Source organism: Anarhichas minor, unplaced genomic scaffold (assembly GCF_050575085.1).
Source record: "Anarhichas minor isolate MPS153535 unplaced genomic scaffold, ASM5057508v1 ptg000017l, whole genome shotgun sequence".
In the NCBI taxonomy this organism is placed as follows: Eukaryota; Metazoa; Chordata; class Actinopteri; order Perciformes; family Anarhichadidae; genus Anarhichas; species Anarhichas minor.
In genome coordinates, this window is record NW_027466463.1 from 5,091,829 (window position 1) to 5,236,007 (window position 144,179).

Below are 144,179 nucleotides of genomic sequence, written 5' to 3' on the forward strand. Positions count from 1 at the left end.
CCTTGAAAATTATTCCTTTTGCGAGGTAAAATCCTGAGACGTAATTGTTGAAATGCAGCGTTCATTAATCATTATTGGAAGTTAATTTTGTGATGGTATCATGTAATACAGGTGGGGCATTAAAGAAATATGTTGATTTATTCAATGTCATTTGTTTATTATGTATTAAATATCTTTTCTTTCAAGGAGGCTTCCAAAAGCATACAATATTTCCAGTAAAAACGGTTTCGGTTTTAAGTTGATTGTGAGCTTCTCTGTTTAAGAAGCACTGGACTTGAACGTGGTTCGGGGCTCAGCTTGGATCCGTGAACGGTCAGCCGTTTCAGTCTTTTTGACAACTTAGGGCACTTTTTTTAGTCCGGTTCGTCTTTAACCAAACTCTGGAGCGTTTTGTCCAATAGTCGAGGACGTAACAATGGTTCCTATCACATATAAAATCACATATAAAACCAAACAAAAATCCATCTTCATAAAAACAAGTTGTACAAATAATAATATACAAACAAGCATATTAAAGCTACTGCAAATAACTTACCAGAGCTGCTGTTCACTATTTAGCTGCTGTTCCTCCTTTCTTTGTTAATAAAGAGTTTAATCTCACGGTTGTTCAGTACATCCGTGCGTTTCAGTTCCAGTAAGAAGTCCTTCTTGATTCATGGACGCCAGTGAAGACAGTCGAACCTCCCCAGTTGTATTTCTTGAATAGGTTTTGATGCGTTTGAGGGCTGAAAATGTCCGCTCGACAGAGGCAGCAGATTTTGGTATTGTCACCGCCCAACATGTCATGCTAGCCCACTGACCAATCACGTATGGCTAGCCAGCTAGCAGGCTCTGACACGTCAAAGAATACGCCCAACATGTCAAACTAAAGATCTGATTGGTTGAACACTACGACAATCAACAATGTCGTCCCCACTTAAACTGCAAAGGGATTCACTTGTGAGTCTGCAGGCCTCGGGCCTCTCTTCTTACATAGAGACACAGAGGTGAAATCTGATTGGATAAAAGCTCTACTTAAAACAAGCTGCACTGGAAGCAGAGCAACTGAGGAAGACAGTAGCTGTGCAATGAGAAAATAAGCTAATGGGAAAAATATTTGTATAAATTATAATACATGTAGTGTATTTATGAAAGATTATTAAATTATAAAATAGCTATAACTTTGTGATTCTGTTTAGGCCAGCAGAGAAGGCCTTGCTGGCCCTGACAGCCCACCACTGGTATCTAATCACTGGTGCTGTACGTTACCATTACTGCCATTGCTGTTGTTGTTGCCTCTACATTTTTTTTGTTATTGTTGCAATTGTTCTATGCTGTTGCAGTTTGTTGCTGTGGTTATTGTTCCAATAGGTCAGCAGCAGGCAAATTAACAAATGTTCATGCAGCAAATGTCCCCTCTGGTCTCCATCCAACTTCAACGTTTCATCGACCACGGCCGAGATAACCACTGTTGTTAACCACAGCTTTGCACATGTTGTGGAAGTCTCAGATAACTCAGAAAAAAACAAACATGTATATTTGCAATATTATGGATCAAATTTATGCAGAAATAACTACACGATGATGCCGGTGTGTAAAATGTCTGTGCTGTGTCAGGTCTTTTCTACAATACAACAACAACAAAAACGCTTCTTTTCTGAATGGAGTTCGGATCAATCAGGGCAATGCTAACATTGCTTCTTCATCAACAATCAAACTGTCGTCCCCAATCGTCACTTGATAAAAACTGAAATTACCCTTTAAGTCTGCTGCCCCTATATGTGTTTATTGGGGCGTTTCCATGTGCCTATTTCAATTTGCACTACTTTGCAATACGACAACTTAACCTTTATTTTTGGGCCCCATAATTTCCCAGAAAGGATCTGATATCTATGATTTTAGATGGAAGTGAAAAGTTGTGAATTTGTCCCTTTTGTCCCTGGGGTTGCTCAATGAAAAATGTTTTTTTTCTTTTATATAATGTAGCGATCAGGCTCCCATTATGTAACCTTTCTAATATTAAGAGCTAAGGTTTGTCCTACAACACGTCGAGAGAAAACTTCCAATCAGGTTTGGAATCACTGAAAAGTGACACAAAGTCAAGTAGTATAAATATTTGTCTCTGATAGATTTTCTTTTCTTTGATTTAAAATGTACTATTGTGGTAGATGTAGCCAGGACACAAATGAATGTATCATAATGAATCCATAACGTGGATTATAACACACAATGAATGTTGCATTTGGTAACTTGAGTTGGTACAGTACACTTGTCATATTTCATGTTCAAGAACGCAGAGCGAGCTTCACGTTAATAGAATATAATAATATGTTTCACACCAATTATAAATGTATCCGTGTTAGTCTGTGTGGGGGGGGGGGTCAGCCCCCATCATTTATCAGATCCCACAAACAGGACTTGTATAAAAGCCCCACATATGAGGAACGCTCATCTTTGGAGAGTTGGAAAGCAGGTCCAGGCCGACAGGTATTGATTTATATGATGGAGTGACGTTACACTGTGGAGGCAGCCGGGCAACCGGACCCACAATTTTGTATTGATGCAGCTCTGACTGCAGGGAGGACACAGCCTGAAGGTTACAGGAGAGGTGTGTGTGTGTGTGTGTGTGTGTGTGTGTGTGTGTGTGTGTGTGTGTGTGTGTGTGTGTGTGTGTGTGTGTGTGTGTGTGTGTGTGTGTGTGTGTGTGTGTGTGTGTGTGTGTGTGTGTGTGTGTGTGTGTGTGTGTGTGCTAATAAAAATAATAATGATTCGGCCAGCAACATATAGAGATTGTATAAAAGAAATGATTGAAAAAGAGTAATGTCGTCTTTGCCAGATTTACTAGTATATATTTAATGTCACATGCTTGTATAATGCATAATGGGTATTTAAGATGATGTGACGCACACAAAATGTATGGTCACATTTTTGTTTTTAGATTCATATTTGAACGAATTTCTGTGATTTGCCTATCATAATTAAACTTCCTTTAGAAGTGTATTTTTATCTATGCCCAGTAGGTGGCACTGGAGCGCTGTCGATCTGCCTCGCGACCAGAGATTTGTAGGTGCGCGTTCAGCGTCTTCTCATAGCTTGAGAGGACACTGAAGCGAGAAGCCACAGCGTTTGCCTGTTTCATTTATTTCCTGTTTTTCTCAGGTTAGTAACATGAAAAGTGCACAAAAGACACATGAATTCAGGACCAATGTGTACGTAACATTTGTATAGAGTATTTTGTGTTTTTATGTAGTTTGATCGCTACTGACTGTTAAGACTGACTGTTGAGTGCTAGCTAAGCTAATAGTAGCCCTGTGTTACATCCCTTGTTTTTATCTGGCTCCTACACAATGAACTTTTTCTTTATGATGAAATGAATCGACTCTTTATGTTCTGTTAGGTCGATCCATACTAAATATGTTAATTAATGTGACTGTAATATGTATATAAGTGTTGTGAATGTTTGTTAGCATTTGTTAGCTGTTCGCTGTACTGGTGACGCACCGCCGCCATTTGGAAGAGAGTCTGTCTCACGTACGCCACAGTGGCTGTGGGCATATTGCCAAAGTGCAGTTAGGAGGCGTTTTAGCCCAAGAGACAACAGATATGTTGATCAAACATGTAATAATAGTAGTGTAACCTTTGTTATTTTGTTTATTACAACTTAATGTATTTTTCCTGTGTTTTGAAATGGAGAAACATATACAGAAGAGTGTGCGACTGCCAGGGTGAGGGAACCAGCAGAGTGGGATCCAAGCCAAGAGAGCGCAACTCAACAGTCCCAGGGTGTCGACAACGTGCAGCATGTCTGACAACGAGAGAAAGAGACTTGTTTGGACAGTAAAGAAAGGACTCCACAACCTGACATCTGAAGAGATCTTCGAGCTCACTCAAAGCATTGGACCAGTTGATGAGCTTGAATCAGATAAGTTGGACGAAAATGACGAGGAGAGTTGTTTTGAATATTTGTCTGCTTATATGTCGAGCAACTCCCTATTGATGTTAGAAGATGAGGGTATGTCATGGTTATTGGACCTGAAAGATAAAGTAGATCAGATTATTGAAGACCATAGCGAGAGTCCAGAGACTCAACAGTTGAATACTGAGGTGAAGATTAACACACCGACCATGATGCATTTATTGCACACTGACAGAGCTACAGCTAATGAGTATTCTGGATTAATGCTAAATGAAGTGACTGGAGTGAACACTGACACACATGGGGCACACACACGAACTGATACAGCCACTGCTAATATTGATACCAATGAGCTTGATATGCAGAAGTTGCTGTCCAGTTATGAGGAGATTTACAACAAACTCCTCCAGTTAAATGTCCCACTGACCACACACACTGCAGACAAGCAGCTGCCTAGTTTCAGGGACTGTAATCAGCCCAGTAGGCTAAACACAGTCCACTCACCCCCGTGCTTACCTAACTCCAACACCGAGAAACAGCCCACCCAAACCAGTAGGCTACACATTGATCACTCACCTCACTACATACCTCAGTTCGGAACAGAACAGCCCACCCATGCAGGTGAAACTATGATAGCCTTAAGGGATCTCCCACTGCTATAGCGTAGGGAATTTAAAATACATGGAGGGCAGATCGGGGACACTGCATCAGATATGAGCTATAACAGTATCTGCAAACAAGTAGATGAGGGACTGAGGGAGCGACACACAGAGAATGAGATCATCAGAGGAGTCCTGCGTGTAATCAAACCTGGAAACTTCAGAGATATGCTCACAAACAAAGAAGAAATGACTGTCACAGAGCTGAAAAGTTTCCTCCAATCTCATCTTGGTGAGAGGGGCAGCACAGAGCTGTTTCAAGAACTGATGTGTGCAAAACAACATGAACATGAGACACCTCAGCAGTTTTTATACAGGACAATTGGACTAAAGCAGAAGATAATGTTCACATCCAGACAATCTAACTCTGTGGTTAAGTATGATGCATCCACAGTACAGTGTGTGTTCCTTAACACCATCTACCAAGGTCTGGGTGAGAAACATGAGGATGTGAGGCGAGATCTAAAACCTCTTCTGTCTGACTCCACCGTGTCTGATGAATCTCTACTGAGGCAAGTAATCAGAACTACCAATGAAGAAAGTGAAAGGAAGCGCAGACTGGGTCGCAGCTCCATCCGCAAAGTGACTCAGGCTCACAGTACTCATGCTGAACTGGAAAAGACAAACAAAGGTGATAAGAGTACTGAAACTGAAAATAAAGACAAGACAATTCAGAGACTATCGGCTCAGGTAGAGGCCTTAAACCAGATCATAGAGTCACTGAAACAACTTAGAACACCAACTCAGGCACCTGAACAGCCATACTCACCTGTGTATAAGTACCCCACTGACAAAGCTATGTCACAGAAAAAAAAAAGACCTTTTGGATGCCCTCAGTGTGTAGAACACGGTCTACCTAACTGTAGCCACTGTTTCGCTTGTGGAGGTGAAGGTCACCGTGCTGTAGGTTGCCTGAAGAAACCAAAGCCGTCGGGAAACGGGCCTCGGTCATGGAAGAGGGACGATCTGTGACCGCATTCGAGACCAAGTCCCACTGCAATGATGTTCTGGCGTCCAAAACTGACGATGTCAGTTCAGTCATTTCCCCTCAGCTGTCCAACAACACACAGCCAGTCACAGACAAAGTAGCTCCACTCATAGGACGCAGATCCCTGCTAAGATGCAGCATGGCTGGCTATGCTGTCACCGTTCTGTTAGACACTGGAGCAAATGTGAGTATCCTTGATCGTACCTGGAAAGAGAAATATTTACCCTGTCAAGATATTCGACCTCTCAGTGAACTCATTGACAAGGAACTGGATGTGCTAGCCATCACAGGAGACGAAATACCCTACGACGGATGGATTGAGGTAATAGTCAACTTACAAGGCAACAATGACCCAGACCTGTCTATTCGAGTGCCGTTCCTAGTGAGTCGTTTAAAGATAGAAAGGCCATTGATTGGATTTAATGTAATTCAAGAGCTCATCATGGGGCAACAAAGCAGACCCAAAGTCCTGTCTATCCTCACAAATCTCATCGCTGGAGCCATGGAAATTGACAGTGTCAAAGCTGAAGCAATTGTGAGTTTTGTGCAGACCCAAAAGCCAGAGGAAGAATATACTACTGTGAAGGTCGGTCTGAAAGGGGCTATCATCCGTCCTGGAGAAGTTGCCTATGTCAAATGTCAAATCCCAGACAATTTTCATTTCTCTGGCTCATTGGTGTTATTTGAACCCAAATTCAACAGCTTACCTTTAGAGAGACTAGACATGGGTGTGGGGCTGGTGGAAATCCGTCAGTCTGACAGGCCCTATGTTGAAGTGCCTATAGGGAACCACACAGAGCAGGATGTGATACTGCCCAGCAAGACAGTTATTGGCAGTATTGAGCTTGTTGAGGAAATAATAGAAGAAGCAGAGCCAGAGAGTCACAAGAAACATGAAAACCTAGTACATGGTACCGACTCTGCACCAGCCACTCGGTTAAACAATGGCAACTCAATCCCACTGTGGCACCCTCCTGTTGACATAAGCCATCTAACAGAGGAACAACAGAAAGAAGTCAATCAAATGCTGTACGAAGAATCTGGAGCTTTTGCAAAGGACGATGATGACATCGGATGCATCCCCAGTCTCCAAATGAGCATCAACCTTAAGGATGATATTCCTGTCCAGCGAACTTATGTATCTATTCCTAAGCCACTCTACAAGGAGGTCAAGGAATATGTACAGGTTCTGCTTGCTAAGGGATGGATAGTAAAGTCAAAATCACCATATGCTGCTCCAGTGGTCTGTGTTAGAAAGAAAGATGGAACACTCAGACTGTGCATTGACTACAGACTACTCAATCAAAAGACTGTGCCAGACCGACACCCCTTACCTCGCATTCAAGACCTAATTAACACCCTTGGAGGTCACAGCTGGTTCACCATTCTGGACCAAGGAAAGGCCTATCACCAGGGCTACATCGCTGAGGGGTCCCGTCACATGACAGCATTTGTCACACCCTGGGGTCTATATGAATGGGTGAGGATCCCATTTGGCCTCTCAAATGCTCCAGCTGCCTTTCAGAGAAGCATGGAGGAAATGCTTGACAGCCTGCGGGATGAATGCTGTATTCCCTACCTGGACGATGTCCTTTGTTATGGCAAATCCTTTGAAGATCACATTGAGGGGGTAAGGCGGGTCCTGAGAGCTCTGCAGCGGCATGGTGTGAAGCTCAGACCAACAAAATGTGATCTATTCAAGCATGAAGTCAGGTATGTGGGAAGGCTGGTCTCTGCAGAGGGAGTACGGATAGACCCAAAGGACCTGGATGGTGTCTTGGCTTTGAGGGAGAAGACACCCAACACGGTAGGAGATGTCAGGAAGCTACTGGGATTCCTCAGTTATTATCGGACATACATCCAAGACTTCTCCCGCATCGCCAAGCCCATTTATGAATTGCTGCAGGTAAAAGGAAGTACAGCAGAAAACTCAACGAGGATACTGAAGAGAGGGAAAGGTGCCCAGCTCTCATCAAGGTCCCCAGTCCAGTGGACAATAGAGCACCAAGGTATCCTCCACCAGCTCATTAACACGCTTACCAACCCACCTGTACTAGCATATCCTGACTTTGACCTGCCCTTTACCGTACACACTGATGCCTCAGAGCAAGGGTTAGGTGCAGTGCTCTACCAGCGCCAGGAAGGAAGACTGAGAGTCATCGCCTATGGTTCAAGGACTTTGTCTCCGGCTGAGAAGAACTACAGGCTTCACTCTGGCAAGCTTGAGTTCCTCGCTTTGAAATGGGCTGTTTGTGAGAAATTTAGGGACTATCTGTTTTATGCTCCCCACTTCACAATCTACACAGACAATAACCCACTAACATACGTCATGAGCACAGCCAAACTAAACGCCGTTGGTCACAGATGGGTAGGTGAACTTGCAGACTTCCGATTTGATATCAGATACCGACCAGGGAAGAGCAATGTTGATGCTGACACCCTCTCCCGTCTACCATTGGACTTTGACAGGTATGTGACAGAATGCACTGAAGAATTGTCCAAGGAAACTGTATTTGCAACGTGGGAAGGTAGTCAGGCTGCAGAGGAACAAGACATTGCTTATGTGGCCGCTCTCAATCTTGCACAAGACCCAGAGCCTCATGGGATAGGACATCTGCCTACTATTAACCATGATGAGCTGGCCAAGGCTCAGAGAGAAGACCCAGCAATTGGGGCACTAATAAGACTGAAGGAAACAAAGAGAGTCTTGTCAAATGAAGATCGACGAGGAGCGAATGGTCCGCTGCGAAAGCTCATGCATCAATGGGGGAAACTCCACATCAGGAATCAACTGCTGTACAGGCAGACAACGCAGCGACAACAACTCGTCCTCCCAACAAAGTACCACGCAGTGGCTTTAAAGCACCTCCATGATGACATGGGTCACGTAGGAACTGAGAGAGTCCTTACCTTGGCGAGAGATAGGTTCTATTGGCCCTTTATGAAAAGAGACATTGAAGTTTACGTGACCAGGAGATGCCCCTGTATCAAAAAGAAGAAACCTGTGACTCACATCAGAGCACCAATGGGAAGTATCACCAGCACTTCACCACTGGAACTGGTCTCCATTGACTACATGCATTTGGAGACAAGCAAGGGTGGGTATGAATACATCTTGGTTGTCATAGACCATTTCACCAGATTTGCCCAAGCGTATCCAACGAGAAACAAGTCTGGAAGAACAGCTGCCGAAAGAATCTTCAACGACTTCATTCCCCGTTTTGGATACCCAGCAAAGTTACACCATGACCAGGGCAGAGAGTTCGAAAACGAACTATTCAAAACTCTACAACAATTAACCGGAGTAAGCCACTCCAGGACAACACCGTACCATCCTCAGGGTAACCCAGCAGAACGTCTAAATAGAACCCTGCTTCAGATGCTGAGAACCCTAGAAGAGAAAGAGAAGAGCAATTGGAAAGAACACCTACCACAGATTGTGCACGCGTATAATTGCACCAAACATGAAGCCACAGGGTTTTCACCACACTACTTACTGTATGGACGTCATCCGCGCCTACCTGTTGACCTATTGTTTGGGCTGTCCACAGAAGAGGAAGCAGATTCTCCAAAGGGTTACGCAGAGAAATGGGCGAAGCGAATGAGAGAAGCCTATCAAGTTGCCTCTCAAAATAGTCAACAATCAAGCGCTAGAGGCAAGAGACATTATGATCGTCACCTGAAAGGAGTCATCCTCCAGCCTGGTGACAGGGTCCTGGTCCGAAACCTGGGTGAGAGAGGGGGTCCAGGGAAGTTAAGATCTTATTGGGAACAAACAGTATATGTCGTTCGAGAACAAGTGAATGACAACCCCGTCTACAAGGTATCCCCAGAGACTGGTGGGATTAGAGTGCGGACTCTTCACAGAAATCTCCTGCATGTTGTCAATGACCTACCAGTCGACCTAACCCCACAGAAAAAGACCACACAACTCACAGAGAGAATAGTGCAGAACAGACCTGCAAGGACACAAAACCAGAGGGATCTATCTCAGAACAGTGATTCGTCAGACACAGACGAAGACACTCCAAGGATACAGTACTGGTTGAGGGTTCCAAGACAAACTGAAACTGAAATGGGAGTTGTGAGACCTACTTCTCAACCTTGGGAAAATGCAGCTCACATTCAAACTTCAGAACTGCCTGAACCCAGAGTCATCTTACCTGCAAGGGAGGCTAGTAGAAAAGCACGACCTGTGAGAGATGACAGACGAGAAAACTCCATTGTTTTCATACCTGAAAGAGAACTGAGACAGGAGCGACCAGAAGTGCAAATCAATGGAAATCACCTACCCGTAGACCAAGCACAACTGGGAGAGTATGAGCATGAGGGAACTAGACCCAGTACAGATAAAGGTGATGGATCCGTAGTCTCTGGAGCAGTTGACACAGAGAGTGAACAAGTCAGGAGGTCCACACGAGACAGAAAGCCCACACGGATATTGACATATGAGTCCTTGGGTCAGCCCTCATACTACCCATACAGCTCTGTAAACAGTGTAAGGGTACAGCCAATGCCCGTCTGGGGAATGCAGCCATGCCCCATGTCACAACAGGAACACTATCCAACATTTTACCAGGCATCTTACCAAATACCTCATCAGGCACTGACATACCAGGCCATGCCTTACACCCCAGTAGTGCCTTATTCTGTTCCTGTCTACCTACACTGAAAAACACACACACCTCACACCACATACATAGCACAAACATACTTACCTTGACCTATTTGAAACCTTACCTTACTTCGCCTATACAGACACTAGAGTATGTTATATTTGTTGAAAGAACTCAACGGTTTTGTGGTAGTGTTTGAAAAAGTTTTCTTTTGCCATGTCAGGAGCCATTTTTATTTTGTCCGGGAGCGTGTGACGCACACAAAATGTATGGTCACATTTTTGTTATTAGATTCATATTTGAACGAATTTCTGTGATTTGCCTATCATAATTAAACTTCCTTTAGAAGTGTATTTTTATCTATGCCCAGTAGGTGGCACTGGAGCGCTGTCGATCTGCCTCGCGACCAGAGATTTGTAGGTGCGCGTTCAGCGTCTTCTCATAGCTTGAGAGGACACTGAAGCGAGAAGCCACAGCGTTTGCCTGTTTCATTTATTTCCTGTTTTTCTCAGGTTAGTAACATGAAAAGTGCACAAAAGACACATGAATTCAGGACCAATGTGTACGTAACATTTGTATAGAGTATTTTGTGTTTTTATGTAGTTTGATCGCTACTGACTGTTAAGACTGACTGTTGAGTGCTAGCTAAGCTAATAGTAGCCCTGTGTTACATCCCTTGTTTTTATCTGGCTCCTACACAATGAACTTTTTCTTTATGATGAAATGAATCGACTCTTTATGTTCTGTTAGGTCGATCCATACTAAATATGTTAATTAATGTGACTGTAATATGTATATAAGTGTTGTGAATGTTTGTTAGCATTTGTTAGCTGTTCGCTGTACTGGTGACGCACCGCCGCCATTTGGAAGAGTGTCTGTCTCACGTACGCCACAGTGGCTGTGGGCATATTGCCAAAGTGCAGTTAGGAGGGGTTTTAGCCCAAGAGACAACAGATATGTTGATCAAACATGTAATAATAGTAGTGTAACCTTTGTTATTTTGTTTATTACAACTTAATGTATTTTTCCTGTGTTTTGAAATGGAGAAACATATACAGAAGACTGTTTTCACTTAAAGAAGTGTAAAAATAAATATAGCTTGAGAGGACACTGAAGCGAGAAGCCACAGCGTTTGCCTGTTTCATTTATTTCCTGTTTTTCTCAGGCACAAAATCTGTGATCAGGCCCATTCATGCTGGGACCTGTAACAATGACGACTCCCTGTATTTATGGAGCTGACATTTGTCATGTTGAACCACCAAAGGGGACAAATATAAACAGTTGTGAAGACAGCAATTGGAAGCACACTATTGTCAAAATTTTAATTGTATGTTGTATCGCTAATGTTTCCCTTCATTGGATTTAAGACCCCGAGTCCAAACCACGAAAAACCAGACCCGGAACCAAAAGTCCAAATGATTGGAAATGTCATATTTCAAACAAAATGCATACATGTTGAATGATAGGCATACACATTTCCAGAACAAATTCCTCAGTGTTTTATTCAGCACATTTTTTTTAATAAGAGTCAAATATGTGTAGGTAGTAAATATTTTCATATTGTGAGTGTCAAGGGCATTGCAGTGTCAGCAATTATTTGCACCTTTAAAGGGATCTCTGCCGTATGCTGAGGAAGTACTCTCACACATTTTAACTTGCTGTTAAAGAGTAGGTAATAAACCTGGTTAAAAACTCAACTCCATAGCAGTCTACATTAGAGCTCTTTGACTTTTCTGCCTATACATTTGGCCAGTGTTATCACACGTAAGCCGTGGTGGAGGAAGTATTCAGACCTCAGTCAAAAAAAATAATTTACTTAACTAAAAGTTCAAGTGTATGTTTAAAAAAACGTATTTTTCCAAATTATTTTCTTACATCCACTCAGTTGGACATTAGGTTGAACATACAAGTTGAACAGGAAATAGTTCATTCGCATTCAGTTGTCTAAGATTTCATCATATGATGACCATCATGTCATTACGCAATTTCTGGATGTTCTTTTATGTTAAACGATGCACTATTTTTTATGCTGTAAAAGGTTAATAACTCCACGAAATGTTGCGACCTTAATATGAAAAAGCAGAAGAGTAACATGCTGGAAAACGTAGCGCTTACTTCCTGGTGTGTAACATGGAACCCATAAACATCTGTAATAGTTGTAGTTACAGCTATTATATGAATATATTTTATACATCATTTTTTAGTTATTGTCAATATATTACCTCAATATTGTGAATTACTTTGAGGGTCACAAAATCGCAAGCTACTCATCAGTAAAGTTTTGAGGTTTCCAATTTCAAAATAGAACCATAAACAATCTCAGGCCCTGTAGCTCCGCCCATTCTGGTCTCAGCCAATCAGGAAGACAGAGAACCCTAGCACCGTCCAATTACAACACACTATTCCTACCTCACGGCGGAACGCTCCCCAACATGGCTGCTGCTGTACAGTAGAAGCTCACAAGTGCATTCGTATTCGAGAGAAAATCATAATACAAAAAAAGACATCAATAAAGACCTGAAAAGTACGAGGTGAGTGCGCAGACTAATACTCTACACTGACGAGATTTGTTGTTGTAGCGAATATTGCAACAGTGACTCTCCGGTGAGGTCGAAGCCTCTTGTTTTGTTAGCATATGCCTTTGACATCAGGGGAAGAGGACGTCGGATGTATGGAGCGGGCTAACATAAACTCGTTTTCTCTAATTGCTTGTTAGCAATGCTACGTTCCTTTCGAAACAAACATGGCTCACAACATGTTGTCAACATAACGTTTAGGATATAGGTAACGTTAAAGACGCTACACCGGGCAGCACGAGCTGTCATTTTGGACCTCTGATGTAACTGCTAACGTTTTGCTTCTCTTGCAATAACCCACAGTCGTTCACCAAAAATAACTAAAAACGTTATTAGTAGCTGGTAGTGTGAGCAATAGACATTTTGTAATTTTTAATCTAATGCGTGGACGTTATGAATTTAAATGTTGTATCACCTGTCTGACGTCAGCTAATCATTTTAAGTTGACGTCAAACGAAGAATAAACCATTTATTTTACGTCCAACCGACCTATAGGGAGGAAACAATTCAAACTCGTTGAGCTCGACTGACTGAGGATTAGCTCGCTATATTTACTTTAGCTAGCTAGTAGTATATTTGGGACTGTAGCTCCCCCACGCGCTATAGATGAACACGTTCAGTAGTAGCGCTAACATTTGTTGTCAGAACTGGAAACAACGCTTCGGTTTCAGGGTCCTGGTATCGTGCACGCCTGTCATGACTTACTGGGACACTTGACTTCGCTTGCATTACCTACCCTCCGTCTGACCCCTCGGTGGGTCTGGTTTGGAGGTTTAATCTTACTCGAGCAGTAGTAATAGTCAATACACCCTCTCACCTTTCACTCTGTCTGCCTATTTTCCTCTTATGCTTTGGCTGAGCGCTGTCTACTCTTTGCTAATGAAGACTGCTGACTCTGGAGATCCGCAGAGTTTTTGTTTTCCAGTGGAAGCTGCCTATGTGGTCAGAGTGAGTGGCGACCCTGGTGTCAGTGAATCCAGGGGCCTTGGTCTGCTTTTCAATAGATCTATTATGCTAACATCTGGACCAACAGCACACAATATGACAGCGTTGGAGCCAACTAAGCAACGATGGTGTTTAACAACCAATGTCGACCATTTGCAATCTTGTGTAATGTAGGTGTAATTCCAGTTTGACCTGCTTTTTAAAATTGATTCTCGTTATTTGTCATTTATCCACAGACCTCTACATGAATGTTATGAAGAGGATCCCTGTGCTGCACCTGAGCAACAATTAATCCTCTATTAAATACCACCCACGAATCCCACAGTTCCCTGCTGGTCCCTGCAGGTGTGGGCGTGCCCCCCCTGTCACACTGGCAGAGGAGGCAGGGCAGGAGGTGTTGCCAGGTGGAGGACCGAGGCCGCACCCGCCTGCTTTCTTCATCTTCCTCCGTTCCCAATCCGAGTCACTTCACCTGCAGCCGCCACAGGTGGGCTCAGGGGGATCCGGTCGGGGGCCCCCAGTGTGCGGCGGCGTCCGGATTTGGCCATCGCGGAGCGGCTCCCACCGGGCTCTGCCAGGTGCCGTTGGCTGGTCGAGGAGCGGAGCATGTTGAGAGGTTGCGGTTGCCATGGAGCAGCAGGATAAGAAGCGGGTGAGTTCTGGGGCTTTGTTCAGCACCTGACTATGCTGTCTAACTGTCCCCTGGGGTGGAGAGCTGTTTACTGAAGAGATGGGGCCCCTGGGATGGAGCCTGCCCTGAAGGGAGTGCTTAGCTATGGTGCGGTGTCTTCTACCAGATTTTCACGCTTTTTCCAAAGTTTTTTGTGGTACTCCTCAGGGAGATAAATTAGCTTTATTTCTGAAAGAGCCGATATGTACATAGAAATATTGCTTAAAGGGTCCTATAGACTTATGATTCAGGGCTGTCTCATTCAAGCATTGACAATCATTAGAGAGCTATGGGACGTAGCTCTCTAATGATTGTCTTGTGAACTCGATATCTCAGGATCATCTTGGGGGGAATTTCTTTCTCAAATTTGCCACAAACGTCCACGTAGACTCAAGGAGTGCTGACTAGATGTTGGTGGTAAAAAGGTGGATGTAAGTGCAACTTCTGTTTTTGAGGGTGTTTTTGCTCCACATTGTGAAATACAGCCACACTCCCATTGTCCTTCATAATCATTTCAGTTAAACCCACCTGAAGGGTCGAATGATCAAACCTCTGTAGTTACACATAGATGCGTTGGAAAGGCATTTCACAACTGCATGGGAGCGGAAACGCTGCTGCCGCTGACCTGTTGCTCAAGAGGCTCAAAGAAAAGCTTTCTATGTGTTGTGTTTACATAATCATTAGCTCTGAACAGTACAGTCAGAAGCATGTAGCCGCCCTCCCTCTGAAGGACACACCATTGTCCCAGCTGTCTTAGAGGTTGACCTTTCTTTGTTAAATGACTTGGTGACGTGGTGTTGACTGATACGGTGAACATTTCAGTTGTATAATTTCTAGTGCTGGGCAAGTTAACGCGTTATTATCGCGTTAATGCATTCATTAATTGACACCGACAATTGTTTTATAGCGCGTTAACGTATTTTTTTATTTTGAAAGTCCGTGGAGGAAGTCTTCAGCAGACTACGTTGATGCAGCGTGTGGGAGAAGTAACTAGAGATAAACAAACGCTAGACAAGCTAACAGATGCTACAGAGAAGTGGATACAAACTGCAGCCGGTTAGAATACATGGCGTTACAATGTCCACCAGCTGTTGCTCTCACTGGAGACTACGGGACATCGCTGCGGTCAACTCAGCAGACACTTACATTTTAGTGCACCTATATGCTGAAATTCACGGTAAACACATTCAAACGGCACAGATCGGGAGCGAGCGAAGGACTTTGAAAGTTAGTGGAAATATTAACGTGAGACAACGTTTCTTCAGATGAACATCCGGTTTTCAGAATAAGATGCCAACAAAGTATGAATTATATTCACATTAAGTATAAAACATGCTACCTGCATCTCGTGAGTTAAAGGGAAAATATACATATGATATAAGAATGATATAATATAAGAAATATGATCGCTACTGTGTAAAGGGAATACTGCTGTTAACAAGAACCTGATGTGTTTAAAGTGTTTGCAAACCAAATGTTATTGCCCTTTTGTTCATATAGCAGTACTTTTAAAATAAAAGTGCGCAATACATTACTTTTGAATTCATTATTGAACTTTGCCATAACAATGTGATTAATCGTGATTAATCGCAAAAAAATCATGCGATTAAATATTTTAATTGTTGCCCAGCACTAATAATTTCATATATGTATTTATGTAATACATTGTGAATGCGTTAGTAATAGAAGTGTCATAAACTCAACAGCTTTGGAGCGGCAGTGCCTTCTAATGGCTCTTGTTTACTGTGTCAGAGAGAAGACTTGATTTACAATGTTTCTGAAAACCCCAAATTCATGAGTTGTGATCGACACTAATAGTTTGTTAAATCCAATTATTAATTGATTGGCAACTATTTTGCTAATCTTAATTGTCAACTCATATTTGACGGTTCCAGCTTCTCAAATGCTACAATTAACTTCTTCTGCATTATAGTAAATTGAATGTCTTTGTTTTTTTTAGTCTGTTGGAACACAGATTTTGCCCCAATCAAATGACAGCACCAATATCACTCAGAACACACAATTTATGCCCCCTGGGAATTTTTTTAAATAGTTAGTGTGCGCATATACACTGAGTATCCAGTTTATTAGGTCCACCTAGCTAAAACTACCCAAAGTCTATAATCCAACAGTCCTGCAATGAATCCTCCTGACATGAATATCATTTTAGTTTTTGTCTAAACGGTTCTAGAGAGGTGTTCATCCATCGTTGATCATTTTGGACAGCTGCTGTTTGTGCTGCTGTTGAACGATGTCACATTATTCTCACAGGTGTTTCTTTTATTTTGTGTCAGTGAGGGCAGGCTCGATAACATTATGCAACGCAGTCCAACAGTATGTGAGGAATTTTGTCTGTGGACATCAGTTTTATGATTTTCTATATATTTTGAATTCAGAAAAACAAAATTGCGGGGTTCATTCATTCGTCGCTGTTTTACGCCGCTTTGGATCATGTTGCACGGCTTCCTCAGCAGATGCCGTGTGCATTTGTGTTCTGAACACTAAAAAAGACTTCTCCATGCTGGTTGAATTCCAACACTGCAGGAATGAGTCCTGAAACCCAGCGAATGAGTCAGCATTTTTGCACTTCCGGTTCCCTCGTCTCAACAAGTGGCTAAATGAGACAACAAAACTAAATGAGACTACAAAACGACATCGTGCCGAACACTCGTCCACCATTGTGACAAACTATAATCCAGAATCCGATGAAAAAAAAAAAAGAAAATCCCATTGGTTTTGTGTCGAGGGAACCAGCGCAATGCTGACTTCCGGGTTGGCGTTCTAAAATATGTCCTCTCTGAAGCGCCTCTCTGTGCATCCTCTAGTCTACATCATCACAAAATATGCTAAGCTGGCAAGAGTGGAAAGTAGAGTAACCGGGGTTATAAAGGCCAGGTTGTCATTGTTCCGAGCATCAAAAGAGCCACACACACACACACACACACACGCACACTATGTCTGGGCCCCCCCCCCCTCTCTGTAGTCGGGGTTTTGCTGCTTAGTATCCCAGCCGGCTGCTGAACTGAGTTAAACCGAGCGAGGCTCGGTCGATGCCAGAGAGGCACCCAGACTTTTGAATCAGAGCCCAGCTGGCAGCGTGCACCGATGCTGGGCTCTCGTTGTCTGCGGCCCCGGTGACGAGGGAAATCAGGGTGAGGTCTTGCAGCATCTCCAGCTCTCTCCCGACCGCAGACACGTGTGGCCTCCGGTCAGGACCTCGTTCACGCCTCGAGAACTAGTCTCTGAAACGGCAACGATTCTCGTCACGTAAGCACGGCAGACGCTGGAGATTTCCCCTCGTAGCCCAGCAGCAGTGATGCAGATTTCAGTGGAGCGGAGCAGAGCAGGGCCGTCATGGTGTTGAGAATGGGAGAAGGGATCTTCCTCAGGAAGAAGAGCAGTGTAAGTTGTCTTGCTCGTTTCCGTGTAGCTTGAACACATTCTCGTCGGCGAAGGCTAAAGAAACGCAGAAAGACTTGTTGATTTCCCTGTTTGGGTGAGCGACAGTGTCAGTCAGATGCACTGTACTCATGGCAAGTCTGGTAGCGTCAGTATTAGTGTTTGCATGTCGGTAGAATGCTCCTGATTTGTTGGTGAGCATCCAAAGTTAATCTAGATCCTTCCCAGGTTAGGGGCATGCCCAGTTCTTCTCAGGCCGTTGGGGCTCTTCGAGTCTCTGCGTATTTGCGTCTGTCTGGAGGATTTCTGTCGAGGCTTTGTTCCTCTGGGGAAAAGATATTTATAGCTCGCCTGTGTGGGATGCAGAGCTTGAAAGCTGAACCCTGTGTGCGTGTGTGAGTTTTCATATTTGAGTATGTCTTACTGTTGGCGTATGCGCAGGCCTTTGCAGAAACACGCACATCCTCACAGTGACATGCAGAGTGGGAAGAGGTCGCTTTCCCACCAACATTAGATGTGGCTCTGTTTCCCTTTCTCTATTATTAACACATCCTCTTCTTTTTTTACGCAGTATAGAGGATTGTGAAGGCAATGACATCAGTGTCGCTTGATTAATCAATTTGTCAATCGTTGGAAAAGTAATAGAATGTGATTTTTGATAACTGATTTAATATTTAGAGCCATTTAGGGAAGGAAGGAAAATATGCAAAACAATCTGTGGGTTCAACTTTTCAATGTGAGGATTAGCTGCTTATCCGGTATACCGGTTTTAATTTCCCGTATGATACGAGTTTTTCATATACCGTCATACCGGTGCACAGCCGGAACAACTTCTGTCGCTCTTCAACAGGCAGCAAAATATATTGTTCGCCGCTGGGAGCGCTACGGTCGGAGCTAGTTGCCTTATCTGTATTGAGAGGGAACCCTAGTCATGGTCATAACTTTATAACAACAATTAACAACCCACAACTAACGCTCTTTAACAGGGCAAAACACCACGACACAACAGTTTGTGACAGATAAACAATTTGTAGCACTAATAATTGTACATTTATAAAATTTCCCCGCCGAACTGCATGCTGGGTAAAGCTCGCTAACAACAGTCTGCTAACAGCTGGGACTCCAGTAACATTACATTAAAGAACAGAAAAGAGCGATGCAGGATGAACAAAGACTGAACAACAAAAGGTATTTAGGTCAGACACATATGCAACGCTGATTACCGTAATATGTGTGGTATTTGTTATAAATGTACGTTGGTAGACGGTGATAAGAAGCTGTACATGGAGGGGCTTCTTCTTCTTTAAATTTCTTTAAAGTTTCTTTAAGTTTCTTTTCAGCGTTAATTAATTAATGCTTTAACACGGAAAAAAAAGATACCGTGATATACCGTGAAACCGCCAGAATCTTACAAAATACCGTGATATGCATTTTTGGTCATACCACCCAGCCCTAGTGCATTGCTGTGTTTCTTTGATGGGATGTTGCTAGGTAAGCGTCCAGCGTCTCTGAAATGTCAGAATAGACGCAGTAAACTCACCAGTGGTGGGCCGTTAGGGCCTGCAAGGCCTTCTCTGCTGGCCTAAACAGAATCACAAAGCTATATCTATTTTATAATTTAATAATTTTTCTTAAATACACTACATGTATTATAATTTATAAAAATATTTTTCCCATTATCTTATTTTCTCATTGCACAGCTACTGTCTTCCTCAGTTGCTCTGCTTCCAGTGCAGCTTGTTTTAAGTAGAGCTTTCATCCAATCAGATTTCACCTCTGTGTCTCTAGGTAAGAACAGAGACCCAGGCCTGCACACTCAGGAGTGCATCCAGTGCAGTTTAAGTGAATGGGGACGATATTGTTGATTGTCATATTCTTCAACCAATCAGATCTTTAGTTTGACATGTTGGGCGTATTCTTTGACGTGTCAGCACCTGCTAGCCGGCCTATAATGACGTCAGCATTACATGCCGCTCAGTGTCCATGTGTAGCTCTGCCGCGAGGTGCAGAGTGTGCTGTGATTGGTCAGTGGGCGAGCACGTGACTATCGTGAAACGAAACTTAACAGCAGAGGCTGTCGGGTAGTGAATCACATCACGTGATGCAGCTCAGCCAATCAAATATGGGCATTCTGACTCCAGTGAGATGTACCACACACCATGACACAGGGGGCTGAGACGAGGAAAGACATTGCAGAGCAGTACGTTCAAGTTGTGAAAGTAAAATCCTATGATAATCTCTTTGGGTCGCGGCTTGTCATTAAGGAATGATGGTGGATCCCACAGCCAGACCAGCTGAGATCATTATATTTTCCTGTATTTAGGCTTTTGCATTTTCAAAATGCTCTAGCATTATTCAAACGACTTGTACCGAACGGTTTAATATGGAGATGTACATAGTTGCAGCCTTAAAAATGAATAGCTGTGGCGCCATCATGTGGTTATAAGGTGGTATTTCAGCTGCAGGACAGCAGTGAAGGCCCAGGTATAAAATGCACAGCCCGCCACTGAAATTCACTACTGACGCGTCCAGGTGTCGCATCCCCTTTTCTCCTCCCCCTGAACAACAAGTCTATGTTGAAATCGTAGAAATAAACAGAGCAGGGTAAGGAGGGGCTGTGCAAAACAATGCGCCGCAGGCAGCGCTAAAATGAAATACCAGTGGATGCTGGTGATGGAAAAAATTGGAGGGGACAGGGGGGAAAACCAGCTATGGGCGTCATTTGATTTTACTTTAGGTGGCTACTTATTATATGTACTTTCTTATGTTCAACGGAAAATTAAGCATTAAAACACAGGCTTTGATGAACCTTTTGATGAACGTTATGTGGCACTGGGAGTCTGTCAGTCCAACGAGGTGAGCGGTGCGCAACAGTCAGTCGCACATATTGGGATCCAGTCCCGGGTGAGCGGACTGCAGCAGCAAGTCGGACCACCGCAAGACACCGTAGTCCAGATGTGGCCCGAGGCTGCTCCAGCAGAGTGGAGCTCTGCCTCGTCTGCTCCTGGGTTGGTGGTCCCTCCACCACTAGTCCACTAGTTAAGAGCTTTTCAAATCTGAGACTGTGGGCCTCCACTCAGAGAAAACTTGGAAAAAGGCTTCAGACCTGTTTACCACGCCTTGTGGGTTTGTCTTTTTTATCTGTGTCATCGCCATTCATATCTATACAACCAATGGGTTTATGATTAAATTTAAACTGTACGAAAGTGAGTGATCATGTTAAATTATCTCAACATTGACCAACATAATCATATTTTTGATTCTTGTATAATAGGGCAGCCCGTTATGCAAGAATGGCTTGTGCCAGTGTCCCAGGTCATAGAGTAATGCTGTGAACATTTTGGGGAAATTATCATTATTTAATTATTCAAAGACATAATCTGATATCAAGGCTCAATCCAAATCTCCACACTCACAAACTTTGACGCTCGCTCCCCCAAAGTCCAGGTTTAGGGCTGTCCCTCTGTCTCATGGTCGAGTGTCTGAGGGCTCTCTCACAGACATTTTGAGCCTTTTATGAACACTCTCCATAAGTCTGCATTTCTACAGGCCTTGCCTGAGGGAATTACCCACAATTCATAGCAATGTGACGTTAATCACGGGGTTACCAGTGGAAGCATGGAGAAGTAAAATAAAGAGGACGGCACATGGGTGTTGAGCCTGGAATATTACATTTACACATAAACATTAGGGATGAAAGCTGGAACATACAAACTGCAAGCAGAGCTTATAATACACAGCTGGTTTATTCATCAACCATTTCTTTTCATTTTGTTATTGAAGCTGTTTTGACAAAAACGAGTAAATAGATTATTTGACAAATAACTCATCTCGTGAGCAAAGAGCTTGGAAGACGTTCAAATCCGGCAGTAAAAAATCTAAAATACCCACGATTGTACATAACATGATATGACGTCAACATAACTGATATGTCTCATTCGTATTCACACCATTTCAAGCCCTTACAGTCTCTCACACTCAACCATTTAACAGGGGATGTCAGATAAGTCCCTGAGGGTTCAGGGTTCAAGACCTTAAGGGGGACTTTGGCATTGGGCCCAAGTCTTCAAATCCGGTTTATTGTATTTTGCCAAATTTTTCATGCCTCTTGTTTTCTGGAGGGATGAGTTTTGATACTGAAAGGGCTGTCCTCTGTGTCGCTGCAGGAGGAGGACGCTGTGACTCTGGGCCTGTCCACTGGCCAGGCTCTGGCGAAGCTGCGGGACCAGCTCAGCGGCCTGCTGGAGCAGCACCAAAGGCCTGAGCGCAGGCGAGCCTCTGCACAGGTGCACATACACGCTTCTACATTCACATCGTTAAGTACAGTCACTCCCTGAACTTAAACCTTTACCCAGATCTTAAAATAATCTGATGAATAAATCTAAACCCAAATCAGCAAAGTTAGTTTCATCATCATGACATCACGTGAGGATGTTTTGACCTCATGAGTGTGAAAACATAAAGTTTTCCACACGGCCTCGATTTAATCCACTATGGCAACACTGTTCCTCAATCATCCTTTAAATATAGCCGTCACTTGTTGAGTGCCTTACATAACCCACTGCGTATTGTTTTGCTCATGTTTTCATAGGAACACTGCGTGAATAGCTTCCTTTACCATGGCAACCGTCACTCCTGTCTCCATTGGCCGGGAGCTGCCCTCACTCTGCTGGTGGTGCTGGGACTCCTCTGTTGCCACGGCAGCCAGCCAAGGGGCAGGTAGGTGGTCCTCTTTCAGCTGAACCGTCCTGTTCTGAAACATCTGTCGCTGCGGTTACACTTTTGTCTTTTCAATGCCATTTTTGTGATCCGAATCGGGCCAGGACGCATTAACTGTCAAGTCTGTTCGATCTGAGGTGCGATGAGCCAGACCGCATGCCGAGATGGGCTATCAAACGTAGGTCTCATCATCTTCCTCCCACTCGGGAGTTTCTCTCCAGAGCAGAGCAAAGGGAGGAGAGGAGGAGAACCAGACTGCTGTTTGAATCCTGATGAAAACCCGACGTCTCCTGATTTTGCTGCTTCAAAATAAAAGCTTTTAAATAACAATGTAACGGGGAACTTTTATTGTGAAGAATTTATAGGAAAATGTTTGACACCAAAATAGAGCTTTGTTTACGGCTTTTCTTCAATATTAACAAGTTTACTAATACTGCAGGGAGGAAGAGTAAGCGGCAAAAATAACTTTTATTGTGAAGGATTTATATGAAATAAAATGTGTCCACCTTTTCACAGCTGCTCTTTGACCACAAAATGTACCCGATCACTATCCGGCACTTTCAGGCAGATCACATTGAAGTGAGGACAAGCATACGCAGACACAGCCGAGTTTGGATCTGGCGCGTTCGATCACAACAGTCGCAGTGAAAAAGACAAGTGCGACCACGGCCCATGATATTGTGCGCTCAGCGTTAATAAGATCTGTTTTCCAATGCTTAGGTGAAGAAGGCATTGCCCTGTCCGTAATTTCCCCACCACCAACAGCGTGTCTGAGGCAGTTGCACCACCATCGTTGGAGCAGTTCTTTTCAGGAACATCTAGGCTTAGACCAAATCTGAAAGTCTTGGAATTCATTCAGTGCCATTTATTAAATTCTGATGCCAAACAGAAAGAACAAGCCAAGGAGTTCTCTGTGTCCGTCTCAGTGCTGCTCATCTACTTGCCCACTGTATCATTCTCACGAAAAGAGAAGTGAGAAGTTGTGATGAATCGGCAGCGACAGAAACCCCAGCTGTCATTCTTGCTGTGTGTCAAGCGAACTAGCCTGGACTGTTCTCCTTTCTGTCTAATACAGTTTCATTGAATACGTTTACTAACTCATCAAAACTGACTGACCAATTAAAACGCCAATATTTGGTTTTACTGTGGATATATTTGCTGAGTGAAAGGAAATATCTGTTCACATTATTTCAATTTTATATGCGATACATTTTTAAGATAATTTAGAAATGTGTCTCTAAGTCTGCTGAAGAGTGAATTCTTGAATTTCTTTGTAATTGGTCACGTTTAATTTGCTCCTCCACAGCTCTGGTATCGAGCTGGTGAACGCTGCAGCCCTCCTTCTTCTCTTCGTGCTGAACCTGCTGCTGGTTGGACGTCAGGAGCGGCTGAAGAGGAGCGAGATGGTCCGCCGCCTCAACGGCATCATCGCACAGCTCAGCGGTGAGTCGGGCTTGTTGACTTGAATCATGGCGTTTGTGTTTCCTGCACAGATGATCCCCGTTTATCTGTTGCGCTTCTCTTCTTCATTTAACTGTACTGTATACGTTTACAACTACTCTTGTATTATTCATTTATTTAGGACCACACCGCCGTCCAAAATAATCATTAGTGGATGTAATCATGATTAGGGATGGGACGATGTAGGATTTTATCGTGGATCGCAATAGAAAACATAAGTCAATAAGTATGACTCAATAAGTTGATCTGGTGATTTTCCATCAGGATGATTGTGAATATCCTCACGAGGGACTGCTGTCTAGCTCACTCTCATGTAGAGAAGGGAAAAATGGAGCCTTAATATTTAAGAATTAATAACAATGTTGCTTTTTTAAATTCTTTGGGGACCTTTTATGATTATCTTACTGAGAATGTTTGTTTTGTTTTTCACTTAAAGTAGACGTGTCCTCTCGGTGATGCAATAAAATAATTTTTATTTATATTATGCTATGAATTCATTCTCATTAAATTACGACTTTATTCTTGTAATATTTCTTCTTTTTTTTCCTTAGAGAACACAGATATGTGGGATATGTTTTGAATGTGCAGACAGTTTTGAACATAAATCTTGTTGGAGCGCATACAGCCTTTAAAAGTCCATGGGTTTATAAATGAGTGAATGAATTCCTCCCTCTAACGGCTTACTCACTGTCTATGCCTGTCACTCCAGACTACCTGTCGGGGTGCGTGGGTGAAGCGCGCTGGTCTCCATCTCTGTACCCGGATCTGTACACACCGTCGTCCACATCGTGGTCCCTTCACTGGACCTACCGGGACTCCCAGTTGGTTAACCTTCCCATCAGTCTGCTGGTGGAAGGAGACGTCATCGCTCTGAGACCCGGCCAGGAAGCATTTGTCTCCCTCAGAGGCATTAAGGTCAGCCTGTGCGTAGACACACACACACACACACACACACACACACACACGTGTATTGAGATGCAGTGGTAAAATGTGCAGAATGTTTTGTGTTGGATTAATATAAATGATTCCACTGCAGCTACTCACAAGCTCCTCTTGCACATTGTCAATACACCTCTGGTCATATTGAAATTAGCTTGAATACTGATATTTTTATACCTTTTTTTTTTTTTAATACACCTTTTATTCAACCTCCTCCTTAATTTATATTTCACTTGAAGTTTTTCTCAATCCAGAAGTGTATACCGGCATGACCCTTTGTTAGACCGAGCTGAACTTTGATTCATGAAATATAAATATATCTCTTGGGAAATAAGAAATTCAAAGGTATCAGTTATTTACTCTAGATGTTCTTTTTGAATTTTAAGTTACCAAATACCAGAACTGGTACAGAAATCCATGTTTTGTTATTGGTCCAATACTAGCACACTAACACACACCACTCACGACGCTGTGCTGAGGTCCTACAGCCGACGTCACAGCTCCTAACAGACTGGAGGGCAGAAAAAAACTCACTATTCTGTGTCCTGCTAGCACGTAAATGCATTCATCCTGCCCGAAGTGGTACATAGTTACACATGAGATAATAGAAAGTTTCCACTGACCCAGAATCGGTTAATGTTTATTTGTTCAAACAACACAGTCTATATCATCATCACAGATCTCTATACAAGTGCAATTTTCAATGGTGAACATGGTGTTCAACCACTGTCTTTGGCACTGAAACCATGCTGGGTTCATATGAAGCCCTGCAGCAGGATGTGGTGTTTGCTGTATAGCCGCATTGACGTTGGTTAATAATGAAACAGACGGGCCTCATTGTGTGGGATGAAGCTGAACACATACTGATATGGAGGAGAGGGGAACATTTGAACGTTTCTTTTCTGTACCATAGCATTTCAGAGGGATTTCTCTCAAATTGCTAGAGACTGGTGTTGCTTAAGTTGAGCTGAGGTTGCAGGCGCATATATGGTATTTTTGATTTTATGCGATTTTTTTGATTTTATGCTATTTTTAGGCACGTAACTGGGTGGCACAATTAATTGATGACGATTTTGGCTTCCCACAATTAAATGATCATTATCAATATTTGCTCTGCTCATTGATAGGCTAACTCCCCTGTATATCAAATGAAAAGCTTCTTAAACTAACAGCCAGCCGACAGGGGGATCGAGATTGTTTGGCTTCAGTTTTGTTAAACAACAGATGGCAGAAAGGCAAAATGAAAATGCACTGAATTCATCTGATGAAGAACCTTACTTTTTTAAGTCAGGCAGCAACCTCCTGTTCTGAAAAGTGAAGCCAATGCATTCTCTCTACTGACCATCAGGGGCCGACTCCTCTGGTTGAATAGAAGTCTCTGAGAAAATGACTCTACTTCTCTCTTAGAGTGACTTTTTAATTGTTCCTCCTTGGCTCCTAAAACAACCACCTCAGTTTTGTTTCTTACATCCAATTGTTGATTTGTACAATGCACTTACTCAGGTGCCTGTACTGGGCTGTAGTCTCCTGGTTATATGGTTATGTAAATATATGCGTCATTTGGATAATTATGACAGCATATTTATTTGTTTTCCAGAATCTGAGCCAGTGGAAGCATGTAGATCAGGGGTCACCAACCTTTTTGAAACTGAGAGCTACTTCAAGGGTACCGAGAAGTACGAAGGGCTACTTGTTTGATACAAACTTCCTGAATAACAAAGTTGCACAGATCACCTTTTAATAATAATAATAATAATATGTGTGAAGAGACTGTCTGATCACATGTCAATGTTAATTATTCCTCATCATTATTAACAATGATTTCCACAACATGATGGTGGGAAACACAGATATATTTAAACATTTATTTCTGTTCTTCTGTTTCAACATTTGAAAGTCAGAGGTATCACATCTCTGATATTTTAGTAAATATCTTTCTTGACAGTTTTGTATGAATAAGCACATTTGTAGCATTTAGTTCAAAATCACACCTGTTATATTTTTGTAAAAATTATCACTTCTAACATTTTTTTATGAAATCATTAACTGTCATATCTTCAAATCATGTCTCGTTTGTACTAACCACCACTTTTGTAACAGTTTTGAACAAATCATGATCAACAAATCAACTCTGTCCCATGTTTATACAAATCATCAGTTATGAATATCCTGTGTTGTTTGGCTTTGGAGCGGATGACATTTATGATATTCATGACAGGAGTCATCACATGATCAAAGCCGGTCACTTTTGCACATAGTGCCTGCTGGTGAATGATCCAGTGGTAATATAGACATTTTGGGAAGTCTGGGTCACCTTTACATTGCGCAATGAAGCCTGCATGCCGGCCCGTCATGGCGGGAGCCCCGTCTGTTGTCACCGACACCATTTCTAATGGTACCTTTTTCTCCACGAATAAACTAGTAAAAAGTCTCGTCTATAGCCGAGGGGGGGGGAGGGGGGGAGGGGATCCAACCCTCCGAGGCGCGCGAGTATCTTCGGGCGCCCGCGTTCAAACCTCTAGTCTGGCGCTTTTCGGTCGGATTGCGTTGCCTCGCCTTTACCCCCGCCACCCAAGAGTTGTTGCCCGACTGTTCCGAGAACTGACGGACTTGACGACGGGGTGCGCTCGCGGCGCGCGTCCGGTGCCAACGGGAAGCGCCCGGCATTCGGAACCTGAAAACCTAGTGCGGTACGGCAGCCTCTTCCTGGCTGTCCGCCGTGCGCCTCTGGGTACCCGACTCTCTTATGACAAGAAATATTGTCATTTTAAAATCTACAATAATGCAAGCGTTTTTGATTAAAAATGAACAGCAACTAAAATATTTAGACGGAGCTCCATGGTGACTTGTGCTATTTTTAGAACATGCCTTGCGGGCGACTCACGTGGTCCCTGCGGGCACCTGGTCGCCCGCAGGGACCATGTTGGCTACCTCTGATGTAGATGTTAAACAGATGAGCCAGAATGGAGCTTTGGGGAACTCCACATGTCATTTGTTTGCTTAGATGTGTAATTACCTATAAACACAAAATAGTCCCTGTCCATTAAGTAGGATTCAAACAAGTTTAGTTCTGTGACATCCAGTTTCACAAGATCCACAGCCCGACCCGAAACCACAAATCCTGTAACTACCACGCACCGTTCAAATAATTCAGTTCGGCAGCACTTTGGGCCATTTCATGTAATGTTTCAATGGAAATATTAAATAATATAGTATAATTATTCATAATATTGAACAGAACATCTCAAATACCTGTAAGTAATGCACCTGAAAGCTTGTCTTGTGGCAAGTCTCGTACTGAAGTATGACTTGGCTTTAACAGACGTTAGTACGGATAGAAGCACTCTCAGAGCCGCCCAAAGCACTGTTGTCCGAAAACTAGGGGTGGGAATCACCAGAGATCCCGCGATACAATATTATCACGATACTTAGGTCACGATACTGCGATATTATCACGGTACTGCGATATTCTGAGTATTGCGATAACATAGGCCTATATTGCGATTTATTACTTTTTTCAACTTCAAATTATGTCCCCAGAGGAAAACTGTGTCAACATGTTTTATCTAATAAGATAAAGTTTTCAGTCTGTTCATCTCACTTCAATCATTTTTATTGCAGCAAAATAGGACTGTCAAGCAGACAGACTGACCAACAATGTCATAAATGTTGCATGAACCTGACAAAATGAATGCATTACTACATAGTCCAACTTAACTAAATGCAAACGTGTGGACTCAGTATATGAACTATAACTTATATAAGTAGGATATAAGAGTTATATAACTCAGTATAACTTGCGATGCGTGGACGTCGAGGGCAGAGAGACAGTTATGCGCTGCACTCTCCCCATGAGCCTGGCTACTGTTGGCAGATTTAATAATAATAAATAATAATACATTTTATTTATATAGCGCTTTAAAAGGCACTCAAAGACACTTTACATGTTAAAAACAGAAACAATAGAAGCATTTATAATAAGAACAAAATATACGACATAACAGTAAGAAAAAATAAATAAAATAAAATAAACATGAAAAGAAAGAAAGAAAACATACATGACTGACTTTAGAGGTTAAAAGCAGATTTGAATAGGTGAGTTTTAAGTGCAGTTTTGAAAGTGGCAAGTGACGAAGAATGTCTGAGGTGTTGGGGCAGGGAGTTCCAGAGGGAGGGGGCAGCAACGGAGAAGGCCCTGTCCCCCCAGGTCCGATGCTTGGACAGAGTAGGGGGGGTAAGGAGGTTGGCGTCAGCAGATCTGAGGTTGCGGTTGGGAATGTGATGGTACAGGAGGTCCGAAAGGTATGAGGGGGCAAGGTTGTGGAGGGCTTTGTAGGTGATGAGGAGGAGCTTGAACTGGATTCTTTGCTGTATGGGGAGCCAGTGGAGGTTTTGAAGGACTGGGGTGATGTGGTCTCTGGTGCGGGAGTGGGTGAGCAGACGGGCAGCTGAGTTCTGGATGTATTGTAGTTTATTGATGATTTTGGTGGGTGAGCCGTACAGGATGCTGTTGCAGTAGTCCAGTCGAGAGGTGATGAAGGCGTGGATGAGTGTTTCAGCGGCTGCGGAGGAGAGGGAGGGATGGAGACGGGCGATGTTTTTGAGATGTGATTGACGTGGCGTTCATATGAGAGAGTTTGATCGAAGATGACCCCGAGGTTACGGACATGTGTGGAGGCAGGAACAGTGATGCCATCGATGCAGAGGGAGAAGTCGTGGTGGGAATTGTTTAATGATTTGGGGCCGATGATGAGGACTTCAGATTTGTCGGTGTTGAGTTTGAGGAAGTTTGCTTGCATCCAGGTTTTTATGTCTGTGAGGCAGTTGGTGATGGTGGAGTGGATGGTGGGGGTGATGGATTTGGTGGAGATGTAGAGCTGGGTGTCGTCAGCATAGCAGTGGTACTGGAGACCATGGTGGCGTATGATGTCACCAAGGGGGAGCAGGTAGAGGATGAAGAGGAGGGGACCGAGTACTGAACCTTGGGGGACACCTTGAGAGACTGGGGCTGTGTCAGACTTGAATTTGTTGATGCTGATGAACTGTTCACGGTCGGAGAGGTATGATTTAAACCAGGAGAGGGCTGTGCCAGTGATGTGGAGGGAGGACTCGAGACGTGAAAGGAGGATGGAGTGGTTGATGGTGTCGAAGGCTGCGCTGAGGTCGAGCAGTATCAGGATGTTGAGGGAGTGTTCATCAGAGGAGAGGAGGAGATCGTTGGTGACTTTGATGAGGGCAGTTTCTGTGCTGTGATGAGATCTGAATCCGGATTGAAATGGTTCATATAGTTGGTTTGAGTCCAGGTGAGTTTTCAGTTGATGGGCAACAATGCGTTCCAGTATTTTAGACAGAAAAGGGAGATTGGAGATGGGTCTGTAATTGTTGTGAATGTCGGGGTCAAGGCCAGGTTTTTTGAGGATGGGTGTGACTGAGGCGAGTTTGAGGGCGGGAGGGACGGAGCCAGTAGACAGGGAGGAGTTGATGACAGAGAGGAGGTGCGGGCGGAGGGCCGGGAGACAGGCCATAACTAAAGTGGAAGGGATAGGGTCGAGGTCACAGGTCGGAGTCTTCATGCCAGAGAGTGATTTATTGAGATCCGAGGGGGAGATGAGAGAGAATTGGAAGAGTGACCGGTCAGTTAGTGGAGGATTTGCAGATACAGGGTTGGACAAAGCAGGGCTGGAAGTGGCCAGTTGGTTGTAGATGGTGTCGATTTTAGCTTTGTAGAACGTCAGAAAGGAGTTGCATTTCTCTGCTGTGGAGGAGTGGGAGAGATTGTCCATAGGTTTGAGGAGTTTGTTTATTGTGGAGAAGAGGACCTTGGGGTTGGTGGAACCAGAGCGGATGATGCCAGAGTAGTAGGTGGAGCGAGCAGAGTTTAAAGCCAGTTTGTATTGCTGTATGTGTTCCTTGTACGCCAGGGTGTGAACTGTGAGGCCGGTTTTTTTGGAGAGTCGCTCTAGTCTGCGTTTCCGGGATTTCATGAGGCGGAGTTCAGGGGTGAACCAGGGAGCAGTGTGGGTGAATGAGACAGTTCTGGTTTTGAGAGGGGCAAGCTGATCAAGGCAGGAGGATAGTGTGTTATTGTAGAGGTTGACCAGATCTGGCCTCACAACCCCGTTGTGAGGCCAGATGTCTCTATCTTTGTTTTGACCAACTTCCTACCAATCACGCTGACCCGGGACCTTTGCTGACCTCACCAGAAAACAACTCTGCACCATCTAGTGGACTGAAAAAGCAATTGATTTGATTTTTCTAGTAATTTCTTTTTTTTTAATAGTTTATATAATAAAAGATCGATAGTTGGCGTCCGTGTATCGATACAATATCGCCACGCAAAATATCGCGATACTATGCTGTATCGATTTTTTTCCCCACCCCTACCGAAAACCCTCCAAACAACTCAGTGCTGGTGTGGACCGTTGATCCGTTGGTACAGAATACACTAAGAATAGATCTTGTGACCAGCGTAATCTGTTCATGTCTCCTCAGGATGATGAGCACATTGTGTTGGAGCCAGGAGATTTATTCCCCCCATTCTCCCCTCCTCCTTCCCCACGGGCCGATGAGAAGAGAGGCCCGCAGAGCCCCCAGCAACACCGTCTCTTCAGAGTGGTCCGCACTCCAGTACTGGACATAGTCAGGTAGGGAACCGGAAATGGTTTGTATGGCTTTTATTCATTAAGTTATTTATGAGAGGCAAGTGATTTAAAAAATTAAAAAATTCCATGCTCCTCTTATTAATTGCCGTCTTTTGCAATCGCCAATGTCTCCTAAATACAACGACTGCCGCACATCATTAAAGTTAGTTTGGCTTGTGGTTTGCACACAGGGTGTACAACGATAACACAATCTCCATAATATCTCAATATATTTCATATATATATGAAATGCAAATACAGGATGCTACATGATTCCATAAAAAGAAAACATTTTTTCTTCTGGTTAAAAGTGAGTCTCTAGTTCTTTTACTAGAGTTAAGGCACTCGACAGCAACACCTAGATGTTCTCAGCTCCTTATGAGGATGACAGAAAACCAAATAGTGTATTTAACTTTAATAAAAATAATGTTTTCTTCCCTTGTCTTCTTTTCTACTAACAGGAACAGTTTGGAGTTGGCGTTGGCTCGACCGATCACAGTGCTAGATAATGAGAGGTTCACAGTGCAGTTGGTTATCACCAAGTTAGTCTGTCCCGTCGTTCTGGTGAGCAATGAAGATAAGAGTTTCTTAATTGACTCTGCAATGTATTCGGAATCCCTTCTTCTCTACTTAAAACCAGGTGTAATGTCCTCACCTGGTATCTTAATGATCTCTCCCTCTAGGTGGCATTCCTGGTAGTGAACACTGTTCGCTATTTTTGTGATGCACCCAGCCTCACCCCTCCCTGCTACAATTTCTTTCAACTTCAGGTACAATCATTCAAAACTATGAAAGTGCGACTTACAAAGACTGGAGTCTGTACTTGTCTTGGTTTACATTAGTAATGTGTGTATGGACACAGTCAACCAGCTGATATTTGAATTATACAGACGAGTAAGTGTGTGAAATGTATTTTCAGTTGATGGGTGTTCTGCCCATCCTGCCCTTGCTCTTCCCTGTCATGTGGGTGCTGCTGAATGCCTTTGGAGAGGCCAGGGTGCTCGCCGAGTTCAGCCGCGCATCGCCAGCTGGTCTGGTGAGGGACACACACAAACAACCAAAGTTACAAATGTGTGCACTGACAGAAAAGGCCGCTTTAGTTTCTAACATGGAGGATGTGTGTTCTAACTAATATCTACACACACACACACACACACACACACACACTGTGGGGTTAGACTGATGTCCTTGTTTGATTTTAGAAGGTCGGTGCCAATAGTACACGATTATTTATCATGATTATTTGATTATTTTAAGGGACAAACTATTTTTTTTTGCACCTTCACATTTGAACGAACAGAGCACTGCTTTCACTTCAATGTTGTGCTACATTCCTGCTAATGTCCAAAACTTTGCATCAACATTAGACTGGTCCTTATTCACGGTGCATCTGCAAGAAGCCAAATACAAATCAAATTGTACTTAACTTATGCAGCCCTACTCTTACGGTATGCTATGAAACAGCATGATAATGAATAACACAATAAACATTTCATTTGTAAATGTGACAGTCGGTCTTAATCAGTCTCTCGGACTCATTGCTCATTCCAAATCAACACACTGAGAGAAGAACATAAAGAAGAAAACGTTGAATCCCACAATTCAAAGGGTACTCACAGAATAAGAACAAATCATGGATACAAACAAAAATAAGGGGAAACGTGTTCTTATGTCACTTCCTGCATGCCCAATGATCCTATACTGATAGACAAATCTACCAAGAAGTCTTAAGGAGCAGACCTGACAGCCCAAGTCAGTCACTTGACTTCAGTTTAATACAGGATCCATTCAATTTACTGAAGACCAGACTGCCCCCAAAACCAGCAAATATTGATGCAGTGTGCAATACAGGCCTTATAGAGCATCACTAAGGAACATACTACGATCCTCTTGATGTCTTGGACCCTTATTCAAAGCATTTCAACCCAAAACCCCAAATCTCCGACTTGACGAAGCTCTTCCAGATCCTTAGAGGACAGCTGTTTTCACGTTTTGAGTAACACTCCTCAAGATGAGTAAAGTTTCGGAGTGCCCCCCTTTAAATATGGGGAATATATCTTAGTTTAGTTAAATGTGTCCGATCACCAGTGTCGGTGGCCAACTACCGCCCAGTTTTTACTGTGTTTTTGTGATCATTTCCCTTTCATTCAAATCCTTTGGGTTTGAGACGAAAGAACGAAAATATCTCAGTCCAAATATTTACTGACTGTTTGTCCATGTTGGCTGCTGGCACCGTCCATTCAGAAATAGTTATAGTGATCTTGAAACCCACATCAGTCTAATACACACACACACACACACACACACACACACACACACACACACACACACACACACACACACACACACACACACACACACACACACACACACACACACACAGAGAGGAGACACAGCGAAGGCCTCCCTCTGTGTTTTAACTAGACTCTTCTCTCGCCCCAGCTTGCTAAGTTCTCTGAGGATACTCTCAGCAGCTACACCGAAGTGGTTTCCTCCCAGGTATAACCTCTCGCTGTCTCGCTCTCCCCTCCCTCCACTCGCTTGGCTCCCAACTCTACCTGAACCCGCCTGTCTTCACTCGCTTGCTGTCCTCGCCCTTTGCAACTCCCTCTCTGGAACCCCCCCCTCCTGTACACAGCCCTCGCTACCCCTACCACCACCACCCTCACCCTCCATCTCCATTACATCTTTAAATCTTCCCCATGGACGTCTTCATGGGCATCTTCTGATCAGACCACCTCTCTGACTCTCGATGTGTTCACTACCTTTTTTTCATTCATCTCGCACAACATGTTTTCTCTCCTTTGACTCTTTGGTTTTTGGTCGCTCTTCCATCTGTCGATTATTAGTCAACACGACTTGACCGAGCTCCTCTGGATGCAGGTTTACGCCCATGCCTCCAGTCATCTTTGACATGTTTGCAGGAGCTATTTGTTTGATTTTAGTATTTAGTTATTTTATTCATAAATAGTATCGTTTAGTTATTCTAGATGTTTGCTTATTTAGGTTAGATTTTTTGGATATAGTAAGATACCTTTTTCTTCTGATAATCATTTAAGTATACTTAGTTTTTTGGTTAGTTTATGAATTGGGTAACACTGTGGGCACCTGTGGTTATATACAGAAGTAGGGTACAGGACCAGCATGCACCAGGGTGGGCCTATGGTGTTCCTTTATTCTTTTGTTTGTTTTGACTAGTTAATAAATAAGTAATGAGGAACAGAATCCTGTATGGACAATCCATTCTTTATCCTGCGTAAACCACAAACCAAAGGTGCATTAGTGGCCCTTTGATTTACGTTTGTTTTTGATTTATCGGACGAATGGCCACCACGATGTCTCATCTCAACGGTCGATCCTTTCTCTTTTAGAATCATTTTCTCACCTCATGAATACAACTTCAATTCCCACGACCTCACACAGTTCCTGACCAAAACCCAATCCCTGTCCTCCATTGTTGCCTGGCTTAGTGCTCGATGGAAAACAAACGAATCAGCAGATTACCACCGATCTGTCTTTCTGAAAACATTTAGTGTTTTGTCTCTGGCTTTGGCATTGCCCCCAAATGAATGCATATCAAGTGTAAGATATAGAGAAGAGATGATCCGGAGAGGGACTTCCACCTCTGCTTGTCTGCCTGCACTGCATGACTGGAAATCAGCCCCAATATGGCTCTATGCTGGTAATTCTTTAGGGTTTGTGTTCCTTCCTTATCTCCTTTGGAATTATTCTGAAAATATTATTGACTTGGTCACAGCATCAAATGCGGATGAAATCTGTATTTGGCAGATCAATTCCTAATATTCACTCACCGCACTGGCTGTCGGCCTTCTTTAAGATATTGTGATGTTTTGATCCCTACCTATTTTAAACTGTCCCTGCTGGACACACTGACTGGGCGGAGCCAATCACATCCAACATGCTCCTGAAGTTCAATGATTGAGGAATTTGCTGCTGTGTGATTTAACATGGATGATTTCAGCTGGTTAAAAAATATTTTTGGCCTTATGTATGTATATTAGGGATGTAACTGAATATGTTTGGGATATGAACAATTCATGCACACTTAACAGAGGTACTACTGTTTCTGCAGTAATCTCAGAATCAGCAAAAGTTGCTCCTTTAAGGGACATCGGTGTGTAGACAGTGCTATGGAGCTTTCTTCCTTTCTTCGTTCAAGAGCGTGGTCCTTCAATATGAGAGCATAACTTGTTGATTACAGGTTCAGATTTTGTGATGCTTTCCCTTAAAACCTGTCCTCGCACTCAAACAGCCCCTGCTTGCGCTTACATTTGCTCTGCCTGTTCAGACTGTACGCCTGTTCTCAAAACCAGACTGCTCCTGTGCAGTTGTGAAACGTCTGCTCTCAGATTTCTGTGGATTTTTGTGCAATAACCTGACAAACTCTTAACCAATAGAATACCTGGTTTAGTGTTGACCAATGAAATGATCCCTTCCTCGTTGCATGTCTGTGCAAGCAACAATATATCTGAGTGCAGTACAGTTGGAGCAGAAGCAGAGCAAATCTAAGCACAAGCAGGGGCTGTTTGAGAGCGAGGACATCATTTTGATGGAAAGCATTAAAACATGTGACGGTGAAATCGATAAAAGTCACGCTCTCAAATTGAAAGACCACGTTCTTGAATAAAGATAGGAAAAAAGCTCCACACAATGTCCATTCAGAATAAATCAAATTTACTCTTAACGTCATCAGATTCAAACATGTCCCAAAGTAATCCAGGTGATTGTTGTCTGTACATCCATGTTTACAGTACAAACAGGAACTGTTGAATACAGAGAGTGGCTTTGTGTTACATCCCTATGTACATGTTTCCTTAGTTACCAGCCCTTGGCCAGAGAGGCGGATAGCTCATTTTAGAGGACGTCTGCTAAAGAGAGGAGGCAAGGAAGGGCCATTTGTGATTGTTTTCAGTTTGTCCCTCGCTGAACCAGTCCTCTTGGATTCCACCCAAAAGAATCGAAATCTGCATGGATCCACTCACAAAATGCTGCATCTTGCACTAGGCTTCACCTCCTCGCCTTTGCCTCTAGCGTTGTAGTATAGAATCTTTCTCCTCTTTCTTTCTTTACAGCCCGATCACAGAGCTCACTCGGGCTTCTTTGTTTTACAGCTGCTGTGGGGCTTTTAGGCTCAGCTGTTTACTCAATTTGCTTGTTTTTGCAATTTTTTTAATTGTTCATTTTCAAAACTGAATCACTATATTTATGACTGTTCAATTTCCATTTCCTGTACTATGTTGTAGAAAGCAGCTTTCTAACTTAATTTTTACGTGTGTGTGTGTGTGTGTGTGCGTGCAGGAGTTGCTGCGTTGTGTGTGGAGACACCTGGTTGGCGTCCTGAAGGGAGAGTCTCAGACACTCTGTTATACTTCCAGCCTTTTACACACTCTGGGATCTGTCACTGTGAGTATTATGGGTGAGATTTGGGGAAAATATCTGATTGAAAATTTTCACTTGGGATTATTTCATGTAACCTTAACACCAGGTCCACATTGATTGTGTACATTTAGCACCATAAGCTTGTACCAAGTATAATCACAAAAGGATGTTGTTCCAAATTCTGCTGGTCCCCGTTCAGAGCTATACAGTTGCTAAGCTTAAAGGGTTAATTGTCCTGTTTGACAAAACAAAACATATTTTCTCACTAACTTACTATCTAGCTATGCAGTTAGTTTGGCATTTATTTCTCCAGGTCTGTCTCTTCAGATTTCTGACCACCCGGTACAATAGAGGTGATCATGGAATTTGAAAAATTATATGTTGTTTGATCTGTGGATCGGTTTAGCACAAAACAATACTTCAAGTTATAATATAACGATTTTCATGAAATCAAACATTAAATGTTCATATGCCAACCATAAATACAATTATCACAGTTCACATTCTGCAATTACCTCTCTATATAATAGATAACCTTGTAAGTGGAGTCCGCCATACCGGCGCTGTATTCAAAATGCCTCCACATGCACGAGGATTCCAGCATTACCGTTTGTAATTTTACCTCATTGATATCTGCCTCACTGTTTACTGCTAATGCAAACCCAACATGTTTCTACTGCGGCTAGTTCCCATTAAAAGTGGGTTCTGTTGGATTTCCAACAATGTAGCTGCTCGACGACAAAGGATAAACTATTAATACGTCTACATCCACGAACTATTTTACGTGTGTTGTGAATCTTTTGTGTGTGTGTGTGTGTGTGTGTGTGTGTGTGTGTGTGTAGGTGCTGTGTTGTGTGGACAAGCAGGGCATCCTGTCGTGGCCTAACCCCAGTCCAGAGACCGTGCTGTTCTTCAGTGGACGAGTGGAGCCGCCTCACAACAGCCAGGACGATCTCAGAGATGACCTGTCTGTCAGCTCCTTCTGCCGAATGGAGACAGATGACGACAGGGATGAGGTGTGTGTGTGTTTTTGTTTTCTCAGGCGTTTTTTAGCCTCGCTAGCAGCCTAAGGATTGTTAAGTTTGAAAAGAGAAAGCGATACTGTGCTTGAGTTGTTGTTTTTATTTAGTAAAAACTGACTGGAGACAACTGAAATTCAGGAGTTCCCCAGCTGATAATGTGCAGTATCGTATCCATCGCTGACTAGTTGTGTCGCCGCTGTACAGGCCCAGGAGGCCGAGGCTCTGCTCTGTCTGCCAGCAGAGTCCTCCACCCAGCTGGGGGAGGGCCCCGAGCCCAGCGAGACGTCACACGACACGGCCCGCTCCACCGACACGTCCCGGCTGCGGCACTCCGGCCAGTCTGCGCACGCTCGTACCAAACACCACTCGGGGTCCAACGTGAGCTTCAGCCACGACACCGAGGGAGGCGACGATGACCAGGCCCAGGTAAAAAAAACTGTATTGAATAGTTCTGAAAGAAGAGGGAACGTCTTAACTTGACTTAACGACTCATGCTGTGTTGTTTGCCCTGTGTGTCTCCAGGACTTTGGGATGGGCTGCCCGGGGGCGGAGGCAGACGACTTTGTGTGCGACTACCACCTGGAGATGCTGAGCCTGTCACAGGACCAGCAGAACCCAGCCAGCATCCAGTTCGACGACCTCTCCTGGCAGTGCCACTTGCCGTCCCTCAAGCCGCTGGGCCTCAACATCATGCTGAACCTCTGCAACGCCAGCGTCACCCAGCAGCTCTGCCGCTTCTCCGACCACCTGTCCAACCTGGCCCTGCAGGAGAGCCACGGCACCGTGCTGCCCGTCTACGTCCCCTGGGGACTCTGCGAGCTCTCCAGGCTCATAGGTGAGCGTGGAATGATGGAGGTGGCCTGGTTTTCCCCCTTACTTTGTAAGGTCATATGAGAAATCCACAATCAGGCAGATCTTACTCGGATGGTCTGGCACTGTGATTTCAGCCTTGAAGTTTTCTTCAGAAGGAATATCTGATGCGACTGTCATCCCACGCAGTGTGAATTATGGATTAAGTTTCATCTGAGGAGAAAGTCCTGCCTTAGAGTAAATGTCTTAACTTCTATGATCATGGTTTTAAGGATAAAGTAAGGCCACAGGTTGTTGCTATGTTGCATTGAACAACTGGAATGGGAGTATTTCACTTGGCAAAACAATTAGTTTTTTGTAAAGGTTTCTTGGGAGCAGACATTTCCTTCACTGGTCATAAAGGTAATTAATGAAAGGACTTTCCCTTCCTTCCATTTATAACCCGTTAACTCGTAGTACACTGATTGTATTGTTTGGTGGGATTACTGATGGACAATATTCTTGAAACACGAGTCAGAGCATTTTAAGCTTCTGCACTTTGACGAATTCATAGTGAAATGGAATATTTGAGCAGTGTACAGTTGCGAGAGGGATTTAAGTTCAGTCTTTCGCATTTGATTGGACAGCTCAAAAGGGGGCGGGCTTGGAGTTTAGCTACAGATCCACGCACACACACCTCCCTCGCCTGTTTTTTTAGATCAGGAGGAGGATGAGGGGGGAAAGGAAAGTTTGCAGATTTTCAACCGGCTCTGTGTCACTGCAGTACATGCAGATGAACGGAGCCCAACCTCCCTCTATGCCACGCCAGCGCAGGAGCTCCCCTCCCACTTCTGCATCGTCCATTTCGCTGGGTCTTTGAGGTCCGACCGAAATGGATGTACATCAATAAAATCGAATGAACTTTGTTGTTTGTGTGAAGTGAAATGAGTTTTCAGTACTAGATTACATTACAAATTACACAACAATTTTTTTCGTGTGTGTCAGGGTTCACTCCTGGTGCTCGGGAGCTGTTTAAACAGGAGAATCACTTGGCTCTGTACCAGCTGCCATCAGGAGAGAAGACCAAGGAGTTCACTTCCCGCCACCTTCATTACTTCACCAAACGTCAGCCTCCCATCTCCCATCTTATCTCCCTGTTTGCACGAGACTCTTCCTCCAGTGAGTCCACACACACTCACCTTACCATTGTCATTGTCCCACCAGTATGTTTTGTTTTATTTTACAATTTTGAATGAACTAACTTTTTTTTAAAACTTTTTTTTAAATGAACTTTTACTGTGTTAATTATGCTTTTTCTTGAGTTAAAAAGATAATAATTTTCCCGTTTTATTGCTTATGTTATGTCACTCTGTCATGACCTCTGACCTTTTTCTGTTTGCAGATCACGTCCAGATGCTGTCGCATGGCTCAGCCGAGCTCATCCTGGAGGCGTGCACCGACTTCTGGGATGGAACTGATATCTATCCCCTCTCAGGCTCAGACAGGTGCAGTGTCTGTCACACTGATCATTTTCACTGTGCTGTAAACCTTCAGTCAAACATAAAGAATCACAGAATTCACCTTATGAATTACGAGGCCGTAGCATCCATATTTCTAGCGTTCTTTCTCTCGGTATTTACTTTCTGTCCCTTCTCCCGTAACAGAAAGAAGGTTCTGGACTTCTACCAGCGTGCCTGTCTGTCCGGTTACTGCTCGGCATTTGCCTACAAACCCATGCAAGTCTCCTTGTCCGGCCAACTGAATGGGAAGTGCGTGGAGCTGGCCCCTGGTCCCTACCTCTTCTCCGGGGTGGATCTGCCCTCCACCACCCCCATCAAACACAACTCCTGCAGGAACAGCTGGAGCTCGGACGGTACGAGTAATTGACAGAGGGACGTATAGTTTAGATTAATAATACAACTTTTCTCATATCTTTTTTTTTTCCCTTATCTTTCCCCTTCATGTCTTCAGAGGGTATAGGTGAGGGCGTGGAGCGAGAGGACTGCGTCCAGGCCCTCAGTGGGCAGATCTTCATGGGCATGGTATCGTCCCAGTTCCAGGCGAGGCTGGACACGGTCCGGCTCATCGATGCCCTAGTCACTGCTTGTATCCGCTTTGTTTACTTCTCCATGGAGGATGAGCTCCGCAGCAAGGTGAACACACATGAGCTCATATGAACATTCGATAGTACTTAGTTGGTTAGTTTAGCCAGACTGATAGTGTGATGGGTATGACACTCTTTCCTCGGGACATGTCTCTGCTGACAGTGTGATGGTTCTTCTACCATCCAATACATTTGTACAAACCAGTATGCAGTTGTTACCTGTCCACAGTTTGTGACACAGCAAGGGCACCTTCTTATTTTTGGTGTTGTCATTACCAGTTATTGCTACAAAGAAACTACAATAATTGTTAGCAGTAGACTCATAGACTGTATAGAAGAAGTGGGCGTAGTTATCGTGACGTCACCCATTGGTTTGTGGACTGCCGCTTTGAAGCCTTGAGTTTGGCGATTTTGCCGTCTGCATGTTTTTTGCAACCAATGAACTGAAATGACCATATTTGGAATGCGGAGGAGTGACGTAATGACGTCGTATACGGCTCTGGTAGCGGCAGTGACCTGTCAATCACAGTAGCTCCGCCCTAAAGCATCCCCTGCTTTATGGTCTATTTGACTCTAAATGGACATCATGCTGTATTGAAGAAGACTTGAAACTAGAAATTGAGACCATAAACTCATGTTTACTGAGGTAATAAATCAAGAGAGAAGTAGTCATTTAGAGTCAGACTTCTCTCTGCTGGGCAGTAGAGAGAATGTAAGTTTTGGCTTTACTCGACAGAACCAGAGGTTGCCGCCTGTGTAAAACAGATACGAGCAGCATGTCCTCACGTAGAACTATGTGTCATAGTATCCCATCCTAAAAAACAATATATTAAGGTTTGGAAAAATGTTTTAAGTGAGAAACTTCAATTGTGTGTAATAGTGTAAAAATGATCAGTAGCATCCTTGAAGATAAATAAAGGAAAAATATGTATATGAAGAAAATGTACAAAAAATACATTTTATATATATATATATATATATATATACAGTGGGTACGGAAAGTATTCAGACCCCTTTAAATTTTTCACTCTGTTTCATTGCAGCCATTTGCGAAAATAAAAAAAGTTAATTTTATTTCTCATTAATGTCATTGACAGAAAAAACAGAAATGTAGAAATTCTTGCAAATTTATTAAAAAAGAAAAACTGAAATATCACATGGTCATAAGTATTCAGACCCTTTGCTCAGTATTGAGTAGAAGCACCCTTTTGAGCTAGTACAGCCATGAGTCTTCCTGGGAATGATGCAACAAGTTTTTCACACCTGGATTTGGGGATCCTCTCCAGTTCCGTCAGGTTGGATGGTGAACGTTGGTGGACAGCCATTTTCAGGTCTCTCCAGAGATGCTCAATTGGGTTTAGGTCAGGGCTCTGGCTGGGCCAGTCAAGAATGGTCACAGAGTTGTTCCGAAGCCACTCCTTTGTTATTTTAGCTGTGTGCTTAGGGTCATTGTCTTGTTGGAAGGTGAACCTTCGGCCCAGTCTGAGGTCCAGAGCACTCTGGAAGAGGTTTTCTTCCAGGATATCTCTGTACTTGGCCGCATTCATCTTTCCTTCAATTGCAACCAGTCGTCCTGTCCCTGTAGCTGAAAAACACCCCCATAGCATGATGCTGCCACCACCATGTTTCACTGTTGGGATTGTATTGGGCAGGTAATGAGCAGTGCCTGGTTTTCTCCACACATACCGCTTAGAATTGACGCCAAAAAGTTCAATCTTGGTCTCATCAGACCAGAGAATCTTATTTCTCTTAGTCTGGGAGTCCTTCATGTGTTTTTTGGCAAACTCTATGCGGGCTTTCATATGTCTTGCACTGAGGAGAGGCTTCCGTCGGGCCACTCTGCCATAAAGCCCCGACTGGTGGAGGGCTGCAGTGATAGTTGACTTTGTGGAACTTTCTCCCATCTCCCTACTGCATCTCTGGAGCTCAGCCACAGTGATCTTTGGGTTCTTCTTTACCTCTCTCACCAAGGCTCTTCTTCCACGATTGCTCAGTTTGGCTGGACGGCCAGGTCTAGGAAGAGTTCTGGTCGTCCCAAACTTCTTCCATTTAAGGATTATGGAGGCCACTGTGCTCTTAGGAACCTTGAGTGCTGCAGAAATTCTTTTGTAACCTTGGCCAGATCTGTGCCTTGCCACAATTCTGTCTCTGAGCTCCTTGGGCAGTTCCTTCGACCTCATGATTCTCATTTGCTCTGACATGCACTGTGAGCTGTAAGGTCTTATATAGACAGGTGTGTGCCTTTCCTAATCAAGTCCAATCAGTTTAATTAAACACAGCTGGACTCCAATGAAGGAGTAGAACCATCTCAAGGAGGATCAGAAGAAATGGACAGCATGTGAGTTAAATATGAGTGTCACAGCAAAGGGTCTGAATACTTATGACCATGTGATATTTCAGTTTTTCTTTTTTACAGTGTACATTAATGAGAAATAAAATTAACTTTTTTGATTTTAGCAAATGGCTGCAATGAAACAAAGAGTGAAAAATTGAAAGGGGTCTGAATACTTTCCGTACCCACTGTATATATATTTAGAGTGTGTGTTGGAGAATCTATACAAAATAGTGTACTGCAAATCAGATAAAAATGTGAGTACCTGACTTCTGTGGCTACTTCTGTGTCTGTGCAGGTGTTTGCAGAGAAGATGGGTTTAGAGACAGGCTGGAACTGTCACATCTCTTTGACACCAAACGGAGAGAGTCCCTGTGATGGAGCTCCGTCCAGCCCTGGTCAGGGCTCCCTGAACCAAGGTACCAAACCCGCTTGTACAAACTGAGGTTGAAGGCAGGATGTGAGCTGGGTGGGGTGGGGGTGGGGGGGTGATGGCTAACAGGATCAGCCTGTTAGTCCGGGTTTTGATAGTCTTGTATCTTCTTCCTGATGGCAGTGGAACAAACAGAGAGTGACCCGGGTGAGTGATGTCTTTGCAGATGTTGCTGGCCTTCTTCTGGAGGCGGCCAGCATACACAGTGTCCAGGTCAGGGAGGGTAACTCCCACAATCCTCTGTGCTGTTCTAACCACCCGGGCCAGGTCCCTCCGGTTCTCTGCTGTGCAGCTGGCATACCACACAGTAAAGCACTGACAGAGGATGCTTTCAATCACACTTCTGTAGAAGTTTACCAGAAGTTCAGGGGGCAGGCCAGCTTGTTTTAGCTTCCTCAGGAAGAAGAGCCTCTGCTGGGCTTTCTTCACCAGGTGTGACGTGTTCAGGGACCAAGTGAAGTCTTCAGTAATGTGGAGCCCCAGGAATTTGATGTTAGGGTTATGAACATCTGGCTTAGGTTTAGGCCAGTGTTTGCACTGTTAGCGCCGTTAGCTGCTAGCCTCTGGCTCAGCCACGTGCAGGCAATGGACGTCCTCAGAGATTCCGTATTGAGCACCTTTTAATAAACCTTTTAAGTGTGTTCCTTAAACTGAGGTGGGTGTTAAATACATTGTCCTTTTAAATCCAGCCTCAACAAGTGAACCCTGTGAAAGCTAGTTCTAAATTGTGTGAGAATATCTCAAAAGTTTAGACGGCTCTCGTCATATGTGACGCAGATTCCCGGGACGAAGCAGAGGGTCCGCTGCTGCCAGAGGAGGAAGCTGACCTTGCCTGTTTCCAGCCCACAGACAGCGACGTGCCCAGCTTTCTGGAGGACTGCAACAGGGTGACAATACTTTTTATTAAAAACCAATGAAGCTACTGCTCAGTTCTCTCTACAACAGAGGATGTAACGCTATCTGTCTTATACTGATTTTTCTGTCCTTTGCTTTCTGAAACAACAGCAGATGATGTATTGCTTTAAGTGGATTATTTGTATGCACTGTCATAATTTAAATTATAAAGAACTTAAATGAGTGGAATTTAGTTTAAACATGTTGTCTTTGTCTTTTCTGTCTCTGCTCTTTCTCAGGCCAAGCTACCTCGTGGCATCCACCAGGTTCGTCCTCATCTGAAGAACATCGATAATGTGCCTCTTTTGGTGCCGCTCTTCACAGACTGCACCCCCGACAGTGAGTCCTCTGCACGTGTTTTTACATAATACGTCACCCTCCTTATGTGCAAGTCCACTTTGTTTTGTGCACTCTTTTGTCTGGACTCTTTCAAGGTTCCCTCTTTCTCCCCCCATTGCCTTCCTAGATTCTAAAGAGGTAAAGCAATGATGGCAATGGCAACTAATAAGGCCTACGTTTCACAGAAAGAAATGATGACTGGAATTTCATTATTTTAGGGGCAAGACCACTTGGCTTTTGGTGTTGTTAGGTTTATGAAGCACATGCCAAATAGCAGAGCAGCAGGGCCATCACATGAAACAATGACTTTTAAGTCCACGGACATGCTACATTTAACTTGAAGGATAAGGATGATTTTATCAGAGAAATAAATAAATATGTTTATTTTACAAAATGATTCATTGGTATTTTCAAATTACCAATGTTTGTAAATTGTTTATTGTTCCTATATAACTAAACTGTATCTGGATCAGAATTACTGTCTCTGTTCTAGATATACTTAGTGTTTGTTTTTCTTCCCAGCCATGTGTGAGATGATAAAGATCATGCAGGAGAACAGGGAGGTTACATGCTGTCTGGGAAGCTCCGCCAATTTCCGCAACAGCCGGCTGTTTCTACAGAGTGACCTCAGGTAAACGCACATTAATATAGTACATCGTTCATTGTTTTGTTTTTAATTAGTAAGTTGATGTTATTGTGATTTGGGTTTGACCAATCTTGATTTGAGATGTAAATGCTTGATTTTTATCTCAAAACAGTAGAACCACTAAATTTAAATTAAAAGTCATGATGATATTAATATTCCTGCATTTGTTTGTGAAATCCAGCTGAAAGCTTTATTTTCTCGTCTTCCTCTATCGGTATCTAGCCATGCACATAGTTTTGGTTCTATTCATAGCTGTCTCTGAGATTTCTACCCATCCAACACAAAGGACTGAGTGGCACTCACAGCATTGCCGAATAAGATTCTAAAAAGTTAACAAGAGGGACAACTCTCTCAAGAGTCAGTGTCCCCGTTTTATATAATCCACAGAACGGCAGTGCGGGGAGGTCATCCATTAACACGGATGAATAAAAAGATAGAATAAAGAAAAACAGTAAATCGTTAAAAGATCATTTTTTCCAACAAAAACCTCCACTTTTATCTGTTTTTTTACCAGCGTTGTGTTATATAATTTACTAGCAATGTTGCTTTTGAAAACTGTATAATTTTTCAGTTCAAATTAAATTTGCCTCTATTACATTACACTAGTGTGGAGACAGAAGTGAAGAAATGTCTTCTTGTAACTTGGTTTATTGACCCTTCAAGGGCAGAGTAGTACAATCCTGATTGGCTCATATGTGAATGTTTTCAACCTGCTCCCTCCGCAGCATCGCTCTGGACCCTCTGTACCCCTCTCAGTGTTCGTGGGAGACGTTCGGCTATGCCACCGGGGGAGGATTCAGCGACAGAGACGCTGAGGGTCTGTCTCCTCTGAGGCTCTCTGGACAGCTCAACAGTCTGGGCTGCTCCGTCACCTTCCACCAAGGAGAGAGCGTCAGCATGGTCAAGCTCATAGAGCAGGTCAAGACATGCCGCGAAAACATGCACGTAAGTCGGAGAGGGTAATCAAATGCGTTCATTAATCCGTCTTTGGGTGAATGTGTTCCAGGCGCGACACACGACCTACGGCATCCGCAAGTGCTTCCTTTTCCTGCTGCAGTGTCAGCTCAGTCTGGTCATCATCCAGGTGAGACAGGAGACCTCACAGAGTCACATGGATAGTTACACTGTACTATGCTAGCTTTTTATGTAAAAAAATACATCTACTTATGTTTATGATATTGAATGAATACATGAAGTGTGCTGGTGTTTTTCTGCAGTTCTTAGCCTGTCTTGCTCAGCTTCCTCCTCCCATGAACACCACTGACATCCTCTGGCTGTCCTGCTTCAGCTGCCCACTGCTAAGGTACACGCATGCTTTACATTCTAGAACTTTAGAAACTAGTAATACTATTAAAATTTACCGGATGTCATGCTTCTGTTTTTTTTGTTGTGTTGGCAGCGTGTCATTTTTGGGGAAGCCACCCGACAGTTTGGCCATGACAGTTGCCACAGGGAAGAACCTAGATGCAATCCCAAGGAAGGTAGGATCACGTATAAGACAAATCTTTCAAACGTACTGCTAATCACTTCCTACAACCAAATGAAGCGCAAAGATATTTTAGATTAACACTTTCCTAATAATGGTAATGATCAACAGCACAAACAGCGAACGGTATCCCCACCTGGGTTCTTTGATGAATGTGTGCACATGCATTTCTACACATTTTACAGCTTTTGTATTTGTTTGCATAAGATTGTACAAGAGTATCTAATGAAAAGGCAGTCAAGTGGTGGTGATGATGATTACAAAATGATAATAATAATAATTATAATTCCCAAGATTCTTGCTTTACTTTATTTACTGAATAGCTGGAAGCTTAAAAGCTGCATTCATAACGTTCACATTCAAATTATAAATCCATATTCGAATGCTGCGCAGCTTTTTTGCATGTCTACCGTATTTTCCGCACTATAAGGCGCACTTAAAAGCCTTTAATTTTCTCAAAAAACGACAGTGCGCCTTGTAATCCGGAGCGCCTTATATATGGATCAATTGGTTAATTGGTTGATCCATACTGGTTGTACACGGCGCTCTGTCAAAATGTTTCAGTACGACTGGTAAACTACAAAGCCGCACCGCGGTAAACACCGGTACTGTGCTTACTTCCCCTCTACGTTTAAGTTACCGTATTGTGAATGAAATCAAAAATCAATAAAGTTTGACTGAATGATTTATCTGACTGTTTTGTTGACATTCCCTTTAGCACAGCTCCATCTAGTGGATGCATAACGCAACCCCAGTCAAACGTTTGACTGTAGTAGCTTCTATTCTATGCGCCTTATAATCCGGTGCGCCCTATATATAAAAACAGTTCTAAAATAGGCCATTCATTGAAGGTGCGCCTTATAATCCGGTGCGCTTTATAGTGCGGAAAATACGGTATTCATTTTGTTTAAATTCTATATTTCTGCACAGTTGCTGATAAAGATCAGGCTACACTATTATTTGTATTATACTATTTGTAGAACTAGATTCCAGTGGTAGCTGAGTACGATTGTTTCCAATAACTCCAGAGATTTCAGTCCTAAGCCCAAAAGATAGATGACAATAATAATTTCCAAAATCACATGTTGTCTAACAAAAAATTGTGCTGGTGCTGGTGTTTAGCCTTTTAAAAACAACATTTTCACTGTGGTCAAAAAACAGTTTGCAATCTAACGGTACCATGAATTACATTTATACAACCACAAAAACAATGTTAGGGTGATGTCATCATAAAATATAACGACCGACATTCAGTGCTTGATTAGCAAATCTCAATAGAAACTTTGAAAGTTAAAAAAATTACATTTAGTACAGCCCTAGTGTTTTGCAATTATAGTAATATAACAATACTCATTGTAAAGTGCAGCTGATAATTGCAACAGTCTGGATGTTAATTAATGATAAGTTAGTGCCACTGATGTACCTATTTACTAAATAGACTGGACGAAGGAAAACCTAAAAGCCTGTCGTTTCAATTAGTCTGAGTCTCCTCCTGTTGTCCTCCTCTAACCAGACCCAGAACTACTTCCTCGGCTGTTTCCTGTTGAAGTTTGGCTTGACAGTGTGTACCTACCTGTTGGCCTTTGGGTTCACCCTGCAGGAGGTCTTCAGAAGCAGCAACTCCAGCTTAGCTGACAACACCAGCTTAGCTGACAACACCACTCACGTATATATACTCACAGCCAGGTAGGAGAAGCACTGCAGTCCCGCTGTCAACCAGTTATTCCATTCAGAGGCTCAGTTGTTGACAATTGTATCACAGTTAATTTCAGGAGGATTTGATGCAGCGTACAGCTGACTGTTTTTCTGTTTGACTGAAGCTCTCTAGTTGACGCTCCTCACTGGTTCGATGAGCTTTCCAACGGTCTGCTGCTGACTCAGAAGGTCATGGCAGGGTTCCTCGTCTTACACACAGGTAGGATACCATTCTAACATATGTAGCATAAATCATGGTCAAAGTCACCCATGTTTTTTTATCATTATTCAAATCGATCCCTTTTGTTCTGTTTGTCTCATTTCCTCAGTGGCGATCTCCCTCAGCTACGTCCACCGCTCTCAACCTCTGTGGAGAAAGAATCCCTTTAGCAATACCTGGTGGTGTCTCACTGTACCTGTGGTGTAAGTGATCATCTCCTGTCTGAAGTTATACTGAAGTTACACTACAGCTGCCTCAATACCTAAAGATCCCCCTTTCACATTCCTCAGCTCACTTAAGAAGCTAAAACCAGTTAAGCATCTCCCCACTGTTTGATAACAGTGTCTCCACTGTGCTGTGGCCTTTACACACCAGGGGCGTGACAGATAAACAACACCTGAATGCTCAGCTAAAAATATTTTGCATCAAAATTATTCCTACCAGCAGTGATGCGTATTTGCGACAGTCGCAGCACTTTTTCAACAGACGGTCAGAATAGATTTAAGCTGCCAGAGGACCAACTACCAGGATCCTATTGACCCAGAGCAGCGTCTGGCAGTCTGACCGAGGTAAATAGTTGTATTGCCTAAGCTACTGTTAGCTATTTTATTGAGTTTCCTTTTAGCGAAATGGTCAGTGTGAATTTGAGTTACCTCTGGTAAACAATGTTGCAGTGTACTGTATATGTCTAGGGCTTTTATTTTGAAAGGCAAGAATGGAAGAAGTGGATCTGGTCTTACTACATTTTCAATCCTCACTCTCTCCTCTCCTCCAGTCTGCTAAGCCAGCTTGTTCAGGCCACAGTGGATTACCAGTTATGGCGCGACCAGGGCAGCCTCCTGACCTTTGACCTGGGTGACATACCCCTGCTGGTGTGGCTGCTGGTCTCTCTGTCCCCGCTGCTGGTGGTGTTGGTCAACGAAGTGGTGAAGCTACACGAGATACGGTACGAACCCAGACACGGGGGAACTGAAACGATGGGTTGAACCTATAAACGACATGACTTGGAGTCATGGGAGATTCTTGAGCAACAAATGGCAGAACGAAGCAACGGGGGAGGAAAGGCAGCGGGGATCAGTGTGGATTTTTCAGGATTATTTTGTAATCTGATCAATCTCAGAATTTCTCTCATAATGTGTTGTGAAGCAGAAGATTGTGTCCCTGTCTGATTTTGTTCCCTCTGTCCATTTCAGGGTGCGAGTTCGCTACCAGAAGAGACAGAAGCTGCAGTTTGAAACAAAGCTGGGCATGAATTCTCCATTCTGATGCGTTCCCTCTGAGGTAGTTAGTGTTGTGGCAATACTGGGAACCATTAGTTCTGGAACCCAGGGAAGGGCAGCATGCAAGTACTGCAGAACCTTACATTAACACTTCAGCACCAACAGCACTGCAACCATCAGGTGGAGCAGATAATGCTTTATGACGCAAATGTGTAAGCTCCTGGGTCTATTCTCTCAAAACTGCGGGCAGGGAAAAAAAGCATTAATTTCCATTTAATAGAAAAGAGCCAAAAATAGGCAACTTTTTATTGTCTGGTTTTAGTTAGTTTTAACGGCATGAGGAATGTTTTCTGAAGAGGTTTATGCTTTCTCATTATCGTTCTCCATTTGTGAGAGACGTTGTGCACGGTGGCTGTCAGGTCCCAAATAAAGGATGTTTTACTGAAGTTCATTGTAATGTCACCCAATGAGACACACACATTGAAATGTGTCTTATCATTAGGCCAGTCCAGCCGTCATTCACGGGAAAAACACATGGGGCTGAAAAGGAAAGTAACTGTGAAGTGTTCAATATTAAATAGGCAAACATTTAATTATGAAATAGATAATCAAATCGTGTAGGATATGTACATTTCTTTTATCTAAGAAACCATTAAGTCCGTTTTTATGCCACAATTGACTTTTTCCGCCCTCTGCCTCTGAAGCTAGCAAACTCAACAACAGCTACCAGATTTTGTTAAGCTAATTCTTGAAAGCTAAAGAGGTTTAGTGTCTGTTTATTTACAGCAGCAGCCTCTAGTTAATTTCTACACAATTACTGTACTTTGACGTTGTTGTTGTTGTTGTAGCTAACAGGATGTAAATTTGGTAACAGTTGTTGAGATTGCTAGTTTAAGGGGAAGGGGTTACGTGAAGGTGAGAGGGCAGTGACACCACTGTCATGAAAAGTGACCAAAGACTAAGAAGTTACAGAGTAACGGCAGACTTTTCAATACGGCCATTTCTAGAATGAAATGCAAATGATTTCCAATAAAATTCTGTTAATAGAATAAAAATAACAATTGTTTTGTTTTTTATTAGTAATTTACAATTTGTTGGTTAATATTTATATTTGAAAGAATTTATTCCTATGATTATTTATTTCATACTGTCTTTTTTCTTCATTTGATACTGCACACTTTGGGCCTCCATATGTAACAGGGTGTTGGTTCATTGCTTGGCATTGACAGAATAGGGTCTCACACTACCTCTGAGAAAATGTGACAAAGAAACTTTTCTAAGCATACTTTCTATCATTCAGTCTTTGAGCCAAATTTTAATCTTCACTGTGATAGACAATATTCCCTATTATTTTATTGTGTTTTGCAACAAACGTTCTGTTGTTTCTAAATTCCCGAGCTAAGCAATCGTGACACAATAGGAACTAAAGATTAAGGATTGATTTGTATCTTGTCGCGTTTTCTACACACATAAATACATTTACATATTTACTGTATTCACATTTATCGAACTGAAGAATGTGCCAGCATGCTACTATGAACCCACGCAGCTGGCTGTGCAGTGATTTTAGCAGGTCCCTCCATAAAGCGATGGATTTACTGAATATATAATGATGTTAATTCTGGTACGCTAACATACCAGAGTTTTCTGAAAGGTGCTTCGTAGCATTCAGTTGCCTTTCTTCTCAGCCTGTCTGGCTGTTTCAGCTCTCAACACCTCGACGGACAGGAGCTCAGGATGCTGTTTGTTTTAAAGTATAGAAAATGAATAGTGAAGTAGATTTTCCCGACTACCCCATATTTCATATTTGATCTGCTGCCCATAAGATTCCATATACTTGGATTCCTTCCCTGATTAATCTACTGTGTTCAGGCCCTTCAATTCCTACACTTCCTGTGATGTGCAGCAGACGTCTGTATCACTGACGGTCTATTTCAATCAGACCAGCCTTCTTTGTGGTGCTGTCATAATTTCAAATGGACATGGTTTTTGATATTGCTACTGTATACAAGTGGGATGATGGCCTGAATTGGTAATACATTACTTCAGAACTGAATACCATGCTTTTATGCCACTCATAATAACTGTCTTTATACCAATATTAAGCAATGAAAGTCATTCTTGTCAGTGCTGGATTAACTGTTCGGAGGTACCGCGGCAAAAATTAGCCAATCGATTTTCCAGAAAATGTCTTAAATCCTGATATTTATATACTGATATTGTGACATACAATTATATATACTGTAATGTAGGATTTCTTTTTTTTTTTCTTGATTTAATGTATGTGGGAATCAAGTCACATTTACATATTATGTTACATTTTTAGAATCTTTTGGTCTGACAGAAATAATTGACCCTTTGCTCAGTCCCGCCCTCAAACGCAGACTGTCCAATCATAGTGGAGCATCGGCCTGCTCCTAGTCGTGGTTAGATGTTGTGTAATAGGGATACTCTTTACCCGGAAAGGTTGGAAGGAGATGTACGTTTCCACTGGTTTCTATGTAAAAACCAGTGGAGCTAACATTAGCAGAGTACTTTAGCACTTCTATGCTATGCTAGCTACTGATCGTATACTGAATGTATACACATGCTGCTTTAGCTTTTTAATGATTGTAACAGTGAATAAAGACCTAACCGGCTTTACAGGAACAGTGTTGTTCCTTAGTTTCATTGCCTGATCACCAGGTGATGGGGTGGCTTTTACACTGTAATCTGTAGCTTTAGCTTCTATCGTTATCTTTTTTAACCTGTTTTATATCCTTCAAACACATTATAAACCCTTCTGTCTCCTCTGAAATCGCATTTTTGTTCTCCCAAATATTAGATGGTTATTCAGAGAGTACAGTTAGTGACAGTGTGGGCTCCATGGTAAGTCTGACGGCTGAACGGAGTAGCAGCGGGGGGCGGGGCTTAGTGAAGGGTCAATTCTGATGAGAATTTTATCAATATCGCTCGCCCCTATTCTAAATATATTTTTTAGTCATTCAAATGACCACAAACTGATCATCACAGCAGGCCTGAGGCATTTGGGGAAGAAAGCTTTTGTTGGTTGGTTATCTGGCCACGTATAGACTTAATGTGAAGATGGCGTCAAACATGATGGGTATAGGGACTTGTGACCTCATTATCTTTGGTATCCTGGCTACGGCCCTGTTCAAACCTCTGCTGGCTTTTTTTTGTGTGTGCCTGTTTTAGTGAATACATCGCTACAACTGCTCTTTTAAGATCCACATTTAAAGTGTGTGTGTGTGTGTGTGTGTGTGGGGGGGGGGGGGGGGGGGGGTTGTTGTATGTGAGGAGGTACAAGTAAACGAGTGCAAAAGCACAATTAAGTTTTACGGTACTACTCGCAATCACTTTCTGACTTGACGGCGTAATCCGCATGAAACTACTGAAGATGGTTTTAAGACAAACATCACAATGCAAGAAAACATAGATGGTTTAAATTAATTTGTATTGGCCCTGTTTCATACTTGTGTTTTATGTCATGACACATATGGACTATGCTGCATGAATAAGATCCAGTGAATGCTCTGTCTTGATCGATGTACATGTTCTCCATAGTTCTACTGTTTTTGTTCACAACGCAAATGTCAAGCATGGACTTCATACTGCTTGTTACCAAGCCTCTGGTACAACCTGCAGAGTTGATGCTCTGCATTTTGATGACATCATCATGCACATGCTAGGAGCTGAAGCCTCTGTCACTTGATTTGTAGGGGGGTGGGGGTGGACTAGGATATAGTTGTTCACGAAATACATAAATGTATATTTTGTATTTTTTAAAGTGGCTATGTTCAAGACTTTTGACAAATGTGTTTGTGTATAGATTATGTCATGTTAATAAATACACTTTTATTTATGCGATTGTTTTGTTAAAAAATGTTGTCGCACAAAACAATTCACCACAGTAAGTAACGAGAGGATGAGCACGACTATATTTTTCAACCGAGTGAAATTCCTATTCTATATTTTGTATGGAGAATAAGTCTCAATAGCAGACACATTTGTGTTTTCATGACACGCGCACACTAAAGGTTCTGATTTTAATTAAAATATGTGTGCTCTAAGAGTTTGTATTTTATCTTGAATTTATTTTTGCTTTTTAAATGATTTTTTTTTTAAAGAGAAACTCCAACTTTGCACATGAAGATCAGTTTATTCGTCATGAGGGATGCTCTAGAGGAGCTTTCCAAAATTTGAAAAAGAACCCCTGTGATGTCATCAGGGGGTGTCTAGTAGGAGTTTTTTAAGCTTGACCCATCGTTAATGCAATGCCAACGAATTGCCCCCTGCATTATATTTGACAGCACTCAACTCACACATTCATAATAGACGTGTCAGCAGATTGGAGCACACGCATTCAACAAACTATAAATGTAACTTGATTTTTTTATTTCAAATGTTTTGACCATTAAGACTATATTAAACAACTTCAAGTTGTAAATATGCATGAGGAATGCCATACAGTTATTCTATAAGTTGTATTTACTCGTAACATTGCTTGACATATTTATGCAGTTATGAAAGTGTGATCCCTACAATTTATAAATAAATTGTATTTAAAATCTTGTTTATTTATTTATCTAACACATTTGTCACTTGTATTAATTCATATTTCTGTTTTTCAGAATTAAACATGGAATGATTAATCTAACAGGCTCTATACACACATGAGGTAGGTGTATAAGTATAATGTGGAATTTCTATTTTCATAAAATATTCACGACATCCCCCCGGATGGTTTATGTCCCAAGCGTGATTCACTGTTGTGATGCGGTGCACCTGTGTGGATGGGACAGTGCATCAAATCTGCTGGCACAAGTGTCAAGTAACTGGAACGAAGAGACAGACTTCCGGTGGACCTTTCAACGCAAATGTCGTTATTTCGGTGGCAGTCACGTTTCCTTAAGAAATAAACGTGAATTGTTTTCGGGCGGGGTCTGATAAGTGGTAATAACCATATTGCTGTTTCACATACTTTTCACAACCATACTGTTATTAGTCTTACACACATAGGCTTAAACGTAGATGTAAATAGTTTCCGGTGTACTTGTAGCTTGACAGAAGTTGCAAACGGGGTCGATTCGAAAGAGAGCAAGGTGTCTGTAAGTGTCATACATTATAACACGTATTTCCTGTTAATTGTGAATTGCATTAGACCTTCACAACATACAAAGGATGTACTGTCAGGGGTATGTGCGCGTGCCGAGGACGTTTTTGTTACCTTTCTGTAAATGTTTGACTCGCGTGCATGTGCCAACTAGCAGCTACAGCTAATGTTAGCTTGGCTAGCTTAGAGGTGTGTTTGCGGTCGTTGGGGAAGCTCGTCGGAAGTCGAAAATACATTCTGTGCATGTGGAGGTTGACGTTAAGTTGCACTGGCTCTCGTCTTGGTGTTGACAAAAGTGTTTCGCGATAATATGCCTTAGAGCGCCGAAGAGAGAGCCAAGGTTATCTATCTAGCAGGTCGCACAGGTGATGTTCCCCGGTGGTTTCGAGAGACGAGACGTGACGCCAAACTCTGTTTCAAAATGTCAACGCTTCGCTGATGCTCAAACATAGCGTCTCGTGTATAACGTGACTGAAGACACTGTATGAGTGGGACACCCAGCTAAACATTCTATCAACTCTCAAAGCTTCTCCTACCTAAACACAACGTGTTGGAGGCGGTACCAAGCATCAGAACCACCTATGACATTTGGGATTATGTTATTGCCCCAAATTGCTGTTTGACGGATCTATTAAATGCCTAAACGCATAACAATTTCAGAAAAGTCATATGTTATGTCTGCACATTTTTATACGTCTTTCTGTAAGAAACTCTACTTGAAATTGCTATTTTAAGCCAGAATCTGTTTTGCAAAGACTAACTGGTTGCACATATTACCACAGTGAAGATCTGCATTAAGTAAATCGCTGATGATATCTGATGAACTAATGATGATTTTCTCATTGTCTCCCACTAAAGGCCGTGCAGTGTGATTGACCAGTTACTGTCATGTAGTGACTTGAATGCTAAATCTGTCTTCTCCTTCTACCTGTCATGTCAGTAGTCTTGAACGTGGATGTAAACAATACAAACAAACCCCCCTCAAAAAAACGAGCCGTGGACTGGAGAAGATTTCTATCTTTTAGTCCCGATTCTTCCGAGATGGACGTCGGAGTGTCCAAGTCCCATGTGTTTCTCAACTACTGTCCCAGAGCCCTCTTCTCCCAGTGAGACACGCATCTTGCATGGCGGTGCTGTGTGCTCCCTCGGTCCTGCGTCGTCTCCACCCTCATCACTGTTGGCTCACCTCCAGTGCATTCTGTCTCTGTGTGTGTGTGTGTGTGTGTGTGTGTGTGTGCGAGTTGTACTTTTAAGCAGAGTTACACTAAATTGGCTGCCAGTGTTCAGGGATTAATGGAATGGCTGGAGGTTGCCCAACTGAGCTAAATGGTATGCAGCCTGTGCAGCAGCAGCTTCCAGTGCATTCCGTCCTGGAGTCAGGGTCACAGCAGAGCAGTTTGGCTTGGTGCGTTTATAAGATGCGCAGTGCTGCTTGTGTATGCACAGTGTACACTAAATGTTTCATCATTTAAGGGACTTTATTGCGTGTATGTGACTGCTTGTGCACGCTTTTGCCAGCTAATTATTTTGGCAAGTGATGTAGTCTGAGACCGTGACGGGCTACATCGTAAGAATCTCTTGCAGTGGTTCTCAAGATGGGGTCAAGGGGGCCTCCAGGGGTCCTTTAAGTACACTTTATAGAGGTCCCCAACTAAACTAGGAACACTTACAGTTCACTGTCATTTACTTTAGTGTAAATTATCCCAATTATATAACCTAATCGCTACTGTAACATGTTTCACTAACACCAATTCTCATGCAGTTGAGAAGACAATCCCACCATAATGTCCATTTAGCATCTGTTGTGTAGATTTCAGTCATAAAGTGATGTTCTTTTGTGCAGATGGTTTCTCAACTGCTCTTTCTAAGATCAAGATTGAACTTTGACCTCTATCAACCTGGGTGTTAAGTCCTTCAAGTGCTCATAACGAACAACCTCGCAAAATATGATTGAAAACCCCAGAACAGCTACCTCATGGAATATTGGGTGAGATTGTTTTGTCCACAGCTGTTTTTATGGTCAGGTAGGTATGCACCGGTGCTGACTCAAACAGCTGGATCGGGGGGGGGGGGGGGGGGGATACATTCATTTTAATTCTATGTTTACTTACTACAATTCCTGTTTAAGTGTTGACCAATTAGTGGCTGCATTACAAAGGTTAACACTTTGTTATTGATCTTGAAGATCGTTTACCAAGTTGCTGTTACACGATTGAGTATTTGAATAATACATTAACATTCAGTAAATTTATATCTTTTATATCTAATTTGTTACATTTTGATTTACAAAGATGAAAATGTTTAAGTCAGGCCTGGTGTTGCCTTACACGTAACAGAAGCGTATTAATTAAACGCTGGTATCGGCTGATACCCAAAGCTCAGGTATCGCTATCGGATAGGTGCATCCCTACGGTCAGGAATTCACTTCATCATATAGTTTGACAAAAAAAAAAAAATCTCAAGGTCCACTCATGGTTGAAAGCTCCATGGAAGAAATGCGAGAAAGTGGACCTTGAGTCAAAATGTCTAATCTTTATTTTTTGTCAAACTACTGGTCCCAAGCAGTGAACTTTCCTGTATACTATCATCTATGTAATGTGGTTACCAAGACAGTTACACAAATCAATAGTGTGAAATAAATAAGTATGATAAGAAAACAGGCATCTTCTCATACATGTCAATGGGACATAATCTAATCAATTGGGTTCCACAGAGAACTCAGAGTGGTGTGTAATGTGGGTATGTTTTGAGAGCGCTGATCTACTGTGTTGTTTTCAGGCTGGCTAATGCTTTAAGCTTTGTGCTGCATGACTGCCCAGCAGGCCAACAAAACACTGAGGATTGTACATGACGCCAGCTAATGCATTCTGATTGCATATCACATTTTTGCAAAAGCAAAGGCCTGATTTGTTGTAAAGACATTTCCTAGGCAGGAGTTGATAGGACTGGACCTAGAAAGAAAACGAGCAGTAACTTTTAGGACCGTTGGGATGGAGACTTAAGTCATTTCTGTGTTTTAGGTGGAGCATCCCGCTGGGTGCACGGCGTGTCATGGACGCAGTGATGGAGGGTCACAAGAGCACCCTGAGCTCAGGCAAAATAGTGGCTCTGGCTGCGGGGCTCTCTGTCGGGGCCACGGTGGGCTACATGGTCTATCGCCACATAAGCAGTGCCAACCACGGTGAGTATCTGCCGCTGAACAGTTATGGTGCCATTTTGACTCCAGCCAGGTTTCTGTATATTTGCTCATATTTGTGTTTATTCTCTGATGAGTCTATCTGTGACTGACTGTTGTCCATTTTGCCATCAGCTGGTCAGGAGCCCAACACTGAGGTGTCCAAGGTGACACTTCCAGTAGAAGTTTATAGGAACATATCCACATACCAAGCCAAGTTCTTGGACATGGTGAGTAGCTTTTAAAATATGAACATATCTTTTTTAGAAATATATATATATATTGTGTGTATATGTATTTATATATATATATGTATTTATATATATATATAATTCCCCTGTCAAGATGAGTTTCTTTTTTGCAAAGATTTGTTTTTATTTGGGTAAGGGTTGCAACTAATCACTACTTTCATTTTCAGTTCATCTGCAGAATTTTGTCTCTCCAAAAGTGTTTTGTACATAAAAAAAAAGTTAATTATTTATAGTATAACAATTTCTAAATAATTGAAGAAATTCTTAAAACTCAAGTTATTATTGAGAAATGTTACTTCATCTTTCAATTTTATTTTGGAAGGCCCCTTTTCAAAATAAAATGTTCATATTGTGACTCTCAGTGGTTTAGTCACCATTCCCTTCACCTGTCAGCCAAGGAGATGCACTCGGCCTCTTTTGAGGTAAATCACAGAAGTTTAAAAAAATAAGATTTAACTCTTGTTTAACAAATCCATAGAATGATGAAATAACATTTCATATTAAAGTCCCTCATTTTGATAATTTCAGAAATTTTGAAGATAGTGAGACACGCCCATAATTTCTCAGTACCCAAGAAGACCTATTCAAGTAGCTTGTGTTGTCCTAAAGATAAAGGACAAAAGATGATTAACTTTCATATATGAAGAGGAAAGTCCTCTCCGGCAGCCTAACTGTGCTCGCCTGCTGTCTCTTTCTCTCAGGTGGCCCAGCAGTCCGGAGCTCATGTGAGGATTTTGCCGAATCCCGGGGAGGCTGGATGTAAGACGACTGTTTGTTTCCTGCTGCAGGGATCTCAGGAGCAGGTCTTGCTGGCCCGCTGCGTCCTGGAGAACCTGGTCACTGACTGCGAACCGGTGACCGAGGCTTTGGAAGTTCCTCAGACCGCCTTCGGACGTATAATAGGTATATTGTTGTTGTTTTCTTTTTTTACTGCTGGCAGCCTATTCTTCTCATTAGCATAAAAACATTTGCATGCTAAAACTTACACTAGCCAATATGTTATATGAACAATTGGCAATGTGAAAGATGTTACTTATACATGTAGGGAAGATCCAACAGAGAATTATCACCCAACTCTGCAGTTCCCCTCTGACCTACAGAGCTTTTTAGCTTCTTTTAACTCTGCTAAATCCGCCCCAAGGATCTATTCATTGTTTGTTTGGCTCCGCAAATGGAATTTGTTGATGGTAAGAAGAATATCAAATTGGTTTTAGCCCCATGTACTGTTTGACTAACCCAACGCCTGTGTGTGTGTCTTGGTGTATGTGTTGCAGGCCGCGGCGGGGAGAGTTTGAAACTTATCACCAGGACCACAGGGGCCAAAGTAGCTTGTTCCAAAGAGAAGACTCACGGCCCCGGGGCCAAGGGCAACGTGACAATCACAGGGACCAGACAGGAGGTGAAACACGCCAAGGTGAGTAGGAGTCCCTCACGCCGTCAGTCCACTTGTAACAACATAAATTAAACTCTTTTACGATCTGTTCGCAGGAGCTGATTCTAGAGAAAGTCCGGGAGGACACGATGGTGAGGACAAAGATCTCACAGTCATCCGCCCTGCGGCAGAAACGTGGCCACACCGCTGTGAATCAGAGGCCAGACGGCACAGAGACAGAAGCCCCAGAGGGCTTGAACAACAACAGTCCTTACTCCCAGACAGAGAAGAATGGGCGTATCCATGCCAACGGGACCGCAGCAGAACCAGAAACTATTTTTGACAAGATTGAGGAGTTTAAAATCACCAACACAGCCAACAAGGAGGAGGAGGATGAGAGTGTCTCCACAGACTCCCTCTCTGAAATTTCTAAGTTCGAAAGTGAGTTCACTTTCTAATAATTGAGGAGACGATCCACACCGCAACATCCTCACTGAAACCTGTCCTTGAACACAGTCATATCATACAAAAATGTGTTTTTTTTCCTCTCTGTTGTCCAGTTCCCAGCCCAGACCTGAGCTTCCAGCCTGATGAACATCTAGAGGTTTATGTTTCTGCATCGGAGAACCCGAACCACTTTTGGATCCAGATCCTGGGGGTTCGTTCCCTTCAGCTGGACAAACTGACCGAGGAGATGACCCGCTTCTTCAACAGTGGCAACCCCACCGTGAGGACTGCTGTCTCTTTTACGTATATGACATAAACTGTGAGGCATCACTAGGGTAAAAGACACTGTGTGAGGTGATGGGTAGTTACTGCAGCCTGGTCTGCTGGTTTTGCCCGCTTATCAACACAGTTGGCACTAACAGCTGAAGAAGTGGCTGTAACACACAGCTCATGGAGGCAACCCTTAGTGCACCATTACCGCAAACTCAGTCAAATCTGACCACACAGACTGGATGCATTCAGTGTGACTTATACTATCCGAGGATATCATTATCTCCAATGTCCACGTTCTATGTGACTTCAGACTGGCAAATACTGAAAATGTCATCTGATCAGCCTTTATAGAGACCACCGATCAAACTATTTGGAACAAATTAATCAGAGCGTCACTGGTGCATTGCAAACAGGAACTGCTAATAGCTAGTTCAGCATACTTATAATGCAGACAAAAAAAACAGGGCTCAAGTTTTAGCGCACGGCTAACTCACTGACTCCGACATTTAACTTCCTGTTAAGATCTCCCAAAGCCCCCAAATTATGGGAACTGTAGTTCCAAAAGTTACAGCATGAATATACCCCAGATAAAAGCAAGACAAAGTATAATAATAGGAGTCGTAAAAAATACAAACAAGTTGTTGTGTTAGAAATAACAAGTGGGCTCCTGTTCTCCAGGAGCAGAGGGTGGAGACCATTGTGGTGGGGGACATCGTGGCCGCTCCATACCACGAGGACGGCACATGGAACAGGGCCAGGGTGCTGGGAGTGCTGGGCTCTGGACTGGTGGACCTTTACTACGTTGACTTTGGGGACAACGGGGACATGCCCAGAGACAGCCTCTGCCGTATGAGGTAAGTCTGTAGATTACAGTAATACCTCCACTGCATTCGCTGTCAAGTAGAGGCTCTATCTCTTAACTATACATGTATGTAAGGGCTCTAATGGATGTGGTTGATGACAATGTATCAAATGACAATGTGAAAACTGAAAACAATGTTAAAGCGCTTGTTTTCATACGTCTGTAGAGACGATGATTATGTGTGGGCTGGGACATCTCTGCAGCACCACAATATTTCATTTTAAATGCTATTTGGACACACATTTAGCCTTTAACAAACATGCCATTTCATAATCCCTGAAGGTCATATTACGATTATGATAATATTTTGATAAAATGGCTCAGCCCTAGCAAAGTTATGAATTGCTTTTGCTGCATTGATATTTCAGGAGCGACTTCCTCAGCTTACCATTCCAAGCCATTGAGTGCAACTTGGCAGGAGTGAGACCAAAAGGTAAAACTATCACACAGTCTTGTAACTCAGAAAAAGTAGAACACTTTGTGCAATATTCAGAAATAACAATTGATTGCTCTCCCCTCAAATTCCTGTTTTTCACATTTCCTAAATTGTCCTCTTGTTGGTCAGGAGAGGTGTGGACTGAGGCAGCCCTGGATGAGTTTGAGCAGCTGACATATTGCGCCTGCTGGAGACCCCTGCAGGCCAAACTCTGCAGCTACTCCCACTCTGACGTCTCCTCCTGGCCCAGCGTCAAGCTCTACGACAACAGCGAGGGCAAGGTCAGCTGCTGTGGTTTTTTATTCTTCTTTTGTGTCGCGTATCTGTGTTTGTCTGCTGTCTCCTTGCACACACCTTGTAAAAACAACTGCCTCTCTCAGACCGTAGATATCGGCGAGGAGCTCGTACGGCTGGGCCATGCTGTCAGCTTCCAGGAGGCGGTGAACGGGACGACCGAGGGCAGCAACCTTGGCTGTCTACAGAGGATGCTGGTGATTCACTGAACACACTGGATTCATTCATTAACACTGATGACGGAAAGGTTTAACGAATAACAGTTAACAGCGGTTTTATCTAAAGGCCAGTTTAATATCTAGATTTAAGAGACGCTAAAGGGACAATTATTACTTCTATTGAAACCACAAAATGTATTAATGATAATAAGAATTCTCTTTTTCTTGAATGCTTGCGTAGAGGCTGACGTAGAGCGGAAGCAATTAGTCGAGCACTCCGTTGACAGAAAATGATTTGTCCACAAAGCATCAAACACATTTACATCACATTGAACTGGGAGAACTTTCAGGCGGGAGCCTCCTATATCATCTTAAACTGGGACTGAAATATTTGAAAACATCCTCTACTTGTTGCTTTTTTATGTAATTATGTAAATGCAGTCAGTGGAGCAGCTGTTTTAACCGTTTATCAGACCAAAGCATCTACGTGGAACACGTGAACATTGAGTCTAAAGAAACCAGACAAAAGCTTATCTCAACCGCATTTTTAAGCAAAAACGAAAACCCTAGCATTAATGCTTTTTAGTGAACAACAAACCACAACGTAGCCGACTCAGTACTGTCGCTGATACACACTTGTTGTTCTTTTCTCAAACACTCTGACATCTTCTTGTCCTCCTACAGGACGACGTGATCGGAGCCTCATCAGAGCTGAGTCTCTCCTGCATCAGCCTATCGGGTGAGTACAATAACTTCCATTTCCCTCCTTCACTTAATATTTGCTGGCTTCTTTGATTGGGTGTGAATGGTTGGTTACTTCTGATGGTAGTCCCTGCCATCAGTGTGTGAATGGGTGTGAATGAGGACATGTAATGTTGACACTAGACAGGAAACACTAGAAAGGCACTTTACAAATATAAGTCCATTTACCATTTATTAAAAAAATACAGATTGGATCGAGAATCCAAGTGGGACGTCAGTTGTAAGAGGCGGTCCTTAATGTAGGACACATTCCAGAACAAACTGCTAAAAGAATGTGGACCGCCTCAGAATGTGGTCTGAGCCATCTGATCTCAATGCGTCTGGAGCGCTTGACGCATGCCGATGTCAGGTCTGAACAGTCTAGTGAGGAGCTGCACCAGCAACAACCTTCACATCTGCCAGAACATCTGTCAATAAGGAGATGAGGAAGGATAAAGGAGGAGACGACAGCAGAGATGACGGAGAGAGCCGGTTCAGCTGGAAACAAATAATGGACCAGCGCCACCACATGTGCTCACAGCCGAAATGAAGATGCTAGAAGGTGAAGGGGACAAATAGGGACCTGAATGGAGCTGGAATAGATAGGAAAACAAGGTTTTGGGAAGACAACATTTGATAAAGATGAAATGGGAGTTAGTATAATGCCACATACAAGGACTTACAGAACCAGAGGGGGAAAAAAAACAGTTCACCCGAGCGTGAAGCAACGTCCAGCCAAGGCTCTTAACGGAGATGTGCAACAGAAATGTGGAACCGACTTTGTGGACGAGCGGCGAACAGGACGGACGTCAGATTTAAGCATTAACCTGTGCCCATTTTACAACACAGTAAACAGGTGCGGGTCAATGTTGAATTGGAACTCCTTAATTCACGTGCTGTGGGTGATTTCTGCTGGAGCTTAATGCATACGTAGGCCCAGCTGTCTCTCTCACACTCCACACTAAGCCAGAGGTGTTTCAGTTCAGTCCTCACGGCGCTCAGATACCGGGCCCTGTAAATGAACTAACCGCTGGATAACGTATCAAAAGTATATCTCTCTAAAGACAATATTTAGCCCCCCCCCAAAAAAAAGAGAAAACAACAAGCCAAAGGTCACACTTATCTGATCAGACAATAAGACAGAGTCTGAGCATTCAGTGCTCCAGATACGTTTCTGTTGGTGGAATTGTAATTGGAGGAATACTTCACCCCCCTGAAATAACCATCTGTATTTCAATTACTCACCCCGTTTTACCTTTAATTCCTGAAGCAAACTGGGTTTTTCTCGCATGTTTCCGCGGTGAACAGAATTAAAAACTGAGATATTTTTGGATGAATTGAAGTATATGGGGGCCGTGTTTAAAGAGTTAAAAATAAAAAGAATCTCCAAGAATTCAAGGTAAGACAGGGCGAGTAATTGATAAACAAATGATCATTTTAGGAGTGAAGTATTTCTCTTAAGTTCAATATGCGGCCCTATTAGTAGTTTATGACATTATCTCAGTGCATTACATGTTCAGTGAAATTACTCATCCCACTGTGATTCTCTGACAACCTTCTGAGTCCAGCTGTGCTGTTGTTGGGATGATTGCTAAATAGACGTTAACTGGAGTGTTTTCTCTTTGTCCAACAGAAGCTGCTTCAATCTCAGGAAGCGTCGACGATGTCATAGAAGATGAGCTGCTCTGAGACCAAAGACATGAAGAGATATCAAAGGTGTTGTTTCCTGGCTAGAGGACTGAATGAGTTGTAACATTCCACTCTGTCCATTAAAGTAAAGACCTCTCCTCCTCTTGTCTTCCAGAGACCGTCCACTCCTCAGCATCGGTTCAAATGTCTGACCCCAACCGCATAAATCCTCATTGTGAAGCCATATTATTCAGCCATATTCACTTTATTGGTGTTACCACAGTACAGTTGCTATGCTTTGCCTTCTTGCTGTTGTGTTGTACAACACCGCTCTGCTACTATGTGTCGTTACTACGTTTCGTGTTCAAGAAATGACGAGAGGAACAAAATCAGAAAGCCAGTATTATTTTTGAAAAAAGCACTGTGATGAGTCGGTGGAACGAGAAGGCAGCTGATTAGCTAATGTCTATTTTTTCTCAACTTGTATGTATATTAAGATTTTCATGGCCTGTATATTTGGTCTGACAAGTTCTTATATTTTGGAAATGAAACCATATAGTATTATTGAATTTGCTCTGCAGATTTTGTTCGGTATAAAAATGTGGGATCTATTGAAAAGCATTCACTAAGGACAGAAGAACGTGGTAGTTTACCTTCAGAGGTGTAAAAGACTGCACTATATATGATAAAGGATTTATTTTATGTCACAAGAATTGTCTGTGTCTTACTTTGATATGCTGGTCATATTACAAATATATATTTCAAAATAAAGAAATGGATTAAGACGAGCAAGACCATTTTACCCCAAAGCTGCCTTTACCAGATATTTGGAGAAGGGTTTATTCTCTAGTTTATCTTCTTTTTGCATAAATCATAATTTCTTTAAGTTATAGTTTGAGTCTTAGAAAGTGGTACGAAACTGAAGTGACTTAATTGTAAAACAACTAGTTTCACAATGAATATCCCCTCTACTTGTATTTGTGTTGGAGAAGTTTTATTATCTGGTCCGTGTACGTTTTCATAGAACCAAAGTCAAATAATGAGCCACATTTAGTTTTTTCTTTTGAAGAGACTCAAAGAAAGACAGGTGACCCGGAAGTAAGAATATTTCAAAATAAAATTCAAAGCAATAGAATGACCGTATGCAAGAAATTCTTATTTACAGTCACTGATGTAAGCACATACCAGGCCGACAGAAGAAAAATTTATTAATATAAATAGATAAATTTGGGCAGATTGGAGTATGTTAGGAACAGTGTGTGACTACAGGTGGTTTAATATTCATGTACTATGTTTACAGCAAGAATCAACTTTTCTATTAATCAGTGCATTGTTTAATGCAATACAGATCGTAATATAGTTTAATCAAAGACAATTTGTGTGTGCAGAGTTGTTGCTGTTAGCACTGATATTTATTTTTCAGAGAGATGGGAGTGAGCAGGTAACACTGTCAAAAGATGTGGATATTATGGGATTAATCCCAGTGAGTAGTAACATGAATACATTTCTGTGATATATTGCAGATCCCTGATGTAGCTGAAATGATGTATGAAAGTTTGAAAACATATCAGTTATCAAAAAATGTGTATTTATGTGATGATTGTGTTGGTAAATGGGTCACAATTGTTTGCTGATTTTTGAATTATCGGAAGCAAACTGTTTTATTAAAATTTGAAGGAAAATGTCTTTCCATTAAAGGGAATGGTGCATTATGGGAAATTGCATATTGATAAAAAAGATGAGTGATGAGTGCAGTGATGATATAGTAATGAAGGTCAAAATGGGAAGCACAGATGGTGCTATGACTAAGTGGTAACTGAAACAAGGTCCACTGAAGGCTGTTTAATAAGAATAAACCAAATGTCTATATTTTTCAACTGTCGTTATTTATTGCCTCATGATCAACACATGCTCTCACTTCCATGTAGGTATGTTTGGTTCTGACATGACATAAAAATAACAAGTAAATACATGATGTATATAACTAGGTTGCAAATTAACCAACAACATCAAATATCAGATGAAATAAACTGCATTAAATACATCTGTATCGATAACTTGGATAATTAACAAAGACACAGGTAAATATAACTAAATATATGGTTTAAATACACTTATACTGTCATCTAGTGGTAGAAATGGTGAATACTTTTACTCTGCGTCTACCTTTACAGGCTGATGTGCTCTGCCTTCACGCAAGGAACGGAATATCAGTGCCAACAGCAACAACTCTGCACACACAAATTGTCTTTGATTAAACTATATTACGAACTGTATTGCATCAAACAATGCACTGATTAATAGAAAAGTTAAGTATTGCTGTATGGTACATGAATATTAAACCACCTGTAGTCACATACTGTTCCTGACATACTCCAATCTACCCATATGTATCTATTTATATTCATTAATTTATTTGTATTCTAATGTTACCCGCGTCGAAAGGAGTCAGCTGAGGTGGTTCGGGCATCTAATTAGGATGCCTCCTGGACGCCTCCCACTGGAGGTTTTCCAGGCACGTCCAACTGGGAAGAGACCCCGGGGAAGACCCAGAACACGCTGGAGAGATTATATCTCCCAGCTGGCCTGGGAACGCCTCGGGATCCCCCAGAATGAGCTGGAACATGTTGCCGGTGAGAGGGAAGTCTGGGTCACCTGTCTTTCTTTGTGTCTCTCTTCAAAAGAAAAAACCTAAAGAGGAATTTACAAAAACTATCAAAAAAACATCAAAACGTCCACGGATCTACTCTAGTTCTGTTGAGGCCATTAAACTGAGGAGGCCATTCATTCATTTCGATTGCAGAGTCCACTGTTTTGTTTCTGTGTGGGTTGATGACCTCCATTCCGGATTGACCAATTGCATGAAAGTAGGTTACACTTGCACATGCGCAGAGGCAGCAGAGTATTTTGTTGATATCCTGCTTGGTAGTATTCATTTAGACTTTGGTATTTCAAAACCAGAATTTATCCCCATCGTAGGGGTTTTATTTGCACTGGGCAACACAGTTACCTAGAACGTTATCTATATGAAGGGCTGATGGAAGACACAAGGGATTTGGTAAGTGAATTTGAAACATTTTACGGCCGCGAGCCTCCGATTACAGAGGATTTGCTGCTAGTAGGCTAGCGCTACTCCTTTGTTGTTATCTGTTTGGTAGCTAGCTAGTGGGTCAGCCAGCGTTATTATCAGCAAGCTCACCCAAAAATAAACAAGTATAGAAATAAAGTAGCATCACACTTGTTTTAACAACATATGTGTAGGAGTAGGTTTGCTACCCAAATTAAAATTGTGGTTTGCATTTATGGATATAAACTGGGAAAACAGGTTTCCGCTAGCTAGCTGCGCTAACGCTAGTTAGCATTAGGAGCTATTTGCAATAAGGCCTCCCCTAATTCCAGCGTATGTATTAGCTAGCTTTTCTATTTTGTACGGCTTACATTCAGTGTAGTATGTCTTTCCTGGCTGGTGCATTGTTTTATTTCTTTTAGAATTATTTCTGGCTCTGGCAAAATGATTTTTGTTAGCGCCGACAGATGGGATGCAATGCTCAGAGGAGGAAGTAGACCGGCCGGCTGTGTCAAAATAAACACTTTAGCACACTGTTCCGGATCATGTAACGTTATATTTAATGCGCAAGGCGTAATGCATTTTCAGATTTTCACGGCAGTCATTACAAGCAGATTTTGCATTACAACATCTTCTTTTAATTGTTTTTTTTATTAATATTAATTTCTCATTGGCTTCCACAGCCAGCTTCCCAGGTCACATTCCAAAGCAGATGAGATTTTAATGAGACTGTAAAATATCGTCAAGGTAAAAACTGTGCATGTACAATAGTTACCGGTACTGGATAAACATGACAAAAAGCCACTGGTCCCTGCCCTCTAATGCAAATATGTGTTGGTTTCCTTTGAGCTTTATGATACAAAAGTGAATATATTTGGGCTTTGCACGTTTTTTGGGCCTAACAGCTTTCAATGTTGGGAAAACTGTGATGGACATTCTCACCATTTTCTGACATTTTATTGACCCAAACTACATCAGAACGTAATCACAAAATTAATTGTTGAACATAATGGTTAGTTGCTGCCTTAAAATATTACATTCAAATTTGAACGTCTTTTTGTAATTTACTTGGTTGTAAAGGCGGAACGCACCCCACGTTCAGAGCGCAAGCGGAGAGACTCCTTCGGGATGTTTGATGGCTATGACAGCTGCAGCGAGGAGTCTACCAGCAGCTCCAGCTCAGAAGACAGCGAGGATGAGGTGGTGCCTTCCATCCCTGCAACCCTGCCCATCATCAAGAACAATGGCCAAGTCTACACTTACCCTGACGGCAAGGCTGGAATGGGTCAGTGCATGGAAATATGTCTGGAACTTGTGCTTTGAAATATGTTATTATTACATTTTGCCAGCATGTTGTAATCTGAGATGATTTTAACAGAATACATGTGTCTGTTTTGTGGTCTCTGTTTCACAGCCACTTGCGAGATGTGTGGGATGGTTGGAGTGCGAGATGCCTTTTACTCAAAAACCAAGCGCTTCTGCAGTGTGTCCTGTTCTCGGAGTTATTCCTCAAATTCCAAAAAGGCCAGCATCTTGGCAAGACTCCAGGTAAGTGCATTGTTAGGCCTCCTACAACAACTTCAGATTAAACTAATATTATTGCACTAATATTGATATCTGCTTTGACTTTGCAAGGGCAAACCACCAACAAAAAAGGCGAAAGTCTTACAGAAACAGCCTCTTATGGCAAAGTTGGCTGCTTACGCTCAGTACCAAGCAAGTCAGCAGAACCAGGCCAAATCAAAAGCCGGTATGTTACCAAAAAGCAGTAGATACGATTAATAGTGTAACAGTGCTGCTCTGTTGAGATGTCCTCCAGCTTTACACTGTCTCTTGTTTTCTGTCAGTGGTCCCTGCAGAGAGCTTTGACTGGGGTCGGTATATCTGTAGCAATAACACGATCGGAGCTCCAGTCAGCTGTTTCAAGCATGTGAGTAAAAGCTGGACTTCAGTAGGTAGCGACCCCCAATTTCTGTCTTTCGTGATTTTAAAACTCACTGCTTCCTCCGTGTTTCAGGCCCCTATGGGGACATGCTGGGGAGACGTAGAAGAAGGAGTGAGGATTGAAGTGACCAACTCCGATACCAACCTCTCCACTAAGGTGTACTGGATAGCAGAAATCATCAAGCTAGCTGGTAAGACTACACTTCCTCAGATAGCTAAAGGAAATTTGGTCAAAGGATAAATCTACTCTAAAAGTATCAATTAGTATTAGTATTTTCTACTTTTTTTTTTTGTTTAGAATTAAAATTTTCATTCCTATGTATGAAAGGTGGGACTAGCTGATTTGGTCAAAATCGGTATCTTCCAATATGAATATGCTGTATATGACAATATGGCAAATGTACACAAAATCACATGTAAAGGAATCACATTGAGGTTCAATACAGTGACACAATGCACATCAGTGGGGCACAGCTCAGACAGAAGTCGGTGAATTACTTTGACGATTTTCAACCGGCTTTGTATCGTTGCATTGTGGGTGGTACGAGCAGCTGATCTAATTAAGTAAAACTCCGCTGCAGCTCAACAAGGGAAAACGTTTTTTATAAAAGGACTCGCTTCTGAAGATCCACTCACTTTGTCTCAGACATCTGGAGGCTTATTTTCACTGACTTTGGATTCTGTCAGTCATCTCGTACAGTGTTTGGTGCTAGTGAGGGATCACTTCATGGCCAGTAATATCGAGCGGAGAAATTACAGCAACCAATAATATTTTCAATGTACTTATGGCATATGAGTATTGTATTTTATAAGCTTCACATTTTTTCACGTCTTATCTCCTGCTTGGGACAACGATGATGTAAATCGATAAACATATGTCGTGTCATTATGACACGATACCGATGAACGTCAACGATCATTAAGCGTCAACTCTGTTAAACCTAACTATACATGCTAACATGCACGTCATGCACACAAGCACAACTGTATCAAAACAAATGCACTCATTCTGACAAAGTATGTTGACAACCACGATAACAACTTACAGTCCACAAGCCATGTTGTTGACACATCTTTGTATTGAGTTCCAGTGTTAATCGTCCTGTCACTGAATTTTTCATCAGCAGATTGAGTGAAATGTTTTATTATCCTTAAGACTTCTCGTCCATAGTTACTTAAAAGTTGAGTTTCACATGCTCAATGACATGACACCTACAGTTCCATGACAACGACAACAGAGGAAACATCATCTGATGATGGAGACCATGTGGTCGGGTTGAAAGTCTAGAAGAAGCAAGCTAGTGGACCCTGATTGGGAGTCGGTTTGATGACTGCTGTTTGTTTCCACGGTTGCACCGTGTTTTGTGTGTCGTGCAGGGTTCAAGGCTCTGCTGCGGTACGAGGGCTTTGACAACGACACCAGCAAGGACTTCTGGTGTGACCTCTGCGTGCCTGAAGTGCACCCGGTGGGATGGTGCGCCTCGAGCGGCAAACCCCTCGTACCTCCAAAAAGTGAGTCGCGTGCCAAACGTGTGCACAGTCTTGTTCTTGAATGCCCGTGTCCTCGGGGGGGGGTTGGTGGCAAATGTTACTGTTCATTCTTGTGACCTCCCTTCCAGGCATACAGCATAAGTACTCTAACTGGAAAGCCTTTCTTGTGAAGCGTCTCACTGGAGCTAAAACACTGCCACCCGACTTTAATGCCAAGGTGAGACCCAATATATGCCTCATCATTTTGATGATGGTGTAGTTTTCTTTCTGTTTTTGATGGCCAGGGCCAATATCTTTCAAATCAGAGCCAGCTGGTAGCGAATCTGTTTTCTGTTGTTTTATCATCTCTAAACTTGATAAAGATTTGACAGAAGCGCATATTGCTGACCCTAATTGTTCATTTGTGTCGGACTTGAAATTCCTCTCAAAAGCACTCGACAAAACGAAACATTTTAAATCCTCTGGTTTTGCCTTTGTTGAAACCATGCATGACTTTTTTCCATAGGTACACGAGAACTTGCAGTTCCCCTTTAAGAAGCTGATGCGGGTCGAGGTGGTGGACAAGAACTACCTGTGCCGGACACGAGTGGCACTGGTGGAGCAGGTAACCGGGGGTCGCCTCAGGCTGGTCTACGAGGAGAGCCAGGACGGGTCGGACGACTTCTGGTGCCACATGTACAGCCCCCTCATTCATAATATAGGCTGGTCACGCAGCATCGGACACCGCTTCAAACGATCTGGTGAGTGTGGGGACAAAAACCCAGTAACACTTTAAAGGTCCAGTATGTGAGATTTAGTGACACTAGTGGTGAGCTTCCCGATATGCTGGTCTTTAATAATGTAGATATAAATGGCTTATTCTAAGCTAACAATAACAGAACGATTCTTAGTTTCAGGTGATTATGCATTAATGAAAACACAGTTATGCATATTATATTATATTTCTGCCAATAAATCCCCCTAAATGTTACACACTGTTCCTTTAAGAAGTAGTGCTGTGTGTATAAAAGCTATTTCCATTTCATGTTTTTCTTTAATATAAGCAGTGGGATAAATGCTGGGATTATATGTACAATGTGTACTATCTGTATTGTTTTTGACATTTGTTTATGTGTTTCTATCTTTTGCTATTTGTGGGACTTTAATGTGTGGATCGCTCTGCATGCAACACGTTAAATAACAAGAAAAACGTAATAATGCTCGTGAGGTTCTATATTTTTGTTATTGTCAACAAATCCCATAAACCAAAACCAACAATGTGTTAATCTGTCTGTTTATATTTTGAAAGGGTAATCTTCTACCTGGACCCTATTTTCCCATATTTATTGTCTAAGTGACTGACATATTTATGGAGACTGCTGCAGACACCTAACAGGCTGCAGTGTAATCGCTCGGGGCGACTCCGTCAGTATTCGTCCACTACAGGTGCTGGTTTTTGCCACTGACAGGCTCAGATTTTCTTATGAGTCCGACAACGTTCTAGAAGGAACTTTTTCCCTCTATGCTCATATTAATTCCAATCATCATTTATTTTCTCATCAAAGTGTGTTCGTTGAAGTCCTGCTTCTACTGTCTGTATTCTATTTCACGCTCACGGAGCTGCTTTGTTAGCTTGTATATATTGCTGAAGCATCTTGAAGTCCTTTTGCTCTGTCAATTTATTTTTCAGATGTTTCAAAGAAAATTGAGGGTCAAGCTGATGCTCCCGCACTGTTCTTCCAGAAGGTAAAGCAAAACCAGTTCATTTTATTTTTCTGCTATCCTAATAGCCTCTCCTAAGAAGTAATCTTACAGCAGTGGTTTGAATTGAGTCGCAGGTATGTAATTTCCTGTCATTGTCACACCTGCAGCTTGTTCCAAGTCACAGTGAGTCAGGGCAATGGCCAACCATAAGCGGTCACGGGTGTGGGTACACTTTTCAAAAATGTGTAATGCAAAATGTAAAGCTGGCCCGGGCAACACATCTCACATGTGCTTCCTGTGAGACGGTGACGGTGACGGTAAATAGTTGTTTGACGGAGATGTTTCTCAGCAATATAAAGTAGAGATTAGAGAATGGAATTCATGATCTGTTTAACTTCCTAACACTAGCTCGAAGCAGCTCACGTTACATCCAGGGTAGGAAATTTACATATTTTTTTGGGGGCAATTTTTGCCCCCACTGACTGAAATCCAGGGGCATTTTCAAAAAATTGGGGGCACTTTTTGAAACTTGTGAAATAACATTTAACCTTTGTTCAAAATAATAAATATGCTTATTTAGGCTTACAATATTTGAACAATTGTCATCAAATGGCAATAATAAGACTATTAGGCAGTAGTCTACAGATTCAAAGTGTTTTCTTAGATTTTTTTTAACAAAAAACAAACTGACAATCAGACAATCATATTCAATTTTATTCTTATTTCTTTGTGGTTATTTATTGTTATTAAATGTTTTAAACAACTATTAACAATTATTAAGTCAACGATGCCTTGATTGCATATACATCAGTCATTGTATGGAATTATTGAGAAAAAATATTTTTGTAGCACCTCAAATATTGTGATATTACCCATTTTTGTCCTGAACTTATGCATTAGCCATTGTGTGGAATCTTTGAGAAAAACATTTTTATAGCACCTTAAAAATTTAAAAAATGTGCCATTTGAAGGTACAAATTCAGTTCAGAGTTTTTACTTAGTAAAATATCTTAATTGACTGTCAGTCAGGTATTATTCATTTCCAGCAACCCTCAAATCAAAGAATAAAGACACTTTACGCACAATTTAGGTGTATTTTCCCTTTAACTCACGAGATGCAGGTAGCATGTTTTATACTTAATGTGAACATAATTCATTTAATCTGATTTCCATTATGCAATATGTATACTTTGTTGGCATCTTATTCTGAAAACCGGATGTTCGTCTGTAGAAACCGGATGTTGTCTCACGTTAATCTTTCCGTTAACTTTCCAAGTCCTTCGCTCGCTCCCGATCTGTGCCGTTTGAATGAGTTTACCGTGAATTTCAACATATAGGTGCACTCAAATTTAAGTGTCTGCTGAGTTGACTGCAGTCACAGGTCTGATTAAGAAGCGCTCCATTTTTTGTATTCGTTTAGAAAGTTCGGGGGCATTTTTTGCCCCTCTCCTAGTGATATCAGGGGCAAAATGATATTTCTTAGGGGCAGTTTTGCCCTTTGCCCTCGTGTATTTCCGACGCTGGTTACATCATTAAAATGACTAATGCCAAGCTTCCATAAGAGAAACCAGAGTGGGTGATTGTTGAGAGACTAACTGAGACAGTTTTGATGAGTTTTATTTTGTCTGTCCAGTTTCAATGATTGTTTTACAATAATCAGCGAGGTTCATTTTTTTTTTAATAGGCCTACATTTTTCCTTTTGGAAAAGTAGGTTTGGATTTATCGGGCAAGTCAAACATCTCCACTGAAAAAGCTTGATGTCAAACCCTGCTATGCATGATAAATGAACCAGTCCAAAAACTCACCTAAAACATTCTTGAAAAGACCATTTGACTTTTTAAATGATAATTTGTCACTTGAACGCTAAAACTTCATTTTATTTATGCAATTAAAACTGCTCTCTGAAAGAAGCTAGTGAGGTTTCATGTTCACCACAGGCTCATCATTTTCACTGAAATGTCTCTTTCATGTCCTCACCAATCAGGTACCAACATCACCCAAAGTCCAACCACATTCACTGGTAATATGTAACTGTTTAACAGTAATGACAGTGTGGAGACATTGTGGAGCACAACGCAGAACAAAATAACACCTGTAACAATGCGGGAAGTTCCAGGAACACACAAAAGCGAGACATGAGTCCCGCATACCTCATGTAATGCAATCACTTTGAGCCTGTATTTCAAAATAAGAGCCCACTATTATTCATGATGACATCCACATATAATGGATGAGAACCAGCAGGATTATTTTAGCCTGGATTAGTTAAACAGTCAACAGAGCACTGGTATTCAACAGACGCTGTGTGTTGCTTTTCATTCCCATGTGCAGGTGATGACATTGATGCATCTATGTGACCGGTCTCCACAAACCCTTAAAAACCTAAGACTTGTCCAACTGATGTCACTATTATGGCATTCTAATACAATGCCTGACTCAATCGTATTTCAAATAATAATCCCCAATGTGTATTTCTTCCATCTGAATGTGTATCAGGTGAAAGACGTGGACCAGACTGGGGATTGGTTCAAAGATGGGATGAAATTAGAAGCCATTGACCCCCTCAACCTCTCAGCTATATGTGTAGCCACTGTAAGAAAGGTAAGTGGGTTTTTCTGGAGTCTGCATTGATGTTGAGATGAAATGCTGTGGGTGAGGGGGAAACAACTTGCCTGGTCCAGGCTGACTTCAGCCGTTTTGGTCTTGTGTAGGTGTTGGCAGACGGGTACCTCATGATCGGGATTGATGGTTCGGAGGCAGTGGATGGATCAGACTGGTTCTGCTACCACGGCACCTCCCCGTCCATCTACCCCGTCGGCTTCTGTGAAATCAACAACATTGAACTCACGCCCCCTAGAGGTACTGTACACTCGCGTCCTTGTTTCGTTGAGCCCTTCATCATAAATTTGATCCCATTGAGTGGACTACAGAGGTATGGAAGATTTAAAATGCCTAAATACAAACAAACAAAGAAATATAGTTAAATTGTTCGATTTTCATCTTATGTATGCATTTACTGTGTCGTGTCGAAAAAACAAAATTATTATTTAGATGTCTAGGGATGCACTTTTTCAGCCCCCAATACTGATACCTGCGTTTTTTGGGTATCTGTCGATAGCGAGATACATTTACTGAAAAGATATTTTTCAAATTCTTCGGTATGATGCCTTTGGAGATGCTCGGTGAAGTTGGTTGTGTTATATCTTGCAGCGCTACCGCCACCCCCTGAAACATCGGCAAACTTGTTGCGGTAGCACGTCTGAAATACCGCCTGAAGCGTTGGTTGTTATTGCCCTCAGATATGCGGTCTACCGGCGGCCTGCTTCCACATGACACAGTACGCGCATATATAATCGGATGTAAACATTTAATTTAATTGAATAGATCGACCCTATTGTCACCGACACCCAGTCCCACTGTTTGAGCTATTAGCAATGTTTGACTGATCCAAAGCACTGGCATTAGTTTCTCATGAGAAGGTGCTCTGGGAGCTTTTTCTCTTTCACAGTACACTCTCACAGCAGATGTGTTGATCTCAATCACACATGTAATTAAATGTCCACTTAATAGGATGTCCCTCCGGCTGGTTAGCTACAGGACCGTTTGACCGTGAAAGACTGTCATGGCTGCATCCAGCTGTGTCGGTGATGAAAAGCTGACTCCTCCCAGCTATGTTTTGGATAGTTGATTGTTTTTCATGGACGATGTGTCTCCATCTCTAAAACGAACATATTCTCTTGCACCTCCTGATGAAAACTGACTAAAAAGTTTTATTTAGGTACTTCAAATCTTCCATACATAGCCTCTATACTATGCCATATTTGAATACCTTATCTCGTTAGGTGAAGTTTATGGTTAGAAGTAGTTTGATAACATCTTCTTGCATATGATTTCTTAATGTTCTGGTCTCAACACTGACTCTGTTCCCTAGGGTACACTAAACTGCCATTTAAATGGTTTGACTACCTCAGAGAAACAGGTTCAATAGCTGCTCCTGTCAAGCTCTTTAACAAGGTAGGCTGGTTTCTCCACTGTGTTTGTGTTGAGATCTTGTCTTTCAGTTTCATTGTCTTCTGGTTTCATTTTTCTGGTTGTTTAATAGAACAGGGTTTCATAGCACTCCGCCTCCCAACAGAAAGCAGCAGGTAAACGGAGCACCGCTGTGATTAGTTGCAGAAAGCATGAAAACTCCAAAACCTTCAACACATTATTCTTTCTGGCGAAAGGTTTAGAACATTTGGGCTAACCGTTTGCGGTCCAGATGGACAGCTGATTTTCCGACATAGCAAACATGTGGGATTCATATTTGACCGTTTTCAATTTAATTCTCCCCACAGAAATAATCTCAAATATATAATATAACACAACAATATCAGCTTTTAGTCCAAAATAAATCATTCTACTGTTACTTTAAGTTATCAATTTGATTTTCTATAATATATTAATCTATTTGATCTTCAATAATTTAATGACTATTACTGTGAGTTTGATGTTCAGGTCCAGATGTATTGGATTCATAGAGGCTATTTAGGTAGGCCCATCTGTCTGTCGGCTTTTTGATGGATTTATTGATCGACCTCTAGTTTTTAATTGTTAATTGTTTGTGGATGTTTTAACCTCTGGGCTTTTTTGGGATGAACCGCATGCAGCCATATTTGAGATGTAGCAGCGTTGTCGACTCTTCTTCTTCCGCCTCAGCACCATGTTCTCCTCAGTATGGAGCAAGTTAGAGTCTCTGTGAGCAGATTTTAAAATGCATTAAAAACCAATGGCCTCTTTTAGGAAAATACATTCAAAAATGACAGAGCCACTCGCATGAATTGGAAAATCGATGTCGGTGAAAATGGTCTTTTAAAGGTACCACTTGCTGGCCTTTGTTTGGCTGAAAGCCTCCCTTTCATACACAGCCTCGTATCTGTTGCCCGTGGGATTCAGGAGTTGTCGGTGCTTCTCCTCTGTTTGCAGGAACATGTACTCACCAGTAGCTTACTGCTCACTAACGTCTGTGCTTCGATTTCATGTAAATCTCTTAGGAGATTCCCAATCACGGCTTCCGTCAAGGCATGAAGCTGGAGGCCGTTGATCTGATGGAGCCGCGGCTGGTGTGTGTTGCCACGGTGACGAGGATTGTGCACCGGCTACTGAGGATCCACTTTGACGGCTGGGAGGACGAGTACGACCAGTGGGTGGACTGCGAGTCACCTGACCTCTACCCCGTGGGCTGGTGTCAGCTGACGGGCTACCAGCTCCAACCCCCCGCCTCACAGAGTAAGAGCGGGATGCATCTCAGCCACTGTGTCAACTTTACACACAATATGTAATCCTCTACATGTTAGATAGTAGAATTTATTTCAGGTAACACTTCATGATGGAAACGTTCTGTATGTTTTCCATGTCCACCTTGTGTTTGACAAGTTTTCTGCAGTAATTGCAATGGCAATTTTTTTCTGTAACTTTTCTGTTATGCTTCCAACATGGTAGTCCGGATTGAATTCTGTCACATTAAGAGAAGTCAAGTTTACTCAAGGTTACATACGCAGTGAGTCATTTGTTGTCCTTTAGCTACACACAAGACAAAAAGGTTTTTAATTTTTATTTGATGTGTAGAAATATAAATGAGGTTTATTAAATATGTGCAAAAGGGATCTGAACATTGGATAAAACCAGGTTCAGAGAAGGTGTTGTGTGTGTCAGGGCTACTGAGTAGAAGAAACGGCTAATTTTGAGGAAAAGGCCTTTTATGCTGGCCTGCTAGCCCGGGGCAAGTAAACTGTGTGTTCGGGCAAGTAGAATGCAGTTGACTGATCGGAGCGAGTGAGATGATGCTAATGCTAATGCTACACTGTGAACAACAAATCTGTTGAAACTGGCAAGAGCAGAGCTCGTTAATGAATGCTGTTAGCAGCTGCTTGGCTAACAGCATAGCAATATTTGGAACAGCGAACTAAATCTGACACGTATGAAATATTGTAATTATGCACGCTGTTCTGTCGACAGCACGTGGTCTCTGTAGCAAAGCCCTGCTTATAACGGAGCTAACGGCTAACATCAGAGAAGGTTGCATGAGTTACACTCTGGAGCTGTTATTAGAGAGGGAATAACTTCCTAGCTCTAAGCAGCGTAGAATACATTCAAACTTCTAACGCCCCCAAAAATGTTTAATCAAAGCAAATATTAAAATTAAAATCCAATCATTTATTTCCTAATAATTAGAATTATACATGACAATAACAAAGTAAAATGATCCTTTTTTGTTGACTTGAATGTATTTATATTTTTAATTTTTCCTTGAATCAAGCCACAGAGATAAGTGCTTTGTAAACGTTGGAATAGAGCTGTTGGGTTATTAGGGTAAATAAGAGCTGCTGTGAGATGACTGAAGCAATGTTCCACACTCTATTTCTGAGGACGTTGAATATGAACATGGTGGAATAACTTTTGAATAGAATGTAGCTTCAGAAGATGAAAACACATATTTCATTTTTAGCGGTCACATATTATTCCATATTGCGTATGTCTTGATCCTTTTTAGTTTAGTTTCCATTTTATAATATTTGATACACTCCCGTAACATTTCTACTCATCATTTTGTAATCTTTTCCTTTCATATACTTCTGGATACATTTTAATAATGCGTATCTTTTCGGCATTTTCTCGATGAAGGCCTCGTCTCACACTACTCAAGGTATGCGCTGATTTGATACCTGTAGCAGCTGTGTTCACTGTGGATGGGTGGTGTCATTGCAGACATGTGACGCCCTTAATAAGCCAGTATCGGCGTCGATGCCGATCCCGCATATCGGATCGATGCATCCGTACTTGTAGGTTGTACTAGAACTCCTACAATCGATATTGCTACACGTTTGATACCATTTGCTTTCGTGGTCTGCGCTCCACCTCACTATCCCTCCAATGTCCCGTAGTTTACTGTCTGGTGCTCTTTTATTTTTCAGGTAACAGAGAAATGCCTCAATCTGTACCCAAGCAGAAGAAAAAGGCCCAGCAGTACAAAGGCCAAAAGAAAAGTGAGTAATCCGTCTTGTACTGTAGATTTATTTCACTCCACATCTTCCGTTGACGTCTCCTCTTCCTCTTCCTCTTCCTCTTCCTGTGACTGGCTCCACTTGAGCTAGAAGCTGCTGTCAGACTGCTCGGTGTCACGTTACTGCTGGCTGGTGTAGAAAGACGAACGTCCTGTCCTTTCCCTTCTTGACTGGAATAGTTATTAACACACATATACCTGCATGCTTGTTGGGGGTATGAGATACTTCCGGTATTGTCAGAGCACAAGGCCGGGTGTCGCACCCCCATTAGGACCACATTGTTCTAAATTGGTACACTTTATTTTGCTGAACACAAGCAGTTTATATGGAAGTCTATGGTTGCAAATATGAAAATACACTTAAACTTAAAAACAAAAATGCTGTGCATGTATATATGTGTGAGTGTTATTTCCCATTGGTCTCCTGTGAACTGAAGTGATACTACTCATTCTGGTAGAATGTAACCCCTGTGTGTAATAAGCCCCCTGGTAGCTTACCCGAGTCCGGCTTGGTGTTTTTAGAGAGGAAGCTTCCAGTTGGTCGACGGCCCTTCAGTCAGGCAGGCAGGAGACGGAGCAGCTTCTCCGGGGACGAAGAGCAGAGCCCGCCCCCTTACCCCGCCCAGGGGCCCTCCCGGCCCCGACCCCGAACCCACCTCCACCAAACCCACAAATCAGGTAACGTCGACACTAACTCTAAAAAACACAACCAGCGCGGCAGAAGACGTCCTCTTGAGTCCCGCCCACAGGGCCTCGCTGTGGAGCTGGAGGCTGCTGATGCGGCATGTTCTTAAATCAACCTCACTGTTGTTCTCACATGAATGTTTTCTCATGTCAGTGAAGGTTTGTCATAAGGCACGTTTGTCTCATTTGATCTTCTTCTCTTTTTTTTTTTAAACCAGCTATCTTGACACTCATAATGCATGTGAAGTTAACATCAACTCCTGGAATCCAAGACACACAATCCTCCATTATTTAACTTTTAATTGCATGAACACAGCCGGCTCATCTCTGTCTCTCCTCTGTCTCGCTGTCTCTCTCTGTCTCTCTCCTCTCTGTCTCTGTCTGTAGAGTCTCTCCTGCGGATGAAGGAGGAGACACCAGAGGTGGATGAGTTCACCTTCTCACAGGGCACCTCCGACCAGGAGAGCAACGGCTCGGGCAGCTACTACATCAAACAGGAGCCCTGATGTCGGGACGGAGAGGGACAAAAAGACACAAAAAGACACGCCTCTGGGGAAACAACCCCCCAGCAAGGATCAGGAACACGGAGTCAAACTACTTCGAATCACACTCAGACCAACGCCGCCGGCCTTCCATGGAGTACAGTACAGGAGATGTCGAGGTCAGCTTCAAGCTTCTGGAAAAAAAAAAAGGTCCTGAAGGGATCACTCCTCTGAACAGTTTCTGTAACCTTGTAGCCGTGTGTGCACGGAATCACTCACAAAAACACCTGGGTCACACATGTTTGGGCATTCTCTTTTCGTACCACCCTCGGATGGTGCGACATCGTTCTCTCCTCTCCTGTCTGAATCATCCAATCAGACGAGAGGTATTCGTATGGATGGAAAACCACAGGAGTGGGAGTCCAGCCCTCCCTGCCTCTGCCACGATCTGGGCTATACACAGAGACCTGTAGAAACTGTGAGAAACCATCTGAGCCAGGTGTTTCCCTTCTTTTGTTGTTTTCAGGTGGGAGAGTCCGCCGCTGACCGGCCTGAGGAGAGCCCCGAGGCTGGCAGGAAGAGGAACACAGTTGTGGATATTTTGATTATTTTCTTCTGAACAATATTGCCAGCTGGACTTATACTTTGTTAATAGTACTTGAAGTTTTTTTTTTTCTTTTTTTTTTTTTTCTTTCTTATTTTGTAATGATTTGAGTTGTTTCTGTCTTAATGTGCTTATTTTGCATTTTTTGTTTTTTGGTGGCTGTGTGGGAAACTTGATGTGCGTTGTTTTCATAAAGGTGATTATATTCATATAGTATGTGGAGACCTGTTCAAATAGAACCACAGAGTATACATATAGAGGACTGTGATCTCAGTACAGTGCTGCTCAGCATTACTGATATTGCTCTTATTATTTTTAAGTTTCATATTGTTTCTTCCGATATTTGCCAGACCATTTCCACAGCAGCAGTCGTTCCTGATTCACTCATTACAGAACCCAAACTCTGACTCAAGACCGAGACCTTGTGAGGTTTCTATTGTAGCACCAATAATGTTCTAGTAGATTAGAATGGACGTAGTGCAGCTTTGAATTTAGTTACAGAACTCCTCTCCCACAATCCTTTGGGCTGTACATTTGTACTTCACTCAGCCTTTCCTTCACCGTCGGGCTGGTAACCCTGCCTGTAGATGACTTTGGATCACATTAGCTCAGAGAGGCTTAAATCGGTGCACACTAATGAGGTCACCGGGTTGGGTGTGTTTGATAGCTGTCGTGTGGAGTTCTTTGTAGGGACCTAATCACAGTAAGCCTAACTCACACAGGACCGCTGACTCATGAGCCCATTCAAAGTCCTCACTGGTTCTGTAATGTTGAACAGAAACGATGAAGCTGTGGAGATTAAAGCTTTTTACCATTTAAAAAAAACAAACATAAAAATTCACTTAATGAGAAACAATTTGCCTCGTGTGACCGTAAGAGAGCTGCAGGGTATGTTGTATAACAGAGAAACCTTACTGGTATGATCGGGTACACTCTGACACGTTGTCGCTGTCCAGCCCCAGAACATGTACTTCCACTTGCACCGTGTGGATGCATGTGTGACGACGCAGCGGACCGATGTGGGCCTGTGTGTCCTCTGAACCGGGCTGCAGGTGCTCCTGTTGTGTTCATGTCTGCTGTATTTAAACCCAGAGGAGGACCGAGCTGAACGTTCCATCTGGAAGTCCTCCTCACTGATCTGGAGTCTGCCGTCACACTTGGACACTCATTCAGTAAGAAGTTATAGTCACTTAATGCCTGTTAGAAAAGTAAATATGAATAGTTTATTTTTCTCTTTAGAAGATATGTATTAACAACTACAGTGGGAAAGAAAGAATGTTACATTTCTACTTCCTTATTCTGTCTGTAAATTATGAATTGCAAATTGCTTACAAGGCAGATATGATTTTGAACCCACACAGAGGCTCTGTGTCTGTGGATGGACTATATAATATTTAAGTAGCACACTGTTATTCTGTTTGCTTATCATTTAAAGATGTATAAGCGAAGAAGTAATCTTGAGATTTATTTTTTCTATTGGTAATGTATTAATTGAATATAATTGAACACTGAATATGTGGCACAGTCGAGACTCCATACATCAGCAGCTGTAGCATCAGTCCTTGGTTTCTGTGTGAACACAACAGGTTGGACTCATCAAGCAGTTTTGTTTTCCAAATGCGAAAAGAAACGAATATGTTCAATATTTTATTCGGGTAATATGCAAAGCTTTCATGTTTTTTTTGTTTTTATTATTGCGTAGGTTGTTCTCATGTCAGAGCCATATGTATGCAAGCTAGTTTATGATTCACCTGAGCCACACAATAACAGCTTTGTTGTTAATAATGAAACATGAACAATGCACTGCTTTTCCAATATCCTCTGAGGGCAGCGTTCACACAACACGACAGGATCTAAGGGTGGCAGAAATACACAGATTCTATATATAAATATATATTCTTCAGGACGATGATGGTATTGACTTTCACATCCTGATGAGTCATAGCTCCACGCTTGGCCGTGGAGAAGACTCCTTTCATTCTCCTTGGAGCTAGATCTTTGAGCTGTTTATCTACTACCTCCTGATGCTAGCCACGTTTAGCTACAACCACAGCGTGAAACCGACTATGGCAGTGTGTTAGCATATGCAAATGAAAGGGATTTACATAAAAATGATCCTCTTGAAGACTAGACACCAAACATGGAAGAATGGTATCACAGCACACGAGCTAGTCTTCTAATTAGAATGATATGCAATAATAACAGATCCCATATTTTGCTGTGTTAAATAAATCTTATAGCACCCTCAAATGTCATGATCACTACATTAATATAATTAACAGATGAGATGATTTAACAGAATGCTATTGTATAACTGTGATACTCGGTGTACGGCTAAAGGCCGTACTGAAACGCAGAGCAGATTTCCACTTCTCAGTGACGGTAAAGATCCATCATTTCTCTTTCTACCAGTAAGGTTCATGATTAGATTCTCAGGAAGTTTGTTTCTTTTTCTTTTGGGATGTAAGGGTCGTAACTACAAGTGTGAATCAGCTGGGTTCCATCATGTTCATCTCTGTGGAAGCCAATGAGTGGCGCGGTAACGACTAACCTGTGAATCAGTGAAGTAGCGCCTGTAGAGTGTGATCACTCCGTTACATCGTGCTTTAAGTACCACGCAGTTTACAGCCGCCCAACATCAAATAAGTTCTGTTTGGAATGAACCTAAAACAAAAGTCAAAGACGAGAATTCAAATCACAGAAATTCTGCTGGGTGGTTTTCAGAGTAAAGTAAATGAATACTTTACATTAATTGGTATTTCAACATGAAGTATTCAGTAGTGGTTAAAGTTCACAGGTGAACTTCAGGTATTTCAGGGTTCTAGTTATCAGGGCCCTTATTTGCTTCCACACTATTCAAACAGAAGTGTTGCCTCACAAACCATCCGATGCATTTCTGTTCACGTTCCGTAGCTTTTTAATCTGCCTCCATGTGAAATTCTACATTTAAGTCATGACACAATGTTTGTAGTTTGATTTGCTTTTTCTTTTGTGGCTTCCTGCTTTCAGTTTGAATTTGTTAACAGGATGTGACATTTGTTTTCTTCCAGTTTCCTTTCTTTGGAAAGTGTCTCCTGATCAGATTGGACACAGAGTCCAGCTGAAACGCTAAGCTTCTCAGACCAAATGAGCAATAACAAGACAATGTCTCACAATCATTTGAAGCAGATTGGTTTCAGGTTCAGGATCAGTCCCAGGAGGTTTTTGTTCCTGTGATGTTGGAGGCAGAGCGAAGCATTAAAATACTTCACGACCAAACTGCATTAATATCTTAGTACAAAAAAGGAAAGAAAATGACTGTTCTATTGACTAATGCTGCTACCTTCCTCTAGATTAACCCGAAATACTTAAACGCACAATCAACACTGTTTTGGATCCTCTGTTTCTCACTCCTTGTAGATATTAAAACGCTTTCTTGTTTCTCCTTGATCCCCAAATCTAAAAATAGAAAGGAACAAGTTTGACCTCCATCCATGGGTAGCTTTGTAGTAGAAGTGTTTGAGCGTCAGTAGCTGGAGACGGAGGCGGTGATTGGGTGCACTGATCAGCTGAGTGCATGTAGAACATTGTGCCGATGTCGTGCTGTCGAGCTTGTTTGTTTTTTCCGTTGTAACCGTCTTTGGTTGTTCTTCAGTCTGTCTGTGTTTCTTCCTCTTCAGTTGTGATCAGATAACGTGTGGCTGCCCATGTCTGCCGAGAAAAGAAATGAAAAGTGGGGCATGGTGATAAAAAAAAACATTCTAAATCCAGATTTATAGTAAAATGATGAGATACTAATTCAATATGTGTGTCTTACTCAGGAAACACTGGACTTTTTGATTTGGACCATTTCATTTTTGACTTATCTTATGTTTGGCTCAGTGAATCAAAATTCTGACCCAGTATCTCACAATTTTGACTCATAATATTGATGTAGTATATAATGTTGACTATCATCATTTTGGTGTCCAAATGTTGAGGTATCTCATAATTAAGGAACTACATTTCGACTTCCTATTTCATAATTCTTACTTCCCTTTCTTTGGCAGTATTGGGCTTCCATAGGGGACGCTGATGTGGTTGCAGAGCTCTTCCTGTATTTGGATATTTGTTGTGTTTTTTCTTGGATACTAACACGGGTCTTTTGTATGTGATCCCCCCCCCCCCCTATATTAAACCATTATATTGTGGTGCTATATATATATATTTGATAAAAATGACTTAATGTATTGGGATTACTATTGTCTGAAAATAATTGTGAGTTGAGAGGGTTATTGTGCAAAATTTATTTTGGATACAAAAAAAAAAAAAAAATCTATGTTAATAATTATAAATCTATTGATATCAACACTGACCCCTGAGGTACATTATTAGATTACAGTTTAAAGTTTGTACATCTTTTTGATAGTGTATACCATTTTCCTTTCATATGGTAAATCTGTGCTGTGATCGAGCTTTGATAGACTTTGTAAATAAAGCCAAATGTTTGGATCATAATCTTGGTTGTAATGGATGGCTTCTTTGTTTACAAGCATTGCAAACTGTTTCCGCATGGCTGTGAAAGTTTATCTGGTGATTTTGTAAGATCTGACTTTTACACTGAATAAAAAGGCTTATGACTTTGACTGTTTCAGCACTTTGTCCTTTGCACACAGGCACATGGCTGAGGCATTTAAAGGAGCCGTGGACAGTACACCACTGCTCCATCCAGATATTATGCTTTTTCACTACACTAGCTGTAATGCTCATTAAAAAAAATATATATATCATAGTATAGTGTCAAAAAAGTCATGTCAAAACAAGTCAAAATAGTTTGTCGAAAAAGTCATTTTGAAAAAAGTGTAGGAGAGACAAAATGGAAAATACAGTTCAGGTACCTGACAATGTTAATGTACTTTCCTGAGTATATGTACCAAGTTAATTTCCACCAATGCATTACCTTATATATGATAATGTAAGGATGGTGAACTAATTAGTGTGTAAAACTACATTTCCATAAGATGGACCATCACTGTTAGCCATGTCCAGACTCTGCCGCTAGCTTTCACAAAGTAGCGTAAGTAGCAAACTAGGTTTTCCGCTTTTCCGAGGGCAGCATTCATGACACGATATCAAAGTAGCATCAATACACAGTATTTATTAGTCACAATAATACTAGGATTGTGTGCAGGTTACAAATCCTAAACAGTCAGAAAACATGACTTTAGAGCCAGATGTTTGCAGCTGGCATGCGATAGGTGCTGTGCAATCAGCTGGTAGTTTATTGTTTAGTGAGACGATAAACTGGTTAGAAATCACAAGTTATATTTCCATTTGTGTCTGTTTTTTTCAAGCAAAAGCAGCAGCCCTGGTTGGGTTGTATGCAGCGGTGAGGAGTAATATGGACATTTAATAAAGTACAATTCTGACACTGATCTCAGATTAGGTTTCGCTCCGATCCTGCCTGGGAGCAGATAAGCACCACTGCTTTATACATTTATCATACCCTAATCCTTCCATAGGATCAGATGTACATTAGTGTTGCATGTTATCTGACCAATGAATGAAGAGACCCATTTGTATTGTGTTCATTTTATTGGAAAGCAGATCACCTTTTAACAAAGACAGCTTCAGTCATTAACTGTACATGTCAAGGAATGAATGGAATGTTTCTAAAAGGAATAGCGCTGAGGAATGAATTCAGACAGGACATCAGAGACCAGATCCAAGTACAGTATGATAAGAGGGTGATGTGAGGATGGAGATGTTGAGAACTTCAGTTCTCCCCTCTAGGCTATGGACTGAAACAGGAAATGTGAGGCAAACGTTTACTGGTCTCCAACCAGTGCGAGGACTGCTGCAGGACCCAGAGGGCTCAGTAGAGCCAGCTGAAGGCACAGCTAGTGTAGCTGACCAGCTCGTCGTCTTTGAACCACAGGGAAATCTCCTTGTTGGCACTCTCCACTGAGTCGCTGCCGTGGATGATGTTCCTAGGAAGAAAAAAAAAAAAGGACGGGGATGTAAAAAGTGAGGAAAAAAGCAATACAAAGAAGCAGAGATAAAGCGATGTCGGGGTTACTGACTGTTTGCATACTGTGTTGGGAGGGTTAAGTCATATTAAAGTACTCACTTGCTGACGTCAATGCAGAAGTCTCCTCTGATGGTTCCGGGCTTGGAATCAGCGGGGTTGGTCTCACCCAGCATCACCCTGCCCGTCTTCACCACACCTTTGCCCTCCCACACCTGGAATACATGAGAGGCATGAGGCCAGCTGCTGTTAGCTCTTCTCCAGTAGCCTCACAATCAACATTTCTCTAACAGGGGAAACATTGTGGGAGACAACAGCAGCAGGTTTTATGTTCGTTAACTCATCTCCTGGTTCAACTGACATACCACACAGTCTTATACAATCTCTTACCATGGCAACCACTGGACCAGAGCTCATGTACTTGATGAGGGTAGGAAAGAATGGCCTGTCCTTCAGGTCGATGTAGTGCTCAGTCAGGTGCTCCTTGGAGGCCTGCAGCACGGAGAAAGATACTGAGCTTATGCACATTGGGCATCGACATGTGAAACCAATGTACATGAAATACTGATTCTGTCCATGTTGTACAAGTAAAACGCCATGTGGGGCTAGTGAATGTTGCACAACACTTGCGTGATCGGTCAAGTGGTGTTTTATTTATTTATTTATTTATATATATATAATTATATACAATTTTTTTATATATATATATATAAAAAAAATTTTATATATATAATTTTTTTTTTTTTTTAACTATTTTGTAGCATCACATGTGCCGTACCGACTACAGGGACTCTCGATACCAGGAGAGTTTATAAGCTGAATTACAATAGAGCATTTCAGTTATAATAAACTGTCTTAATCCTGCAACCATGCAAAGCACTTTAAACATTTCAGGATTTTAGGCAAATAGATAAGACCTGTTGAAAATAAAACGTCACTAAAAAGGTTTATAAAAATAAGGTTTAAGAAAGATGCTACCGATTCTGGAAGCCTCAGACCCAAGGAGCCGGGACTCAGGAACAGCCTGCCCGAGGTCTCAGAGGGGAGCAGCAATTCAGAATGTCGCTAGGGGCTGAACTAGGGCTGCAACTAACGATTATTTTAATAATCGATTAATCTGGCGATTATTTTTTCGATTAATCGGATATTAATGGGCCAAAAAAGGCGAGTGAATAAAAACGTGTCTTTAGTCTTGCAAACTATACCACCCCTGCTTTACTACTGTTATTAACGAGCTAACGCTAACTTGTCAAGCTGGATAACGAGTAAACACCAGCACCAGAAGAGCTACTGGAGGGACGTTACGTTCCTCACTTCAAAACGGAACAAAAGTAGGATTCTGTAGTGATTTACCCTGCTGTTGAACTCTCTTCCTCCTCAAGGACTCCAACATGTTCACGTTGTTGAATCAGGAAATAAATACTGTAGCCGTCTGTTCACCCAGAGCTCTACGATACCTCATATCAATAGAGACCCGACCAAACTATGTGTATAAACCATATGGTACAAACAATGAATAGACGCTGCCGTATTTATGTCTAGATGACGTTATTCTGAGTGTTGGTGGAGCTGCTACAATGTTAGCATAGCCTAGCACCGACCCAGCCGAGCTCCATTGAGAAGACAAGTAGCCTACAAATCGGCATCATTACGTAGTTATTTTGGAGTCCCTTTTTGTCGGTTTATTGCCGTTAAATCACAGCCAAATCAGTTTATTTTGTGTTCATACAGCTGTAGTAAACAGCGACCTGTGGCTTGCTAGACACAGTGAATACAGCTCGATAAAATCCACAGAGCTCCTCTGGACAATACTATGAACCCAGACATGACGGCGATTAGTTTCCCGGGATATCTGTGACTTCCACAACACGTACTAAGCAGAAATAGGTTATTTTTTCCATGGTTAATGGCAGACAGTTGAACGGCTATCAGGGCGATAAGCCACGCCCCCTCTCCGGCGTGTCCAGCACGAATGAACACAAATAGTCCCCGGCGAGACTGGCGTTTGGTGTGAACACGGCATTAGGTCGTACTGATTTCTCTGCCTCTGCCATGTGTTTCAGAACAACGTTACGGGTCTCTCCGATAGTCTTTCCTCTACCTCCGCTCTTTTTTACTTTTTATACTCAAACATCTCTGCGACTTATCGAGTGTCGTAATAATCGCGCGACACAACGAATCGATATCGTTTTTATCGATTCGTTGTTGCAGCCCTAGGCTGAACCATGAAGCGCTTTAAAGTAGATGGTCAGTAAAATATTACAATGTACAGACAGAACCCATAGAGAGGGTAAAACCGGGCTGATACGATGTTGTCCACTAGTACCAATTCAAATCAGAGCAGCTGCATTTTTTACAAACTGGTGGCGCGAGATTGGTTATTGTAGTCATTGGGTTGAGCCAAAATGCTAACAGAAAAACAAATAAGAGCACGAAGAGAGAAAATACTTTTCCTGAAAACAGGACTTTAGTTGGGTGGTGTTTGAGGCTGTGAGCCAAAATTGACTTAAAAGATTAAACACAATTTGACAACTTTGGTCTTTGTTGGCTTTTGATAACTGCTAATAAATAAAACAATTTGAATGGGGCAAGTGAAAATCTGTTTTGGACATGAGAACCACCAACATTGAACCCGGATCAGTTATTGTTTCCACTAATTGTTGCATGCATTTGGTCACATGGTGTTGCCAACTCCATTATTTTTTTTTTTTCAAAGCTACAGCAATAACTGGCTCCATGTCATCTTCAATAGTTTTTGGGAGAAAGCCTTCGCATCCAATCAGAACGCTGCAGCTATCTGATCAAGGGGTGCATCCATGTCTCTTACAAGAGAGCAGAATGTGCCACACACACTAAAACCTCACAGCCATGCGTTCTAGACAATGTCATGACACAGCTTTCTGACCTTTGACGGCTTCCGTTAAGTCTCCATCATGATGTGCTGTGTGACACTCAACGACATGCCTCTGAAGCAGACTACAAGCCCAGCAAGTACTATTTGTTCACAGCTGGCACAACAGACCTCAGGTCACATGGTCGTTACGTCCCACTTCCACAAGTTGAATAACGAGAAACCCTCTGCGGAGATAACTCCGGTTTGACGCTGCGGGACAAAACAGCCACCTACTGCTGAACAGCTAGTGAACAAGTCGACCAATTCAGTGAGCAAGCCATTAAAGTGGGAAGACCTTGTAGTTATTGGCAACTTGAGATGGCCAGTTTGCCTTCAACGGTTCAGCAAGACTGTTAAAATACACCTTGCAGTCCTAATTCTCTGGACAGGCCTCTGTGCTCCTCATTCAAACTGTACATGGCTCCCATTTCTATTTGACTTTCAACTGCATCACTAACCACACCAACCAAGGATTTCAATTTGAGCAATTAGGGGTTAATCTCCTTCACCTCGGTAATATGGCGAGGAACTTTTGCATGTGTTGTAGTTGACATGAATTCTTGCATAATGCAGGATTATACATGAACACACTTCATGGTGAATGCGGCATCCCACGCTGTCCCAGATCACACGTTAGAGGTTTAAGAGTCTTTCACTCAGTGCTAATCTATGCTACAGTCAGGAATAGTCTAGCAGGCTTATCCGCTCACCGGAGGTTCTTAACCGCAACACCAGCGACTGCAAGGAAAGCAACCGATTTCAGAGGAAGAGCCGTATAAAGAAACGTGTACTTACATGGAGCATCTTCATGCCTGTGAGTTTGAAGCCTTTCATCTCAAACCTCTTGATGACCTCTCCAATGATGCCCCTCTGCACGCCATCGGGCTTGATGGCAATGAATGTGCGCTCCTTCAACTCAGCCATGATTCTGAAACAAAAGCAGAAAATTAAAAATGTAAAAAGGAAAATAAAGTGCAATCAGCAGGAGGAACAAGCATGGAGTGTCACTCACACCTCTCGGTTGCACTTGGCACAGTCAGTGGTGGGGCCGGCTGCGGAGGGCCCCGACCCCATTGCAGTGAACGCAAAAGACGACAAAGGCTGGTGTGGATCTCACAGCTTGATCACCTAATCTGAACCACTGGGACTTTGACAGCAAGCCCTGCCCACCGAGCTATTCTCACACTATGGTGCACTGGATGGAGACCATTCACACATGTGAATGTAGCAAGTCAGCTTTAATCCTACCATTTGGGCCAGCGCACCGACCAGCAGTCGTGAGGACCCTATTGAAACTAGTGAGTTTCATCATGTCGAAGCACAATGAAGCACCTTTCTGAGGCCCTCAAGAATTTAGCACACTCATCTGAACAGGTTAAAAAATATATATATATTCCATGCATCTTGTGCTGAAATGGCTCACCAAATATAGTCAGTACAATCTAAAGACCTGTGTGACAAGAAGTTATTATGAATTTGTTTTTTCATGCAACATACCTGACTGAGAAGGCTGTCATAAGGTACTATATTTAAGTTATTGTTGGTACTACCAACCCATAATTCATCGCTTTATTTTGTTCTTCATGTATACCGTAGAAAGGAAAACACTTGACCTGATCTATGGTACATTATGTACATTTGAACATTGCAGAATAATTTGTGAATGTGGGGAAAAAACAGCAGTTCAGCATTAGTTTAGTTTTAAATTGGAAGAACTTTACAACTAAAGCCATCTTCAGCCATTTGGTTTTGGAATTAAACATCACAACTTTTATCTTTATACTTGTGAGATATTTGTCAGCAATAGGCCAACGTCCCTTGGTTTTATAAAAAAGGGATTAAAAACCTGCAAGTCTGTGCTGGGCACAAAAAAACAAAAACCGACATTGGCCCAACCATCAGAGCACAGCAGTGTAGCTGAGGTGGCAAACATATGAAGATTGCCACGTCTACTGCAAGCATGCAATTAAAAAGAAGAACAAAGTTTCCGATAATCAAAGAAAGAAAATGTATTATTTCATCATTTTACTTAGAAACAAATTACATAGATCTCAGGAAACTCCCTAGGATATTGGTAGAAAATATTGCAGTCAAAAAAAATAAGATTTGATAATGACAGTTGCCGCCAGACATTAGCTTAATTTATGCACAAAAAAAACACACAAGATCGAGGCCAAGACAGATTATCATGGAAATAACCCTTTGAGAATGAAACCCACTGACTGCAATAGTCCCCCCACAAGCTATTGCACGCAGACTTCAGTTGAACCCTCAGCAGGCTGACGTTGACATTTACGCAGTGAGTTTATCGCTGTAGTGGGCCGGCTTAGCAAATTTGAGGTGTAGCTATGTTAGCAAAGCGTGAATTTCAAGAATAGCTATACTAGTACAGCATGAACGATCACGAGTCACGGTATATCCGGTGTGCACGAGATAGAGTTTCTGTAAAAGCGCTGTGCACAAAAGGTACTTCAGACCTGTGACTCACCGAAATCAATGACGTTTGGTCTGCCGGCTGCACGCGACAGTCGGACTTAACCGTACAGTCACAAATGGACCCCAACCAGAGAAGTGACTTGCATCCTCCCGAACAATCACTTCATTACTGACAACTACCAACATACCGCCAGACAAACCGACGTTAGTCACAGAGCAAGTTCAGACAGCCAGTTCTGAGGAGAAGACAGCACAGGCCCAGGCCTTCAGACATACAGCCTCATGGTCTTTTGTTCGCGCTACCGCCGCGAAGAAAAGAAAAAAAAAAATCACTTCCAACACCAGCGACGCAGCTACACTGATCCAAGACCGAACCACAAAAACATAATTACCCCGTAGCTTCATTTATTAGTATACCGTTACTCTTAAAAATTACAGTATTAGCCGGAAGACGTTAACATGTTTAAACCACATTAACTTTTGATCACACCCGCTGGAAAATTGTTATAAAACTGATGAACGCTAGCTTCAAACTCGGAAATGTAAAAGGGAGGAAAGTAGGACTATATGTATTAATATAAACGTTACCTATACAAATAAAACGCTCACATTACCTTAACAATAGAGCTCACGTTGTGTAGTAGGTAGCAGCTGCACCGGTTGACGTGGGAGGAGAAGACCGAAAAAGCTTGCGCAGCCGCATTTTATGCCAGAAGGCGGGGACTGGCTCGCGACGGCAAGACATTGGAGCCAAAATAGAAAGAGCAGTTTGCAAAGTAGTCTCGTGAAGTCCCGTGAACCTTTCAAGTGTAGTAGGGCATATCACTACAGACCGAGTGCAAAGTAATGAAAAAAGGAAAAAAAAAGTCCTGTGACACTCATAAGTACCATAATAACTAATGATAATAACCTGACTGACTGACTTTTACTGTCGTTTTTTTTTGATAATGTATAGTATTTTATGATCTTATCATGTGGTTTAATATGAAAATGTTCTTAATCTGAAAACGAATTAAAGTTGCAAGACGAATAAGTAATATCTACAATATTTCCCTCCGAAATTTAGTGGAGTAGAAATTAATTAAAAGAAAGAATAAGATATCTTGTTATGAAATAGTACTAATCCAGTTCATAACTGCTGTTTCAAAAGAAGCTGGTCAGATGTGTCAATGTTGTCAATAAGTGCTTCAGCAAATTGATTTGTTTTTCTGAATACATCTTTTTATTCTGATCTGCTTATACTGAATGGTTGATGGCTGTAAAAACATTTTTTCTGCTTTTGGAAATATATTCATAAATTTCATTTCATTTCATTCATAAAACTAGAAATGTTCCCAGTGTCATACTTTTTTTAGATTGATGTGGAACATTTCGATGCATTCCGAAACAATCTGGGTAAAAAATTAATATACATATAAAAAATAATAATATATCAAATATATTTTTTTAAATTCTGCACATTAATATTTTGTCAAGGAGAAAATCTTGAAAAAACACTTCTATTTTAGCAATATCAAACTTAGAATGTTCTACTTACTTATTACAACAGCAAGTAATGTTTTATCTTGGTAACTTTTGAGGTAGACAAACTTGAATTTGAGTCAACAGCTGTTTAGATATATTGCGAGGAACTGTTTGACTCTATTTATCTTTTACTGGTCAGGCAGGTTTGGGCTTGCCGGGTCTTTCCAACCGGTTCCCCTGCCATCTGATCCAACTCACCACCAGGTGGTGATCAGTTGACAGCTCTGCTCCTCTCTTCACCCGAGTGTCCAAGACATACGGCCGCAAATCAAATGATACGATTACAAAGTCGATCATTGATCTCCGGCCTAAGGTGTTCTGGTACCAGGTACACTTATGAGCCACCTTATGTTCGAAAATGGTGTTCGTTATGGCCAAACCATGGCACGCACAGAAGTCCAATAACAAAACACCATTCGGGTTCAGATCGGGCAAGCCGCTCCTCCCAATCACCCCCCGCCAGGTTTCTCCGTCATTGCCCACGTGAGCGTTGAAGTCCCCCAGGAGAACTATGGAGTCGGTAGGCGGCGCCCTTTCCAGGACCCCTCCCACCGACTCCAAGAAGGCCGGATACTCTGAACTGCTGTTTGGTGCATAAGCACAAACCACAGTCAGAGCCTTGCTCCCCGCAACCCGTAGGCCCTCTCGTTCTCCGGGGAGAACTCCAACACAGCGGCGCTCAGCCGGGGGCTCGTGAGTATCTCCACTCCCGCCCGGCGCCTCTCACCCTGGGCAACTCCGGAAAAAGACAAAGTCCAACCCCTCTCCAGGAGCTTGGTTCCAGAGCCAGCGCTGTGTGTGGAGGTGAGTCCAACTATATCTAGCTGGTACCGCTCCACCTCCTGCACCAGCTCTGGCTCTTTCCCCGCTAGCGAGGTGACGTTCCACGTCCCTAGAGCTAGTCTATGCTGCCGGGTCAGGCCTCCCGCCTGACCCGCCGCCCGGTCTGCATTGCACCCGACCCCGATGCTTATCCCTGCGGGTGGTGGGTCCACAGGGTGGCTGCTCCATGCTGTTTATTCGGGCTGAGCCCGACCGGGCCCCATGGGCGAAGGCCCGGCCACCAGACGCTCGCCGACGAGCTCCCCTCCTGGGTCTGGCTCCGGGAGGGTGCCCCGGTTTCCCTGGTCCGGGCGAGGTGACTGAAGTCCGTGGGCTGCTTTTCATTGGGGTCGTTTTGAACCGCTCTTAGTCTGGGCTCTCCCCTGAGACCTGTTTGCCTTGGGAGACCCTACCAGGGGCTAATGCCCCGGACAACATAGCTCCCAGGATCACTGAGCCACTCAAACTCCTCCACCACGTTAAGGTGGCGATTCGCGGAGGAGCCTCACCTATGGTCACGAACTCTGGGTCGTGACCGAAAGGACAAGGTCGCGGCTACAAGCGGCCAAAATGAGCTTCCTCCGTAGGGTGGCCGGGCTCAGCCTTAGAGATAGGGTAAGGAGCTCGGTCATCAGGAGGGAGCTTGGAGTCGAGCCGCTACTCCTTCGCGTCGAAAGGAGTCAGCTGAGGTGGTTCGGGCATCTAATTAGGATGCCTCCTGGACGCCTCCTACTGGAGGTTTTCCAGGCACGTCCAACTGGGAAGAGACCCCGGGGAAGACCCAGAACACGCTGGAGGGATTACATCTCCCAGCTGGCCTGGGAACGCCTCGGGATCCCCCAGAATGAGCTGGAACATGTTGCCGGTGAGAGGGAAGTCTGGGTCAGCCTGCTTGGCCTGTTGCCACCGTGACCCGACCCTGGTTAAGCGGAGGAAAATGGATGGATGGATGGTCAGGCAGGTTCAGGTTGGATTCCTCCGTGTGCAACAGTGTCGCTACAGCTTTGGCTGCACCTTATAACCACAAACATGGATACAGCTGCAAACAGAGTGAAGTGAATAGTTATCGTCAGGCTTCAATATTTTACTTTGATCCGAGCGAAACTCATGCTACTCATCTGAGACAAATGTATCAACACCCATCATAACTTTCCTAAAATTAGTTTAATGAAAAGAAGAAGAAAGAAAATAATTTGAATCCACATATGTAAGAATGCAATATTTCTCTTGGACATTTGATGAAGACTCTCTGAGATGGTTCCATGACTAAACAACACAAGTTACAGCAACAGAACTCTTCAACTTTGAAATGAAACTACAGCTTAAGATTGTTAAACATCAAGACTCACTCACTTTTGTTGAAGGAAGAGACTGTCTGTTGCTACGACTCAAATGCTTACTTTAAATGCTGGTAAATTATATTTCTTAATCTTAACACCTTGTAATCCTTCATTATACCAAAGAATGTAGATATAAATAGCTATTTTTAAAATGTTGAGGTCTTTACTGCTATGTTTTCAGTTGATCATCATATTGAACTTCCATGAAGTTTGCCTGAGGTGGCACGGGCCACCCCTGAAATCTGATTGACCACCCCTGGTGCAAAGTCATTATCCCAAACCATGATTGGCTATCTGCCCGGTGAGTCTTAAGACGTGAGGCGACGCTTCAATGTCTGTTTGTTGTGTCTGGGCCTTAAGTTGCACTTAAACACACTGCAAAGACAATGGCCAACGGTCTACTTTCGTGTATGTTCTGCATGCATGAGATGAAATAACTCTCCGTACCAGTAAGTGGCGGTAGTCTGTATTCGTCATTTAAAAAAGGGAAACTGGAAGACCCTACTGTCTGTCTGCGGATGTACAAGCCATTGTTATGATGCATACGAAACAAAGCAGTATCCTCACTTTCTCTTCTCGTGCACTGATTGGCTTCAAGGTGCAAAACAGACATTTGGAGCATTTCTATTGTCTCTCAATGGCCCTCAAGCTAAGCCAGCGGCTAGAAGCTAACAGTGGTAACTGTGCAAACAACTGCAAAAGTAAAGCTAACTGTACGCGCAGCCAGCCCGGCGATGTCACCAAAGACTTCAACACCCAGTGGGAGAGTGACTTCATTCTCAGCTCCGGTAGACATTACTCCACTATATCATAACGGAGCAAATAGCCATTTGTTGCTATTTTCATGCTCTAAATATTGAATTCGGCACCTTTAAGCTGAATAGCCAACCAGAATGGGCTCCGCCGACAATTAAACATGCTCAAATGGCCGATAAGACGCCGACAGGGGCCAACCAGTGCCAAACGGCGAGGGACGCATTGCAAAAACTTTGAGTCAGGGCCTTTATATCGAACCATATAGACTGTATACAAAAAGTGGACGTGGTCGTCGTGACGTCACCCATTGGTTTGTGGACTGCAGTTTCAATGCCTTGAGTTTGCCGATTTTGCCGTGGCCATCTTGGATTATGATCGTCAGCATGTGTTTTTTTTTTGGAAGTTACAATATTTGGAATGCGGAGGATCAACGTAGAGAACCGGAGGTTGATGCCTGGTTCGAACCAACCGTTTGAAGAGTAAAACGCACTTTACTCCTAAACCTAATAAGTTTATTAACCTAAGGTAGGTTTATTTATCGATTTAATTACAGTTGTTTTAACATGGAGGAGCATATAGTAATTAACTACAAGATACTATAATGTTAAGTAGAAATGAGTAGTGGAGACAGAGATGGTAAATGAATACTTTTGTGACGCGGACATGCTGCTGTGAACTTCCATGCAGTTACATAAAAGCAATAGCCACTATCATACTAATATTAATGCCCACATGTGAAATCTGTAGGCTTACAGCCTATAAAAGGCAGCTTTAGGGGGACTTAAAGGTTAGGGATCTGCAGCTCATGGCTTTTATGGTATGAGCTACAGACGAGTCATAAAGTAACTGGGCGTTGCATGACATTAATGGCCCAACCGTAATGCAACCTGTGATCTAAAGGCCAAGAACTGCCTCTCTTGCTTAAAGCACTATATCCCCACCTCGCCCCCTTCACTTGATTGAGTTCCTCAGAGCCCAACTTCCTAGCAGTGAGAAAATATTAGGTATGTCGGCTCAAAAAACAAATCTCCCTCTGATATTGAGACATTAAGACATTTCACCCTTTGACAGAGATAAATGTGTGTCTGTGTTATTTTTGCCACTTTGGTTGCATATAGAACTCCTTTAAGTGAAACACACACACACACACACACACACACACACACACACACATAAACGTGTCCTTAGGTCACTTTTGGGGACATTACATTGCATTCTTTTCCTGGAGTCCTATCCTATACCAATCTAACCATAACCACTGACCTAAACATCAATTGTTCCCCATATGCATTAACAGAGTATTACAAAAGACATTGAGTCATATTTTATATTTGGCAAAAAAAAAAGAATCACATAATTTTTCATCGCCTCTCCTCTCCTTACTATTTCCCCCTTTTCTCGATTTATTTCCTTTTGTTTTCTTTCCTGTCCTGTATCCTTTTTCTTTCCCGTTCTCTCCTCTTGTTTCCTCTCCTGTTTCCTCCACTATTTGTTTGCTCTGTTCTCCTCTCCTCTCTTTGTTTCACCTCTAGTGTCCTGTTTTCTCTCCTCTCCTCTCCTACACTTCCTTCCTCGCCTCTTGCACCTCCGGCAGCCGATGCTCTTAGAAAACAAATGGAGAGTTAATCTCATGGCCTAATCTCTTGCAGTCCTATTTTTCACCAGGGTTTAAGGCCAGGATTAAAACGTCTTTTTTTACTCTCTCTCTCTCGCTGGATTTTTCAGGAGGATGAAACTATGGATGGCTAAGTGCTGTTCACACTTCTCCAGAAAGGTTATTAGCCGGGCGCCTTACTACGAGGGCCCCCCGGTGCTCGGAGGCATGGCATACGGAGGATGCGGCGTAATTGGCATCGTCCCGGCGCTTTGAGATTCTCTTTCTTGGGCTTAATGCAGAGGGCAGGAACCGTGAAGCAGGATGGAGCTTGTACTGTAATGGATTGTAATACAGAGTCATTATGTTTGCTTTCAGAGGCACCTCCCAGCTCGAGAGAGTGTGAAGCTGTTTCGGCTGAAATTGCTTTCGGATGCAAAATGGTTGTTGACGAAAATTTCTCGTGGTGCAAAAAAAAATAAAGGTTGGTTTATTGCCTCAAATTACTGCCAGAGGCAAATGAGTGATTTCAAGGCATCGTGTGGGAGGTTTCTGGCGGCAGGCGGCCAAATGCTCCTCTGAAGATGGGTGTGTGCACGAGGCTGCGCGCACCTGCCGGCCGTATCCACGGCTCCGGTCCTCAGGGTGCAGAGTCACACACCGGCCTCGAGTTCACTGACGGAGATGAGAAAAAAAGGTGTCATTTTTAGCCGGATGCACATTTTTATGAAGCCCGTAAATCTCTGCAGCATCCGCCCGCCCAGAGGGGATCGTTACACGGCTGAGAATCATGACTGTAATATAACATGCTCTGTTTTGGGACTGAGGTTGTGATGAGCCCACGCTGCAGCGGTGCATTAGCGTCTGACTGTGTTGCTGCATAAGCAGCAAAAAAAGGCAAAAGCTCCCCCTAAAGAAAAAAGGTTTTTATGAATTCATAATTTAAAGGAATGTCAAGTCATTTTATTTACACAGCCCAAGATCACAAATCATAAATTTGCCTAAAGCGGCATTACAATCTGTACAGCACGACAGCACGCGCTGTGCTCAGACCCTGAACGGGCCTCGTCCACGGATATTTGCTTGTCAGGAATCACATAACCTTGTATAGGAGCACAGCCACTCCGGTGCCCAAAGTACTCACGCACGCACGCACGCGCACGCACGCACGCTCCCATTTTTCCCTCAAAAAGGAAACTGTTGAGCCCAGAATCCACTCAAGAATTCCATTACATATCCACACAGCTGCACTCGTGATCCAAGAACTTCAAGAAACACACCTAAGTGCCTTGCAAACGAACATACAGAAGGAAGGTGAATAATTGATGCTGTCTGTGTGAGGCGCAGACCCACGAAAAAGCACTATATGCCAGAGCACCATGTGACAAAGGAAAGCTTCAGACTTTCAACAGGGTCATGCAAGTCATCCCACCATTCATGGACCAGGTGAGCCAAAGCAGGTGCGCTGGAATGCAATGACTACATTACAAGGGCCTCATGTTTGTGTGTATGTAGCACAAAATCATCGGAGAGCTATTTAATATTCAGAACGGTTTTCATTAGTGAATTATCACCTGAAACTAAGAATCGCTGTGTTTTTCGTTATCTTAGAATGAGCCCCTCATATCCACATAGGGAGCGGGTCCTCTTCAGAGAGTCCATCACGTTGCACCGCCATGTTTCTACAGTAGCCCCCAACGGACAAACCCAAACGCTGGCTCTAGAGAGAGCCCTTTCACGTCTGCACGTGACACGAAGGCCAGCATGGTTCATGTGAAACTGCGGCAATGTGAGCCGCCATCTGACTTCCGTTGCTAGTATAGTAGTGTTATTATGGTGAGGACGGCTTCTGAGCGAGGCGAACAGCGTTACCGCCTTGGAAAACGGAGGAGTTGGCCCAGTGGTATTCAGTTGGTTGCATTCTGCAACCCCACCACTGGAAATCCTACACACTGTCCCTTTAAGAATACACTGTTGCATAATCCTCAAGTCCTCTTAGAAGTGTTGTTAAAGAGTGTCTCAGAAAATTACGTTTATATCCACATTCTGTTTTGCCAATTGCAATTTAAAGGATACGTTGCCTGCATTATGTTAATGTCAGGTACAAGTGCACATGTTATGTGCACTTGTACCCTAAAGGGGGTATGCAGGTTATAGGGAGGGGGTCAGCTGTCCAAAGTGCAGCACTTTGATATAAAAGCAAAACCATTCTTTAGTTCCAAACAGGGAATACTGCAAAGGAAAACAATGAAGCACGTCAGTAACATTAGACAGATTCATTTGGTGTAACATTAAGTCAATTTCCTCATTATAGTGATACAAATATATATATTTCACTCGACCCTGTTCCCCAACATTTGCCATGCTTTTGTAAAATTATGAATTTCAGTCCAATGTTTTTGTTTATTTGATACATTCTCAATTAAGGCATAAAATCACATAAGCTAGTTTAGTTTGTCTAATGGGCTCACAGGAACTCATCTATATTTTTTTTATAATGAAACAAAACTAATGATTTGTTGTAATGATGAATAATATCGACCTTGTTGTGTCTTCCTATTTACTTATAATAACATCAGTCGCTCTTTGGCCAATAAGCACTTCTGGTCCTCATGTAAACAAACCACCTATCAGTCGTGTGCTCGATATCAGACGACTCCTCTGGTTGCAAAAATAAGTCAGATTGTATAGAAGTCTATGGGAAAATGACTCTACTTCTCTCTTGATTTATTACCTCAGTAAACATTGTGAACATGAGTTTATGGTCTCAATCTCTAGTTTCAAGTCTTCTTCAATACAGCATGATGTTCATTTAGTAAATGATGGTCCATTTAGAGTCAAATAGACCATAAAGCAGAGTATGCTTCAGGTCAAAAAATGTCAAAAAATGCACCTGCTGGTTATTAATGTTCGTGTAATTAAAGCCTCTGTTGTACACATTACATTCCCTCTAGGTTTTTTTTTTGTGAACCGCCATTTCTAAAGTTCAAACTGTGCCTGGGGCTGTGAGGCTGCAGCTTCCTTTGGTTTGTGTTATTTTGCTTCAGTTTAAATGTAGTTTTATGGAATTCCCCAGGTTCCATTTTTTTGGTCTTTGTTTTAACCTTTTGTTTATAAGTCAGACTTATTTGCACTACGCCTGCTTATCCACCTGGTTCTTCAACATCCTTTTTTAAAGTTTTCTGGGGTGTTTATGGCACTACAGTGGACATGAGTTGTGAATAGTTCATCAGAGGAAAATAAATAAACACCTTCATGTAACATATTTTGTATCTTTATCTTTTACCTGTAATGAGCATGTGACATGTAAGACTTATCTTGGTACCTTTTTTTGGTCCTTAAACCCTCAGGGTGGGTGTCAAAGCTTTAAGATATTGCCTATTCCTTAATCTCACTTTTTTATATACGTGAGGTTTACAATCTCTCTTTTTTCTGCCTGATCTGATCGGTTTAATGGTTCATCCAGTAACATGAGCCCATAGCTGCCGCTCCTCTGACACACACACTAATAACCATCTGCTTTCTCAGTCCATTCAGCTGCACCAGTATCAAAGCTCCCTCTGTAACCACAGTAATGGACCGGATTATGTTGCTAACAGATCACAGGGAGAGCAACATAATCTTCGAAATGACCCACAAATGGAAAAAACCCTGTATTTTACCATTAATGCCTTATATCTGTAAATTGATCTCTGAATGCCACAGGTCTCTGCATAAAGTGTCATTTATATCCAAAAAGACTGTGTATGCACAAGCAGCTACATAATTGAGGACATGCAGAGAAAATGACAAATAAATTATTATTAATTTTATTACTCTGGATTATCAGGCCATAATTAAAAAAAGAAAGGGTGGACAATGAAAACAAATATGACTTTATATGTTAATATTTATTTTTCTTTTCAATAGTTTTTCTTACATATGTTTTCCTTTTCAATTACACTTCAATTCAAGCTTTAATATTTAATATTTCATTTTCCATTTCAGGAGTGGAAATTTCACTTTTCATTTTCAATTTCACAAAATCATTTTCCTTTTTTTCTTTTAACATTTAACTATGAGCTCATAATCCTGAATACTAAAATGATATTTGCGATCTTCACAATGTTCTATCTTTAACATTTACTTGTTTATTCCTATAAATAATCCTCTATATACCGGCCCCTTGGATTGCAAAACACCTTTACAAATAACATGGCATTGAAAAAAAACTCAGTGTTCACAGTTCACAGACTCCCTTGGACAAAGAAAAAGCTGTGCCATACATCAGCCCACATAATCACACAAAAATGAAATATAACAACAACAATAATACAACTAATAACAGTCATGATTATCAGTACAAAAGTGCACAACAAAATGATAATCAATGGGTTCAAAGCACATAGCGGTGCAGGAGCCGGATGCTAGCTGGTTAGCATGCTCATTTCAGTAACGTTAGACGTCACTGCAACACAACACAAAGACGTCTTTGACAAAGCGTCAACACTGTTACCTCTTCACATTCGGTCGATCATTTTTGTTCATTTTTAAAAATGTTTTAAACAAACATTCTGGTAGGACTTACAACGGGGACGTTAAAGCTTGAAGGACCTTTAATAAGGTTTTTACTATATGTTTGTCATAATATCATTTTAAAGGGTACATGCTTGGCTTTCAATGATGCCTCCTTGTGAACCTGTCCAAACACACACAGATCACTTTAACTCATATATATAACAGTCATCATTATTTTTCAATTGTTTTTACAATATCCGCCCAAACTATTGACTTTACTTCAGCATTGTGAATCAGAATCAGAAACGGATTAACATGTTTGCACATACATGCGATGTGACTTGGTGATTGGTGCGTGACAATAAACACAGTGCAACAGCATGAGGGCATAATTGAAAATATGAAAATTTACAAGAGAATATGATAAAAGCCACAGACACAAAAAAATGACACGAAATGTAAACAGTCACAGACTCCACAGATTCAGGAGCTATATTATATAACCACAGCATTGTAGTTTCAATCTTCCACCACAGGGGGGCAGTCTGGCCGCATGCCAGGGAGCTCCTGAGCTGATCTCCCTCCTCTCCTGTTAGGGAGGAAAAGCACGAGCAGTGAGGAGCTTCCAGCACATTCACTGTTTTGTGTTCTGCTAACGAATTGTCACAGCGACGGATCCACCTTGAAATTATTTTTTTTCACACTTCCCTTTGAAAGTGAATCCATATCCACAGAGGTTGCAGCCCGGGTCTCGTGAGGCCGGGTTGATAGCTCCTCGTTGCCTGACTCTGATGTGCTTTCTGGCATAGACACTCAATCATATGAAATAAAATACCTTTTTTTTTTGTCCTCCCACTCACATGATACTCACACTGAACAATTTATAATGATGCATCAAACACCATGTGTAAGGCAGCAGAACAGGATGACAGGTGTGTTACCCTCTCTGATGGGATTTAGTGCAATAGGTAGAACACTGAGCTGGGCCTCATCACTACAGCATAGCAGCAATCTTTTCCCCTTTGACACCACCGATCACCTCTGAAGGCTGTAAATAATGTGCGAGCACGTGTGCTTTAGTTACAGAAGGACTACTGAACGGACCTACACAAAAAAGGCTTAAAAATGACTACAAAGAGAAGCAGAATGACCAAAAAGAGACATAAAACAACTGCAAATAAAAAAGAAAGCATCCACAATGAGATACAAGACAGCCACAGAGAGATGCACAATGACACAACATCACGTTTGTTGTCATTTTGTGTCTCTGTCAGTCAGGTTGTCTTGTGAAGGGGTGAGACGTTGTTTTTGTTATTAATAGTAAAAACTTGGGCAAAAATGCACAAGTAAGATGTGAGTCAGTGAAAATGTACTAAGCTTAAATGTTACTAAATTGTATTTTCAAAAAGGGGGAGTTAGAGGTGGAGTGGGGGGGACATCACACTCTTCACTGAAGGTAGAATTACCTATGTAACTGTATATGTCACTGGTGGAGGATCAACCATGAGCATTTCAGCTATACCCACAATGCACCTCTTGGGCATTTGGGTCACTTGGGTCACTTAGCGTGCTCAAAGGCACCACCCTTTAAATCAGTGATTGATTAAGAGAGAGATGCAACCTTTTTTAAACCTATGGCAAGGGACAATAATGCTAATCTTAACCATAACCCATAATGATATCATCCTTCATTTTATTGCATTGTTGTGCATGTTTTGCACTGATCACAAAACTGATAGTCCGAACCCGTGCAAGACCGAACCCCTTGCCCCCTGACACTCGGCCACAGAATGGAAATATTTACAACATCCCGCGGGCCGCTAACACACCAGCAGCTTCCTCTCTGCTGCAGCCGCCGATTTATCACCGATGAATGGCATCGACTTTTCTCTTTTGTTCCATTCGTTTCATGTGACAACGGATGCGACTTGAAGTGTAGTAAATTCTTTGTAAAAAAAACATCTTTAAAAAGTAATAATACAAAGTTATTAGAGACACAAAGACAAACTAAATATTGTGTTACAGTACAAGAGTAAATGTAATTTCTTACAGTGGCAGAGCAGCTGTTGGCACAGGGTTGTGTGTGTCTGTGTGTGTGTGTGTGGGGGGGGGGGGGGAGTGTGAGTGATGTCAGCCTGTCAGCTCACAGGGCCTCATGCTCCCTGGAAACAACATCTTTATAATGTTGTTGTGAAACTCAGCTTGTACTGTCAGCATCACCCCACCACTCCCACCTTCCTTCCTACCCCTTTGGCAGGTATAATGAAGCTAATGTTCTGTCATTTATAGCCAGCCCTCCATCACTCCACGGCTCTCTGTGGGCCCACAGGAGGGGATTGGATATAGGAGGAGCAGCGTTTTGTTTGTCCTGCCATGTGTCTAAGTGTAAGTTTGTGTGAGTGTGTGTCTGTGTGTGTGTGTAAGAGTAAGCCTGTGAGTGCAACTATTCTTCTATATGTCCCATCTGAATGATGTGTGGCATGGCAGTCAAAAATCAATGCTCTGCTACTAGGAAGGATGCTTCTTCCAGTCCAGAAAACTTATCACCAGTTTTTCTACAGCAGACAAAAGAACCACTTCTCATTTTTTTTCCTTAAAGGGTTATTTCACCTAAATTGTAAAGAAAATATATTCTCACTTAATCTATACATAGAACAATTCTGCCAAAACTTTGAATGCCTCTGTAGCCTAATCCTCCCCGCTAAATACCACTGGTGATTCATTGTAGTATAGGAACATTGATTGGTCCAGCTTTAAATAATGGGATATTTTTGCCTTCAGCACTGTCACATTTGTATCAATGTTTGCATTTTTCCCTCTCAGAAAATCTTCTGGTCAGACACAACCTGTTTTCACAGTAACACAGCACCAGCTCTAGCTAAGTATTGATCTCTGAGATCTTTTGGAGCACTTTACTGATGCCTGGAGATTACGGCCCGGGGGGGGGTAACTGCTACATCAGTGTTGCATTACAATAGGCCGTGAGAGGAGAGCAAGAGGCAGAGCCACTGATCTTCCTTTTGCCTGTCCCCCGATATCAATTTTCCTGGTATATCCTTTTCACAGGTCATAAAAGTGGGTGTGTAACCAGAGAAATCCATTTGCCTGCCTTTAATTGACCACGTAGAATGCAAAGGGCCATTCCAGACAGCAGTAAACTTTTAATGTCCTCCCGCTACTTGTTAACTTTGCATCTGGTTGTGTAGTGATTTATCCAATTGTAATAATGAGACCTCTGGGAATGTCGCGCTGTCTGTTGCACATGATGAAATGTCTCAAGTAATACATTAATTTCCGTAAACCGGCGATGGGAACTTGCGTGAGGCTGTGTGCCATGATCAAATATACAATCATGAAAGTTAAAAGCATGCCTGTCAAGCATTTTCACATGCTTGGCTGTGAAAACCCTGTGCCCTCATTCCACCCACAGCATACTGTGCTTCAATTCTGCACATATGCATCCACGCACTAACACGCGAGCTCCAACCCTACGATTTGTCAAGGACAGCAGAGGTTTTCCATTAATGAAGCATTAGTCCCTCCTCACACATGCCTCTCTACTCCACCAACCCTTCCTTTGTCTTCATTAGGCCCCCTCTGACAAGCTCCCACCATGACTCAAAGTGGGCCATTACCAGCCCCCAGAACACCACAGGGCTCCGCGTCGGGCACTAATAGCTATCTCCAGTCTCACAGCTCCCCCCTGTACTCCACTGGAGGCCAGGAGGTGGATGTGGAGTTTAGTACAGTAGATAGTAGGATGAGGTTGTTAAGTTGTCTCATAAATGCCTTTTATATGTAGCTATCCACACGTCAGCTACTCCCTGTCCCATTGTAACCACTCAAGATGGTATTTGGCACCAGCAGCGTGGGGAGGCTGGCCAATTTGGTTGCTGTCTTGTCAGAGACAGAAAGAGAAGAGAGAAGCGGGAACGCAACGCTGTATAAAGCAGTTCATGTACTGCAACGGTGCATTCAGATCGCACAGCACAAAGCTGCAGGAAGTCATTTTCAACAGGAGTCAAGGACACAGCTGTGATACGTCTCTGCAAAACAGCTTATTAAATAACATCTTTTCATTCTGTACGCACTGATGCATCCACTAATCACAATAGTGTGACCTGGTTTTCCTTCTCCTTCGCCCGGAGGTTCTTTGAGCTCTCGATCCTCGTCAACACTATTCAACACAACTTGCATACAGCCTGTATGTAGTCGGTGTGCACTCCAGAGTCTCATTTCACAAACAAGCAATAGGTTCATTCGAGATGAACTGCGCCTGTCGTGGAAAATAAGTTCAAAGCACTTTGTTTGTTTTACTAGTTTGAAAACACACAACATCTTAGCAATATTTCAGTAATTTTCTGACTGAAACTAACTTCAGAAGGAGTTATTCCAGCACTTTTCGTCCATTTACCAAATCAAGTACAAGTCACATAATAGTCCAATGTTGTTAAGATTTATGTGTTCTTTTAATTTAACACTGCAAGCACTATTTTACTTACTCTATTCATGAGCTCTTATTATTTACCAAAGGACAGCTTGGCATTGTCAACCATTCCATTAGCCTACGGATGGGTAACTTTAAAGGCTTCCTGTTGTAGCAAGTTAAAGCTATTAACTATATTAGTTAATGCTTTTAACTTTTTACAAAAAACAAAAATGGGCTTCCATATTTTCCTGATTCCTAGCATAACGCGACTCTTCTTAATCACAGCTCGGCTGTACTTATCACAGCCCCAGTGGCATTCGCTTGCCTTTTCCATGACAGCCTCACCACACACCTGCTACGCCTCTTTAATAGTAAAGCAAGTCTCACCACGCACCTGCTACGCCTCTTCAGTAGCTTTTTTCTACAAGACACTTTGATCCTTACTAAGGCAAACAGGCTGTATGTTGACCCATTCAGACCACACTACATTCACACAGTTCTCAATATTCGGACGTCATATGTGGGTTTCAAACGTTTAGATATATTTAAACAAATATATATAATCGATGGTGCTATTATGATAAATCAAACTCTAATACATCCAGCCCCACATCCAGATTTCTTTGCCTCTGATACATCTGGCGATGTGCTGTCAGAACGGAGGATCGGACCGAGATAACCCAGGTTGTGCAGCAGCATCAGGGCATACGAGAGACAGGTTTTGTGTTCGGGTTGTGGGAGAACAGGTAGGACAGAAGCAGAGAGGTTGCTGTAAGAGAGATGGGCAAGTAGTAGATAGCAAGAGCTGTCATGCCCTGAGCTGTCCACATGAAAGGGACTAGGTAATGACTAATACAGCAAACAACTGAATGGATAGTCTTACTTGGCTCTGTATAAAACAGCCAGGCAGAAACACACTCTCCTGGTATGACGCTATCGCTTCTCTGTATTAAGTCTTTAGTGAAAAAACGGAATGCATTTTGCAACTTCTGCTGGATGCAGCTTCTTTGTTGTGAGATTTTGATGCTTCTCTCTTCATCTTGGTAGATTTAACAGTTTGGGGGTCTGGACTACATTGCTTTGAGCTCAAAGGAACTTGATTTGTCCTGGCTTTTGATGGTTAAATGAAATGAGTAATCGTCCAAATAAATAAACTAAATTATCACAAACAATGAAAAATGATTGTTAGTTGATATGCTGCCATCCTACAAATAATGCAGCTTCTGTAATTATTGTGACGACCCCTCCCTTCCACCAGGGGTCTGTGTCTGTTTCCTGTCAGTTTGTCTTGCAGGATGTTGATCGGCAGCTAACGAGCCCCACCTGAGCCTGCTGGAAGTGGCCAGCTATAAAGAAGCACCCTCTTCTTTGGCTGGCTCGCCTCTCCTCCCTGCCTCCAGGACCTGGATGCTGCTTTGTTTTGATTGTTTATTTAGTTAGTGGTACTTTCAATAAATGTCTATTTATTACTTTTATACTCTAGTCTCCCTCAAGTTGCGGCCTTTTGAGCCGGGTAAAATCTGATTATTATATCTATTGCATACTTTTGTTGTTTAGTGAAAGCCCTGCATCTCAAAGATCCTGATTAATTACAATTCATTGTCTTAAAGGACAATTCTGAGGAGAAATATAAAATCACAAACCTGTTGTCATTAGTGTATTATTACCTGAAGCTAAGAATAATTGTTTCCTTTAGAAATGAATGAACCCTTCATATCTACATAGAGAGTGGGTCCCCTTCACGGAGTCCGCCATGTTGCACCGCCACGTTTCTACAGCAGCCCAGAACAGACAAACCAAACACTGGCCCCAGAGAGAGCCCTTCACGTTTTTGATGTTACATGAAGGCTACCGTGGTTCCTGTGACAGTGCGGTAATGTGAGCGGCAGAGTGCGAAACCGTTGTACCACCAGGCGCCGTCTGACTTCCCTTGCTCCTTTAGTAGTGTTATCATGGTGAGGATCACCTCTGATTCCACCAAATTCTACACACTGTCCCCTTAATTAATCATGTACTGACCAATCAATATCTGAAATAAGGAATGCAGCAGCATTGCTAAAAAGAAGTCAGATGTGGTTTGACTACATATTCATCAGACACAGAAACATTATCATTCATTGAGAGTCATGTTTGGGTCCACTTGATGAATTTAAGTTCAATATTCGCTCTCATATTTGGTTGGATTGGTTTCTAACTCCTGAGAAAAATATCTGCCTCTTTAGTCGCTAAATGCTCCACTGTGTTCACCAGCTAGTCTCTGACTGTGTCTGTGCTGTTTGCAGCTGAGCTGCTGGTGTTCAGTGGGTTTATCAGAGCTGCCTGCTGCTGCTGGAAATGAGGTCGATGAGTTGTGAGGCTGAAGCAAAACAGTGAAGTTGTGGGCCGTAAAAACCAAGACGACGAGGCGCTCCGTCGGGCTCAGGGGGACTGCAGGGGGACTGCAGAGTATCACTTGGGTGTTAAGTTGGGTGTGGGGCTGGCACTACAAGCGACATCCACCACAATTTAATAGTAGTAATTTAGCCCATTTAAAAAAAATATTGATTATTGCAACTTATTTGGAAGAGAAAACGACGGCGACAGTAAAACCTAAACTGTCTTGTCAGCATTCCTCACAGTACAGACATTGTGACAAATGGCGTGAGAGCACACCATTCGGCCCTTTAAAAAAAAAAAATTTGTATTGTCCTTGCTGCATGTTAAACCACAGCTCCATCTTTAATCCGTATCCATGTCCCATTGCAGTCACGTATCGTCACGGTGAGAATGAGAAGTGAGAATGAGAAGTGAGAATGAGAAGTGAGTTTGCGATTTTGTCGCTTCGACCTTCTTCCTGTCCTAGACCCTCTCACCAGGTTCTTTTTCCCTCCAAATACAAACATGCGTTTCTCGAATGTTGGATTTCATTGCTGCGATGTGGCTGTTGATTGGCGAGTACAACTTAATCATAACGGATGTTTTAAAAATTATGAAAGTAAGATGGAATGAATTGGAATCAGGACTGTACGGAGCTTAGAAAAACAGCTTGGTTTAAAATGTAATAACAATTCTTTCTTCGACACTATCCAATGATGTTTGAAAGGGTTTTAGGAGCATCATTTTGAGAGAAGCTCGTAACCCTTCAACCTAATCTGAAAACGGGGAAATCGCAAATTTGATGGATACAAGCGTTTCACTACACTGGGCTTCCCAGGATGCAAGTTTGCTCTGCTCGCAGAGGATGACGGAGTTTTGTGGGAAAATCTAATACAGGTTTTACATATTTTTGTAGACTCTCTGTGACATTTATTGGCAAATTATTTAACATTTGGACTTTATATGGAAATGAGTCTCACACATACTTAATCAAAGACAAATCAGGGACCAGCTTCTCATAAAATACACCCAAGAAGTATTGGTGGTGTTTATGTGGTACTTGGTAGTAGGTTTATAGTGACATTATTATTTTTCATGGCATTTCTAATCCTTTCATACCTCTTTGATTTCATTGACAAATCGCTTTGCTTTGGAATAGTTTTGGTAAAATAAGACTCATGACTGCTTCATGAGACAAATCACGGCCCAGCGACATCCTTTATGTTCCCTCTAATAATCCAGTGATGGCTGAGATTTTTTACAGTGCTTTTCTTAAGTATGTCATTGTCTTTTCCCTCACATTAGATAAATAACTTTTCTCTGTCTGCATGTCTTTTGTGATTTTGTGGCTCAAAATCAGTTTGTACAACCATGGTATTGAAGTTTTATCGGTCTAACGCGCTGGCTTGTCAGTAAGTGATCTCTTGTTGTGGATCCACAGCGTCTAGTTTTTGATTCCTGATTCCGGCCCGGTCTCATTCCCAACGTTTTGTCACCATCCTCATCCCAAGGGACAAGGAAACCTTTTTGCCGATACTTATTTATTTTGACCAAAAAAACACCACCATGTTAAACCAAAAGTCAACGATGACTTATTATACTTAGTTGTAAAGTTCTTAACTTCACGTCACATATAAATACATAGCCTGCTTCACTAGCCTATGTGATAAAAAACACAGGACTTTCACCCAGGAGGCTGCTGTTTGTGTCCCGTGTAAAAAACAACGTTATGTAAGTAAGTTATGTTAGCTACTTAATATATGTAAGTCAAGTCCGGTAGCCAACGTAATAAAGACTTAACCCAAATCACGATCTTTTACTAAACTTAGGCAAATAGTGTTGTTGCCTAAGTGACACCAAGGGGCTCCTGACCAAGCGTCCCTATGTGACCAGTTGGGTATGAGTAACGGGTTGCTGTTTTCCTCCAATCTCTCCTGCTGAATTTGTTTTCACCATGGTTGCAGAGGAAGACATGAGAGTAGAATGAGAAAACACTACGTGCAGAGGGAGCTGCATAACCTTGAAGCATTGTGGAGCTGTGTGTGTGTTTGGGGGGTAATAGTGATGGTGGTGGCGGTTGGGGTCGTGCAGCAGTAGCAGTGACAACACTATTATTGACTGTGATGCTGCCATACAGCAGGATGACAGGTTGAGTGATGCTGCGCTGTCAACACACTGTCCCGTTGAGAGAGATGTAGTGGAGGATAAACCAGAGAAACTCGACTTACATTCATTATTATTACTATGTGAGGAAGTCATCCACGCTTTAAGGCCAACATGTACTTATAGTGCGTAGTGTCAAGCCATGGAAGACCCATGAGGTTGGTGTTTATTAGCGGCCGTTTGCTGTTCGTCTCCTGCTTCCAAACAACCGTCAAAGTTGGTGTCTTTCAACCACGATCTTTGTTCCTAAACCTTAACAACGTGGTTATCATACTAACCTTAACTAAGTAGTCAATTTTGACCCACTAGTCTCAGTAAGACTTAAGAAAATTACATCCTTTCAATCTAAGTTTTTCTTGGATGGATGGAGGTACCACTTCTCTAATCAAAATATCTCTTGAATCACAATTTATTTTAATTTCTCTTAAGGTCAATCCTCATAGAAAGTGTTTCTGGGGCGTTTTGACAAACCGATATATGACATTTCTGATGCTACCATGAATTATGTAAGAAACATGAAATTAAATGAAAATCAGTAATATCAAATGTGCATGTGCAACTCTGGCCTGGTTAGTGCGTCTGCTTTCATCTTCTTCTCTCCTTCTGTGCTGTTTTGTCCGCCTATGTGTAATTGTGTGTAGAGTTGGAGTCGGATCAGATTGTCAATGACCTGTCTGTGCAGCGGTGACTACTGGAGCAAAGCGCACCTCCTGCCAGTGACTTAAATTCAGCAGCCGCTCTCTCATCATTTCTGCTGTGCATTAAAGTATTCCCTCTGCACATCAGCATGCGGCGGAGACTTTACTGGCACAACCTTCCCGATCACACAGCTTTGTGAAGGTTTCTCCTTTATGTCAGCCACAAAAAAAGAATCTTGAAATCGAATTGATGTAGAATGTCGTCTGGCTTTTGTATGACTGATGGAAAACCAACAAACATCTAACCGTGAAATAAAGCTCACCTTAGATCTTTGATTAAATTCTCTATATCTGGTGTTGTTGTTTGCATGTGGCCATTGTATGTAGCATGCTTTTAATCAATCAGACAGCTGCAGAGTCGGTGTGGATTGAATCGATGGACGCTTCAATAGCACTCACGTCTCTCTTTTGATGTGGATTCCCAGTGAGGCTCAGAATGACAGCATCATTATCACCGAAGCTTTATACGAGCTACAGTCTCTAAATGGACCATAGGGCAAACCACAGTCGTGAGTGACAGCCCTTAATCTGCTTTGTCTTTGTGTTGGGACACACCTCCATTGCCGAGATCCATGGTGGAAAATCGCATGTGTTATGACGTGTTTGGTTGGAAAAATGGCGCTTCCTTATAAATAGATAACGTTTACAGGCCACTGTATTATATTGCGCTGTGTATTGTTTAATCGCGCTTATCGTTAATAAATGAAGTAGCCTGAGCTATTTTTCATCACATTGTATAAATCGACCATTGCATCATGTCGATGTCACACAAACTCCACCAATAACACTTCATATTTTCGATATAAAGTGTGACTTAAAGTTAGTGAGTTTGCTAACATTAGCTGGCTATGCCAATATCGTGAGCCAACTAACATTACCGTTAGCATAAAACAGCAGGAAAAAAATGCTAAAAAGTTATGCTGAAAGCCTAATGTTAGCATTTCGTTAGTTTACTTGCGCTGTAGGACAGCTAGCTAGCATATCAAACTCATAACGTTAGTAGTTATTTGCTGGTTAACCTAATGTTACCATAGACTGTACAAAAGAAGTGGACGTAGTCACCGTGACACCACCCATTGATTTGTGGACAGCCGTTTGTCCGCTTTATGGTCTATTTTGCTCTAAATGGACCATCATTTACGAAATAAACATCAGGCTGTATTGAAACTAGAGATTGAGACCATAAACTCAGGTTTACAATGTTTACTGAGGTAATAAATCAAGTGAGAAGTAGAGTCATTTTCTCATAGACTTCTATACAATCTGACTTCTTTTCGCAACCGGAGGAGTCGCCCCCTGCTGATCAGTAGAGAGAACGCACATTTTAAGACACTTCAGCATTGGCTTCACTTTTGCAGAACCGGAGGTTGCAGCCTGAATGTTAACTATAAATAACAAAATATAAAGGTTGTATTGTTTATCTTGGTGTTGTTGATTGAAGTCTTGTGGCTTATTCAAACCAACGAACGCATGCTGTCGTATCCTGATGATCGTCTCTGGTGTACACAATTTCAGACGTCACTTCCTTCTCCAAGCTCGGGACCGGAAAGGGTCGTGGGGGGACGTGGGGCCTGAGCCCGGAGCCCTGCAGCTACAACCTTCTCGAAGTTACAGGCAATGGAATCCCACTTGTTTAGACACCCAACTACCAAAATATGGTGATCCTACATGTTTCCAGCAACTTAGAGCAATCACAACACTGGGCCAATTCTATATGCCAGATCAGCATGCATTCCTTATATTTGCTATATAAATAAGTAAACAGGAGGTGGGTTATCAAGGAGAGAATATGAGAACAGCAGGGTGCATATGAGAAAAGAGAAGTATGAAGAATGAGTGCACCCTCTTATGTGACAGTGGGAGCAGCAGCTAGCTCATTAGAGTGCAGGAGATCTCTTGTACCAGGCAGGTGATGATACACACACAACTCACACAGCTCTGTGAGCGCCTGGCACTCGGATGGCGAGGGAGGGGCCCCGCATGATCACACAGTAAACGAAATGAAAGCACACAAGAGTAGTTAGTATTCACAGCAGTCTATGTCCTTGTAACGGCGTGGAATTTTTGGTTTTATCTCATTGGAGGATCTCATCCATTATTTAGAATGCAGGCGCAAACCGACAGACGCTCCGCAATAATTCCTGAGGAGGACGACTGCCTCTGCTGCTCTTTGCTTTCTCTCTTTCACACTTTTTCTCCTCCTCTTCCCTCTTTACTTTTTTTATGACTGTTTTTTGTTTTATTTCCCCAGCCGCCCGCACTCTGATATTCCCCGACAGGCGTGCGTCTTGGTTGGCCTGGACAGGCAGACACAGCAGTAGGTATACAGTCCACACATGTATACTTGAAGCCTGAGAGGTGCAAGAACAAAGCGAGAGGTGGAATCAGACAGAGAGCGTGAAGTTGCCTCAGATATAAATATCATGCGGAAGCTTCGACCTTGTCGTCTGTTAAATCCCCGTCAGGCTGCTCTATTATTCATGCACATACTTAGGAGGTGCGATGTTTGCATGCAGCTGCAGTGCGCCGTGGGATCGGCAGTACACTCCAGCTGACCTCCCACTGACTCGCACGCATGCAGTCCTCCAAAATCTCCCTCGTGGCCGCCGCACATTGAGGTTCTGTTGACTTCCGGAGCTTGCCACTTTCATGATGACACCCCGATAACGATGATCCGTGATCAAAATGTTAATGAGTGGATAAGACTGTCATTATAAAATGTGCCTTTACACTGTGTGACTAAGGGTATCATCAGTGTTGCATTATTTACATTTGATGCATGCTAATCCTGAGTCTGGGTACTAGCGCGAGTTGAACAACAGATGGCAGTGTTGGTTTGGGTCGAGATCCTCGGTGCACTGAAGTCTTTCATAGATATATGTGATGGCTGAAGACATTGCTAGAAATAAACGTATGATTAACTCTGGCAGTTTTTTGTAATGCCATTCAAGTCTTGTCTGAGGGGCCGAAAAGGATTCACTTTAGGGGCAAAACCTGACAAAAAGAAAAAAGCCTGCTTGGAGTATGGATCATCAGGGCCGGTGCAGTTAAAGGTGAGGTATGTGTAGAGGGGGAAATGATCCAGTGCGTTCTCATCTGACACGCTCTGTTTCTTAGTCCTTTAGCTTATTGATTGGGGCCCCATTACACTTGTACCAATTAGCGTGGCAGCCAACATTGAGCCATGCAGCTTCACACAGCGAGAGGCAACTGATGCAAAGTCAAGCGCAACGTTACCTGCCCCCTTGTCTTTTCTTTAAAAGGGGTGTGGAATGTGCACTGTCTTGTTGTCAAAGCATCAGACTTCAAGGAAATGAGGGGAAAAGAGATTGAGAGTTTTCTTTTTTCTTTTTCTTTGCCCTTGAATGAGCACAGCTGTGCTTTGACATTTTATTGTGATGCAGTGGAGGAAGGTCACATCACGATAAAGTCTTTCTTTAAAAAAAACGATTGACAGCCCTCCTTTTCCTCTCATGTTAATGCATCTCAGCTCAGTTTCATTTCCAATGCCGGGCCTGTCTCCTGTGTGATGAGTACACACGGGGTGATGTGATGTGACATTTCCAGACGATCAATAATTTAGTGTGCACTAGGTTTTTGTGTCTCTGACTTAAAGACGCGTTAAACCAGCACACAGCCTGCTGAATGTAAATATACAGAGAGCTGTTTTGTTTTTTGTTTGAAATGCGGTTCAACAGAATAGTGCTGGCATCATGCCCTAATACTGTAATCAGCAACACAGAGAATTGACAACCAGAGTTATGAATGTAACCATGATTCTATGAATTCTAGATGACTGCCAGACCCGGTAACACCTGAACTTCCATTGAAATCCATTGATTACATAACGTCTCTGGCAGTCAGGAAGAATGAACTAATTAAGTACCAACAGCTGTTCACTTATAATAATGTTGAACTCACCAAAGGCATGGCTAAAATCGTGTATTTTGAATATCTTCACCACTTCACCTGGTCAAACAGCCCTTTCTGACGGGGAACTGAAGCAGTTAAAACCATCTATGCTGTCTTTAAAGCCACAAGGCTTCAGAAACAGTAATTTAACCTCACACAATAAGGAAGTTGCTGGACTACCGCTGCCTCGGTCACTGAAAAAAAGTCACTGTTTTTGTGAAAGGAGTCCAGTGGCTTTGAAAAGAGCTTTGGTTCCCTGTTGGAAAGGGCCAACTTACAAGGTAAAGCAGTGAAAATATAGTATGGGCTGTAGTAACCGGCCTCCTGGCCACTTTTTTGAAGTCTTGCACTTGACTTGGTCTCGTGCCTTGTTGGACTCGGAATTCTCTTGGTCTCGGGCTCAGCTGTTGAGAACTGGTGTGCGAGGTCACACGGGAGAGCTTTAACCCGTGCGGTACAAAGAAACAACGTGCCAGATATGACCTGGGCAAATGTAAGCATTTTAAAAATCGGGCATATAACTCCTTTAATTTGAGGTTTGATTTTTCTCACTATTGTTTTTCAGATCCAGTAACTGCACACTCTGGTGTTGGCCGAGTTGGAAAGCAGCCCCCATCGTGCTTTGACAAGCCGATGCAGGAACAAATGTAGGATGCAGAGTATAAACATCTAAGTCAGATAATCACTGGATGGATTTTGTCATATTAACAGAACCCTCTCGTTGCGCAGAGCACAGCTTTCTTTTGATGTAAAACAGCATGTTTATTTTCTCTGATTTTCATTGGTTGCCACTTGTTTTACAGCGACGTCCGATAGAATGTCACCGCTGGATCTCGGCTTTCACTGAGTAGGCCACCAGCTATTCATTCAGGCACAAAACAACAAAGAATTTAAGGGATTTCAGTTAACGCAAACCTGCCATGCGCCTCAAACCTAAATTCTATGCATTGATTAGTTAGAAGATAGATCAATGTGTATAGAAAGATTATTTCTATCCATCCTAACTCATTAATCACTATTATTGGCATTGGAAAGACACTATTGCCTGTCATGGTCTAGAGCAAATCTCGATTTGCTCTGAACTCAGTCTGGGTGTGGTTTGCAACTGCCTTTGGACTTGGTCTTGACGCTGACTCGACTGGACCTTGTCTTGGACTTGACTTGGGAGTACATTGCTTTGCTCCTGTATATGTACTCCTGTCTGTTTCTACAAACTCCATCTCCTTTAGGTAATACGCTGACTACGGATAAGTACTGTACTTCATGGAACCCCACTTCAAAAAACCCCTTTAATGACTCTGCCAAAATGGCACCACACCCATCAGGAATGTAAACAATAGAAGGTCCAGACAGGGTGGATGGCGAGTCTGAGTTTTATGTTTTATATCTCATGTCCTTTTGTTCTGTTCTTTCCAACTCTTACTGAAGATCAGCGTGTTCCAATTCCTGTACAATTTGTGTCTGTTTCACTCTCCCGGTTGCAGCCACGGATCCATGTCACACTGTAATCACCCGTCTTCATGATTTTACGGCCTCCACGAAGCACTGCTCCACATGAATGTGCCTCTCGTTTTAACCGTAAAACAATCCCCGATGAGAAAATCTGTCTTCATCTTCAAAACACTGCAACTTCCCCGTGAGAGCCAGCGTCGGCGCTCTAAAAATGATCCCCGCTCCAACGCCCCACTCTAAAACCCGTAGCGCTAATGGACACTGACACGTGTGTGAATAGATTTCACAACAATCCCTCTCGGTTGTTGTGAAATAATCATAGCGGTCATAAATTGTTTAGGAAGTGGGGGAGGGAGTTTAAGCTATTATTAGTACTATCAGTGAGAGGAAGATGTGGGATTAAAGTGAGTTCCCTGGGGGATGCAAACAGAGTCAAACGCAGAGTTTATGACTAAGTATAAAAGGGATCCAAGTTGTCTTCTTTTATTGGCTACACACAAAGTCATTGACCCGTTTTTATAACAACACATGTTTGGACTCCATTTCCCTGAACCACAATGTAAAGACTGATAGCAGAATTATCCCTCCCGTTCATCACTTGGTGGTGTCTGCGTCTGCGCGACTCTTTTCTTTTCATTTCGCTGCATTCGGAACGTTTCTCGTGACGTCACCCGTTGGTTTGTGGACTGCTGTGATAAAGCCTCAAGTTCGGCAATTCCGCCGCTGCCATCTTGGATTACAGCCGTCGCCATGTTGTTTTTTTCACAACCGATGAACAGAAGTGACCATATTTGGAATACGGAGGAGTGACGTAGAGACGCCGGATAACGGTCTGGTAGCGGCGGCCCGCCCTTAAGCATACCCACACATTTACACAAAATCCAGCACGGTCGTGTGGAACGTAACCATCGTGAAACAATCAGGAAATAACATTTTATTTCTCTAAATTCACTGCTTTGTTCTCGCTAACGCCACTCTCTCTCTTCATTCAATCTCTAGCTGGCTCGGGCAAAGTTTTTATCTGAGGTGTCACGTCAACTCTTGGTATTTGATTACAGAGACTCTACAGGAGCTGACCATGCAGATGAATGTGCTCATAATTTTCTGTCCAGATTATAATCAATATCATCACCATTATTATCTACATCATAACCACAACTGCACTTACTGTCATCAAGATATTGTCTCCGGTATCTCAGCCTCTGGGTCGTCATCACCTCTCTCAGAGCTGGTCCGCCCTATATGCTCCCCGGAAATCCTTCCCCCCCCTCCTTGAATAAAGAAAGCTGATGGGGGACAATCACTTGCAGTGGTAGATGAGTGATATGACAGGAAATGAGCAGCACAATGTGAGGGAGAGAGGAGACGTGAAATAACAATAAAACATGAAGTAAAGCAGAAATAATATATCAATAACGCTCGCCTGAGCTGGCCACAGCTGCAGGTGGATTTAAGATCAATGTTCTCGTTCTAGACAATGCTTAATTCCACCATATTTCAGAAGCATCCCAAGAAGCCTCTAATTTAAGTGCTTCCACCCTGCTACGCTAAAAATATGCAACTATATGCACTGTAGAGTGTAAATTGAGCCGGGCAATATAACTAAGAGGCACAGTAGGCCAGTGTTTTCGAAAATATTTGTCTGGGGACCCACTATGTAAAAATAACCAAAAATGACTAATTCACAATAGACCTATGAATCTATGAATCGCAAGCAGAGCAAATTTGTTCGTAAATAAACGCTCCTGACCATTTTTTTTACTGCATTGCCGCATCAGCGTACATTATCTTGAATATAACAAACCAGCCTTTTTCAAAGAAATATACGTTTGATAAATCCCAACTTTGTTTTATCCTTGTGTTATTGAAAAATACATGCTAAATACTTTACAATTGAGACCAAATACATATATTTTGGGGCAGAGTTAACGGGCTCTCTGCTTTTTCCCTGTCATTAGTTAAACAAACAGAATGTATTCTAGCCATTTCATATTAGATTCAATGTTATAAGACCACAATTATCAGAACAACACAAACATTCAGGCTCTCTCAAAGGATATATATGTTAAAAGATCTGCAATTTGGCGGCCCCTTGTACCACCCACGGGTTTTGACCCAGTCTGTGGGAATGACTGCTGTAGGCTACACGAAACAATTATGAGGTTGAACGTGTTTTAACAACTAAAACACAGCCACAAATCTTTTCTCCATGGCCTTCATAACTGAACTTTCAACAGCGTTAACTTTGCCCGTGGGCTACAGCACAACAAAGTACGTAATAATGACAATAAACACATGTAGTTGTTCATGGTGAGTTTGGATGTAATGTACTGTTTCAGTGGTACATAATGGGCTACTTCACATGAAGCATGACAGCAATTCCATTGAATAGAAATCAATCTCCATTTATTGGATGTGATTGGTTGGCCACCAAAAAAAAAAAAAAAACACAAATTCTGTTTTCTAGAACTGCTGTTCTGGCACAGTTCATGCAGTCCATTTTTAATGACGATCACATCATTTATTTTTCAGCTGGAAGAATGATTCTGATTCAACTTCTGCTTTAAAAACAAAACAAAAAAGATAACACAATTCTCATAACTGTTTTGTGGATTTCCAAAGAATTTTTTTCTTTTGTGTGTGATTCTCTCTCTCTCTCTGTCCGTCTCTCTGTCATAAACACAAACAGCTCCCTCATTCTTTCTCAGACCAGTTTTTATTTTCACTTCTAACAGCATTTCTGGTAGTGTGACTAGAGACGCTGAGGACACACATTGACGTTCTTCAGTTGGTTGTCTCCAGTCCAACACGAAACTGTAGAACCAAAAAAAAAAAAAAAAACGTGATTTGCCCTTTTCGGCCGTCTGCTATATAATAAGCATTACATTACAGTCATTTAGCAGACGCTTTTATCCAAAGCGACTTACAATTCAGAGTCTAATCACATTTCTACACCGTAGGCACAACTACAGGAGCAATTTTTGGGGTTAAGTGTCTTGCTCAAGGACACATCGACATGCGACTAGCAGAGCCGGAGCCGGGGATTGAACTGCCGACCCTCTGATTGAAAGACGGCCCTGCTATCCACTTAGCCACAGTCGCCTTAAGCAGGACTCACCTGTTGGGCCGTGAACCTGAACCCGCGGGCTACCAGTTTGTGTGTTTGTGAATATGGGGGCGCGAATGAATCAGGTTGCGTGGCTGGTGCGGCTGTAGATTCCGGGCGTTGTGTTTGGAGGCTGTCATGAATAAGTGATGACATGGTAATACAGGAGACTCTGGGATTCGGCGATATTACATTGCAATAAAAGAAGAAAAAAAAATCAGGTCAGGGCCCTGTTGCCTCCGTTGTGTTTCGCTCCAGGTCAGAGCGAAGGGGGAAAGGGTAATGCAGATGGGAGAGAGGAAGACAAAAGAAAAAAAAAATCTCAGAGCAGACCAAAGCTCTCTCTGCCTCTAGGAGAAAACTTCTCAACACTTGAGTGTTTACAGCCCCGGCTGTAGTTCTGGGCATGTGTGTGTTGCACCCTTAAAATGAACCGTCCAACAACACGTCCATCTTCATTTTGCAACTTTTATTTACAAACCCCACGGTTAAGCACAAGCACATCTCTCAAAACTCTCTTAAAGCGACAGCGCTTTCTTCTAAAGGGTCAGTACACCAACTTTCTTCCCTTTACAGTTAGCAAGCATAACTACTGAAGTGAAACAAATATGAATGAACTTAAACACATATTTAAAGCAAATGATTTTACATAGACACACTGATAGTAAATTAGCAAGAAATATGAAATGACATATTTCAGTGCGCTACATGTGAAACAACAATGCCAGAAAACCTGAAGCGCTTATTTTAGTCTTTACAGGTTCAAGGGTTGGTACAAGTGTTGTGCAGTATCATCTAGCAAATAAAGTCCCGGGGCCAGATGTATTACTGATGTGTACGCATCGTGTACACATGTACGAAGACACTGAAAACCACTCCCGTATAATACAGACCTCTACACACATCAGACCAGTCGGTTATTTCATCTCGATATTCAGCTTTTTTATGCTGGAGGAGACCGGTTACCAGGACGCATCATAGCCTCTTTTCCAACTTTATTAGGGCCCGAGCAACCGACAACGTCGGGCCAGCGAAGGCCCTATTGAAATTGTACCCGTTTAGGTAAACGTACGCATGGTTGGAGGACTTGCCATGCATGAAAACTCACCAAATTTTGGGGACTTGTCAGGCCTGGTAAAAGTAGCCATCTTAAAAAGAATGCATCTTTCTGTGTAAAAAAATGGCTCTCTAGCGCCCCCTACAAGTCGGACTGGCGACGCCCCTCGGACAGTATGTCCGATTTACTTGAAATTCAACACACATGTCCACTTGAGTTAGATCTACAAAAAAGCCAATCAGACCCCTAAGCTCCGCCTACTTAGGTTTTTTTCCATATTGAATTTAGTGTAAAACACATTTTTGCGATATGGACCAATAAACTTCTTAGGGGCGTGGCAAAATATCAATACACATAACTTCTCAACCATTTGTTCTAAATTCCCAAAATATTCAGCATAAGTGCACATTGCATCCAGTAACATACCCTGAGAATTGTTTTGCATTCGACCACTAGGGGGCGCGAAGCCTACTGGCTAAAGGAAATGTCTGATGTTACTCAAACTTGTTCCAAACGGTCCCAAACTTCACATGCTTGATAACACTCATGGCCTGAGGGTGTCTACAAGCTGATTTTCAATAATACTCACAGCGCCACCTGCTCGCGAAAGGAAATCTGGATTATGTGATAAACACCTCCGATTTACATGACTTTTACACGATGTGGTTTACATTTGACACAGAGCTACATGATGCATGTTTGCACGTGTTCTGTAGCGCCAGGCAGCGGATACAGGAAGCATCGGACTATTTGCAAAGCATCATTTCCAGCATCAGGCGGCCCATGCGGGATTAAAAACGCCTCGCTCGCGGACGTGCTGTCCGACGGTCGCGGACGTTCTCGGCCGCGCAGGCCAGAGTCCCGCTGCCACCCCCGACACGCTGGAGGATGCGAGGGCCCGTTCATCGCTGCTCGCAGCTTTAATTTTTTTTTTTTTTTAGCAAAAGTAGCATTTCATGTTCTACTCTTGAAACACATGTTGTTGTGAAACACTAATTCGCACCAAATAAAATGCTATTTCCTTTTCCTCGACTTCTCCAATCTCAATTTCACATTTGGTGGAGTTGCACTTCTTTGCCGTTGTTTTCAATGTCATGTCGAATGACTTGTGGTGCAAACAGCAGAATTACATGCAAATGATGAATTAAGGAACTGTCTGCGAAGGGCAGGCTCTTTCACCTGCACACAAATTCTCGATTATTGTGTACACGCGGCTTTATAAATCTAATGAACACAATGCGTATGCATATTTCTATTCAGTTTTAGCCGTGAATCCACAGAGATTTAGGCATCTGGCCCCCTGGATTAGCTTTATTTTGAACAGCAGAATGGCCTTTGGATGGGGGAGGTTAGTTTGAGTTCGTCAAACTATCAATTCCATGTCTTCCCGTATCTTCCACAGTGCCCTCGAGCAAGACTATCAGCCCCTCTCTGCTCCAGGAATAAGCCAAAAACCAGAGGGCAAAAAGGAGAACGTACCCCCAAGTGATGAATGTAACTGCAAGTGTTCTCAAGCAACCTCGTATTCTAAATCCATTCATTTTCCATGTCCGTGTCTGACGTAACTGAAATTGGAGAGAGATGCAGAAAAAATGCAGCTTTAGAGAAAAGACCATTCAGAAGGCCCCTAGATGAGCGCAACACAGGCAAAACACTCCTTGTGGGGGGAAAAAATGAGCCCAATGAGATGACGGAGAGAAAGTAGGGATACATGGATAAAGGTTGAGACGAAACAGGTGGGGTGTTTGCATGGGTGTAACACAGAGGCACAGAGGAAGACCAAGCAGCAGCCGAAGTGAATGAAAAAGCTCCTGGGAAGCAAGAGAAGAGGAAGAAGGAGACAAAGAGGGGAGTTGCTGTGGGCAAAGGAAAAATGGGGGGGAAAGAAAAAGGAGGGAGGGAGGGAGGAAGAGGGAGACAAGGTGATGAGATGGGGAGCTGCACCGACTGCCAATGTAGCAGGAAGAGAGTCGGCGAGGGCGATATGACCCGAAGTAAACCGCAGATCTTTGATAACTCCTCAAAAAAACCAACTCAGTAGTGAAACCGATGTGAGCAGGCTCGTGTTTGAACCAACACACGCTGTACCCAGAATACCTAAGGAAACGTCTGCGCTTATAATTAATGATACTTCAGAAGACGGGAGACGGGGCCAAGGGGACTTGAATCAAACCTTGCGCCGCTGCTGTACTTCTAAGCGTTCACCGACCGCACGCTGTAAATAATGAAGGATGGCTCAGTATCTCTGCGGGCCAACACGTTCTCACTCCCGACTCGTCGAAGTTGGGAGCACAGAGAGTGGGAGGGGAGGTCGTGTGGGTCAAGCATACGCAGGACTTTCACCCAGGAGACCGCTGTGTGTGTCCCGTGTCAGCATTGACCGCTGATTTGTAACTTAACTTCTGTACTTTACTAATGTCAGTTAAGTAATAAATGGATTTATTTTACATAACAAACATATTCACTGTAACCCAAACTACCATATATAAACCTGTTTGTTGCCTAAACCTAACCATGTAGTTTTGTTGCATTTGTAAACCTAAAACCCAAGTAAACCTACATTGGAAGTTTACTTTGAAAACCGACCGACATGACTCATCAACCTGGTTTACCTGGGCAGCAGATCACCATTTACAGTAAAAAAGCACTGAAAGTGCCATTGCAAACAGCAGACAGATAAGTAACTGAGCAGTGCAGCTGTAAAAACCCAGAAACATTTGAACTGCAAACCACTCAATTCTAAAGGTCTTTGGTAGTGATTCCAGCTTTCTCCTCCGGTGTAGAGAACCTTTTTGAGATTAAAATAATCAAAAGCAAAAACACTAGGAAGCACTCAGTGATTTTATTCCTATAAGGATTTATAATCCTCTAAATGGAATTAAGCCAGAAGGCGTTACGTTCCACGTTGTCAGTCCGTCCGTCTTGTGAACGTGATATCTCAGGAACGCCTGGAGGGAATTTCTTCAAATTTGGCAAAAACGTCTACTTGGACAGAAGGATGAACTGATTAGAATTTGGTGGTCAGAGTTCACTTTGCAACATTTTTTTGGGAATATTTTATTTGGCTTTTTCAAGGAAAAACACATGGGACATGGTCATTAAATGATAAATAACAAGACAACAAACAAACAACTCAAACTTAGTGAAGCATTTTGTACCAAGGATCAGGTATTCAATCACATCCCCAACACAAGATTAAATAGAGATGCTATCGATTTTTGGTGCAATGGGAGATTTCCCATCTAATCCAAGAAGGTTTGCAATATATTGTAAAATCTTTTACTCTTATTTCTTAACCAATCATTTTTTTAAAGGTATACAGCTATTCATTTCAGAGAGCCACATTCCAATGGAGACAGGTACATCTGATTTCCATTTTTAACGCAATACATTTTTTAGCAATGGCAGCAAGATTTCTGTGAGCTTTATCGCGTGGCTATTTTTAAGGTTTGATTTAGTAAAGTTACCTAATAAACAAGTCACCGGCTCCAATAGAAAGTCAACACCATGAATACTGGATAGGGTGTCGCATACCGCCTGCCAAAACTTCTTCAGCTGAGGGCACTGCCAAGTGGAGTGTGACGTTTTTGTCTTCCAGGCCACATCTAAAACAAAGGGGCGAAAAGGATTTTGATCATTACTCAAGAATTCATATTGTTAGGTTTTTAAGAACAAAGGATGAAGGAGCCTGCAGGCCGCAGGTACTCTTCTGCTGCGAGCTTCTTACTGCGCACGCGCATCAGAAGAATGAGCTGGACCCGGTCCAAAATTAAAACAATATTTAATGTACTACACAAAGTTCACTTACAAACTGAATTAACTATCAATAGTAATGTTCTCGAGAGCAGAGACCACATGCACGCATCTCCTCACAGTCCGGCGCGGCCAGTTAGCTGAAAATGAGAGCTGCAGTGATCTGAGGTAAACTCCCTAAAACAAAACATATTGTGACTGACATATTTATTATTGTAACACTTCTACTCACCACTAGGGGTGTTATTAAATCCTACTAATAATGCGTTTAATACTGAAATTCTCCACAATATGCTGATTATAAAGTAATTCAAGTTTTAATAAATGACATGTTACGGTTCAAAATTTGTATCTGCATTTGGATATGCATCAAAATAAACAGACAATTAGACATTTAGTTTGTCGGATCGGTTGGAGGCTGATGGAGGTCAGCATTTTATGAGAAAACCCGAAACCTAGCGCGGCAGAGCCCTTTATAGACAGCAGTTTTGGCCGGGATACTCAGGGAAATGGATCAATCCATGTAAGAACCATTTCCTGGCCCACATCCTTACTGTCAAGTGTATTGTCAAATGCATCTGAAGATAACTGAGAAACGCACTGGTTGAACAGCACATGGATCTGGATGAAAAAGAAAAAAAAAAGATAGCGAGGTGACTAAATTTATAGCGAGAAAGAAATTGAAGGCCCGTCAGTGTCTTCAGAAGTAGCTAGTATTTTTTTTTTGATGTGTTAATGGTTTGAAGAGAGAGAAGACTATAATTGATTTTCAATTACCCACCATATAGCTTCACAGTGTCTCCATTTAGTGTCCTTTTATTAGACAGCCTTCCAGAGCAGAGTGTGTCCGTGAGCCTAATCTGCAACCAAGATGGGACAAATACAGCTCATCCCCAGCCCTTTTCCCCTCCCCTTTCCCTCTCTCCCCATCTTTCATCCGTTCATCCATCCTTTTCTTCTCCTCTTTGTGCTGTCATACAGCCAATTTCATGCTATGATAGCATGCCAGGCAATTAGTTGAGGATTTGACCAATTAAGAGGATAAAGATGGGGTTAAATGTATTTGTGAGAGATGTTCTGTCCCAGTGTAGGCCAAAATGTCAAGTTGATAGTGCTGTAACCTTTGTCTTGGGATGATAGATCACATGGATCTGGGACCAAGCCTCACCGACTGGACCGAATCTGAAACAGACCCACGGAAAACCTTCCCAAACACAACATCTAACTATAAAGCAAGGAATCTCTGTCAGTCTGTCTGTGGGTAGGTGTGTGTGTCCTTCGCATATCTCAGTGTATGTGAATGGTCATGTGAAATAAATTTTCAGACGTGGACGAAAATCAATTCTAAAACGGCGCCAAAATTCTTGTGTGGCGGAGATTGTTTTAGTTTTAACCACCCCAAAAAAAAAAGAGGTTAGCTACCGCCACAAGTAGAATCTACTTCTGTGGGAAACACTGTATGAGCTGTATTACTGAATGTATTAGTGCACTCATTGCTCGGAGCAAGAGTTATCTGGAGGCCACATTGAAGAGTCAACACTGTTCTCCAACTCTCACTCTCTCTTTAAACACCGTCTTGTCACCGCTCTTCACGCTAATCTGCAACAGTTGTGTTTGAGCGGGGAGGCGGTTATTCCTCCTGAACACACACACTCGGACTGACAGGTGCATTTGCAAGACTGACAACGGCATTAGGGCCGCCCGTGTCATTGTGGGCTTAACTGGCACTGGTTACACCCGTGTGTGTGTGAGTGTGTGTGTTGGCTTAGAGGCGTGACTCAACCAGACAAATGCACCAGACTGATGCGCGCACACACACAAACACAAAACCAAACTGTGAGCTTCATGAGCCACCCTGCCATCAACAGAGGAGTGACAGTCCAACCCGCCCGGATGCTAATGTGGCGGGCGGCTTCTGGAAAAGGAAATGATGAAAATCTGAGCGGGTCACAGCGTGGACACACACATATCAAGCTTTGTTGTCCATTAACACATCCCTCGCTTTACTGTCGCAATAACCTTTTTAATCTTTGCATGTCTTTTAAAGAAGTGTGATCATTCTTCTCCCACAGCATTGCAACATTCGGAGCGAAAGTGCCGTCCTCATACATAATAAATACTGTATAGACCAAGGTGTGTTTACTTATATAATTTCACATGGGTGCAGTGAAACAGTGGGCTATTTAGGAGCGTGGAAATGTAGAAAAAATGCTCATCACCTCTTTAGAGATGTACAGTTCGGAGTTTGAGTTTACATAGTGTTTTCCTTGATTGGACAAGGACAGGGAGACTAAACTCTTCCAGCAGCAGGTAGGCAGAACACAGAGGGAGGTGTTGATGAATGCAGAGAGGATGCATTTTACCCATACTCACTTGGCACTGCAAACACTCGATCAGAGTTATCTGCAGACGCGTGGGGCGTAGTCAGGGAGACGTATCAACACTTCTGCGAGCAAATATATTCAAGTGAGTGCAGGTGAAATAGTCTCTTTCCCGAATGTCTCTCCTGGCCGACCTCCATCTGTCATGCTTGATACTTGACAGTGTTGACTTCAAGGCAGCTGATTTGTCAGACTAAAGCTGTATTCCAAACCCATGCTACATGCTAATTATATATAACATGCTTTTTTAAGTTAATGAGAAATGACACAATAAATGAAGAGGTTGATTGAAACTGCAACTTTGGAATGTCATTGCAAATTAAACTTCACAAATAGAAAACAAAATGTTTTTCATAAGATTTCATATTCTTACATTTAATATCCCATTTCCACGCTTTTTGGATCTGTTTCAACACCACCCACATTTTGTTTTGACCCCCAGGTTTTAACATTTTTTCTTTTATGAGAAAAAAAGTACAAACAATCAAGGCCTCTTTACATGTCTCAAATTACAGAAATACTTCATCGCCATCAAAACAAATGCAGAGATGTCAGGAATGAAAATAAATACAATAATAATAAGTCAAATTAACTTAAAGCAGTAAAGTAGAGAGAACAACTTTAGAGCGTAGTAGAGTGACTTACTTAAGAGTTTTAACTCATTCTTCCAGTTGATCAAACTGGGTTTAGTCTTAAAGTATCTGCATTTATGTATAAAGAACTTCCCCAGCAGCCAAATTTAACTTGTCTTCACTGACGAGGGGTGACAACTCAATCCCCTTGGACTGTAAACAGCTCAGCAAATCACTCATCATAACAACTGCACTGAGTCAAAATGGAAAATAACACATGTTCCAAACTTTCAATTCCACAAAAGTAGACCTCAGTCTTAAGAATTTGTTTGTTGGGTAGATCACATTTAGGATCTCCAAGTTCACCTCTTTTACCTTATGCTGTGTTCACACCAATTGCGGCGCGAATTATTCGCGTGAGTAGATTACTCATCACTGACTTCCTGCCGTTGTTGAATCAGGAAATAAATACTGTAGCCGTCTGTGTTCACCCAGAGCTCTACGATACCTCATATCAATAGAGACCGGACCAAACTATGTGTATAAATGTGTGTGTGTAAAGCATATGGTACAAGCAATGAATAGACGCTGCCGTATTTACGTCTAGATGACGTTAGTCTGAGTGTTGGTGGAGCTGCTACAATGTTAGCATAGCCTAGCACCGATCCATCCCTGCTCCATTGAGAAGACAGGTAGCCTACAAATCGGCATCATTACGTAGTTATTTCGGAGTCCCTTTTTGTCGGTTTATTGCCGTTAAATCACAGCCAAATCAGTTTATTTTGTGTTCATACAGCTGTAGTAAACAGCGACCTGTGGCTTGCTAGACAGTGAATACAGCTCGATAAAATCCACGGAGCTCCTCTGAACAATATTATGAACCCAGACATGACGGCGTTTAGTTTCCCGGGATATCTGTGACTTCCACAACACGTACTATACCGAAATAGGTTATTTTTTCCATGGTTAATGGCGGACAGTTGAACGGCTTTCAGGGCGATAAGCCACGGCCCCTCTCCGGCGCGTCCAGCGCGATTCGCGCGAATGTACACAAATGGTCCCCGGCGAGACCAGCGGCGCGATTGACGCGAATATGCGGCGCGATGAATTCGTGCCGTGTTTGGTGTGAACACGGCATTAGGAAAAAGTGGAAATGAAATGTATCTTTTCCTTATTTTCCCAACCTCTACAACTCTAAATTCAAGAACATATTTTCTTCTCACAGGTTTAGGGTAAATTACCTTTAATAGGAAGTTCCTAACAGCTCCGTTTGAACATATATTGTCATAAAAGTCAAATCCTTTTTTTGCCCCCAGCTGTGAGCTGCTCTTAAATTTCTTTTGTGCATTGCCTTATGGGAGATCAGCACATTGCTTTGAGTATACTTTATTAATCTATTTTCCAGTGTGACCACACTGACAAGGCATTAAGAGTCTACATGCAGGTTAACACACCTGGGAAAATGTAGATAAATGTCAACATCGGCATGCTAGCATGCTCACAATGTCGCTAACATGCAAGCTGTCATGCTGTCATGGTCACTTTCTTAGTTTAGTGTGTCAGCATGTTAACATTTACTAATTAGCACTAATCATGTAGTTGAAGCTGATGGTAATTGTTTAGTTTTACAGCGACCTGTAAAACTAAACAGGTCGCAACAACGTGTCATTGTTTAGTCATTTAGCCCTCAACTTTACTGTTTTGGTTCACTCGCCGCTCTCACAGCCTCATTTTCTGCCGCAACAGGCAACTGTTTACTGTGAAAGGGCAGCAAACAGCAGGCAGACACAGTTAGAAACTAGCTGGTGAACACAGTGGAGCATTTAGGAGCTAAAAAAGGTGATATCTCCCTCTGGAGTTGGTGGGGACCGAAAGCGGAGCTGAAGAGTGAATATTGGACTTCAATCAGGTGGACACAAAGACCACTCTAAATGAATGATAATGTGGCTCCCTAACTCCTGGATGTGTAAATAAGCAACTGTTTGCAAACGAGTTCTCCGTATCCACTTTAAAGCTTAAAGCCTCCAAGCAGCCAAAAATGTAAGTATTGGACAAATGACCTGATGATGACATTTTACTCAAAGCAAATATGCCAACCTCTGGCAGTACTAGAAGTAAAGGGGATGACTAGGATAAATATTTGTACATCATTTTGTACAAACCCATCTGGTGGATGTTGACATATTTTTGAGTTTGGACCTTTGGTGACACTGGAGTTAAAGCTAGGTCGACAAAGTCAGTAGGATAAATCCTCTGGGGACCATAAATATGTCTGAACCCTAAAGTCACCGCAATCTATCTAATAGTTGTTGAGATACTTCTGTCTGGACCAAAGTGGTGACAGACAGACTGAAATGGAAGATTTGACAGACGAAATGAATCCTGCACTCATTCCTATCGGGGCAACAGATCCTGTGGGCATATATCCTACTGAAAGTAACGTTAGAAGTGATAATTTCCCAACTCAGAGCATATCTATTGCTTCCACGCAGCTCTCAACATGGCGATGGCTGAGCTGGCCTGCGAGAAGCTAATGGTGCTAACAGACATATACACACATTTATTACCTAACTGACAGAACTAACAGTAACCTGAGGGGGAACCAGAGGGTGGGGCTATTACATTAAAACGCCGTTGTTCAAGACAGCATAATTACCATAGACTGTATCTGACTTCTTTTTGTAACCAGAGGAGTCGCCCCCTGATGGTCAGTAGAGAGAATGCAAGTTTTAAGACACTTCTGCATCGGCTTCACTCTGCAGAAATGTTACGCAACCATCCACCTCCCCATCTCCGCCCAATCTTCGCAGATTCATCAGCTTCATCAGCTCATCATTCTATCAACCTCATCAGCCACCACCACCACCAGTGTCTGGACTCCACGGGGGGGGGGGGGGGGGGGGGATTTATATTGTTGCCGCTCAGGGCAATCACAACTCGATCACAAATCTCCTCATCGAGTTCAAGCGCCAAAGAATTTCTGTGTAACTCATTAACGCAGCATCTGTCATAATAAATGTTAACTACTAATCATTCTCTTGTCTCTCCTGATTGAACTGGAGGTTGCTGCCTGTTTATAATTATGAACCACCGTGTGAGCACAGTGCAAAGCAGCGGCCATGAGCTAGCCAGTGAGGCACACTCACACCCAATAACATGCACTAAAAGGCATGCACGGCCGACCCGGGTATGTCAACAAAGCACAGAGAAGCTCAGATAACAATATAGAGGGAGAGTGCTTTTATTCTGCTCAGGTCGACATCACTCCAATATATCATTCCATAGATAATTGTTGTTTACTGTTATTAATGCTCTCGACATATAATCTTTAATATGGATTGAAATATTATATTATATTGTAATTGACCTTTTTCTCCTTTTAGAACCGATAACGTTTCCTCACATGCAGAGGCATAATGTTACTGAAATGCAAGATTCTGCTTATTAATAGATAATTAATTAATAATAATAATTATTATTACATACTTAATATATATTAATTACAGGTTAAGGGACTAAATCCACTTCTGAAAAAAGACAGTTTTAAGCTGAGGAAACTGTTTGACCAACCAGGATACTATAATGTATGGTTCTGCAGATGCATGAAGGTCATTGATTTACACTAAAATAATAATTAGTTAATTTGTCCATTCATACATCTTGCACTTTGTCAACTATTTATACGAAAATGTAATATAATTTCATCATAATTCTATTTCCAAATTTGAGAAAAAAAGCCTTCGAAAATAAATTCTGTACTTTTTCAAAATGAAATAAAAACTACCTCTATCAAACAAGTTAGATGGTGCCAGACTGTCAAAATCCCACTTCCTCTTACTCAGTCTGATGGTGGGACCCACCTATCTTGGAAATGCATAAAATGAAAAGAGAGGGGTAAAAATCAAGACATTCCAGTAAGGAATTCAAATGGTAAGTTGTTTTTCTCGCTGCATTATTGAAAAGGTGGTGGCTACCTGGCGGGCCAGGGTGAGATCTTCTCGTTCTTGAGCACAGTCCTGAAGCAGTAGCCCCTGCATCACACATCACACGTTCTGATGGGAAAATCTAATGAGGTGCAGGTATTTAGAATACATCAACCCCAGAATGCATTGCAATTACTCATTAGAGTGAGCACGGTAATGGGAAAAAAACGAAATGATTTTTGCCAACATTAAATCATGGGAATCATCCCCCCCGAAACAACTTTTTAAAAACACCACCTTTTTTCATGAATATGAATTATTCACAGCTATCTATGCGTAGCTGAGATTGAATAGTTATTTTTCAGCAACATCTGATGTGCTTCGAAGGAGCTTGATTATGCTTTCTAAAGCATTTTGTTTTCCTGCAGTGGTTTGTTATACATTTTCACTTTGGTATTTCTCAGTACAATCTCTCAAGCTTGCTGTCTCTGTTGAAGTGTTTGAGCATTGAGCACCTTTTTAGTATTTTATTTTTTTATTAATTACCACAGTTGGACTCCCAAAGTATTTACAAAACAAAAGTATTTACATCAAACAGCAGAAGTACAACAATAGCAAAATCAAAACAAAAAGGGGAGGAAGAAGGAGAGAAAAAAAAGGAGTTAAAATGTATTGCAATGGTGAAGAAAGAGCTTGTTAATCTCTGATAATCATTTTTTGGGTTTAAATGAACAATGTTTTAGTGCTAAGGGAGGAGTGAAGTTGTGTATATCAATTTTCTTTTTATGGTCTCTCTTAACAAGTGACAGTGGTGGGCTAAGCTGTATGTTTGTTTTGGAAGGTCGAAGGTCATGAGATAGTTCCACTGAAAGGTGCCGGCCGGTTACTGAATTATAGTTGTTGGTCCAGTGTCAGATATCCTGAAGCTGGTGGAAAAAGAAGTAGTGGTAGAAATTTGGTGCATTGAGCCCGCCATATTATTTTGTTTTTAGAGTGTAGTGATCCTGAGGCTTTGCCTTTCTAATAAAATGTGTTGACTTTTGAATTTAGAGTGGAGAACCAGCCCGCGGGTGGGTTAACAGAGGTCATGGCAAACAGATTATGTTCTGTTAGATGGTTGGAATGCGTCTAATTAAAGAGAGTGGGAGTTTAGTCCATCTGTCCAGGTCTTCTTTGATGTTATTTTGTAATGGGGGGAAATTGAGTTTGAATGTATTTTTTTGGTTTGTTGAAACATTGATTTCAAGGTATTTGATGGATTGAGTACGGTGACCTCAATGATGGTGGTTCTGTAGTTTGTTTCAGTGGACCAGTCTTGCCTTGGTGTGTTTTGCAGTGGACTCATGGCGCACAGTCTGTAAAAATAGCCGTCGATGCAGCTTTCTAAGTCTTTCAGACTTTTGATGATGGAATCCAGGAAATTAACAGCTGTTCCAGTTGTGTGATCACTGGAGAGTTTGAAGGAACTGATTTGGTTTGTCTAGCAGCAGACTTGCTGGTCTGAGGATTTCAACTGCTGACCCCCAGGCCGCACTTACCTCCCCAACTTTCAATCAACAACTTCTTGAAGTATGTGCCCTTGAAAAACTGCTATCAAAGTGTTTTTTTAAAATCATTTCCATTCAATGTATGACTAACCGAGGCTGTTGTTCATAGCACAAATCACACTGTGAGAAATATAATTCAGCTTACTCATAGACCCCCCCCTGTTCAGTCACCAGCTCCATCAAAATTCCATCAAATATCCTGCTGACAGATGTTCTTGTCAATCTGAAGCCATAATCCATCACTGCATGGTCTGGGGTGTTATTCTCCCTCAAGAGAAATTGCTTCCTTGTTTCTTTTTGAGAAATCTCAGCAGTGGCACTCAGGGAGGAAAAAAACCCATAATTTGCATATGAGTTGATAGCTGTTAACTTTCATATTCTCTCAATTTATTTTTTTGTTGAACAATAAAGGCAACATTTAGCTTTATCGCTCTTGCAAAGGTTTCGGGGGCCTCTATTATCACTCATATGGGGTTTGAATGTTATGGCATTTTATCCACTTTCTGAATCCCCTTATGGAATTCACACACTTTATTAAATCCATTTTTAAATCTAGAAATGAGATGTTACTTAAATATGTATCTGACACATTAAAATAACAACTGTAGCCTTCTTACTTACATGCCTTTTTTGAATGGGTTTTTGACTAGATGCCTGAATTAAGGTCTGTGGTTAAAACAGGTTTAAGAGACGTATGTCACTGACTAGTCTGCCTTCACAGCCTTGTTGTGTGTACTCGCGCCCAAGCGACCGTGCTGCATTTTGTTTATTGCCTAACGTTAGCTTTTTACGTCTTCTGATTACGTTCACCCTTCATAAAATCATAAAGTGGTGATCATTTGTGAAGATTATCTTACTGAACAAAATGTGAAGTATCACAAATGTTTGCTTGCCATCAAGCTTATTTTTTGCAATAATCCAAAATGAGGGAACCAGCACAATGCTAACTTCCTGTTGGCCTACAAAAATACGCCATCCCTGCAGCGCTCCGTTAACGCCCCGATAATACCGTATAAAGCTACGCGTCCTGCATTGAAGCTTATAATTTCCCAAAAGACAAGTTCTCCTGAAACGCTTGCACAAGTTACTTACGAACAAATCTGTTCGTTACGAGTGGGTTTTGCATGAGGCCCGATGTGTTCGTAGCGCTAGGGAGAGCATGTGTACTTCAATTTGAGGGGTGAATTTATGGATTAGTTTAGATAAAGAAATTAAGCAAAGTACAAACATAAATCCATTTCAGAAAATGTATTGGGAAATGTGTTTGAAAGGTACAGTGACGTTGTTGTTTTTGTTATTGTTTTAAAAAAATATATGTTATTGTGATTATTTATGTGTATATGTGATCAGCACTATTACTTAGGTTATAGAAAGAGGTGGGACCCTATAAGTGCTTCAGCTCTCAGCTTCCCAGACGGTTTTGTCTCTCCACCCTCTCCCCACATGTCTGTTTGCTACAGCGATACAGAGAAACTCTGTGTGTGTGTGTGTGTGTCAGGGAAACATTGAAAGAGGCAGAGAGAGGCACATAAATTGTATTTTCTAATTAAAGCTTTGTGTTGTTGACTTTGCGGGAGTCTGCTTTCACGGGTGATTACATACCTAAATGCCTCTGCCTGATTTATAAATTAATTTGTAGAACAAAGATGTAGATCTGACATTACCCTATTTCCTTTACAGTTTGTAGACAAATACCAGCACTACTGTGAAAGCTTAATGAGATTACAAACTTATATTACTGCTCCTTTTCCCCCCTCTGAAAGTGATGAGTACACACACTACACATGGTCTCTTCACTCACACTGAGAATATTCATTTTCTGTTCAACTGGCTGAGTTAAATCTAGGAGGCGGCCTCAGGAACAGCAGTGAAAAGGTCATGATGGCAAGAAAGATGCAATTAGAACCGTTTTAATTGTTTCAATGGACCGCTGTTGAGATATTTCAGGAGGAAAATTGTGGCGGCTCGCCGAAAATCAAGATGCGTTCTGGCTTTTAGATAGATATTCATATTGTAAACCAAAGAGAGATCTGTTAAAAACCTTTTTAAAAACCCATGTAAAATCAACCACACTGCCTTCGAATTTGAATATTTAAAAAGTCCAAATAGTCATTCAGTTACAATCAAAATGCCAAATTGTAAAGCAGAGATGAAAAAAGACATGTTGAATATTGTTGTGCAATCCAACCACATTCGTGCACTCATAATGGCAGAAAAAACTTTCTTTCAAGTAAGACCATGTGATTATTTAAAAGAGCCATGGCAGGTGTCTTATATTATTATATTGGGGGTCTTAAAGAGGCTAAACAGAGCGTTTCAGACAAAGGGGTGAATACAGGTATTGTCACGATCAGGCTTTGCCCTGTGTGTTCTGTATCTGTTTCTTTCTGTAGCTCCTCACTCACCTAATCAGTTCATTCAGTGCACCTGCCAGTCACACTACTCTCACCTGTTCACTCTGCCTAGTCACTATTTAAACCCCTGTCTTTCACTCACTCACTGCCAGATCATTGTGTTTGTTTCCTACCTACCCGCCCGTTTTGCTCATCCTGTTCCCGGTTTCCCAGTCTGTCTGCCCTGCCTTGTCCTGCCGGATTTTCCCCCTCGTCTTTTGTCTTGTCCTTGGATTACCTGTTTTTGTTTGTGAGCTATTAAAGACCTTTTTTCCCCTACTCTGACTGTCTGCGCTTGAGTCCTCATCATGCCCCGTGACAGGTATATTCAGACATCAGTATGAGAAAAGTAAAGTGTCTTTTGGACATTAAAGCACATAAACATGTTCTAGTACCTAAAATACAAGTATGAACCTAAAAATGAGCATGATATGTCTCCTTTAATTAAACAAAATCCAGTGCAATAACCATCTGTCAAGACTCATTTCATTCTCCAAGTAGCAGGGCACTCAGACAGTGCAGTCCCTCAGACAAGGCCAATCCGCTCCAAGATGTAACGCATTCTTCCTTTGCCCATACCTCAACTCTTCGCCAAGTTTCATGTAAAATCAGGTCAGTTTTTTTCCATAATCCTGTTGACTGACAAACTCCACCAAAAACATAACCTACATGGCGAAAGTAATAAACATGAGCATATCTAAACAGAATGTCTACCGATGACATTCGTTCAGCCTCCGGAGCAGCTTCCTGTATTAGAAGTGTTAAAAGTGCACAACTCTCCTTTTAACTGCCACTGTATCTCCATTTACCAGGATTACAGCCTGTAGCTAAGTGGCTGGCGAGCATAACATTGACCCCTGTTATTCGAACCCACTCTGCCATTTTCTCTGTGTATATTTGTTTTAGTTTAACCAGGATGTGCTACGTGAGCTCCCAGTGCTCCCCGAGTCAACACTGGTGATTGTTGAGGGGTTTAAGCAACCCTCCAAGCAATTTGTTGCCTGGGATGAATTAATCTAATGAATTGTCTCAAGTCAATTAGATCGAAGGCTGGAATTCTATGTCTTTCTTATTTGGTACGGGGCGCTCAGTGGAAACCTTGTCAGCCGGCACCATGAAATCCCCATCGTCGTGGGAGAAGTAGGGTATAAATAAAATTCAGGGGCGCCTCTTTACCGCCGCCTTCCTGTTTGAGATTGCGCTGTTGTGTTCGTGTGCATGTGAGTGGGAGGCCGGTGCGCTGTTGTTATTGTGATTAATGGTAATACATGGGGCGCCGGGACGAGGACCGTGGGATGATGCCGCTTAGTGGCTATATTTCTGCAGTCAGACAGGCAGAGTTTTGGTCATTAGCACACAATAATGCACATTGGCAAACATGTGTGCACATATACGCCTTTTATGTCACGGGGTGTGGTGGAGCAGTGATTCTTAACCATGGGGCCGCGGCCCACGATTGGGCCACGAGCGCCACCTAGAGGGCCGCAAAAAACTTTCAGTTTTGCACCTGTGGGCCGCGAGGGCCGCGGGACCGCATAGGTTATCAATTGAAGACACCAGAGATATTACTGTTATCCATGAGACTCTCAGTTACAATATAGCTTCCCACCACCTGGTGGCGGTAATGCGTCAGTCAGCTGTTTAACAAGCTCCAATAAGCAGAAGACGACACTCAGCTAGCCGCTAGCCTGTAGCGAAAGTTATGGATACGTTTTTAAAAAGAAAAAATGAAGACGACAGTGGTGCCATACCCCCCCCCAAAAGTCTAAATGTGTGCGCAAGTACAATCCTGACTTTCTTAAGTATGGCTTTGTGAACGGAGGCAACGAGGCAGAGCCGAGGGCTCAGTGTGTGGAATGTGGGCTAATGCTATCAAACGAAGCACTGAAGCCTTCAAAAATAAAGCGACACCTAGCGACGAAACACCCAACGCTCGTGGGAAAGCCTGTTGGGCTTCTTGTTGTGTATGCAGGTTTACATTGTGTATGCAGGTGATCATCACATTGTATCATCTCATTTATTTGACAAGGGTTTTGCCTGTTCAACTCCGTGAGGACGCCGGTGTCCTCGATCCCCTCCCCTTCCTACGGCTTGCTTGCGCAAACTACGTCACAAAACATGGCCGTGTTTGGTATCCCAGCATGCCCAAAATCCTCATCTTTGCAAAGAAATCATCGATTTTCTTTCATTTCTTATGGATTTTTCACAAAAGGAGCCCAAACACACACTGTCCAAAGTCGCCATAACCGCTGCAAGTCGGATCTTGCAGCATTTAGACGGAAAAAGACACATTACAGACCCGACAATGTGCTAGCGGATGTTACCATGGAGCTAGTGGCTTCAGAAAACGCTAGTACTTATAGTACGAACCTTATCTTCCTCTTCTATAAGCCGTCAACCAACGTATAACCTTGCGTAACTGAGCTACTTGATCGTGTGCTCGGTCGCAGGCATTACGCACAGCAAGTCTGCTACTCACACACCATGTCTTCGACCATATATACATAGTTTTTGCAATTTGCAAAGGCTAAAAATAAAAGGAAAATAATATAATATCAAAATATAAAGGGAGAAACACCTTTAGTGTGTCAGAATATCATTTGGTTACCATGTGTCCATTTGGGTCTCCAAATATCCTTTTAGAGCTCCGCCTGGATCTCTTCATGGAAGAAACACTGTAGAATGGTCGTACTTTGTCCAATCTTCTTCAAATTTGAGGCAGTTGTTCACTGATAGTGTAGTTACAGCCCTATACTGTCCTTTACCTGTACAGATACAGCCACAGGCAGTTATTTATACTGAAATATACTTTTTTATTTTAAATCTTCAATTTTTACTGACTCCAAAGGCCCACTGCTCTGTTTCTGTATGACCTACAGGTTTTCTGACACTATTGATGCATATAGTCAGAGTGGTTCAGAAGCTACAGCCATTTTAATTTGGGTATGTCATTTTAGGCGGTTTTGCTCCAAAATAGGGGTGGAGTTGAACAGGTAACAATATAGTTATTGAATACAAATAAAACCAAGAGTGAGATCAATTAGTTAAACTAATAGTGTTAATATTTGAATGGGCCCCAGGACACTTTGTACTTGAAAAGTTGGGCCCCGAGGTCAAAAAGGTTAAGAACCCCTGCGGTGGAGGACTCAAATGCGGACATAACCAGATGCAGTGTGAAACGGGTTTGAATGAGTCAAGAACATGATAGGAATCTTACAGGGACACAGCAGGGAATCCAAGGACGAGACGAGAGACGAGGGGGGAAATCCGGCAGGATGAGGCAGGGCAGGCAGACTGGGAAACCAGGAACAGGACGAGCCAAACGGGCAGGTTGACATGGCAATGATCTGGCCAAGTGTGTGTGTGTGACTGGGGTCTAAATAGTAAGTGCAGCAGAGTGAGCAGGTGAGAGTGATAGAGCTGATGAGGTGGGTGTGACTAACGGGTGCACTGAATGAGCTGATTCGGTGAGTGAGAGATAAAGTGACAGGAGAGAAGGGGCAGAGCTGTGACATTTTAAGCATCATTCACCTGTACATGATGTATAGGGCGAATCAAGTTCTATCCATGCCCACAGGTTGATCTGTCTGAATCTCATTACATTCACTGTCATGACCTTTGAAGCTTAGTTTATCCTCGCCAGTGAAGCCGATGCGTGGGGCGTTCCGCAAGTGTTGGTCGTGCACCTCTGAACTTTTGTAACTTGGTGCGCGCAATCACGTGACTCTCACAAATAGTTCCCTGATAAAATCAATAATTAATTACAATCCCAATACCTCGCTTTTTGCCGGTTTCACCTCCAGTCTATGAGCATTTCTCTGGGTTACACTCGTGGTCTTTTTGATTCTTCATCGTTAATTTTGTTTGTACGCCCACTGTTTCGGAGGATAATGCAGCACTCAGCACGTAGAGTATAAACACCTCCATTCGTTTTCGCCGTCTGCGCAGGCTCGCACTAGGGCGCCAAGCGTGAGTATAAATAAAGCTTAAGCCCTCTCTCAGGCAGGAATCACACAGATGAAGGAGGTGGGACAATTAACATACAGCTAAGCTGATGAATGGGTTGACAGCGGGAGGTGAGGGGTGCCAACCCAATCCATTTAAAAAAGGTTAGTCTAACCAAGACAAAGGAAGGAAATGGCTCACCCAGGTTTCATGCAAATCTATGTTCTCCACTCATTGAATGGGTTAAGTGTCCCATGTTATCATCGGAATTATTTGTTCCCCTTTTCAGTGTGTGTGGGTTTGTGTGTGTGTGACATGACATGGAGGGGGTAAGACAAGAGATCAGAGTGGAGGAGGGTCTGTGAAATGTTACTTGTTACAGCAGTGAACTGGAAAGATCCTGGCACTACAGGCTCTGAGGAGTAACACACTGTGAGAGCAAGCCAAGCTCTTCTGCAGCACCACATCCCTGGAGTGCATTGGTGACATTGGTGAGGTTGCACTTGCATCCCTAGCAGGGAAGAACCGATATGTCAACCCAGCAGACTATCCTTCCTACCCCTTACCCTCAAAACGAGGGGTCAATGTTGATGTATTTATCAGGCTACATACACACTAAAACAAAAAACGGCGTTTCAGCATCTTTTTCGAAATGATCTCCGTCCAGACTTAAATGCCTGAAAACGAGTATCATGTGACTATTCACGTACACTGGGCATGCGGGTGGGTGCCGGTGTAAAGAGGAGGTTGCTTAGTTAAAACAAATACGACAGAGTAATAAAGTAGTCTTTAATATCGAACGGTCGTGTTTGATACTTAAGATCTTCCTCTATAAACTCAAACAGACACATTCCGTTTCGCTGGACACGCCGTGAGCTCCAGCTGCTTCCTCCGCCAAAATGCAGACTTTAACTGCACAACAGCTGCTAGTAAAGACAACATGGTCAGCAACGCCTGTAACCATTGTCCATGTTGGATTAATCTGGTAGTTGATCGGTAATCAAGGCTGTTGTTGTTTGTGATTTTCTGGGAAAGGGTCACATGATAGGGGCGTGACGAATCAGGGAAGGACACGTCGTGACTGCTAAGAACCAATCAAGTAGTGAACGCGGGTGTCTACGTCATCGTTTCCAAACTTATGCGTTTATGCCGTCCACACGAAGAGGCAACCACGGAGTTTCCAGACGTATCCGTCCTCGGGAGCGTTTCTAAACTTATCCGTTTTTGGTGCTCGAAAACTATGGCTTCGAGTGTTTGAAGATATTTACACAGAACGGGCATGTAATGGTCAGGGGCTGGTGGATGAATGTATTCAGTGGGAGGCCCCAAGAAGTACAATAAATACACATTTGTATATGATGTGTGTGTGTTCCCATGTGTGAGGGGATCAGTGTCAGTCTCAGTGTGAAATTGCCCCCCCCCCCCCATTCGTTGGAAGCGGCTATGGTGACGGCAGCAGTGCATCTTGTCAGCCTGCTGCTGTTGCAGCGAGGCTGCTTTCGCTGTGATGAACAGCTGATGACACAGCGGCTGAGAGGCTGGGGGGGGTGTTACAAAAGAGTGGTGGCTTATGAGAGTTTTATGATGAATAGGCCCGGCAACAGAGATCAGAAGAACAAGAAAGGTATTTACATATTAGTGTGTGTGTGTGTGTGTGAGTGAGAGGAGGTGTTTGGCTGAGATGGAGGCAGAGGGTGACTCAGGACTGTGGCTTATCAGAGGCACAGAAGCAGGCCATTGTTGCTCATATTGAATTTTTATACACTCGAAGAAGCAACCTGGGCTCAACCGTTTATATACTAATTTCAATTTTCACGATTTTCATTTTTTTCCTTTTGCTCACGACAGGTTAGTCTAAAATTCTTGGGAGAGCATTGGAGAATCTTCTCATCCCACAGTTTTACAGTCACCAGTGTAGAGAGACAGGAAACAAAAGGTCCTCGCTGAGAATCTAACCGTGTGATTATATATTTTTTTAACCATTAGGCTACCGGGGCACCCTAATAAAATGAATTTAGCAGGTATAATGTTTAGCATGTTCGTTATGTGGACAAATAAGTAGGTAAACAATTCTGGGATTACTGCAGTTATTACAATTTATTTTAAGGAGGACATGAATGTACCAGATTACATGCACATTTTTCAGAAATTTGAGGAGACATTTTATGAATAACCAAAACTGTCAACCTTATATTGGCTCTTCAATGAAAAAGTCAGGGACTCACCAACAACATTTGGGGACTATGAATGTCTGTACAGAATTTTCATTGCAATCCATCCGATGTTGAAATATTTCCCTCTACACCCATGGTTGGTACTACAGACTATATATACGAAGTGGACGTGGTCGTGGTGATGTCACCCATTGGTTTGTGGACTGCAGTTTTGAAGCCTTGATTTTGGCATTTTGGCCGTCGCCATCTTGTATTTTTGCAACCAGTGAACGGAAGTGTCCATATTTGGGTGGAGGAGTAGTCACATAAAGACACCATATATGGCTCTGGTCGCGGTTATATACCCTAGAATACCCCTAGCATACCCTGCTTTATGGACTATATAATCTAAATTAACATCATGCTGCATTGAAGACCATAAACTCAATGTTTACAATGTTTACTGAGGTAATAAATCGAGTGAGAAGTAGAGTCATTTTCTCATAGACTTCTGTACAATCTGACTTCTTTTTGCAACCAGAGGAGTCGCCCCCTGATGGCCATTAGAGAGAATTCAGGTTTAAGGCACTTCAGCATTGACTTCACTTTTCAGAGCCGGAGGTTGACACCTGGTTGGTACGCGCTGCAAGCGAGC

General features: G+C 42.4%; 4 protein-coding genes across 16 annotated transcripts; 3 read left to right on the top strand and 1 right to left on the bottom strand.

Moving 5' to 3' along the window:
• The first annotated feature begins 12,574 nt into the window (after window positions 1-12,574).
• tmem94 (transmembrane protein 94) lies at window positions 12,575-51,149 on the top strand. Of its 7 annotated transcripts, none has more exons than XM_076093064.1 (32): window positions 12,575-12,689; window positions 13,916-14,331; window positions 21,915-22,034; window positions 22,340-22,467; window positions 23,774-23,910; window positions 24,638-24,843; window positions 31,360-31,511; window positions 31,970-32,072; window positions 32,192-32,278; window positions 32,428-32,544; window positions 33,951-34,007; window positions 36,828-36,932; window positions 37,751-37,924; window positions 38,135-38,356; window positions 38,453-38,765; window positions 39,725-39,898; window positions 40,122-40,224; window positions 40,384-40,592; window positions 40,691-40,872; window positions 43,454-43,574; window positions 44,366-44,475; window positions 44,722-44,821; window positions 45,344-45,452; window positions 46,193-46,385; window positions 46,474-46,551; window positions 46,685-46,770; window positions 46,867-46,948; window positions 48,467-48,639; window positions 48,774-48,868; window positions 48,978-49,071; window positions 49,644-49,814; window positions 50,062-51,149. In XM_076093064.1, the coding sequence occupies exons 2-32, from the start codon at window positions 14,308-14,310 to the stop codon at window positions 50,132-50,134; spliced, it is 4,098 nt and encodes a 1,365-aa protein (XP_075949179.1). In that variant the 5' UTR covers window positions 12,575-12,689; window positions 13,916-14,307; the 3' UTR covers window positions 50,135-51,149. The 7 variants fall into 7 exon arrangements, with proteins under 7 accessions (XP_075949179.1, XP_075949180.1, XP_075949181.1 ...); XM_076093065.1 differs by having other exon boundaries at window positions 12,575-12,682; XM_076093066.1 differs by lacking the exon at window positions 33,951-34,007.
• Window positions 51,150-54,746: 3,597 nt separating this feature from the next.
• tdrkh (tudor and KH domain containing) lies at window positions 54,747-66,716 on the top strand. 6 transcript variants are annotated; one of them, XM_076093077.1, is made up of 14 exons: window positions 54,747-54,766; window positions 58,222-58,382; window positions 58,512-58,606; window positions 59,329-59,530; window positions 59,902-60,041; window positions 60,116-60,440; window positions 60,560-60,726; window positions 61,398-61,573; window positions 61,950-62,014; window positions 62,147-62,298; window positions 62,398-62,508; window positions 63,154-63,208; window positions 64,844-64,926; window positions 65,015-66,716. In XM_076093077.1, exons 1-13 carry the CDS (start codon window positions 54,762-54,764, stop codon window positions 64,897-64,899), a joined length of 1,710 nt encoding a protein of 569 aa, XP_075949192.1. In that variant the 5' UTR covers window positions 54,747-54,761; the 3' UTR covers window positions 64,900-64,926; window positions 65,015-66,716. The 6 variants fall into 6 exon arrangements, with proteins under 6 accessions (XP_075949192.1, XP_075949193.1, XP_075949191.1 ...); XM_076093078.1 differs by lacking the exon at window positions 54,747-54,766 and adding an exon at window positions 54,847-55,196; XM_076093076.1 differs by lacking the exon at window positions 54,747-54,766 and adding an exon at window positions 55,258-55,283.
• Window positions 66,717-67,739: 1,023 nt separating this feature from the next.
• Window positions 67,740-81,638, top strand: mbtd1 (mbt domain containing 1). Of its 2 annotated transcripts, XM_076093081.1 has the most exons (18): window positions 67,755-67,897; window positions 68,590-68,653; window positions 68,987-69,191; window positions 69,321-69,454; window positions 69,542-69,656; window positions 69,754-69,836; window positions 69,924-70,041; window positions 71,228-71,362; window positions 71,470-71,558; window positions 71,847-72,081; window positions 73,011-73,066; window positions 75,522-75,626; window positions 75,737-75,884; window positions 76,957-77,039; window positions 78,059-78,293; window positions 79,979-80,050; window positions 80,590-80,745; window positions 81,139-81,638. In XM_076093081.1, exons 3-18 carry the CDS (start codon window positions 69,035-69,037, stop codon window positions 81,255-81,257), a joined length of 2,040 nt encoding a protein of 679 aa, XP_075949196.1. In that variant the 5' UTR covers window positions 67,755-67,897; window positions 68,590-68,653; window positions 68,987-69,034; the 3' UTR covers window positions 81,258-81,638. The 2 variants fall into 2 exon arrangements, with proteins under 2 accessions (XP_075949194.1, XP_075949196.1); XM_076093079.1 differs by lacking the exon at window positions 68,590-68,653 and having other exon boundaries at window positions 67,740-67,897.
• A 5,733-nt stretch (window positions 81,639-87,371) lies between these two features.
• nme2a (NME/NM23 nucleoside diphosphate kinase 2a) lies at window positions 87,372-93,872 on the bottom strand. The gene is made up of 5 exons (XM_076093082.1): window positions 93,767-93,872; window positions 91,512-91,644; window positions 88,214-88,315; window positions 87,926-88,038; window positions 87,372-87,785 (listed from the first exon to the last, which is right to left on the bottom strand). Exons 2-5 carry the CDS (start codon window positions 91,638-91,640, stop codon window positions 87,671-87,673), a joined length of 459 nt encoding a protein of 152 aa, XP_075949197.1. The 5' UTR covers window positions 91,641-91,644; window positions 93,767-93,872; the 3' UTR covers window positions 87,372-87,670.
• Window positions 93,873-144,179: the final 50,307 nt, after the last annotated feature.

Coding starts and splice junctions, on each gene's coding strand:
- tmem94 (XM_076093064.1), top strand. CDS start 14,308: ATGGAGCAGCAGGATAAGAAGCGG. Junction 24,844..31,359: donor TCTCCCTCAGAGGCATTAAG/GTCAGCCTGTGC, acceptor ATGTCTCCTCAG/GATGATGAGCACATTGTGTT. Junction 44,476..44,721: donor TTCTGGAGGACTGCAACAGG/GTGACAATACTT, acceptor GCTCTTTCTCAG/GCCAAGCTACCTCGTGGCAT.
- tdrkh (XM_076093072.1), top strand. CDS start 56,500: ATGGCTGGAGGTTGCCCAACTGAGCTAAATGGTATGCAGCCTGTGCAG. Junction 58,607..59,328: donor AAGCCAAGTTCTTGGACATG/GTGAGTAGCTTT, acceptor TCTTTCTCTCAG/GTGGCCCAGCAGTCCGGAGC. Junction 62,015..62,146: donor GGCAGGAGTGAGACCAAAAG/GTAAAACTATCA, acceptor CTTGTTGGTCAG/GAGAGGTGTGGACTGAGGCA.
- mbtd1 (XM_076093079.1), top strand. CDS start 67,877: ATGGAAGACACAAGGGATTTG. Junction 71,559..71,846: donor CACCCGACTTTAATGCCAAG/GTGAGACCCAAT, acceptor TTTTTTCCATAG/GTACACGAGAACTTGCAGTT. Junction 77,040..78,058: donor CTGTCAAGCTCTTTAACAAG/GTAGGCTGGTTT, acceptor TAAATCTCTTAG/GAGATTCCCAATCACGGCTT.
- nme2a (XM_076093082.1), bottom strand. CDS start 91,640: ATGGCTGAGTTGAAGGAGCGCACATTCATTGCCATCAAGCCCGATGGC. Junction 88,316..91,511: donor CAGGCATGAAGATGCTCCAT/GTAAGTACACGT, acceptor TCCGTGCTGCAG/GCCTCCAAGGAGCACCTGAC. Junction 88,039..88,213: donor CTGGTCCAGTGGTTGCCATG/GTAAGAGATTGT, acceptor CATGTATTCCAG/GTGTGGGAGGGCAAAGGTGT.